The 135,771-nt window shown below is 39.8% G+C and overlaps 5 protein-coding genes across 14 annotated transcripts; 4 read left to right on the top strand and 1 right to left on the bottom strand.

The window, feature by feature from the left end:
* Positions 1-14,191: 14,191 nt before the first annotated feature.
* LOC131256765 (uncharacterized) lies at positions 14,192-15,166 on the bottom strand. Its single transcript, XM_058257804.1, has one exon. It carries the CDS (start codon positions 14,994-14,996, stop codon positions 14,490-14,492), a length of 507 nt encoding a protein of 168 aa, XP_058113787.1. The 5' UTR covers positions 14,997-15,166; the 3' UTR covers positions 14,192-14,489.
* Positions 15,167-22,092: 6,926 nt separating this feature from the next.
* On the top strand, positions 22,093-33,115 carry LOC131256764 (ribosomal RNA-processing protein 17). The gene is made up of 4 exons (XM_058257803.1): positions 22,093-22,323; positions 29,411-29,516; positions 31,405-31,540; positions 32,534-33,115. Exons 1-4 carry the CDS (start codon positions 22,127-22,129, stop codon positions 32,776-32,778), a joined length of 684 nt encoding a protein of 227 aa, XP_058113786.1. The 5' UTR covers positions 22,093-22,126; the 3' UTR covers positions 32,779-33,115.
* An 11,382-nt stretch (positions 33,116-44,497) lies between these two features.
* LOC131256763 (uncharacterized) lies at positions 44,498-48,524 on the top strand. Of its 7 annotated transcripts, none has more exons than XR_009176932.1 (6): positions 44,498-44,761; positions 46,161-47,238; positions 47,326-47,480; positions 47,613-47,801; positions 47,905-48,000; positions 48,228-48,524. XR_009176932.1 is itself a non-coding variant. In XM_058257801.1 (6 exons), the coding sequence occupies exons 2-5, from the start codon at positions 46,174-46,176 to the stop codon at positions 47,953-47,955; spliced, it is 1,494 nt and encodes a 497-aa protein (XP_058113784.1). In that variant the 5' UTR covers positions 44,505-44,761; positions 46,161-46,173; the 3' UTR covers positions 47,956-48,000; positions 48,228-48,524. The 7 variants fall into 7 exon arrangements, 2 of the variants coding, with proteins under 2 accessions (XP_058113784.1, XP_058113785.1); XR_009176933.1 differs by having other exon boundaries at positions 44,499-44,761; positions 47,326-47,452; XR_009176931.1 differs by having other exon boundaries at positions 44,503-44,761; positions 47,326-47,514; positions 47,647-47,801.
* Positions 48,525-56,256: 7,732 nt separating this feature from the next.
* Positions 56,257-79,721, top strand: LOC131256762 (bifunctional dethiobiotin synthetase/7,8-diamino-pelargonic acid aminotransferase, mitochondrial). Of its 3 annotated transcripts, XM_058257798.1 has the most exons (14): positions 56,260-57,084; positions 59,564-59,734; positions 60,085-60,346; positions 60,633-60,722; positions 64,534-64,654; positions 65,686-65,831; positions 71,578-71,672; positions 73,253-73,368; positions 73,453-73,599; positions 75,217-75,350; positions 75,436-75,567; positions 76,920-77,054; positions 78,593-78,705; positions 79,051-79,721. In XM_058257798.1, exons 1-14 carry the CDS (start codon positions 56,354-56,356, stop codon positions 79,268-79,270), a joined length of 2,613 nt encoding a protein of 870 aa, XP_058113781.1. In that variant the 5' UTR covers positions 56,260-56,353; the 3' UTR covers positions 79,271-79,721. The 3 variants fall into 3 exon arrangements, with proteins under 3 accessions (XP_058113783.1, XP_058113782.1, XP_058113781.1); XM_058257800.1 differs by lacking the exon at positions 79,051-79,721 and having other exon boundaries at positions 56,257-57,084; positions 76,978-77,054; positions 78,593-78,711; XM_058257799.1 differs by lacking the exon at positions 79,051-79,721 and having other exon boundaries at positions 56,257-57,084; positions 76,975-77,054; positions 78,593-78,711.
* Positions 79,722-104,371: 24,650 nt separating this feature from the next.
* On the top strand, positions 104,372-119,842 carry LOC131256761 (calmodulin-binding protein 60 D-like). Of its 2 annotated transcripts, none has more exons than XM_058257796.1 (9): positions 104,372-104,533; positions 104,692-104,848; positions 111,432-111,507; positions 112,211-112,269; positions 115,491-115,984; positions 116,442-116,602; positions 116,688-116,891; positions 117,473-117,710; positions 118,802-119,842. In XM_058257796.1, the coding sequence occupies exons 2-9, from the start codon at positions 104,718-104,720 to the stop codon at positions 119,392-119,394; spliced, it is 1,956 nt and encodes a 651-aa protein (XP_058113779.1). In that variant the 5' UTR covers positions 104,372-104,533; positions 104,692-104,717; the 3' UTR covers positions 119,395-119,842. The 2 variants fall into 2 exon arrangements, with proteins under 2 accessions (XP_058113779.1, XP_058113778.1); XM_058257795.1 differs by having other exon boundaries at positions 118,799-119,842.
* The last annotated feature ends 15,929 nt before the right edge of the window (positions 119,843-135,771 follow it).

The following is a 135,771-nucleotide window of genomic DNA, read 5'->3' as shown; positions in this document are numbered from 1 at the left end:
ACTTGATCGAAAAATTTTGTGGCCAACGAGAAGACGCACGTGTTATATAGAGGTAAATGTGCCGAGAGTGCTAACTTTCACATGTTTTCACACTCTAATATTAAGAGTCACGTGGCAGAAATACCTAAGAACCACGTCCCATGCCAATGTCCAATCATCACCACACGCTCGATGGAAAAGCACATGAAACCCTATTTCGAAAAGCAGAGCATGTCTTGCATGTAGGGGTGTACACAAACCGAGCTAGCCTGGTTAACTCGCTCGACTCGGCCCGACCTGGAATTGAGTTCGGGTCTAGACGGGCCATTTTCTGCAGCCCGAAACTGAGTTTGGGCCGAGTTCGAATAGGTCCAAGTTCAGCTCGACTCAGTCCGAAACCCGACTCGACCAGGCCCAACTCAGTCGAACTCTTCCCGACTCACCCTTTAGGGTATATATACCCTTTAAAAAAAAAAAAAACCCCTAGGCTCCACTCCCAGTCGCTTTCCCCTTTTTAGAAAACGCCCGACCCCATCCGACCACAGTTATCGCTGCCCCCTCAACCCCAATGCCTAGAAGCCATCCACCACCACCATCTATGACCAGTAGGCACTCTAAGATTCTCCACCTCTCTCTCTCTCTCTCTCTCTCTCTCTCTCTCTCTCTCTCTCTCTCTCTCGTCACTCCATTGAAAAATGTTGGGATCTTTATGGGAAGTCGGCATGAGCTAATCAAGGATCAGACATTGGAGAGAACAATGGACCTTCTCCGGCTAATTCTATCTACAACTCAACAATCACAAGAACCGACTCTCTCTCTCTCTCTCTCTCTCTCTCTCTCTCTCTCTCGTTCAGTGTATGATTTCTCTCTTTCAGTGTATTTCATTTAGATAGTTTTATTTGAATGTGGAATGTGTATGATGTATCATGCTTTGAATGTCCACGGTTGAAATTTCTAAACTCCTTTTGAAGTCACCTTTGGGCGGCCGGGATCATCCAGTCATTATGGATTTGGACTTTGGCACGTGGCCCACTGTGGACTCTGGAGCAACCATTTTGTGGCCCATGGGTTTCATGTAATCATGAACCATTGGTCCCCACGTGATGTAAGGCCCAAATCCATCCGTACATAAAGTGTGTCCCTTAAATTTAAATCTCATTGTGTATCCCAAAGATCAGATCCACCCAAACACACAGGTGGGCCACGGGGAACAGTTTGGATGGGGACACCACCCTTAAAATCTTCCAAATCGTGTGTTGGGCCCACCGTGTTTTGTATATGCCATCCAATCCATTCATGAGATTCATCCCCCCAGGATGGATGAAACCCAAAAATCAGTTGATTACAAAACTCAGGCAGCCCATACCACATGATTTTAAGCATGATTTTATATGCTATGACCCACTTGAGTTTTGGATGTATCATATTTTTAGCTCCACAGCTAAATGGGGACGCATATGATGGATGGAGTGGATGTCATGCACACATAATGGTGGGCCACACAGATGTAGTTGTGGACTAAGCTTATTCTACAAACGTTGGAGGAACCAGCCAGCCTCCGCTGTTGGACCTGGATTGCATACCGACCTTGCAACATTAAATATCTACTATTAATTTAATATTAATATGAAGTATATTAATTTAATACCATGTTTGGATTGGAGGTAAACTAGTTGAAGCCAGGACATTTCACCCCTGTGCCATGCTGGCTTGATGGACACTTGTTTTTTTAAAAATTGGACCATTGGATGTGTTTCATTTCCAACCGTCGAATAAATGTCTACCATCAATTATTCTAATCCCCCAAAACAGACCAATCAGTTATTTATATTTTTGTAAATGTTGTTAATAGTTAGTTTGATGATGATTGATACTTGTGATTGAGAATGACAATAAACAACTATATATATATATATATATATATATATATATATATATATATATATATATATATATATATATGTTATCCTTGAAGGATGTATTTTTTCGTGGGACATGATATTCTTACAGCCTATGGTATGGTGCCCCAATATTGCTTGTATGTTACTAGTATATAGTAGATATTATTAGGTTAATTTATCAAAATAAAATCTGTTTATTCAGTTTAAACACATTTTGTTATCATTTAACTACATGTTGAATGTGAATTACGATTGATTATGGAATTGTTTAAGTATACGACAATCAGTTGCCAATTATAGAATTGATTTCTTTAGAACAAGAACAACAACCCATTTGGTAGTAGAGGTAACACCTCTAGTCGTGCACTTTGAGCAGTAGCTCCTTTGGAGTCTGCTTTCACATCGGCTCAAGGGTCCTAGCATGAAAATACCATATCTGCCCGTTGATTCTAAAAGAGACATAATGTTTTCTGTTTTTGTTAGTTAGTCTTAATCTATGCTTATACCAATTGCCTATTAAATATATTTTTATTTTTTTGTTCTTATTGTTGTAGTATAAGATAATCAGTTATCCATTTGAGGATTTCTATATTGCCAGATATAAATTGAGTGCGTTCATGAATGCATAGAAATTCTTAAATTATCCCTTTTTGGACAGTTCAATGTTGGATGGATATTAATGTTTTCATTTATTCTAATTTAAATGCACATGCTTGTTTCAGTTCGTCTCTCCTAATTCTCTCTGGATATATTTCTTACATTTACTTCCTCATCAAATATCCACAATTTATGTGGATAGTTGACGTGTGAATCAAATCCAAGAGTAATATATTATGGAGAGATAAGGGGAGATGCTGTAAAATTTTGGCATGGCATTTAAATTGAATAATAAAAGCATTATTATCTATCCAACATTGAATAGGTAAATGATTTATCCGCTTAGAAAATTCTTTACTAAGGTCTAAGGATAAATGAAATTGTTTTATATTTTTTGAGATGACTAGTGAGGATGAAGTCCCAACTACCCCTAGTGTCGGTGCCTCAGCCACATCACCATTTGTTGTTGAGGAGGGGTCTTCAGTTGCAAATAAAGGAAAGAAACAATCAGCCGTTTGGGATGATTTTGAAGAAGTAGTAGTTAACAATGTCACCAAGATCAGATATTTACACTGCAAGAGTCTATACACCAAAAGTGTCGAGGGGTCGACGTCTAATTTAAACAGACATAGACAAAGTTGTGCAATGAGACCTAGACTTCCACCTTCAGGCCAACAATTGCTATCGTTTACAAAGTCCGAAAGATCTACTTCTAAAGGTACACTTACCACTCATAAGTTTGAAAAAGGAAAGCTGAAGGAGTGGTTTGCAAAGCTTATTATCATTAATGAGCAGACATTTAAGATGGTAGATATTGAAATATTTATAGGATACAGTAAATTCCTTAATCCTCAGTTTGAGAAGGTCTCCCGTGTTACTATGAAGAGGGAGTGCATGAAAATGTATGCCAGTGAGAAAATGAAGTTGAAAGCAGTTTTAGATTCGGTTTTAAGGGTAAGCTTGACGTCTGATATGTGGACAGCATAAAATTAAAGAAAGGGTTACATTTCATTGACTGCACACTATATTGATGAAAATTGGAAACTCTGCAAGAGAATATTGAACTTTCGCCACCTTCCACCTCCACATTCTGGTTTGGTTATTTCAGATTGCATTTACAACTATCTACGAGATTAGGGCATTGAAAAAAAAAAGTCAGTTTATTAACTTTAGATAATACTTCGACAAATGACAGTATAATATCATTCTTACGTAACCAGTTCAAGACAACTGACAATTTATTTTTTGAGAAAAAAATATTTCATGTTCGGTGTTGTGCACACATTCTCAACTTAATTATACAAGAATGGTTGAAATCAATTGACCAAACTATAGAGAATGTGAGGGAGAGTGCGAAGTACATAAGAGGCTCGTTGTCAAGATTGAGTATATGAAATGACATCATTCAATATTTAAATTTGAAGTCTCCAAAAATGTTGAAGCTAGATGTATGCACACGTTGGAATTCCACTTTTGAGATGTTGGATTCGACCCTAAAATTGGAACATGCATTTTCAAAATATGCAGCGCGTGATAGAACATATGCTTAGTTGCTTACTGAAGATAATTGGAGCAAAGCGAAAGAAGTTCACAAAATTTTGAAGGTTTTTTATAACTGTATGAAAATATTTTCTAGCAATAAGTTTCCTACAGTAAATATGTTTCTTCCATCTGTATGGAAGATCAAGGATGCCCTGAAGAAAGCTACTGATAACGGTCCATTTTTTCTCCAAATCATGACAGGTGGTATGCAAATGAAGTTCGATAAGTACTGGGATAATTGTCATTTGATAATGTCCTTAGCTGTTATTCTTGATCCTCGGTGCAAGATGAGTTATGTTAAGTAAATCTTTATAAGGATTTATCCTAATGAAAAGGCAATATCTGAAACCTCGAAGGTTCGTGATGTAATTGAAGCATTGTATAAGGCGTACACAACCACAGTATCCACATCAAGTGCTTTTGAAGTTAGATCGCATGTTGATTCAAGCTTCAATGATGATTACATGTTTTTCTTAGCAAAAGAAAATACAGACACAGGCACGAAAGAATCAGAGTTAGACATGTATCTCAAAGAGTCGGTCGTACTACGGCAGGATTCAGAGTTTGATATTTTGGAGTGGTGGAAATTGAGAGTTAGTGAAGGAAAATACCTTACACTACACTATCGATGATGACACAAGATATTTTGTAAGTTGTCATTTTAACTGTGGCATCGGAATCTGCGTTTAGCATAAGGAGTAGGGTCGTGAGCAAGACTAGAAGTTCCCTTGCACCAGATACAATGAAAGCATTAATTTGTAAACAAGATTGGTTGCGTTCGAGTGTAGGAGGTTATGATCTTGATGAGGAAGAGGAGGAGAATGTGAATGAAGCCGCAACACATGAAACAACACCAATATGATGGATGTTTGGAATGGATGTTATGATCTTGTTAGTTTATTTGAATTTGCAAATACTGTAATAGGTACTCTTTTGACTTTTATTTTTATTTATCTGTTATGTTGATGGATGTTATGCAAGCTGCGCAATGCATTAATGACTCTTTTTTTAAATACATAAATTACTTTTATTTTATATCGGTATTTTATTATTATTAAAAAGCCTAAAATACTTTTCCAACACAATATGTAGATATGTTTTCAAGCGAACTATCGATTGACGTTTGGGACTATAGTTCCTTAGTCCATTCTCCAAAGTCTACAAAGTTAAAGCTTTTATGTAATTTGTGTGGAACCAAGTTTGTTAACAAAACTAATCAACTCAGATTACACTTATCCTGTCGAGGTGAAGATGCAAAATCGTGTCCTAAAGCCTTAAAAGAAATCTAAGTTCTTTTCCAAGCAGTTCTTGATTCAAACAAAAAAGCTTTCACTCCCCAATTCAAACTTTCTAAGGCAAAGAAGAAAGCTAAATTATTAGCATTGGAAGAAGAACAATTCCAACTCGCCTTAAATCGTAGTATGGAAGAGGCTTCTACACATCAGCGATGTCCTCCGAGACCACATGATGTCGAAGCAGGTTCAAGCTGCACGGGTAAAAAGAAGAATAGTAAGAATTCAGCTAAGTTTCTCTCCAGTCTAGGTGCGTTTTACAGGACGTTGGGAACTACGTATAAATCTTCTCACAAAAATAGTTTGAAAAATCTAATTCAAACTATACAAGAAGATGACGATAAAAAGCTATCTCCACCTTCTGAAGAGGGAGAGGTGAATGAGTATGTATATGAAGATTTAGATGGCAACTCAGGCTCAGCAGATGAATCTCCTCGACAGTAGTCAGTAGTGTATAACTGTATTCAGTTTGTATAAAATGTTTTATTTTATGATTTGTCAAATATATGTAAATGTAGTAAAATTATAATATATCCTCTCTCTCTCTCAATCTCTCTCTCTCTCTCTCTCAATCTCTTTATTTCTTAATCTCTCTCTTGACTATAAGGTTCGAACTCGGCCCGAACTCGCCCGATTGCTGCCGGGCCGAGTTCGGGCTGGACATGTTGGCCCGATGACCAGGCCGGGCCGGGCCAAGTTGAGCCCAGTTCGACTCGGATCGACCCATGTACACGCCTACTTGCATGGAACATTGATTCTGCCCTTGGGCCCACGAGAGCAGATTAGGTGAGACCCTGGCCTCACAAAAGACGATGCATCCCTTACCGTGGGGCCCACCTTGATGTATGTATTACGTATCCACGCCCTCCATCCGTTTTTCCAAATCATTTTAGGGCGTTATCTGGAAAATGAATCAGATCCAATTATCAGGTGGACCATACCATGGTGATTGACCATTAATGAGCCACAAATTTTTTGGATCAAGCTGATATTTGATTTTCTTTTTCCCCTTCATCCATGCTTATGTGACCTTATCAATAGATTGGATGGTCACTACGGAAACATTAAGTCGCGCCGTAGGAAAATTTTAATGGTACGACGGTCAATCACCACTGTTTCTAATGCTATGGTCCACCTGATAATTTGATTTGCTTCATTTTTTGGGTAATGCCCTAAAATGATATGAAAAAAATGGATGGATGGTGTGGATTCATAATACATACATTAAGGTGGGGCTCAGGGTAAGGGCTACACCATCTTGGGTGCGGCCGGGGTCTCACCTAATCGGCTCCCTCCGCCCACATCTGAAATGCCTTTTCAGGCCCAATCAATGATAGGCAAAATTGCATTAGGCACGCTTCGGTTGATCCCTGACCATGTGCCCACCGTAACGTATTTACCTTACATCCACGTCGATCCATCCATTTTGACAACTCATTTTACTGCTTGATCCAAAAACTGAAGCAGATCCAAATCTTAGGTGGATCACACAACAGGAAACAGTAGTGATTGAATACCCACCATTAAAAACTTCTTGGGTGCAACCGGAGTGTTTATTTTCCATCCAACCTGTTGATAAGGTCACAAAGACCAGCATGAAGGGACCACACAAATATCAGGTTGATCCAAATTTTCGTGGCCCATAAGAAGTTTCTAATGCTCACTCACCATTGTTTCTTGTGGTGTGGTCCACCTGAGATTTCGATATGCTTAATTTTTTCTACCATGCCTTAAAATGAGCTATCAATAAGGATGGACAACGTGGAAATAAGTTACATAAATCAAGGTCAGCCCTACAATCAGAGATCTACCGGCCTAAGTCGATCGGGGAATCCACTTAAGGGGATATTTGGCTCATGGTATTGGGAAGGATTAGGTGGGATAGGATTTAAAAAATATAATTATTACATGTGACAGGAATTATCACTTGTTACCATGGGATAAGCCTAATTTCATGTTATGTTTGTAATATTGTGGGATTCACTCTTTGATTTAGTGTACATTGAATAGATATACCCATCATCATTTAAAACTATTGAGAATAACACATATGTGCTATATCCAAACTGTTTCATTTATTTTGTAACCTCATTTTATGGCATGGGCCTAAAAATGAAGCAGATCCAAAACTTAATTGGTCTTAAAGAAGTTTTCAACGGTAGGTGTTCAATCCCCACTGCTTTCTGTGATGGGGTCCACTTGAGCTTTAGATCTACCTGATTTTTTAGCCCATGCTCTAAAATGATCTCAAAAAATGGGTCGACGGTGTGGATATAGCCCACACATCATGGTGAGACCTACACAACATGCTAACATTGAGTGAAACTGGCCCAGGACCAAATGCAATTCCATCCCACCCAATCCCATCTAATACCATGCGCCAAACCCCCCAAGGAGGGTTGATTTTACCCGCGGGGCCACATCTTAAACGCTTTTAAATTGGGCACCATCAGGCCATGATACTTTAATTCCACACATAACCCGTATACGTCCACAAGCAGTCACACATCCAAAATAACACGTGTAAGAATTCAAAGCTTTTTATAAAATTGGAAGTGGGCCACAACGTATAAAGTAAATCGACGGTTCCAAAATTTTGTTGACTCATTTATACGGTTCCCTGCCCGAGTATGAAATGGCCTGATTTTTTTGGCCAGAAGATCCAGAGGGTGTATAGCTCATCTCATGTAAAGCTCAGATCTCAAACACGTGTTACATTGAGACAACATGCACTCACGTGTACAGAGCTCCCACACGCTTGTGAAATTCCCACGTAGTGATTAGAAGCATCCGATCAGTCTTTTTGAGCCATTGGCTTTAAGGGTTATGGCCCACTGGATGAGTGGTATAGATCTTATAAAACATTTCCACGTGTTTCATGGAATTCGTGTGGAGAAGCGAGTGCAATGCAATTAGCATTCATCGAGCAAGGAAGGCTGGGTTTTAATAGAATGTGGGTCTGGTCCCCACTGACTGATGGAACACGTGTGACAGATCTACACCATTCATGCATAGGACAATCTGAACATGACCGCAAATAATGTTGTTGGGCTGATCAGGCCGACGCCACCATTTTTATTTATTATTTTATTATTTTATTTTTTTACACACCCAACACACTCACGCCAGTGGAATTTCACCACCTATAGATACTCGAACCCTTGACCGGGTGTTGAAACTCCCGAGAGTCTACCACCCGAGCAAGAGTAAGGATCCAGGCAGACGCCACTTGTATGTGAAAGATGGGCAGCTAAAAAAGAAATCCAACCGTCCAAATTAATCTGTCAGTGAACCGGAGTGGGCCATCGTGATCTTTCATCTGGTCCACTTTAAGACTTGGCTTGGAAATAAACATAGGCCCGTGGTTTGAGCTCGGGCCATAAATTTAAGACCATTTACTAATCGGGCTAGATTGGGCTTAGCCTAGATGCCCATTTAGGGTTTCAAGGTAATTTTCTCATATATCATGCATGGTGGGCCACAGTTGATGAACATCCCAGATCTAGCACAAAAATGGGTGACCGGGCTTGGGCTCAGGCCTTTATTCATGCCTCAAAGGCTGATATTAATGGATGGTATTAGTGAAAGGAACGCGGATTGCTACTGACATTATCAATAGCGACTTAATTATTTGACAGTGCTCTGTAGGTCTACCATCAATTTTTCTTGATCATTTTAAGACATAAGCCCAAAAATAAGAAAGATCTAAATTTCAAGTGGACCGCATTCTAAGAAAATAATGGTAATTGAACAATCACCATTAAAATCTTCTTAGGCCAATGTAATGTTTTTTGGCTATCCAACCCACTTAGATGAAGGGAAAACACAAATATCAGCTTCCTCACACAAACTTTTGTGCCCTCCACAAGCTTTTAGTAGTGTGGTCATCATAAAAGACACGGTTTTAGCATTGGTGGAGGATTCTTACGGGAAATAACAGTTGTCATTTCTTCAAGATGCAAACCTGCGTCGTTTTCGTTTTAATGGCACGTAGGAGGAGCTTGGTTAAGCTAATTATTCTTAATAGCTCTAAGCAAATGATAAAACGCATCGGCAAACCTTAGGGAGCATTTGGATTCTAATTTACTTTAGTCATAAGTAGCTTATCTTATCTTGGCTTTCTTGGATCCTTGCTTGTGCCTAAGTGGTAGTAGACTCGCAAGAATTTCAAGACGAGGTCATGGATGCATGCATCGGTGTGGGGGTGTGAGTGCCTTTCTTAAAAAAAGAAAAGTTGCTTATCTAAGTTTCTACTCAATCAACGGCTAAGCACATTTGGTAAACATACTTATCATTCAAAAAAATAAAAGAGCATATTTGGCTTTCAATATCATAAGTGATTAAGTCTGTTTGGTCCCCCTCATACCCACCATCCATCATGCGGGGCCAACCTTTGATGTGAATCATCTATTTATGTGGGCCTCACCTTTGATGTGGGCAGTCCATCATATAAGGCTCACCTTGGTTGTAGGCCATTCATCATTAAGGGATACCTCTAACGTGCACAATTCATTAGGTAGAACTCACCTTCAATTTCAGTCATCCATCTTGTGGGGCCCACCATAAATGTTATTGTCCATCATGTGCAGGCCATCTTCAATATCCACAGCCCATCACATGGAGCTCACCTTTGATGTGGGTTGCCCATCATGTGGGCCCCACCTTCAATGTAGGTTGCCTATCATGTGGAGCTCGCCTTTAATGTGGGTCATTTATCATTAGGCGTGAACATGTGATATGAATTGTCATTATGTGGGGCTTGTTAGATAATCTACTAATTCAATATTGGATGATTTTCCAATCTCATAAACTTAGAAGGGGTTCGTGGACACAAAGAGCTTATATATTCTCTTAAATAATTTACTAAATTGATGTGACACTAGCAAACATAGAGGAAAAGCTGAAAACTAATAAAAATAAGTCTCTCTCTCTCTCTCTCTCTCTCTCTCTCTCTCTCTCTCTCTATATATATATATATATATATATATATATATATATATAAGTTTAATAACCAAACTAACTTATTTAAGAAAGCTAACTTATCAGCTTTAAAAACACCTACTTAGTTGATAGTATCCAAATGGGCCCTTAGGAGGATTTGGATCCCGTTTGAACAGTAAGTTACTTAGGATAAGTTAGTTATGCCATGAATAGTCTTGGTTTTTACTTATTTAGCTAACAAGTATACTTAGTGAACGATATACTTGTCAACTAAAAAATAAAAAAGCAAGTTTGGTTTCCAACATTATAAGTGATAATCTTTCAAGTTTGTTTGGTCCCCTCACATCCACCATGCATCATATGGGACCAACCATTGATGTGGACCACTCATTGTATGGGCCCCACCTTGGATGTGGGTCATCCATCATGCGGGGCCCAATTTGATGTGGATCATTCATTATTAAGGCCCCACAGTTAATGTGCATCATTCATTATGTAAGGCTTACCTTTGATGTTGGTCATCTATCAAGTTGGGCCCACCATCAATGTTATTGTCCATCATGTGAGGCCCACTTTAATATCCATCGCACATCATGTGGAGCCCACCTCTAATGTGGGCCCCCTTGGATATTGCCCACTCATCGTTAGGGCCGACCTTTGATGTAGGTCATCTATCACATGGGACCTACCTTGATGTGGACCATCCATCATGTGGGGCCTACCTTAATGTGCACCATCCATCACGTGGGTTGCCCATCATGCAAGGCTTTCCTTGGATGTGGGTCATACAACATTAGGAGCAGACATTTGATGTGGACCGTCCATCATGGGGAGCCACCTCAACATGGGTCATCCATCATATGGGGCCCAGCTTCAATGTCTACTACCCATCGTGTGGAGCCCAACTTTGATGTGGATGGTCGATCATGTAGGCCCCACCTTTGAAGTGGGTCATCCTCATTCCAGCCCACTTTGGACATGGACTTTTTAACATTATAGGCTGACCTATAATGCGGACCATCCATAAGTGGGCCTACATTAATATTGGGTCATCCATCATGTGGAGCCCACCTTTTATGTGAAACCTCCCTTGTGTGAGTTCCACCTTCAATGTAGACTCACTGTGGAGCCTCACATGAAGTGGACCGTGGGGGAGAGCTTCCTTTGACATGGATGGTGAGGGAGAGAGAAGTAGAAAAGTCACAAGTTTAAAAGTTAAAATAAATAACTTATTAAAGTAAATAGCTTTTAGCATGGAGGTTACTTTTATAATAATACTTATCAAAGTAACTTAGGAAGCACCTTAATGTTTCTTAGTGTTTATTAGCCATCAAATTTGTTGATAAGTTCATATTAGCTTGGATGAAGGGTTAAAATAAATATCAACTTCATTCAAAACTTTGTGGCCCATTAATGGACAATCACCAATGTTTCCTATGGCATGGTCCACTTGATAATTGAATCTGCTTCATTTTTTGGACAATAACCTAAAATGATCTTAAAAGATATAGACGGCGTGGATACAAAATACATACATTAAGGTGGGCTCCATGGTAAGGGCGCACCATCTCGGGTGAGCTTAGGGTCTTAGTTAATCCTCCTCGGCTCGTTTGGGGGTTAGTGGCCCGTGGCACTCCTCCAACACTTCCTTTCGCTGTAGTTTCATAAGTTGTAGGCCTATTATGATATATGTAGTCCATCTATACCATCTATTCATTTTGCAAGGTCATTTTAAGACATGGGCCTAAATATGAGGCCGATTCAAATCTCAAGTGGACTACACCATAGAAAGGAAAAAGGATTATAATGGCCCTTAATTTAGGTCTACATTACCTAATCAACAAGTTGGGTGGCAAAAAAATTCAATTATAATGGGCCCTAGCATTTTTTTTATTGTAAGATATAATTAACACTGTTAATTCTTGTGGGGTCCACATCAGATTTGGATATTTTTCATTTTTGGGCTCATGACATGAAATTATGATTAACAAAGAATTGAGGGCATGGATCAAACAAATTCATCATTGTGAGGCCCACAGCATAGTCCACCTCCATAGTGGATTTCGAAAGGGAGTGCAGGGAACAAAAGGAGAGGGCAAACAGCAAACCAAATTTTAAAGCCACCATTAGTTAAAGTGATTTTTTAACCGAATTTCAAAATTTTATGTGGATTTTAAAAGCTAGTTTAAGAGCAAGACTTGTTTTATAATTCCACAGCATAGTCCACCTCCATAGTGGATTTGAAAGGGAGTGCAGGGAACAAAAAGAGAGGGCAAACAGCAAACCAAATTTTAAAGCCACCATTAGTTAAAGTGATTTTTTAACCGAATTTCAAATTTTTATGTGGATTTTAAAAACTAGTTTAAAAGCAAGATTTGTTTTATAATTCCACCAAAATATAAGTAAGTAAATTATAAAATAAATAAAATTTTGTTCATCCCTGTACTCCCCTTCCTCACGCGAACCAATCAAAGTAAGTTATGTCTAATATGGATGAATCTGCATGGTGTTTTTAAGACCTGCACAAATATTTGAAGATGGTTTCTTGGTAATACAATTGGAGTGCATTAAGTAGTTAATAAAAAAGCGATAGTGAAGAAGCGGTTATAAGACAAATGGTAGAAGAAGAAATATATATGATCAAGTAGTGTTGAACAGTTATAGCAACCATCAAAACATGAAAATAATTTAAATGGTCTAAATAATAAAAGAATTTAGCATGAAGAAAAAAAAAAGCTTCATATCAACCTAATCAAATCCGAACATTATCTTTCAATTATCAGTCAATTATATTTCCTAATGTAATTATTCTACTTTCTTTGCCAAGTAAATTTTATTTCTTAGTATGAGATTTTACTTTCAACTTGTTGTTCACATTCTGTGGTATAATTTGTAGCGCTACTTAAGTAATTGATAATCTTAATTATAATTTGAGTCTACGCTCACACACTAGATTCATCTCCACATTAGAAAATGTGTTTTGCAATTGTTTTTCACAACCGGCTATAAAAATCCCTTTCTCATTTTTATTTTATTTGTACTATAAAATACTTTGGAAAGGCAAAGTTGTAACCAATCGCCAGAGGACGAACCCTACATGCCTAATCTTATTTATACATTGAGTGAGTGGCTAAACAGGTGGCCGATCTCATCATATCTCGGTCATATACTACGTGTATGCCTATCTGAGCGCTTGTTGTCATAGTTGTTCAATTTGAACTGAGCCACAAATTCAATTATGACATGCTCACATCCAAGTGTCGAAAACCAAGTAGCAACAGTTTTAACATGGTTACCTTAAGTGAACCATCTGTTACGGCCCACCTAGGCATCCAACAGACCTGAAATGATGTCAACGTTGAAGGGAAAACTGTTATGGCTTACCTAGGCATCCAACAGGCCTGAAATTTCACCAAGAGCCCTTTCTTGTGACGGTTGAGTATGGTGAACCGTTGGGATTTTGAGCTAGTGGCACACATTTTAGGAAAAGGCTTAAGGGGTGTTTGGATGCCACTAATTTTACATTTTTGGTATAATCTACGCAGACGTTCATTTGTCGAGAAAGCTTACCCCACCCCATTAAAAAACATGCTTATACGTGCTATCATTTGAAAATCAAAACCATTCATGAAACTCGTTGAAAAAAATTAAAACCACCCCAAAAAAATTCAGGCCAGTTGGATACCTAGGTGGGCCACAATCTTAGCACAACCATCTGGCAGGAAAATGAATTAAAAAGTGGCACCCAAACACTCCCTTATTTTTCATGGAACTTTGTTGGTTGTTCTTCCATGATGGCATATGCCGGAGTTCAGCTCACGGGCATTGTTCTCATGATGACCAACAATCGGACTACGTATCTTCTTATAGACAGTGGGGCCCACCTTTGCACGTTTGCCACGTGTACCGTAGATGTTAGCAACACCACCAACACATCAATTAAATGAATGGAAGCAAACCATCTACATATACTAACAATCCAAATTCTCATTAATTCAACTTCAACTAAGCAAACCATCTACAATGTAGGCTGTGTTTGGATGCACTATTGAATCAAATCACAATAACTAGTTCAATCGAGCAGAGAAATAACCAAATTGTAATTACCTTTGCGAAAGGGACCAAACTCCAGACTCCAAATTGCAATCAAGTTGGACTTGTAATTCAAATTGCAATTGTAATCAATTGAATGTGATTGTAATTCAATTCAATTGCGTATCCAAACATGCCCACATTATTAGTTCATATTCCGAAACCGAAAACATGGACACAAACACCGAATCAGGAAAGTACCGATACTAACGACACATCCGAAAAGTCCCGCGGACTTTTCGGTTGAAGCGACCGGCATGACCGGCACGCCGTACACAGGCCGCGGGGCCAAGTACTGCTGATAAGAAGGGGTAACCGGTTGAACAGGTGGAGCATAGATTTCCGATGCGATCGCATCCGACGGTTGAAATAGAGCTTGCTGGTCAGATGGAAATGACCCAACCATCGCATCTGATGGTTGAAACAGAGCTTGCTGTTGAGATGGAAATGACCCATATATCGGAACGAACGGTGAATCGGCTTCTTGGGGCTGATCGATCTCGATCCATGGCGGTAGGGGTGGGGCGGTGGGCTGCAGCTTGGCCGAGCAAGAACAGCAATGGGGAGTTGGTGGTGGTTGGGGAAGACTGTAGTACTTCTTCTTCTTCTTCTTCCTATGCCAGATCTTCAGTTTCTTGAAAGCTTTGATCATTTGGTGGAATTGGGTTTTGGTGGTTTGATTGGGTTGGAGTGATGAACGGTATGGATGCAATGAGAGTAGGTGTATTTGAAAACAAGGATTGGCAAAGGTAGGGAGAGAAGAATGGGAAATGAAATGGCTTCTCTGTTTGAGGATTCAAGTAGACATTTTGAAAATTTAGGAATCTGATGGGTACTCGCGAGAGTAGGATTAGAATCATTCCCTGGAGCACGTGTGCGAGATCTGACCATTAATCGGCTCCCACTGTGTATTTCCCTCATCCCTTCCTCTGAGACGTGAGTGGTTCAATGATAGTGGACTGTGATGACCAAGAAAAATAATGAATGGATCAGATATCTCACGCGTGCCATGCTGGCACTTGTGCGTTGTAAAACTCTACTCGCGAGTAGCATCTGTTGAGCTCTTTAAAATGTGGACTTTAAACACATGACCGTTGCCTTAACACGCTCTCCTTCCGAGTATTTTGTCTTGTGGTAGGCTTTTTCTTCTGGCGGCTAGTACGGAGATTCGCGCGTGGAGAGATTGACGACTTCATATCATCATCTTTGCCATTTTGGCATACGTGTCAGTGATCCGGTCCAATGGTTAGGTGGGGATGGAATTTAAATGTAGCTTCTCGTAAATCGTTTTGTTTCATAGATTGTCTATGCTTTTAAAGAAATGCACGCTTAGAAATAAAATCAGTACCGTCCTTGATTCAATGCATACCAGTGGCCCACTTGATGAATGATCCAGACCATTTTTTTGAAAAGTATATAACACGTTGGGCCACACCTGGGATATGGAAACGGATCTTGCATGTATTTTCTGTGTTGGCAATCTTTCTAAGGTTAATATTTCCTCGCGCGAATCCCTTTAGCATTTCTTTTTATTTTTGAATTCCTACCGTTGCTTTACGCCCTGATTTCACGGACGCGGATTTTATCCAGAGACTGAAAGACGTGGCTACTGGACGGTGCTATGTTGGCCACGAAATTATCTGTCTTCTATCTATGCCGTTCATCCAGGATCATTATTTTAGGGTAGGATCCCAAAAAAACGAGGCAGATCCAAGTCTATGGTGAACCACACCACAGGAAAACAGTGGTGATTGAACGGTCACCTTTATGGGTCCACTGTAATGTTTATTTTCTATCCAACCTGTTGATTAGTTCACACAGACATGTTTGAAGGGACAACACAAATATTAGCTTGATCCAAAACTTGTGTGGCCTCAAGAAGCTTTTAATGACGGGAGTTCAATCACCACTGTTTCCTGTGGTGTGGTCCACCTAATATTTGGATCTGCCTAATTCTTTGGATAATTGCCTAAATTATCTGTTAAAATGGATGGACGGCATGGATAAAACAAGTATATCATGGTGGGGCTCACAGAGCACCGTGGCTACTGGAAGTGTCAGTCTCCAATCCGCACGCGGACGCGGATTGCCTCATGCGGTCCAGTCAGGGTCTATGTAAGGCCCACTTATTTTATTTTATTTTTGTTTTATCCACGCCGTTCATCCATTTTTTCATATCATTTTAGCGCATGATCCCAAAAAGGATGGAGATCCAATATTCATGTGGACCACACCACAGGAAGCAGTGGTGATAATGACGCCCACCCATTAAAATCTTCCTAGGGCCCACCATGATGTTTATTTACCATCCGACTTGTTCGTAAGGTCACATAGATCTGGATGAAAGGAAAACACAATTATCATCTTGATCAGACCTTCTCGCCAACCGCAGAAGTTTTTAACGGTGGGCGTTCAATCCCCATTGTGTTGTCCACTTGAGCCTTGGATATTTTGGGCTCATACCCTGAAATGATGTGGAAAATTTCTGCCCTTGTGCATAAACATCCATGGCCCACACTACTTGATCCCAACCATTAAAATGGAAATTGTGGACTGCACATAAGAATAAGATCAATGGCTGTCAACGGCTAGGGCTGGGGGTGGGCTGGGCGGCCATCTGTGATGAGATGAAACAAACAGGCCCAAGGTGGGCCGTGATAATTAGACTGAGTTAGGGCAGACCCGGCTCGATCCATTTTTGAAATAGGCTAGACCCAAATTCGAACCGACTCGGTACTGTGTCCAACACGCTTAATCTGATCCGAGTTCGGGTCTATCCTGGACTAATCCGGACCAAGTCCAACCCGATCAAAAGTATCGAGTCAGGTCGAGTTGGCACCAACTCAAATAGAGAGAGAGAGAGAGGAGGAGGAGGAGGAGGAGGAGGAGGGTGGTGGTGGTGGTGGTTGGCTGCCGGGCTTAGAAGAGGAGGAAGGGAGGGAGGGAGTGGAGAGGAGAGAGAGGGGAGGAGGTGGTGATGGTGGTAGGTGGTTGCCAGGCTTGGAAGAGGAGGATGAGAGAGGGAGAGAAAGTTTGAGATCAGGTTGGAGACGGGTGCGGTGGATTAGGTTAGAAATATTTAGAAATTATGATTTTTTATTATTATAAATATTCAAATCCAAGTCGAGTTGGATTTCGAGTTAAGTCGAGTCTAACTAGATCGAGTTTCGGGTCAAGCCGGGTCAAGTTATTGCGTAACTTGAATTCAACTCGGTTTGAGTTTAGATTGGGCGAAGCCTACTTAGTTCCGACCGTCTCATCCATTCGGTTCTGATCGAGCCGGGTCTGAACGAGTCAGAAAAGTCTGAGACATCACATACCCAGCTCTGCTTAGAGCACCTAGATCCTTGATCATTTTTTTCCATCATCAGCCACAGAAGGCCCACCAGATGAGCAGCCACGATTAAGCATGTAACAGATGGATAGAGTGCTTAAGCGGGGCCCATCTTTCAAGGATCCGAGCTATTGATCTAGTGGGCACATCATGAGATAGAAGAAAGCCCCCTTAATCTCCATTATCTGGTAATATGAACGGTGCCTTCAAATGGACAACAAAACCAATGGTCTGCATTGAACAGATGATCTATCCGAAGGTTAGAAACATCTGATAGGACAACTCAGGCCACATGACTGAAAAATGGCATATGTAGGCCCATCTATTGGTGATCTGAGAATTCGTACGGTGGGCCCATGATGGATGAGGAACTAATTGTAATCGTCCATTTCAGGCCACCAATCGGATGGCTGAAATCATATAATATAGCAAATATTTGGTACGGCCCATCTCATTTTAGGGCCTGCTGGTGTTTAGATCACGAAAAGTGGGCCCGCTGTATGTACCATGGCTAGGTGAATAACAACACCACATTCTCTTGATTATGTTTAACGGTTCAAATTAATACCACCATGAGGTATGGTCTATTGAATTATCATTAGCTAAAATCTTAGGCATGCTAGAAATTGTAATCTAATTTCTACTTAAGATATCTTGATTAAATCCTGTTATACGACTAATTGCTTATTAATTGTGGGGACATCTAACAACCTTTCGAAGAGAAAATATGGGAGCTGGATCGTGGATTTTCACACTTTTTTTATAAATAAATAAAAAAATTTAAGACACGCACACAAACCCCACACACTCACGCTAGTGGAATTTCACCACCTATGGATACTTGAACCCTTAATCGGGTGTTGAAACTCCTTGAGAGTCTACCATCGAGCAAGAGTTGTTGCGCAGCACGCCAACAATGTAGTAAACCGAGATCCAATCTCCGGTCTCACCCACAAACGATAAACAAGAAGAAATATAGATTAGAAACAGAATCAAAGCATTCCAAACAAACCACAAGATAAGATATACGTGGAAAAACCCCAACAAGGGTAAAAAAAAACCGCAAATGCAAACTTCCATTATGAAGAAAAATGAAGATTATAAGGCAATATACTAACCTCTCCCTTAAAAGTACAGAGAAAACCCTTTACCCACACGTTAGAATTATTTCTCATACCCTAGAAAAGCCGTAGGGACACCTATTTATAGTTTAGGTAACTTCTCTTTCGCACATCTGCGAAAACCGACTCAAAAATTCATAGTCTGCATCAAATCCAGAAACGAATCTGTGTAACCTCGATTGGTCGAGTAGGCTGCTCAACCGGTCGAGCGGACCCCTCAACCAATTGAGCACGTCGAAACCCAAAAACTTATGTTTGCTGGACTTGAGTTGAGCCAGTCCACGACTGGTCGAGCAGGGCACTCGACTGGTCGAGCAGCCCCCAGATGTGGCTCCACATCTCAACAAGAGTAAGGATCATTTTCACTCTTGTCAAGTGGCTCATTTGGCCTTGTTTAAGATTTTAATGGCTTGGATTAAGCACTGGGTCAAGTTGAATTAAATTAGTGTTTGATTTGGATAGATTTATATTGATTTATATGCTGGGTCAAGTTGAATTAAATTAGTGTTTGATTTGGATAGATTTATATTGACTTATATGGACTTAGGTAGGGGTGTATTGTTCAAGGTTTTCATGTGAATGTGATTCTTTTGATTGGGTTGGGGAGTCTACAACATTCTATCATTTTCTTGATGTGCTCAAATCGAATCCTTGACTAGCCTAATTTTTTTTAATCAACATCTTAATATTAGCGATTCAACAAATGTATAGAGTTCGTGTTAGACAATTGGTAGGTGATCTTCCATAAAGAATTTGCCGCACAATCTCTTTAATTAGAATTTACGATCTCTTAAATTAGAACTTCGTGTAGCTTAAAAAGTAAAGAATAAAAGAGTCAATGCATGCCATATTCATTAAAAATGAGTACAGAATGAAGGCATGATGAATTCCTGTAACATTGTTTCTCACTGGTTGACGTGGTTGCCAATGACACCAACTCATAAGACATGCTGATTTTCTTGCTGGCAAATAGGTTGCATACTATACAACACAATTTTTTATGTGTGTAACTTTTCTAGCCCCACCATGATTCATGTGTTAGATCCACACCACCCATCATTTTTTAGATCATTCTGGAACATGAGCCTAAAAATGGGGCACATTCAAAACTCAAGTGAACTATGCCACAGAAAGTTGTGGGGATTGAATGAACTACTGTTGAAAACTTTCTAGGGCCAACCATGCGGTTTATTTGCCATCTAACTTTCATAGGGTTAATTTTTCCATGTGGTTGATTAATTTTTCCAGATCATTTTAGGGCTTAATTGGGAACTTGTAAATGGGAAATGTAATTAGAAGGAAATGAATTAGGAGTAAATGACTTAGTTATGATTGAATGAGAGCAAATGAAATGCATTTGAAATCCAAAGATCATGTTTGGATGGGAGTAAATGAGTGGAATTGAAATGCATTGGAATTGTTAATATACTTACAAGAAAATATGTGATATTCTCGGATAGTTTTAATATCTCAAATTAGTGAACATATGTGATACTTAACAAAATTATTATAATAAGCCTATTAAAATATATACTTTAATAATAAAAAACGAAAAAACTTTGAGCCTTGGATGAGCTACAAATGTAAGGATCACAAATAAGTAATTTGCCCACGGTTTTTAACCATTCATTTAAATGGCTAACCTTTAGACGGTCAATCTTTAATTGGTTTGAATAATTTTATTGGTGTGATTTTAGTTATGTAGCCAATAATTGGTTTGTTTTATAGTATCATTAATATGTCATGTATATGGCGGACATGTGTGTAGTGCCACCTTCGTTTACTTGTGTGACTCTCCAATAGAGCTCAAAAAGGCATTTCACCCTATTCACTTCAAAATTCTCCTTAGCATATAGGATTTTATATACATACCCATTTACTCTCATTTCCATACATTTACTTGTATTCTAACATACTTCAAATGTTATTTACCTCCATTTACTCCCAATTTTCCAAATAATGTTTTAAAAATTGAGGCAATCAAAATCTCAAGTAGGCAACATCACAAGACACGATAGTTGTTGAACATGCACACCATTAAAAACTTCTTAGAAATATGCACACTGTTCAAAATTTGATAGGGTCTATTATAATGTTTATTTTCCATCCAACATGTTGATAAGGTCACCTAAACCTCGAATAAAGGGAAAACACAAATACTAGCTTGATTCAAAACCTTTGTTACCACCCAGAAGCTTTTAATGGTGGGCATTAAATTCATAAATTCCTACATAGAGTTGTGCATGAGCTAAACTAGCTCGAAAAGCTCACTCGGCTTGGCTCGATCTAACTCGGCTTGACTTAGCTTGAACGGAGACTCAAGGCAAGCCAAGCTTCATATAACCCAACTCATTTCGAAAACGAGTCGAGTTCAATCATAGTGAATCTTGATTTGACTCGACTCAAGTTCGGCTTAGCTTGACTTCAATATATATTATATTTAAAAATGAAAAAAAAAGGGTTAAAACTTAAACCTTACCCTATTTTATCATTTCGTCAATTTTTTACCATTTTTCCCTATTTACCCAAACCGCGGCGGCCAAACTTCTCTCTCTCCATTCGGCCACCTGTTCGAGCTTGACTCAATGTCCGCCTATCTCGTCTTAGTCATACGAACTACACTCAGCGACTCGCCAAGCGCGCGCTCTCTCTCTCTCTCTCTCTCTCTCTCTCTCTCTGCACCAACAACAAGGTACTTCCATGACTCTATCTAATATATTATTATTATTATTATTATTATTTGAATATTTGCTTTGGGAGTTGGGTCAAGTGCGTGTTGGGTCAGTTGGGTCAGGTGGCTGGGTTGAGTTGGGTTGAGTTGTTAGGTTAAATCAGGTGCAGGTTGGGTTGGGCTGAGTTGGGCTGGGAGTAGGCTCGACTCGATCTACTAGCTCGCCTCGAGCTCAACTTGAAAGATTTAGTAAAGAAGCTTTAACGTTAAGCTTGAGGCCTAGCTTGGGCTCAAGGAGAGCAAGGATGAGTGAAACCAAGCTTAGCCTACCTCGACTCGACTCGACTCGACTCAGCTCAACTCAACTGGATGTACAGCCCTGTACCTAAATCCCTGCTGTGTGGTCCGCTCGAGATTTGGATCTACTTCATTTTCTGGACAATGACATGAAATGAGCTGGAAAACTTATGGAAAGCACGGATATACAACACATACATCAAGGTGGGACCAACGGTAAGGGAAACACCCCCTACGGTGTTACCCGGGCAACACCTAATCCGCTCTGATTTCCAAACGCCTGCGTATCAAGCATCAGACGCAGCCAGAGTATCAAGTATCAGACGCAACCTCGGCCACCTCAAACGGGCTCGGCGGAGATGGGCTCAAACAAGGCCCAGCTCGCTGACAGTACATATGAGGCGTTTTGCGCTTCCGAAGTCTCAGACAGAGGAGTGAGAATGGAAGCAGGAGAAGAAGAGGGGGCTCCAAACCCTAGGGTTGGCGCTCGGCATATAAAGAAAAGGGCTCTCAGAAACAAAGCTCTATCCATCTCTTTCAATGACAAAGATCTCAGGTATGTGTGTATGTATGCATGCTTTCATGTATGTCTGTATGCATACATGATCTCATCTCTCTCTCTCTCTCTCTCTCTCTCTCTCTCTCTACTGTTATCGTTTTTCTCATTTGAAGCCCTAGTTTTTAAGGATAGGCTCCTGTGTTTGTTTTGCACCTTTAGAAAAATGGTGGTGATCCTCTAACCGTACACGTGGCGTAGTTTTACGGCAATCCACACAAACCAAATCTCTGATTCAACCATGGATGGAGCATAACCGAAAAAATGAACCGAGAAGATATTGTTAACGATCTGATTTTTCACTTCGAATTTGGACCGCTCACTAGCTCACCTTTAACCATCCAGATAGCCATTAATTGGACGGTTACGATTGCTTGATTGGTGTGTGATTTTAGAGATACGTGCGACCCACAATTTCGATGGTCTGGATGTCTTTACATCAGTGCCACATATGAGGAGAATGAGTTGCCAGCATTTTCAATGGTGCTAAACTGACATAGAAGCCTATCCCTAGTTTCGATGATCCATGAAACCCGAACAGTACAAAAACTTGCCCAGTTCAAAGATCGGATGAGTCGTAGACTGAGTAATGAGGGAGGGAGGGAGGTTGAGTTGTAGTAATTGATAGAAGTTGCATTGTTCATGAATATCGATTCGGTCTGTATCAGATGACTCGGTTGAAAAATTCACCTTATAGAAAACTTCAGCCAAGCTAACCAACTTGCCTAGCTTTCTTTTAAGTTATCTAGCCAATGGTATGAGTTTGCTACATGCAATGGTGTCAGTTATCCACTGTACAAGTGACATACATGTGCACTGTCCAAATCGGGAGCGGCATTGTTATATAAGGTAGCACATAAATCACACTGATCGGATGATCCTCACCATCCTATTGGTGTCAGTTACATGTACGGTTACAAAAGGAAAATGATTAGCAGCTTAATTTCAATGGGTTTTGCTAGTTTTATCTTTCATGGTATGTTACATGCAGCATAGTATAGCCCTTTGACTAACTTGGGATTTTCGACAGGTGGAACTATGTCGGTTCGGTTAATTTCCAAGTCGATTGGCATGTTTCTTAATGTTGCTGAATGTATGCTTTGTGTCATGAATTGTTTGTAAATGTAGCTGTTTTGCAATGTAATGTAGGAATGCGAGAGTTAATGTTCGTTGTTTGGTTCTTTCATCTTTGTTATGGTGTTTAGCCTGAAACCTTTGTTTCTCATATTCTTTTAGTTTTATTATTAGAAGACTTGAGGCAGGTGAATATTTCTTTTAGGATGCATTTGGATGTACCCTAAACCATTGGCAGAAGGATATTGTCATGAAACAGATAAAACACGTTCTCCTGATCTGTTTATGATGATGGGAATATTATAGCCAGATCTTCCATGATATAGCTTTTCTGCCTTTTCTTCCCTGAATCTCCTGCCATACTAAATGTTTGGCTAGTCATCAGGGCAGAAGGCCATCCTATCCTCCCCAGACCCACCTTTTTTGTGGACATCCAAATGTGCCCTTTAAGCCTTTCCAATAGCCCAACATTGATTAAAATATTACTTGATGATTTTCATCATTTTATATGTTAGTACTTTCAGTGTAGTTAATGGCACTAGGCACACTTGCCCTTGGAGTGCCCAAAATGGCTAGGCATAGCCTCTTCTTCATCATAAACATTAACAAATATTTAGAAATATGTTTTGATTTTTAAATCAATCAAAATCAACACTATTCAAGAATCAGATTGCAAAGGAAAACAGATAGTGAAATGGAAGTAAGGGAATTAAAGAAAATCCATTTGCACACTAAACCATCCATTTATCAAACTAGTATTAGTAATCAACTACACATTAATCAAACCATCCATGACACGTCTAAACTAATGTCCATTAATCAAAAGCTAAAACTGCTGAAAATGTTGTTTAGGGTTTAGACAAGCTATAGAGTTCAAAAATTATTTCCTAAGTCTCAATTTCGTTAACAAATTAAGGTTTACTTCAACAAAACATCTCCCTTTTGATGAAATTCTATGTGCTCTTGTGCATTTCTAATGCAGGGGCATTTTCACACCGGGCTTGAGTGGGGTTGTCTGTGGGATGCAGGGGCACACTTGGGATGGGCGGCCCGTGAGGTGGGCTTCACCCATGTGAGGCGGGTGGCTCGTGTGAGGCGGTAACCATGTGATTTGGGGCCCACGAGGGGGGTTCGGCCGAGGTCCTAACCCATGAGATGTGGGGCATGGGCTATGAGAAAAATGGATTAATTCGCCATGCTCTATCAGTTCGAGCTTTTAGAGCAAGTGGTTAATTGTCCTGCATCAATTTCCATCATCATCAAATTCATCTCCCTCCTTGACACAACCTCCTTCGTGATCTATTTCCTCGGAATCAATCGCCTTCTCCTCTAACTCCATGTTTCAACTCCTTTGCAGTTCCTATCTAGTGCTTGGAGCTCGATCATGGAGCTAAGACAATTAAAAAGCAACTTACACAATAAACCATCTATTTATCAAACTAGTATTAGTAATGAACTAATCATTGATCAAACATCCATGAAACTGCAAAACTGATTACAAGTTGGGTTTCTTGTTTAAAGGCTCCACCTAATTGGTCTTTGTCTAGTGTATTTGTGTAGTAGCTGTTTTGGCTTCTTGGGTTGTATTTGCTCTTTTCAGCTCAGTTTTGCTGTGGCATTTTAATGAATTCATTAACTTTAAGGAAAAAGAAAAAAGAAAAAAACTGCAAAATTTTTAACGGTTAATCAAAAGGTAAAGCTGCTCAAAATCTCGGAGCTCCTCGACATATTCTTTTTCTTCCTCTGTTCCCTGGAATATCTCTGGCTCCATATTGCCTTTGTAGTTGTGATCTAGAGCTTGGAGCTAGATTAGGGAGTTGAACAGCATCCTACATGTCATCCCAAGTTGAATCATCGTTCATCCAATCATCACCTTCTTTCCCAACTATCCATTCATTGCAATCATCAATCTCATGCGTCAAGATTGGAACGACCTTGTGGTGATTTAGGAATTAGGATTCACTCTTGAAGATGTTGATTATGTTGTACAAATACTAGATCGTTTACATTTAGCCACTGTTGATCTAGCCTGATCCTATTGTTGTAGATTTGCAATTTTTAAAGCAGCCGATGAGTAACTTTTAAACAACACAAAGCAATGATGATAGAAAATTAAACCGTTAAACAACTTAGCACTAATTAACATGCTCAAATGTGTTTCAATTTGCGGTCACAACCAGAAGCACTACCAGTAAAGCTGAGAATTCAAAAGGCAAGCCATGGTAAATTTGGAGTTCGATTACCATATGATTACCACCATTCAGCTACAGTATTATAAGCTGTGATTGTGATTGTGCTTCATAGAATCACATTAAGAATTAACGTTAGAATATTCCAAATTCATGCATGTGAATGAATTTAAAGAGAAAAGGAAAGAATACAAGGTTGTAATTTTGTTCTTTGTCAAACTGCTACATCTACATCTCTTCCAAATAGGCCTTTAGCAGGTCTGTACATGGTTAGTTCTAAAGAGATTATATTTTGCATATCGGGACATGGAAGACGCCTCTCAGCGCACTCATAGATTCCTTCACCTCTTTGTCTAATATGATTTGCATGATAAAAGGCTGGATAAAGAAAGTAACATTCTTCATATAACAGTTGATGGAGCTGTACATCCCGTCTGTCATTAATAATTCCCAAATCAGAAGGCACCTCTGTCATGCCTACTTGTAGCCTTCTTAATTGTTCCTATCACTCCATCCGTGGCCTTACAGAATTAGCCCTTGCAAGCTTCTCATCACCATCAAACAAATGGAGTCGGAGTACAAGGACTAGCGGTGTAATGATTCTTAAACTATATGAAATGTTCTTCCGAAAAGGATTGTTGTTGGGCTGTATCACATGCTCTTTTGCCTTTAACATTCTTTTGTTATTTACTGTTTGTCCATTCTTTTGAAGTAAACATTGCCCTTTTTTCTTTTTGTGTCATGTGTGCTTTTCAATGTGTGATAAAAGGTGGTGGATCTTGTGATGGTTGGTCTCAGGAGTTTCCTTTTCTTTGTGAAATGTCTCATTATGTTTGAAACACTTGGATATTGTAAATCAACACATTCAATGCAATCTCATTGTTGATGGTCCATTTCACTACAAGCATCATCTTTTAACACGAATTTGATTGCAGTGAGCGATGCAAGGTTTGAAATAAATCAGGACGCTTTGTTATCAACAACTTTCCAACTAAATACATAATTCAATGCATTATCGGTCACAACTTGCAACACATTAGATTCTCAAATCCTTCAACCACTCCATCTAGTAACTCAAAAAAAAATAAAAATAAAATAAAAAATCACCGGCCTTCACATATGATGATGCGTCAACAGATTCTAAAAACATTGTTCAAATTGAGAACTTACAAAAAAATAGTCGACTTCTCCCCTGTCAATCTGTCCACTCATCTGACATATAATTGTAAACCCATATTTTACCCATGCATCCATATGTGTGGTTAACCTCTTTGCTCATGAAACATACACTAAGCTTCTGATAACGTGGAGCATTCATCGCCGGGTCCAAATTGCCTTGTAGCTTCCGATCATTTCCCTGAAACTTATCAAAGACAGATGCGCTCTCGGCTTGATAAAACCTTCCTGCTACGTATTGGCAAAATCTTTCTTGATCTTCTTTTTTATTCTATCCATTTTCAATTTTTGTTTGTACTTTCCCTGTCTCCTTGTCTTTTGCCTTTCTTACTGCATCTTCTAGATCAGGGGTAACAAAGACATCCGTGGGAGCCTTTTGGTGAGGTCATTTACATCTAGACAATGTCTCAGCATGATTACCATTAATACTTGTAATGAATTGAACTTCTTCGCCTTCATCATCATATAAAACAAATGCACTTTCATTTAACATTATTTCCTTATCATCCTTCCTCTTCTTTTGATCCATCATGTATAAGTTGATCTCTTCTTTTCCTCATCGGGAACCTTTGGGCATACGAGATCGCATTTTGTCCAGCACCAACAAGATGTTTTTTGTTGCTAAATCCGTCCCTTGACTTACCACATAAATTGCTAGTTCTTATCATTATGATCTTTTAGACGAGATTATTTCCACCTAGAATTCTTCCATCAGATGGCTGTTGATGTTGAATTAATCTTGAAAAGAAGAAGAAACTGCTACTAGAATCAAAGAGAAAGACCAACGATGATGTAAAATTTACCCAAAATGTTGTACACTAAAACTCATATTGGATCCACCATGAAATCTCCAATCCAGCAACTTTGTCTTCACTCTTCAGTCTCTTGTGTGGCACCAATGGAAGTTCAATTTGGTTTCAAGATGTCCTAGGTGCTGACTTTAGCTCACTATTAGAAGGAGAAAGCAACAAAAAAAAAGAAATTTAAGGGAAAAAAGTTGTTGAAATTTTGCGTAAGAATATCTTAAACTTTTAATCTTGAAAGAAACAGTTAAAGTTGCTGAAGTAAGGCATAAAACCCCCTTCTTATCTATTTGCCCCCTTAAAGGGTGCTAAAATAACTCCAAAAAAAGCACACATATGAGGTACCCTTAAGTGTGTGTAAGTGTGTGTGTGTGTGTGTGTGTGTGTGTGTGTGTGTGTGTGTGTGTGTGTGTGTTCTTTTAAACGGTTCCCATAGGGTTATCTGATGTAAAATGGCAAAGGTCCCTCAGGCATGCCTAAGCACACCTAGGCACTAGGCGCATGCCTGGAGTCATCGTGTTGCCCAGGGTCCTCACCTGGACTCTGAGAAAAACAGGCCCAGAATGTCTAGGCTTGTGCTTGGAATGCCTTGTGAGGACTGTGAGGAAAACAGGTCCAAAATGTCTAGGCACGTGCCTGGAATGCCTTTGATAACACTGGGTACTACAATATATTGCTTCGTGAGTTCTTATGGATAGCCAAAACGTTATTGATATTTGTGGAAAAGAAGATAATCCATGAAGGTAGACAAGAATGGGAAACCCCTTCCTCTATAGGGCCATAAATCAATTGATTATTAGCCTTGTAGGGGATGCTTTTTTCCAATTATGATGCTTGGATCCTCCAAGAAAAAGTGGAATACCTGACTTGCATACATGGACTGAACACTAGAACCACCAAAATTTGAATTGCAGTCCTGGTAGTTTATTATTATTTAGAGTGAGCTGCACCAATGGGGCCACTAGCCCAACTTGCAAATGTTGTTTCTGAAATAGTCTTCAAACCATTATTCTCAAGAATCAAACAATCATTGCCATAACTGTATCATGAGATCTTGGGATTTAGAGGATGCACCTTGGTTTCCTTGCCATGATTTGTTACAGTGTTAGCCATATCCCCCTTTGAAGTATCTCGTTTTTTTTTACTTCCAGTTTTAAAGTTATCATAGCAACAATCTACTGTTACATGGAGGTGTTAGTAACTTAGCATTGAAGCAATTAAGTGGCAGATGTCGTAGCTAAGATGATAAACATGTGTAGTTGGCTTATGATTTGGTGTGTTGATTGTTTGCATGAGGTTTCATGTATTTCATGGTTGTAATAGGCATGTGTTTCATGGTTGTAATAGGCATGTATTTCATGGTTGTAATAGGGTGTTTTTGGACGAGAATTTGCATGAGGTCTTGGCTTTGTTCTAATTAGCTTATTTGCTCATCATCTAAGTAGCCTGGTCTAGCCAATTGGGTCTCTTGTGTTATGTTTTCTTTTCTTTAATAATATTATTGGCCTTAAAAAACCCGCACGGGGTTTGGGCAAATGGCCAGCATTATGGGTTTGCTCCCCACAGGTGTGAGTTCAATTCCCCTCCCCAGGATTACCCGATGCATGTGGTTCGCGGGTGATTGCGTGCATCTGCAAGGATTAGTCGCCCCATAAAATGGGGCAGGGACACCCCGTCGTCATAAAAAAATAAAAATAAAAATTATTGCCTTAAAAATCCTAAAAAACTTCCACCACATCATAACATGTGGTGAGAGCTTTCCTTTACACCTCTAGATGGCTTATTTCGTATTTCTGATTCTGAATGACATTTATTTCCATGCCTAACTGGAATTGAATTTGATAGGGATTATGTTACCGGGTTTCATAAGAGAAAGAAGAAAAGGAGAAAGGAAGCCAAACAACAGTTACAAGAAAAGGAAAGGCTTAAGCGTATTGAGAAGCGTAAAAAGGTTTGATCTTCCTTGCCTATATAAAGATGCAAATCCTTCATTTATAGTGCTAAATGTTAAACTTCATTTATAGTACTAAATGTTACTCTTCATGCCTTTATTGCAATAAGATATGTTTAGTTCCTCGCAGAAAAGTGTCGTGGTATCATTTATGCATAACACATGCTATGAGTAAACTGTATCCTGGACAACGTATCCTTTAATTCTTTGTTCCGCAAAATGCTAATTGAGCAACAAGGATTATTGGATCCTTGACCTGAGGCTCTGCACAATATACTCGAGTTTTCATTTCTGCCAATAGGATTCCATGGTTGAGTAATCCAGACCATTGGTCTGTTGCATCCGACCCTGAATGGACCATGCCCCAAAAATCTCCTCGGTGGGATAATCCCAACCTTTCCATTTGTGGCCTAAAAGTAGATGGTTAAGAAGAGATAGTGCAATGGTCTACATTCAACTAACCCAAGCCTGAAGATAAGTGGTCAGGGACTTTCAATTTAGGTGATTTTTGGTTTTTTGGTCAATCCATTGTGGGACACAAGTGATCATTAATCTTATTGTTGAACCATGCACTCTCTTCATAGAACTGAAAAATATTGTTCAAAGCCTCAGGACAAGGATCCTATAATAATTCCTCAATAACAAGTTGTGCAGGGATAGTTCGCAGAGAAACCCTAGCGATCTATTTAGGTCGTCTGATCTTTTGAATTTCTTAACAAGTTACACTAAATATAGTGTTCTTTTGCTAGTGTTTTTGGGGGCATAGAAACTGAACCCAATGTTATCTTTCCTTCGGCCCTGTTTGGGATCAGGGAGATGAGAATATGAATTTGGTGAATCCATGAACTTGTCAAATTCATGGATTTGCATTGTATTTGGACTTGACAAATCTCTAGTCCATGGTTTGGGAATCTAGCTACAAATCCATTGATTTGGGAGCATTAAATGCAAAATGGCAGAGCATTTATTGAAAGGGAATATACCCTTTATTGCTTTTGAAAGTCTCATTTTGTCGATTTATGATGTCTTTACTATTTTAGGGGATCTCGATTTGCCCCAAATTCATGAATTTATGGGTGTGTGGATTTGGTAAATCCATGGATTTGGCAAATCCCCAATGAAAAACAAAGAGATTTGAAATCCGTGGATTTCCCAAATCCCTCAGCCTTGGGCTGAAAGTTTGGCTCATGGTTCCAATGATGCATGAGAGATTTTAGGATGGAAAACTCCTCTAAAGGGGCTCGAGTACTCCCAAAATGTATGGAAACATCGAACGGTTTTCTTCCCTTTCTGTTCATTTACAAGAACAAGCAAGTCACATTTACACTAAAATAATGGCATAAATGATGAATGCAAAAATCCCTAAGCTTAGTTCAGCACTAAGAGATCTCCAATAGCTACAAAAATATTGCTTATCATTGTGTGTGGAATTGATATGGCTGAGCTGGACGAATGGGCATATGGTAGAGCCAACTCTCCACCATGCACCTGATGGAGTGAGATACCAATCAGGTCCATCCTTCTATTGGCTAATCGTGGACAGCATACAGTTCAAAAACTATGAATACTGCACAATCGTATCCATTACTATTTTGGTACTTATCACTGATGAATTATACCATCATCGACCATTTCTGTTTTCTGCTGTTGGGTTGAAGGCCACTGATTCCATGGGTTGGATAATCAATTCATTGGGTTTCGAATCATTCGACATCCATTGTTGGAGCCACCACATGGATGGTCTGGATCTATACACATTGCTGCCATGTGTAGAGCAGGGAGATAGCTCTACCACATTCCCATTCTATATGTTGTGTAAACCTCTTTGATATGGTATTTACTCTCTTCTATGTTGCCTGGCTTACTGTGCTCATGCATTTCGCTGCAGAGGAAGATGGAGAGAGAATTTGCTTTGTATGGTGGAGCTGTACCAGTAGAAAATCCTTCAGGTGCTGGTTCAGGACCTGATGAATGTGGCAGCGAGCCTGAAGAGGATGGTGCAGGACCAACTGCATCGGTTTCTGGTATGTTTTACTCGACTGCAATTGAAGTGATCGCTACGATGGCCTATACTTGCAAGAGCAGCATCTGAATCCCACTCTCCTCACATCGATCCAGATTGTTTGTTGGGTGGGCCTCACCTTGTATGTACTATGGCCCTAAGATTGCCAGCCCTGTCATCAAGGGGGCTACACATGTACATGGGATGCAGCCATCTCTTTTCATACTATCAGGTGTAGCCCGCCAAATGAATGCCATGGATCTCAACACATTTCAAACAGGATTCGGGTGTCTGCTCTTGACAAGTACCACCACATTTCTCAATTGAAGCTGCTGGATAGGGCTGTCAATGAGTTAGGTCCTATAGTACACACACCCATGCGGTTTAGGTCTTGCCTGGTCCGGGTCTAGTTCTGGAAGACCCATACTGGGATCCGGTCGGGTTCAGTTACCCATTGGGTACCCCTTAGGTCTTTGGATCTTAAGTTTCGAGATGGGTTTGGGACACATAAGAGCATTTACATGGCTGGGCCCACCTGATAAATGGATTAGATCGTGCACATGTGCCACTTCGACATGTGCATGGTGTGTAAATGAGCTCTCTTACATCAGTGTGGCTTAGGAAATCCCCATTTTGACACGTGCATGGTGTGTAAACTGGCTCTCTTACATGTTTTTGGCTTAGGAAACCTCATGTCTTTAAATATGCATGAATTTACTATTAAGACTAACTAGACCCGACCCAACCCAACTTTAACCAGGTCCATCACATGAACCCGACCCCAAACCTGACTTGACCCGAATTTTAACCAGGTCCAGAAAGTGAGACATACGCATGATCCGTTTTCTTAACTAGTCCAATAAATGGGACCCGGACCAATTAAAAATCAGTCAGTTCCATTAGGTACCTGTGGGTCCGGATACCTATTGACAGCCCTTAGTCATCGTTGTGATTATTGTTTGAATGGTCAATTAATTAAAATGTCCTCTTTTATGTGGGCTTATAACTATCAAAGGAACAAAGATGTATGACAATGGTGATATGACAATCACGGTGACAACAAGCGAGCTGGGCTGCGAAGACGAAGATGTTAAGGTAACACATTCTCTACCCAAATCGATTGAAGGAGCAGAAAAGAAGCATAGCTTGCCAGTGAAGAAGAAACCATTTAAGAAAGCAATGAAACATCGGCCTCATAAGAAGCCTAAGAAATCTGAACTCAAGATGAAGGGGAAAAAGAAGGGCCGAAACAAGCGGTGATAGCTCAGAAACTGATTCTGTTCCAGCTGGGGATTATAGAATATCATCTTCCCCATCAGATAATGAAACATGTAGCTTGTTTGCTTCTTTAAAAGCTACAGGATTGTGAGGTGTGAATAGAATTTTGCTTGCGTCTAGGATTCCGAAAACGCAGGGACTATGTTGGTGGCCCAGATTGTGAAATGATTAACAGGCCCAGATAACAAACAGCCAGATTGGGCCCGTTCGACACCTTTTCATCACAACCCATTACTTGGAGCTTGATGCTTTTGCAGTTTGAAATGATTAACAACATGACATGGGGCTCATTTGGACCCCTTTGGGTTCCGGTTGGTCACATTGGGCTTTTGTCTGGCTTGGGTGGTAATACTAGGCTCGATGCCCAGGCACAGACCTAAATTTCAAGCCCGTTTAATAACCTGGCAGGGGCTTTGTGGGGCCCACCGTGATGTATGGGTTTTATCCATGCCGTCCATTCATTTTTTTAAGGATCATTTTAGCGGGTCTAAAAATTAGGCAGTTCCAATGCTCGGGTGGACCACACCACAGTAAGCAGCGGCGATAATGAAACTCACCATTGAAACCTTCCTAGGGGCCACCGCGATTTTTATTTGCAATCCTACCTATTCATCATAAGGTCATTAAAAACTTATCTTGCTCACAAGAAGTTTTTAATGGTGGGAATCAATCCCCCGTTGTGTGGTCCACTTGACCCTTGGATATGCCTCATTTTTGGGTTCGTATCCTAAAATTATCTGGAAAATGGGATGGACTGCGTAGATAAAACCCATACATCATGGTGGGCCCCACAGAGCCCTGCCTGGACGGATTATCGTCTAGGTGGGGGCAGGACGCAATCTTCTTCCTTTAATAACTGGGCCGGGTTTGGACTTTATTTAAGAACCGTTCAAGCCATTTCTGTCATTTTTCAAGCATGACGGCCACACTTAAGAACGGTCCAAATATTTTAACCGAAGTGGGCAGGCCGGGATGGGCTCTGGCAGTGAAAAATCATAACGGGCCGGGCTCAGGCCTAGGTTTAACTGTGTGGTCTGGATCTGAACAGACCTCGGCCCGGGTAAGCCTGGCCTGTTGACAGCCCTAAATCAATGGACAGCCTATGTATGACTCAAATCGTCTGTGTGGCCCACCCAATGAACAGATCGGATTGATTTTTTATTTTTATTTTTTAATCTTAGGTTAACATCATACTGTGGGCAACCTTTCAGACGGATTGGATATTCTACATTCCTGAGATTATGGCGGGAAAAGTGGATTATCTTTTCTCGTTAATCATACACCTGCCTCCCACCCAAGTCCCGGAAAAGCTTGACTTTCAAGTAAGAGGATTAGGTAGCTCGTGGTTGCCGTCATGCATGAGCACACCCGGGAGCGGATCAGGTGTTACCGGGGTAACGCGTTTGTGGGTGTTGCCTTGAGCGTGGGGCCCACCTTAACCCATGTATTGTATATCCACTCCGTCAATCAGTTTTTCCAGCTCATTTTAGGGTATGGTCCCAGAAATGAAACAGGTCCAAATCTCAAGTAGACCACACGGTAGGCTTTGAATGCCTACCATTAATAACTTCCTAGAATCTCAAGTAGACCACACGGTAGGGATTGAATGCCCACCGTTAAAAACTTCTTAGGGTGCACGGTAATGTACGGTAATGTTTATCTGAAACACTTGATCTACCTCAATTTTGGGATTATACCTTAAAACGATACGAAAAATGAATGGGTGGTGTGGATAAGACCCATACATCACGGTGGCCACTCAAAGCTACTGCCCGTTCCCAGCTGGAGACGGGCGGAGTAGGACGCAATCCGCGATTCAAGACTTTTGTGCACCCGAGAAGTTTTTAACGGGGGACGTTCAATTACAACTATTTCTTGTGGTGCGGTTCACTTGAGATTTGAATCTGCTTCATTTTTTGGATCATGCCCTAAAATGAGCTGAAAATATTGATGGACGGTGTGGATATACAACACATATACCCGCGAATCTGATGTTCGGATTTCAACATAAATATTCATAGGGCCACACAAGATTCGAATAAGGCTAATGTTTTTATGTTTCCAATTCTTCCCAATAGGAAAGACCTTATGAATGAAATATAAACATGATGGTGGACCCTAGGGAGATTTCAACGGTAGGCATTTTCCTACCACTTTTTCCTGTTGTGCGACCCACATGAGTTTTTGATCCACCTCAATTTTCCTAGCATGATCTGGTAAAACAAATGGACATCATAGGAGCATCAGAGCCATGCAAAAGTCGGGCAGGATCACTTATCAGGTGGGCCACATGTGGATATTGAATGTGGACCGTAGGTTACTCTGTTTAAACCTTCCATCCTTTTAATAAATGGGTGACCCACCTGACCAGGGGACCAACCCGATTTTTCCTCAAATCCTCTAAGTTCATGTGATGTGGCCCATCTGAGTTTTGGATCAGGCTGAATTTTGTACTTGCTATTCATTATGGTGAGCTACACTTGATTAACGGACTTGATTAAAGACAGCATGATGGCCCACAGAAAAACCTCTGGTTGCCACCCATTCTGACTGTTCTCTGTGGTGTGGCCCACCTGAGTTGTAGATGTATCTGTTTTTGGATAATTCCCTACAATCGAGGATAGAACCCAATGGCCGGAGTGGATTTTACATATACAACATGCTGGGCCCCACTTAGCTTGGGTGTTTTACCCACAGATAGAGAGTATTCCGGACGCTACGCTGTCAGTCTGTCACCGGCCATCCCTTGACGTAGGGACCAGGATTGCTTGGCGTGTCACACAGCACCGACTTGGTACTGGTCGGTGCTGAAAAAGCACTGTGGGCCCCACCATGATGTATGTTGATGTAAGTATTTTAACTACGCCGTCCATCTATTTTGGCGGCTCATTTAAGGGTATAATTATGAAATGAGGCATATCCAAATCTTAAAGTAGACCCACCGTAGAAAATAGTGGTGATTAAATGCCCACCATTAAATTCTTCGCTGATATCTGTGTTTTCCCTTTATCCAGATATGTTGTGTGACCTAATCAACAGATTGGAACACCTAGTTCCACATCGCAACTGGCAAACTGAGTGGATATACCACGTTTCAACACTTGAGGTCTTGGTATCGATCCCTACCGGGGGTGGGTAACATGGATTGTCTGTACTAACAAGCTAACCCAAAAAAAGAAACAAACAAAAATCAACAGATTGGCTGGCAAACGGTGGGCGTTCAATCAACCACTGTTTCCTGTAGTGTGGTCCACCACGTAAGATTTGAATCCACCTCATTTCGGACTCATGGTCTAGAATAGCTTTCAAAATGGATGGACAGCGTCGATAAAATAGGTACATCATGAGGCGTTAGTGCTGTGTGCTCCTCCACACAATCCCAGTCTTAACAGAGGCAATGCGGTTGTGGACTCAGTGGAAGTAAGTTGGTTTTCGTGGCAAGATTTGATTGAGCCCGGTGCCGCTGTCAATATAAAAGATGGGTAATGATATGAATTAGACAATAAGGTTGTTACCAACTTTCGACATTGCGAGATTTGATTAATGAGCCGTACATGAGATGAGCCACTACATATTCAAAAGTCATGCAATGCTGAGGGTGTGAGCTCCAAGGCACTTAATCCGTGTACCTTTGAAAGTGGTTTGGTTTTATTGAACCAGATTAGACCAATCAAATCTCACCATGTAAGGGGCCTCACCAAATCCAGTTCGGCTTGCATGCAACATCAAGAATGATAAAAAATTGTGGTGCTCACGGGCTGTCGATTGTTTGGTGAACCCAACACCACTGAACCCTGTGGTGTATGGACTCTATAAGGCCCTTGATAGTGTATGTGTTTTATCTATGCTTTTCACCCCCTTGTGTCAGCTCATTTTAGGGCATGAGACTAAAATTGAAGCATATCCAATGTTTAAGTTTACCACACTATAGGAAATAATAGGATAATATCATCCATCATTGAAACTTCCTAAGGCCTGTAGTGATGTTTATCTATCATCCAACCTCCTCGTAAGGTTACATAAGCATGAATGAAGGGAAAACACAAATATCAACTTCATCTAAAACTTTTGGAAAACACAAATATCAACTTGATCTAAAGCTTTTGTGGCTCCAAAGAAGTTTTCAATGACATGCGTTTAGTCCCCCCATTTCCTCTAGTGTAGTTCGGTTGAGCTGGATGTGCTTCAATTTTGAGCTCATGCCTTAAAATGAGCTCGCAAAACAGATGAACAATTTAAATAAAATACATACATCATGGTGGGATCCGTAGAGTCCTTACACCATGTGGCTATGTGGTGTTCGGTTCACCATGCCATCGGCATCCATGTTCACTTGTCAAAGGTGTGACCTGCACTGAAAGGGCAAAATCATCCCATCGGCATCCATGTTCACTTGTCAACGGTGTGACCTGCACTGAAAGGGCAAAATCATCTTTTGATATAGGGAATCTTTAATTTTCATTGTGGAACCCAATGTCGACACACATACATGGCTTTGTGCATACAGCCCCATGCTCAAGTTAGGTGGGCATCAAGTGATGGGCCTGCTAGCCACTCAAATAAGGATGTGCATTAGCAGGTCGTTGCATGCAACCTGCCCATCAATGGCATGCAATCAATAAAAAGGAACAATGTATGTAAAATGTGAGATCCATAATGGAAATGACAAAATCATCATTTTACGCGAAGACATTTTATTATGTTTCATGCCTGATGTGCACACATGATACTTTTTAATTGATGAAACATTGATAAACCAAGTGCATGTAGTGTACAATCTTCACCAAGAGGGATACAAAATTCATTTAAAAATCTTGAATCCGGATCCTTTGCTTACCACAAGCAGAGAAATCCTACTTTCTTGCATCGTGATTGGTCCACATTGTTACTGACGTTGTCAACACTCTTGCATTAAATGTAGTATACAATGATGTGATCAAATTAGATTGCAACAAGATGGATTTTCTTGCTTATAGCAAGTAGAGGAACCAGATTCAAAAATCTTTACTTTTCTATTGAGTCTCATATTTAACAAATGCACATGATATAATTTTCATTGGACAATAATTATTACACAGGGATTCATTTAACCCCTAGTAACACATAATCCACATCCACGAAAAAAGCCATATGTTGTAATCCCTAGTTAGACATAATCCACATCGACGAAGAAGGCCAGTAGTGTATGTCACCTTACACTTGAGCACATGCTCGGATTGAGAGAAGCCCTTATTCAAGCGGGAGTTTTTGATATTCCGACTACATATGTTGCTAGATATACGCGCACTTAAAAATGGTGCACCTTAGCATATCTTAATCCAAATTAAACCGCCTAAATTGTGGAACATTGTCATTAAGTTATAGTACAAAAATTAGGTTAGTTGAATAATCATAACCTTTAATCCATAAACATTTTTCGAAATATGGCTTTTGGATTTTTATTTTTATTTTTCCTTTTCATTTCCAACTGTCCAAAACATGTCCAGCAATTTAATAATTGAATAACTAAATCTTTTTTTTTTTTTTTGCCAATAGGTATAAACTATAAACCAGTCGGCAGTGGCTATAATTTGGACAGTTTACTTTGAATTACAGGATTTTTACCATAAAATTCCTCACAATTGCTACTCTCTCTCTCTCTCTCTCTCTCTCTCTCTCACACACACACACACTTTTAACTTTCATATTACCAAAGCATGTTAGAAAAGGCATGCAGCTCAAAAAATATAAGGGTGGAAAAAATAAAGGCAATTAAATAAGAATAGATTCCAAAATACAAAAGCATAAGAGACAATGACCATCAATAATAATATTATAATTAATTAACATATCTTTAGTTTTAAGTCAACTTGAAAAGATCATCAAAGTGGTAATGGAGTGCCTAAAAATATTATCCTTGAATAGAGATCAACCTAGTGAATAACAATATTCCAATCATGACAAGCATAGACCATTGAACCAAAATAAATTTAACCTTTTTAGAAAAAGGGTCCAAATAACCTTATTCTCGCCGAAACAAAGGCAATCAACCTCATTTGGTCTAAAAATTCAAAGCTACTAATGAAGGTAAAATGACTTATTTATCTTTAATTTGAGAATTGGGAGGAAAACCTTAATGACCCATGATAAAAAGGAATTAATCGTCACACACCCATGTGCTATAAAGCTCTTATCCACACCACACATGTCAACGCGGGATCTAATCCATCCATCAGGTTAGTCTAACCTTTAGATATTTTCTCAAAAGTTAAAATCTAGTTCATTCAGCGCATGGGCCCCGTATTAAAAATAAATGAATAGGTTCAAAAACAATTTATTCAAAAAATTTGGAGCCATTGTTTTGTAAATTGTAGCTCACTTGATGGGCGGATCAACTTGATTCTTAGGCTAAGCCACCAATACAGCAGTGTCATTCTCATGTATTACCCGAATAACACCTTAGTGGGTGTTACTCTTACCATGGGGCCCATCTTGATGATGTATAGTATATCCATACCTGGTCCCAAAAATGAAATACATCAAAATCTTAGGTGGACCACACCACTAGAAATAGTGGTAATGTTTATTTTCCATCAAACCCATTGATATGAAGAGAAAATATAAAGATCAGATTGATCCAAAACTTCTGTGGCCAACAAGAAGTTTTTAATGGTCATTAACCACTTTTTCCAGTGGTGTGGTCCACCAGAGATTTGGATCTACTTAAATTTTGAGATAACGTCTTAAAATGAGATGAGAAAATAGATGTACCGTGTGGATATACAGCGCATTCATCAAGGTGGGCCCCACATGGTAAGGGTAACACCTTAGGATTTTGACTTTGCTTAGCCCACATGCATATGGGCTACGTGAGCCAGTATGGCATGTTAAGCTCAAGATCCAATCCATCTATCAGAACGGCACCATTATATTAATGCCATAATCCAAGAATTAGGTTGATCCAACGGTCAAGTGGACAACATCTTGCAAAACAAGTGTACGGTTGCAAAAAACTTGGATGAATTTTTTCCAACTCATCCACCTGTTTTTAATAGTGGGGCCCAACGTGCTGATAGAACTAGATTTTCGTTTTGGGAGATTAAATTGATGAAAGGATCAGATCTCTACAAGCATCTGGCTAGCTTGTAATCCTGAGTTTCAACACTGAAGTCATAGGTTCGAGTACTGATGGTACTGTGAGTGGGTGTGTTGAAAAATGTTTGACTTACACACGTGTGCAAGCTTACCGAAGCTATTCTCGTAATGGGTTTTAAAGATTTTTCTCACATTCTCCAAGGGTAAAAAGGTCTTTTTAACTTCTTTAGTAGGTGGTAAGCATGTTTTATTTTCTGAAAATGGGTAATTAAGACTTTTTAACTTCTTAAGTAGGTTCAAGCATGCTTTGTTTTCTGAAAAAAAAAATAAAATTGGTTGGGATTGTTTCCTGCCCTGCCTGGGGGGAAATCAGGAGGGGCTCTATGGGACCCAACCATGATGTATGGATTTTATCCACGCCGTTCATCCATTTTTCCATATCATTTTAGGATTTGAGTCCAAAAATGAGGCAGACCCAATTCTCAAGTGGACCACACCACAGGAAAGAGTGGCGATAATGGCACCACCCTTGAAAACCTTACTAGGCCCCACCATGATGCTTATTTGCCATCTGACCTGTTCATAAGGTTCAATAAACCTGGACGAAGAGAAAACACAGATGTCAGCTTCATCCAAAACTTTTGTGGCTGTCAAGGAATTTTAATTGTGGGGATTCAATCCCCACTGTGTGGTCCCCTTGACCCTTGGATCTCCATCATGTTTGGGCTCATAACTTAAAGTGACCTGGAAAAAGGAACGAACGGTGTGGATAAAATCCCTAGTTCTTGCAACTAGGGATAATTAAAAAGCTTGCTTGACTTCAGTAGAGATAGGCAAGGCATTACTTTTGCGTATGTGAAGAGAACGACTTCGTGTGGATGAGATTCAGTCCGTCCATCAGATCTACTATACATTGTATAATCGCTTGAAAATTAGCCCAATTCAACTAACAGGTGGGCCGCACAATGGAGAACGGTTGAAATGAAAAGTTCCACCATTGCAACTGTCAGAATTCATTGTGGGTCTGCCATGGTGTATGCCATTCGGTCCACTCATATCGCATACCAGGCAGGTTTTTATGGGAAATTAGGACATATCAATATTCATATTAGCCACACCAATTTAAAAGTTTTGAGAATGATTTTACACCGTTCCCTGTAGCACGGCCGACCTAACCTAAATTTTGGATTTTAGTGAATTTTGGTGCGTTTGGTGAAAATATGAAGGTGCACCTAATGGACAGGGTAGATTTGATGCATTTTTGTCTAGAGTGGTGCTCAGTTAGTGCAAGTTAGGTTTCAACATACCCATATAAGTAGACGTGTGTATATTGCTTGATATGTTTGTATTGACCTGGCGTGGTTGGATTTAATTAGGTTATGCCGTTACGTGCCATTATTAACAACAGGGACCATGAAAGGATATCTTCGATGACTCTAGTGGTGGGATTTGATTAGGTCACGTCCTTTGCATGGGCCTCATATCTTACAGCCGAATATGGCCTAATCAAATCACACCATGTTAGGTCACTAGGCACTGGCAATGCACGTTTTAATGGCAACATATGGCCCAATTAAAGCCCCCCACATTGGGTAACCATAGACGTCAGAGTCGTAGATTGCATGGTGACTTGGTCACCACTGATGCATGTGGTGACCCAACATGCAAGAATTTGATTAGGCCACGCGTCATCATCAAAGACAAGGCTTAGTCAAGTACATACTCTACTTAACAACTTTGAAACATGCTTTGTGTGGACTCCATCTCTAATAAAGACATGTTAGCTATCCAATTAATTCCTGCCATGTTGGGTCACCAAGGATGTTGGGTTCACCCTACAATGCACATTCATGGTGGTAACATAAATTGTGTGGTGACCCCAACACAACTTAACTTGGTGGTTTTAAGATGGTGCAAGATTTAAATAAACTTGTTAAAGATGGGCTTCATTAAAAATTTACCTAATTGAATGACTTTCAAATATGCTTTGCATAAGCTTATTTTCAAGCAAATCAATCACCTTTCGCCACATCCCAACACCATTAAGCAATGTGGTGATGGGGTCATTGTGCATTGGGACATGGAGAGAATTGATTGGTTTGTCAAATATTTAAGTCCATACAAAGCATGCTTGAAAGAGACACGGAAATATGTGGTGACCCTACCACCACATAGGTCCATGGTGACAGCTTGACAAGATTAGAGGGAGCCAATTGTGATATTTATATTTTACCCATGTCATTTGTATATTTTACCGGCTCATTTTAAGACACGAGTTCAAAAATTGAAGCATATCTAAAGCTTAAGTGGGCCACGCTACATGAAATAATAGGGATTAAATGTCTACCATTTGAAACTAGAGGTGTGCTCGAGTTGAATGAGTTGAGCTTGGCACAGCTCAACTTGGCTCGGCTACTAGCTGACCTCAACTCGAACTTGGCTTGGCTCGGTCCTCGAGCTTGACTGGTCAACTCAGCTCGGTTTGATTAGTAGCTTGGGCTAATTCGAGCCGAGTTCGAGTCAAGATCAAGCCTATGTGGTATTTCCACAAACTCATGGAGTGCACTTTCAATTTCTTAGTAGATGTAAAACACTAGCGGATGCTTACAGGTATTTCATTAAACAGCTTGTAAGTAACACCAAAATTAAGAAAAAATAGTATTTGTTTTATATATATACCTTCCTTACCACTAGTTGAAACTTCATTGAGTCATTTCATCAAATACTTGGCGAGCAACATCAATATCAAAGTGACTGAGTCACCGAATTGGCTCGATCCAAGTTCGATTCAAGTTGGGTTCAATCTGAGTTGAGTCGAGCTCAAACAAGCTCAAACTTGGTTCGAAATCTTTTCGAGCGCAAAATATCAGCTTGAACTCAATTTCAAACTAAGTCAAATCAAGTTTTTTCAAGCCAAGTTGAGCCAATTTGTGTACAACCCTATTGAAAACTTTTTGTAAGCTACGTTAAGTTTCGTATTAAGTTGATATTTGTATTTTTACTCTGTCCAGCTCACAAAACATTATAAACAAGTTGGATGGCCAATAAACATTAATGTAAGCCCTCAGAAATTTTGAATGGCAATTGTGATCATCCCCACCATTGCCTATGGTGCCGGTCACTCAGCTTTGAAGGTTCTTTAATTTTGTACTCATCTATTAAAACATTGGTAAAACACATGTATTATGGTTAGTTTCATGGAATTCGGCCACTATAGAGGTTTGTGGTGGCGGGAAAACCACGCAATCCGCATCCGTTTGAAAGCGACGTGGATCTACCCACCTTAGCTGTGAAATGAGGTGGCTAGATTTGATTGGTGGGCTCCTACATGGTCCGAAATGAACGACCTTTCTTGAGGTTTTCGAAGAGTACTCTCTGGGAGCATACAACCCTATCAATCAAAACTCGCCACGTCATTTCACCATCGGAGTAGTTGGTGAACAACTCACCACCCAATCCGCGTCCCTTTAATCCATTTCAAGCGAGGATTGCGTGGAGACCAGGTCACCATGGATGTCCTTTTTGACCTGACTCTGTTGGGCCCAAAGGAATCTATGTGTGTAATCCATGCCGTCCATCCATTTTTTCAGATCATTTAAGATCACAGGATAAAAAATGAGTAAGATATTATGCACAAGTGGACCACACCACAGGGAAACAGTAGTGATAATACACCTACCTCTAAAACCTTACCAGGGCCGACCGTAATGTTTATTGGCCATCGAACCTGATAAATGAGGTCTCAAAGGCATGTTTGAAAGCAAAACAAAAAAATAATCTTGATCTACGACTTCTGCTCCCCATGAAGTTTTCAACCGTAAATGTTCACTCCCCTTTATTTCCTATGGTGTGATTCACTTGAGCTTTGGATCCATCTCATTTTTTGGGCCATGACATGAAATGATCTTAAAAAAAGAATGGACGGCGTGGATAAAATTCACATTACAGTGGCCCCACAGCGTTGGGTCACCAGGATATCCCACCTGTCCGCGTCTGATGAAGGTTGTTAGGTCTGGGTGCGGATTAGGTGCGGCCCGGCTTTATCCGAGACGATGCGGACCTTACCGTGGGTCCCACCTTGATGAAAATACGCTATATCTACACCGTTCAATTGTTTTTAACAGATCATTTTAGGTCATTAACCTAAAAATAAAATAGATCCAAATTTCAGGTGGATCACACGTTAGGAAAGAGGGCTTATTTACCATTAAAACCTTATTGTGGTAGATAGGTTTTGGATCAAGCTGATATTTATTTAATTTAGTTAATCCAGGTTTTTTTATTTTTTTACGTTATCAACAGGTTGGATGGAAAATAAACATTATGGAAACAGTATGGTGGGACCCAGGAAATTTTTAATGGAGAAGCGTTTAATCACCACCTTTTTCCTATAGTATGGTCTAACTTAGAATTGAATCTACTTCATTTTTGAGTCATTCCATAAAATGATCTGAAAAACGGATGGACGGAATGGATATAGAATACATACATCAAGGTGGGCCCCACGGTAATAGATGCACCGTCTTGACTAAGGCCAGGGCCGCACCTAATCCACTCCCGGTGGGTATTGTACGTACGCGACCGAGCCAGCGGTACGTGGCCCAATCCAATCCCTCCACGTCCAACACTACGAGCTACTGGCGGTTGGGTCACCACGCAATCCCCGTCCCCAGTGGTGGCAGGGTCACCACGCAATCCACCTCTCTCTCTCTCTCTCGTCTCTTCTCTTCTGAGAACCCACAAGCTAAGCTCTCTCTCTCTCAAACCCCAGAATCCCCTCTCTCTCTCTCTCTCTCTCTCTCTCTCTCTCTTCCCCCAAACCACAACGTAGCGAGCTGGATTAGCGCCTCTAACCAGCTGCGACAGCGGCAAGTCTCTCGACAAGCTTCAGGTCTCTCTCTCTCTCTCTCTCTCTCTCTCTCTCTCTCTCGTGGATGAATATTGAGAATATGGATTTTGAAATAATTTCGTCTTACTCAGAAAGATAGGGTTCTCATCATATCTATGGATATGTATTATTGAAAACCCTTAGGTTTTACATGGCATGATCACCATTTCCTATATCTCCTGCAAGTAGTATCTTTCTCTTATTACAGTTAGGGTTTTTTAAAAATACCCATATCGATAGTCGGGTATTTGCAAATACCCACATCCCCGCAATCTCTCTCTCTCTCTCTCTCTCTCTCTCTCTCTCTCTCTCAATACCCACATTTAAAAACGAAAAAAGAAAAAGGAGTTGGGTTTGCAAATAACTACCATGTTAATATCCAGGTATTGCAAATATGTTATTGTTGCTGTAGCTTTTATGGCTTTTCTCAGAAAATAAGAGAGGAAAATACTCATCTGTCCTACTCTCTGCTCTTTCAATAAGAAAGCCCAAAAAGAAAAGCTCGAGCGGGTCACATTTATGCGCAGATTCACCGCACAGATGGGCGGAAACATACGCTGCTACCATCCATCAAAATTGTGGGCCCGTTGTATATGGGGGATGCAGAGAAAATCACAGTCCAAGATGCAGCCTTTAATTTTCTCTGTGAGGGCTGGGATAGGAGTCTGGACGTCCCTGAAGATTCAATTATATTTTTCATTTTTTCTAGATTTTCCAGCAAATGGCGTTCGGGACCAGCTTTCAGGCCTTGTATGTGTCCCCTGTTCTTGCCAGCCTTTCCAGGAGCTTAATTCCCCTTCCAGAGAGGCACCTCTAGCCTGGCTTTAGCATTTCATATTCTTTCACTTCAAACTAGTTATAAGATCACATCTTTTCACCACACATTTCTAGATTGCAGAACCGTTCCCGGAAGTCGGACCTTGTTTACCAAACAATAAAGAAACTATTGCAGGATTAATATTATAGAACTGATCACTTGATTTTGTTCTTGGGTTTGCACTTTTGCTTTTCTCTGTGTATATGTTTTGATTTTAGTTCTAGTAGGTATTTCATAATGGCTGTTGCGGCTGCTTTTTTTATTGGGAAAAAAAAGGGAAAAATCTGTATCTTCCTCGTAACGGACTGTTACGGCCTCTACAGAGGGGCGTAACAGGTCGTTATGTGTCATTTTTTTCCATAACAGCTGTTATGACCTTGTAATGTGTAACGGTTGCCACCGTTACCTTTACGTAACGGCGTTAGGGGACACCATCAGTTCTATTCCTTTTTTTCATTGTGACAAGTGCTTTATTAGTTATGAATGGCTGGTAGGCATGGTGGTTAATGAATATTAAGTATTTTGGTAGATTTTAAAGTTGGATTGCGTTATTTATAGTCGGACAATTTTTTGATGGACTTATAGGTCAGTTGATAACATGGATGATAATTCCTTGGAGAGTCAAGTTTCTTCTCAATCATGTCAAAGGGCGGACCTTGATCTTCTAGATGAGAGTCGCATCGAAGAAGCAGAACAAGAAGAATTGGTTAAGGAGGATGAGAAATTAGATGAAGAATTAAAACTTGAAAATCTTCAAGATGAAAGTCATGTCCAAGAAACAGGACAGGAATTATCGGTTAAGACAGATGATGACTTAGATAAAGAACCAAAACTTGGAATGGAGTTTACTTCTGAAGAGGATGCATATGAGTTTTACAACAAATATGCTGGGAAGGTAGGGTTTAGTGTTCGAAGAGCATGGATAAGAAGATCAGATGATGGTATCATCACTACGAGAATATTTTGTTGTTGTAAAGAAGGTAAGAAACGTGAAGATAAAAGAACAGATCAGGTGAAGTATCACCGTCCAGCTACAAGAACTGATTGTCTAGCAAGAATGATCATAAGGCTTCAAAAGAATGGTAAATACAGTGTTACAAAATTTGTTGCGGAGCATAACCATGAGGTTCTTACACCATCAGAGGCACACCTATTGAGGTCACAAAAAGCATTAACTAATACTTTGGAGAAGCGTTATGACCATTTGTGTCGCAAGTTTATTAAAATTGCAGCAATGGCTGCAGACTGTGACGAGGCCTTTAAATTTGTTGATAGCTATTTAGAAAAACTTAATGTTGAAGTGATGGAATGTATAAAAAGAGTCAAGGGACCTGCACTAATGACATCTCATGCTATTGATGGAAGTGTTGATACTGGAATTGTATGTCATGAGCCGACTGACAATGAAGTTACTATTGTTAATAGTGTAGGTTCCCAAAATGTAAGTGGAATTAGAGTACCACCTACAGTTGGAAGCAGTTGTTTTACACTTAAATATCCACTATATAAAGAAGTGAAGAAAAGATCCCGAACTGAATCCACCCAGTCACGAACAAATAAGGAGAAAAATGAATCAGCCCAAGCACCAAATATCATTCATCCTCCTTTATTTCCGCATCCACATTATCCAGTTGCATTCCCTCCGCTTGCTCAGTTCAATCAGGTATCATTGAGATTTTATTTACTCAATTTTGTCATATCATATGTTATTCTTGTTAAAAGTTTTTGATACTTTGTTTTTCTCTTACAGGGTCCACATGTTATTATTCTGAGTCCTTTTGGATTGCCAAGTGGATCCCATGCAGGACCTGATCATCCTATGATAAAGAGCTACACTCCTGGCCCCAGTGGATCCATCAATGCACCATTGGCTCATTGTGGGTACCAACAACCTAATGTCAACATGTACCAACAAAACTCTTTGAGCATCAAAGCTCAAGTAATGCATATTAATTTACTAGACTTATCATATCATGTCTTTTGTTCATTACGCTCGGACTCATTGAAGATTCTGTTACCTTGTTTTTTCTCTACTAGGGTTCTGCAAAACTTAATCATCATATGGTGACAGGTTGCATAGCCGGTCCCAGTGGATTCACATATGCACCATTCCCCGCTTGTGGGCAGCAACCAAGTATCAACTTGTCCCAACAAAATCCTTCAAACAATCCTCAGTTACCCAAGTTACATCAAGATTCATCCAAAGGGAACACCGTACCTAGTCAGGTACGTGACATTTCTTGAGAAATTACTCGAAGCTTTACCGAATAAGCTTTTTAAATTTAGATATTGTGAGAAATTGATGCATTATTTGAAATTCCACATGCAGTCATATTCACCACCATCTGATGACAATGAGTCAGTGAGATCTGAGGACTGAGGACCACCATCCGCATTCCAGTAATTAGATTTTTCGTTATCAAAGGTCAGTGTATGTTGTTCCTCTAGTGGCATGATTCTAAATTTATATTTTGTGTCTTTTTTTTTCTTGGTTAATGTGTTTTTTTTAGGAAATGATTTCATGAATACGTCTAGTGGCATGATTCTGTGTGTGTGTATGTGTGTGTGTGTTTCCTTAACTTCTCTCATGTTTAGAGGTGAACTTCTCGGTGGCATTTTCTCATAGATTTCTCTCTCTTGGACTGGTTACAGGCTCTGATGAAAAGATGGTGTCATTGAAAAATGGAAGTTATGGCAAGTGTGGAAAGATGGTGGATCAATCAGCCTATTCAGATTCAAACTATGAAGTTTCAACCGTAGTTACCCAAATAGTGGTTCGACTAATTCGAGTTTGAATATATAGTTCGTAGTTTAATAACTTTTAAATTCATCGATTTGATGGGGTAGGTTTTTCAATTTGCTAGATTCACTCTTCGGATTCGTTTAGTTCAATAGACTAGTAACAGGCTATAGTTCTACGTAATTCAATCCAGTTCAGAGCATTCACTATTTTCTAGTAATCAACTAACCATGCAATCGATGTCCATCAATTGATGGTTAGTATTGCTTGATAAATATGATTTTAGAAAGATGCCCATCCACAAGGTGGCCCACAATTTGGATGGTAAGGGTAGCTTTGCATGAGTGCCACATAAGAGGAGGATGAGCCTTTACTATTTTCAAAATCAAAATGGTGGTGAACTATCACAGGAGTGGAGCCTTAATTCAAGTATTTGGTTGCCAGGTTTGCATTAGTTAACACGCGCGTTCAAGACTGGGAGATCCAAGCAGTGCATCAGTTCATGCCACCTTGTAGATGCCATTGCTCTAAAGTCAAGCCAAGTCCACATGTGAATGTAAGAAACAAAAGATGTTTTAGAAAGACTTGGCCAAGCATGTTTACGCATTCATTTGTTTGTAGCCTCTAACTCAACTAATCAGTTCACTGGCCCTACTTTTGTTCCATGGAATTTTCATAGTGGGACCCATCTAATGGATGGACCACATGTGACACTTTGTCACATGAGATGGAATGTAGATGGGCTCCATCGTACACTCATGTGTGCTTACTAGAGCTCTGAGTTTTCATCCTGTGACTCTAGTATGTGAATCCTCTAGTAAAAAGAAATTTGCTACCCTTGTAGAGTATGACAGATGATATATAGGCACTTCAAGATTCTGCATGTTGAATACAAATAGCTCAAATTGAACCACCCAAATTGTTAGATGCATCATTAACCATAAATATGACTGATTAAACAAAGTAATTACAGATTTGTAAAATATTTAGTCGACGATTGAACTGAAGAATAGACAACAGTCCTAATTCATCGAACAGATGGCCATAAAGAGGTTTGAATTGTTCAACCAATCTAGTTTCTGGGTCATGACCTCCCTATGGTGGTCAAATAATTTGAATGGTTCATTTGGAGTTTGGTTTTTATCATGCCTATAGTTTTTGAGTGTGTATCAATGATCACGCCCTGCCAAACTATCAAATAGCTCTTCTTCCTCTTTTTCTTCCCTTCCAACCAAAGGAAGAGGATAAAGCCATCTGCCTTCCACCATGGAGTTGCAGACCTGCCATTTTGAACTCCATCATCTGCTATCATCCCTTGGAGTTGCTGTAGATCCATCCTCCATGGCCAATTTGTGATTTGGACCATGAAGATTTGATTCGATTAATATCATCCAATCCAAGCAACTTGAACTGCAAATTAGGTTACTCAAACTAATTCAGTCTGGGCTCAAATGCAACAAATTGGGTAACTGTGGTTTCAGCAACAAAATCAGTGGCTAATGAATGTGGATTTTGGGCATGTTTCATTCTTTCAGCTTCATGGCATTCACCTATAAGCTCTAGTTGTGGAATGAATGTGGATTGATTGGGTACAAGGTGTAGTCATGTGATTAGATTGCTAACAACTTTTTTCATTTTCTTTTCATCTTTATCGCTATTCGTGATCTTTATTAGACCTTCCCCACCCAAAAAAAAAACTGTGGTCTTTATAAGCTATATATATATATATATATAGAGAGAGAGAGAGAGAGAGAGAGAGAGAGAGAGAGAGAGAGATGCGGACGACAAGGAAAATAAGCGCATGTTGCAGAATGTGGATTTTTAGCACAGGTTGAATGTGAAAGAATGTGGGTTTTCGGCGAACGTGGGTTGTATGTAGAAAGAATGCAGATTTTCAGTGTGTGGGTTGAGTCTGGAAAGAATGTGGATTCGTGTATGTGGGCGGCTTGTTGTGGAATGATTGTAAGAATGACTTGGATTGATTGTGTGTATGGGTTGAATGTGTAATGAATGTGGATTGTTTGTGTATGGATTGTTGGTTTATATAAATTGGATTCATATGTTAGTACCTTTATCAGATTTAACCTAGTCTTAGTCATCGTCATGTGTAAGAGTGAAGTGATATCATGGACAGATCATGAGCAGAAATATATCGAATTTTCTTGCTGTTTGCGTATATTATTTTACATGCTATCTGCTGAGAAATTTTTGACTGATGCTCCATCAGTTCTTTTAGTTGAACAAGTAGAGAATGTGTGGAGAATATCTGATTGGAGAAGCAGGATCTCCATTGCCTGTGAAGACATGTAAGATGGAACCCATCTCGCCCATTGTCTGCAAACTTGCAGAGCTTTGGATTGGTAGGTTGGGCTGGTTGGGGCAGTTCTCTTGGCATCTATTGATTTCTTTTTTCTTTTTCCCTTCTTAATGGAAATAGAATCCTGTAAAACATATCTATTTTGCTGATTGTTCTTGTATTTTACAGAGTTGTTCGATCCTTTTCTAATAGTGGTATTGCTGTCTCGGGTACTATTTTGCTATTAGCATAGTTGCTTCTGTGTTAGGGAAATCTCCTTTTCTATTAGTGGTATTGTTCTTTGTTTCTCAGGTACTATTTTGCTATTAGTATAGTTGCTTCTGTATTAGGGAAATCGCGGTTTGGCAGAATGAATTTGGAAATCTGAATTAAGAAACCAAATCCTGGATTTTTAAACTTGGACTTTGTATTCTTTCAATTGTTGTTGGTAGTTTGGATTTTCAATCGTGTGGAAGTCAGAAATTATGTTTGGTGGCTTAGATATTAACTTAATTAGGCATGAAAAGGCACGAGGATAGAGTAATTCTGAGAGAGGATTGAAAATTCATAATTTTCCATCCACCCAACTCTCTCTTTTTTTTGTTTTTTTGGTTTTTTGTTTTTTGCCCCTGCTGAACATATAATACCTGGTGGATGTGGGGCCCATGTGATGCGTGCATGAAATCCAACCTATCCATCGAAGCTGAATGCATGGTGTGCCACCCACCACCCACCTAGGTAGTGTGTTGAGGTCACCAAGGTCTGTGTTCCCCAGGATGATGTAGGTGTTATATCCAAACCGTCCGGCCATTTTGCAAGATTAATTTAGACATGAGCCCAGAAATGAGGTAGATCTACAGCTCTAGTGGACCACACCACAGAAAGCTGTGGGGATTGCCTACCCTTGAAAACTTCCCGGGGCTACGGAAGTTTTGGATCAAGTTGATATTTGTGTTTTCCCTTCATCTGGGTATGTGTGACCTTTGAACAGGTGGGATGGCAAATAAACATCATGATAAGCCATAGGAAGTTTTCAACTATTTCCTGTGTTGTTGGTCCACTTGAGCTTTGGATGTGTCTTATTTTTGGGCTCTTGCCCTAAAATGATCTGGAAAAATGGATGGACGGCATGGATAAAACACACATCACCGTAGGCCCCACAGTCGGCTCACCAGACCGGGTCTCCAGGTCCGCGTCCTGGACCAATTCACGTCTGAGGTGAACCTCAGAACACGTGCCAACTCGGCATACATGTGCGATATCTAGGCCGCATGGCAGGCGGGGCTTGGTTTGGATACCGTCCAAACATCCAAGCAAGTCGACTAAATCCGCCACACGTGTCCGCGGAATTCTGTCTGCCTATTGATTCTCTAGCAGAAGGTAATGGTAGATACGCAATCACTAAAAAATTGTGTGCGTGGCATACAACTGATTCAAACTGAACCGTCCAAATCATGGGTCCATATTTAGATAGATCATAAACCCTAAATTTAACAGATCTCTTCTTTCACCTGCCGATTCGTGGTCATTTAATCTATGGTCGAAATGAAAATAATCAATGGTCCAAAATTAACAAAGAAGTGCTACTACGTAAAAGGTAAAGATCAATCAATCAATCTGATGTTTGGATCATGACCTATATGTGGAGATCCATACAGTTTTATCGGTTTGATATGAGTTTATATATGCTACCTATACTATATCGGAGTGCCTGCGTATCAGCACTCACACTTAGGCAGAGTACCAAATAACTAATTTCTAACCGTCTATTTTATGAATAAGTGTGGCCCATCGGATTAATAAATTTCTATATGAGACCCCTCCTAATGATTTGTTCCATTTTTTGTATTCATGCCGCGATTCATTTCTTCACCCTTGTGAATTGCCCTATACCTAAATTAGTTAAACAAGAGTGATTGTGTGTTGAGTAAACTCATTAAGGCCCATCCGTGATGTATGTGTCTATCCACATTGTCCATCATTTTACCAGCTCATTTTAGAGTATAATCCCATAATTGAAGCATTATCCAAATCACAAGTGAACCACACCATTTAAACCTTCTTAGAGCACACAATGATATTTATTTTTCACCAAACACGTTCATGAGGACGCACACAGATAGACGAAGGGAAACACAAATATTAGATTGATATAAAACTTTTGTAGCCTTTGAAAAGTTTTAAATGATAAGTGCTCAATTTCCATTATTTTTGTGGTGCGACCCACTCTGATATTTTCATATTTTTAAAATTTAGGCTCATGCCAAAAATGAACTGACAAAACAAAACAGATGGACTGAATAGGACACATATACGATGGTAGGCCTATAAAGTTTACCCAGCACGTTATACCAAACTGAGTTATACTATAGCATATTGAATTACTAGGTATGCAATCCACTCTCTAATTAAACTCTTAGGCTGGTTGATTTTTCAATTATTATTATAAATAATGGTAAATGAATGATGATAACTTTTGATGGGTGTTTGAATGAGAATAAAATACCTATACAGTTACACTTCCAAAATCACGCCAAAATGCATGAAATCAATATGTATTGGGATCCTATTAAATTTATAAGTCCCATCATAATGGATGTGCCATCCATCTCACCATTTTACCCAGATATGAGTTTAAAAATGGGGCGCACACATTACAGGAAACAAGGGAGATAATGACTCTCAACGCTCAGACTTGAAAAGTTTCTGAGGCTCATTGGGATGTGTATCTCTCATCCAACTTGTTCATAGCTCCTATGAAGTTTTTAACGTTAGACGTTGAATTCCCACCGTTCCTTATAGTGTGGTCCAATTATGCTTTGGATCTACCTCATTTTTGGGCTTAAGCCCTAAAATAAGTTTATGGAACAGGTGGATGGCGTGGATAAAATGCTTCACAGATTTTACACACTGAAGTTGTATGGTAGACTAAGCTTAGACAAACAAGCCCCCTTTCAATGTCAATATTGGGACCTGTCAGTGTCAAGACCGCTATTATATTTATTATAATTGGAAGTAGAATAGGCAATGAGTAAACTTCGTGGGATGTGATATTTGTATTTTATCAGCTCTGTCCATCTATTTTATTAGATAATTTTAGGGCTTGATACAAAACATAATCATATCAAATGGTTAAGTTAGCCCCACAACAGGAAACAATGTGAATTGAGTAGCTATCATTGAAAAAATCATGGGAGCCAAGAAAGTTTTGGATCAAGCTGATATTTGTGTATTCCCTTTATCCATGTCTGTCTAATGTTATGAAACGGTTGCATTGCAAATCAATGTCACTGTAGGCCCTGTCAAGGTTTCAACTATGGAAATCATTATTCCACTGTTCCCATGTTGTGGTCTACTTGAGCTTTGGATATACTTCAATTTTGAGTTCAACTCCTTGAATGAATTTGAAAAATGATTAGACAAATACATTGACGGTGGGCTCAACAGAATTTACTCAAGTATGATAAAAGCTAAATAATAACGACTTATTTACATTGAATTACAATTGTAAATAAAAAAATCAAACAAATCCAAAGAGGACTTGCATGACACTCAGGCAGCCTATGGTACTTAGAGGTGCCTTATTTACATTGAATTGCAATTGTAAATAAAAAATCAAACAAATCCAAAGAGGAATTGCATGATACTCATGCAGCCCATGGTACTTATAGGTGCTCAGAAATTGTACACTTAGGAAATCAGTAACTCATCGTAAACTCTGACCAAATGGCAGAAGAAAATGAAACGTAACTCACACTCCCAAAACTAAATTGGTTTAAAAATCCTAACTCCTGATTAAGTGGACACTTGTTTGTTGAAATAGGACCACTGAATACTCTTTCACTACCAACTTAGGGTGTCAGCGGCCAGGCCCAGCCCTGAAAATTTAATATTTCGAATAGGGCTGGGGTGACGGCCCAACTTGAAACAGTTCAAAATTGGCCGAGACCAACCCCACGCCCAGCCAGTGGACAACCCCAGCCATCCAATAAATGTCCACCAATCCAATAGCCAAATGATCAAATGGTCATGAATTTTGGCTCAAGATGCATCGAAAGGGAGACATATATTTACTGAATTTTATGTAAAAAATGCAATTTTTATTTTTATTTTTAAGTGCCTGAGCATCATCCATCACACACTTTCAGACTAATAAATTTTTTGTCGGGAGCAGGTTAGGTGCCGCCCCGACCTAACCCCCGGTACGCGGTTTAACTACCGACAGGTTGGGTGGGAAACTTCAATTGACGCCACCTAATTTCGTGAGCCCCACCATGATGTATTTGTTGTATCCACACCACTCATGTATTTGGAGAGATCATTTTATGGCATTAGATAAAGAATTAGGCAGATCCAAATTTGTACTAGACCCACCATAGAAAACGGTGGGGAGAGTTACACCTACCGTTGATACCTTCCTAAGGTCTTCCATGATGTTTATTTGAGATCCAACCTGTTCATAACTTTTGTGGCCTTAGAAGTTTTTAAGGGTGAGCATCACTCTCCCCACTGTTTTCTGTAATATGGTCTGCTAGAGCTTTGGATATGACTCATTAATTGGACAATGCCCTAACATGATCTGCTCCTAATGGATGGACGGTATGGATACAAAACATACATCACGGTGAGGCCCATATAACTCGGTGACGTCACATGTCGGTAGCTGATCCGCATCCCAAGATGCTGCGGCGCTTACTGCAGGGCCTACCTTAATGTATTTATTATATATCCAAGCCGTCCATCCGTTTTTCCTGATCATTTTAGTGCATTATCCCTAAAACAAAGCAGATTCAATTCTAAGGTGGTCCATACCCTAGGAATAGTAATGATTGACCATTAATGGCCTATGAAAGTTTTTGATAAGCTATATGGGAAATAAACATTACCAAAACATTAAGGTGGGCCTTAAAATGTTTTTAACGGTTGTACGTTCAATCACCACTGTTTACTGAAGTATGTCCACCTGAGATTTGGATATACTTAATTTTTGGGATAAAAACGGATGTACAGTACGGATTTGTAATAAGTACATCAGGGTGTGTACGGGGCTCACCTAAACCGCTCTCGTTTTTATCGAAATCGGAATGCGTACTGAGTTACTGCGTGCACTCTTATCCTACTGAGTAAACTTAGTTGGGCCTACCGTGAATGTATTTGTTTAATCCACGCCGTCCATTCGATTTTTCAGCTCATTTAAGTGGTTGAACCTAAAATTTAAGAATATCCAAAGCTCAAGTGTATCATACCACAGAAAAGAGTGGTAATAATGATTTTTCACCGTTGAAATGTTTCTGGGATCCACAGTGATGTTTACTTGAAATCCAACCTGTTCATAATATATTACATACACGGATGAAAGGAAAACACAAATATAAGCTTGATAAAAAACTTCTGTGGCCCACAATAATTTTCAACGGTAGACGCTAAATTTTCACTTTTTCCTGTAGTGTGGTCAATTAAAGATTTTAATATGAATAATAATTTTTATTAATAAAAAAATTATCAGATAAAATGGATGGACGGAGGGGATTAAATATATAAATCATGGTGAACCTCACAGAGTTAGCGTACTGAGTTACTCAGTACGCAATCCGCGTTTGAAAATACGTCTACGGATGGATGAGCCGTTTATGTTCCTTTCGCGCCTTCGTCCTCTCCCTCTTTTCTAAAATCTCAACCAACTGAAGTAGGGCTTTTACTCTCTCTCTCTCTCTCTCTCTAGGGTTTCAGACGCCATAGCCAATGTCTCCGATATCTCTCATCTTCCATCGCTCCTCTCGCCGCCTCTCTCTCTCATCTCCTCTCTTCTCTTTCCACTTCTGTAAATACCTCTGCTCGTCCTCTTCACCATCTCATCTCCCCATTCAAACGAACCTCTCTCACCCCATCTACATGCTCTGGGGCTCCAACACCAGCGTCGGCAAAACCCTAGTTTCCACTGGCCTCGCTGCCTCCGTCCTCTGCTCTCCAAATCCCGCCAAATTCACGTACATTAAGCCCGTCCAGACCGGATTCCCTCAGGACTCCGACTCCCGCTTTGTCTTCCGCAAGGTCTCTGAGATTTTCCACGGCCGGAAGCCCTTGGCCTGCCTCCATGCGTCGAATCATGCACTGTGGGCGTCTGCGCCAGCTGCCAAGGAGGTGGTGGGTGGCAGAACTGGAGGGGAGGGTTTGAGGGATTTGTGCTGCTATGAGGAGAGGCGGATTGGGGCTGGGGAGGAGGTTGGGGTGTTTGAGCTGGTCTGTAAGACGATTTACGGATGGAAGGAGGCGATTTCGCCACATCTTGCTGCAGAGAGGGAAGGAGCGGTTGTGGACGATTCGGTGCTGCGGGAGTTGTTGCAGAGGTATGTAGGATGTCATGAGGGTGGTGGGGATTGTGGTTCGGGGGATCAGATTTGGACCGTGGTTGAGACAGCTGGGGGAATTGCGAGTCCGGGGCCTTCAGGGACTCTTCAATGCGATTTATACAGGTAAAATTCCCATAATTTGACATGATATTGATACTCATTAAAGGAAAATGTTTGAAAGAATGAGTGGTGAAGTGTGAATCTCATTGGATGGGACTTGATTGATTATGAAGAATTGTAATTTTTTATCCTGATAGTTATGCTTCATTTTAGACTCATTCTAAAAATAATCTGTAAATAAGAGTGAGTAATGATCCAGTGGGCTGAGTGCATTGTAACCTTACTGTGCACATAGTTGAATTTGGAGTAGGTGGCATCTACAATACTTATCCCAGATCCTCCATTAGGTCCATTCTGCTCATCATAGGCAACCTTGAAAAAATCATGCTGATTGGATGATCCAAAGTATCTAGCCAGTCGCATGGAGAAATTGATGGACAAGATTGTTCATTAAAAATAGGTCGAGTCAAGGATGTTTAGGAACTTTTGATTGCTGTAGTGTTTGCATAGTAATGTGAGAAGATTAGACTAGATCTAATGGATGGACCAGATTGATGATGTGGATGATGACAAGTTGAAATGCAACTATGCGCATGGGAAGTTTTCCATACACATAGCCCACTAAAGCATTTCTCAATAGGACTTATACGATACATGCTTTTCATATTTGCAGAGTATGCATGGGGATTCACTTCTGACAAGTGGGGGCCCTGTTTCGCTAACCAAAGCATTGGTCCATTGAGTCTAACTGTGGAATGCCCTAAAATTCTCCTAGAGGGAAGAAGATTGAACAGTTGATATTAGGACTTTGTTTAAAGAACCGTTTTCCAAGCAAGCAGTAAAACATTACAAGACAGGCACAAAGTGCTGATAGTGAGTGATCCTTGTGCATATCAATATGGTCATATCGGGACTGTATCAGCCTACTTGAAAACGCTGTATCGCTGATTCGATTCACGATCTCGGATGCATGGGCCGTTGTACAGGTTCAGGGTTCGTGTTGGTCAATATTGACTGCACTGTGTTTTGTCTGTTTTCTCTTTTTCTATCTTAATATAGTTATCTTTCAAAAATAAATAAATATATTGACTGCACTGGGACCAGGATGGCCCTTTCCTATCTTGGTGTGGCTGAGACAGGTAGAAAGCCCACTTATTTGTTTTTCCCACTTTTTCCCCCACCATATTTGCGAATTTTCCTCATTTCAAGCTTAGAGGAAGGCAAGGTTGGGCAAGAGAATTGCCTCTACCTAAATATCTTCCTAGAATCACATCTTATCAGTGTTATCACCTACACCATGTAAAAGAGAACATCACTCTTCCCAATGTTGCCCATTTTATTGGAGATGTCCTCGCTATTTCCATTTCTTGGGATTCCCAGTTTACTTTATGGCTTTTGACACATCCAAACTGTCTGTTCCAGCCATTACTACCAGGAACAATCCCTTCTCAGTTTCATCATATTTTCCAGCAACAGCATCCCTGTAGAGAGTGCTTGGCTCCTCCACAATCTCCACCAAGACTTCCAAGAAACACACAATTTCTCTTCCTTCCAATAACTCCTTCAGCTTTTGGAAAGATATGGACCCCCTCCCAAGATGCATGTGAATCATATCTTTCTTTGTTTGTAAAATGTTTTAAGAAACTTAGTGTAAGCATTGGCATTATAGAGAAATAGTTTGCAACAATTGAGAAAAGTTTTCATCTTTTCGACGACCAACTGCCTGCATATGTAATTTGTTAGAGTTATGAGATTGGAAATAGTATTGTATACTGTAACTTACCATATCTAGACTGTCACAGAGTAAAATAATGCATAAGATCGGCCTTTGGCATTAAAGGAACAAGGGACCAAATAACTAATATGGAAGTGAGTTGCAAGATTTGAGAAGGAAATGTGGTTTTTGATGATAGATATGCATTTCCTTGAGAAAGATAGGGCATTGGGAACCAAATCATGTGAGTTTTCTATGGACATTGGAGCAGCGAGTAAAACTGTTAAAGGTTGAGGCTTAACCTATCTATGTGCCCACACTCTCTGGGTGCATTGGCATCAGAGATTTGATCATTGCTGAAGCAGTTTCCCTTCTTCACGCATGCAGATTTGCTGTTAACCTCAATCTTAGTCAGGTTACTTTCGAAGGAGGCTCCTCTAACACCATCTTATGGGCCAGAGGGAACTCATATCCTTGGAGATTAGCTGATCCTGTTGAGTAAGCGTGGTATCTTTGCTTTGGGCGGATGTTCTCCTTTTCTCAGATTCCAAGAGAAGCTAACTCCGATGCCGACTGTCTTGAGGATGGTTTGATTTCTTCTTCTTCAGTAGGCTTTAAGGGTTGCAAGAGCGACCCCTTAATGTCAATATTTTATTCATGGCTTTATTCTTTTCTTTTATTGTCATTCATAATTCATGATTTCTTCATTCCTGCAGACCTTTTTGTTTGCCTTTATTAGCTATAGCTCATATTTTTCTATATAATGTTAGTTTTGTTCCCTTTTGGTTTTGTCTTTTTCTAATATATACATATATTTTTGCAAGCCAGGCCTTTTAGGTTACCAGCTATTCTTATTGGAGACGGACGGTTGGGTGGTATTTCTGGAACTATTTCAGCATATGAGAGCTTAAAACTTAGAGGTTATGATGTCATTGCTGTCGTTTTGGAGGATCACGGCCTTTTAAATGAGGCAGCCTTGTTGTCCTATTTGCAAAATAGGTAATGTACCGCCTTTTATCTTTCCCTTTTCCAAGCTGATGAACATGCACATACATAGGTTACTTGTGCCGGGACCATCTTAATCTTGTATAGGAGGTTCGGACCAATTTGACTCCTTATTTTGCATAACATCCTTAGGTGTTAATTTTCTTTTGAAATATTTCTCTCATTTCCTGCCTGTTATCAATTACCTTCAGTTCCATTATTTGTAGCCTATTCTACTAATTTGACATATGAACCATTTTAATGTTGTTTGGATTATTGAAGAGTACTAGAGGTTATGCTCTATCATGTTGTTACTTTCAATTAAACTTAAGTCCAATAACCTAAGATCCTCTCTTCTTTTGTAGGGTGCCTGTGCTTGTATTGCCATGTATACCACAAGATCCATTCGACAACCTTATGCAATGGTTTAGTGATTCTCACGAAGTATTTTGTTCTCTTCAAGATATAATGCTAGATGCTTATTCAGAAAGGATAAAAAGATTACATGACATGCCAAAGAAGGCAGTTGATGTTTTCTGGTGGCCTTTTACTCAGCACAATCTTGTGCCTGAAGAAATTGTCACAGTAATAGATTCACGATGTGGAGAGAATTTTGCAGTCCACAAGGTTTGTGCTTAAACAACTTATGATTCTTGTTATTGCTAATTCTTCCTCATTCTGTTCTATGACCAATGATTCAAAGTAATATGGATGATTGCATCTGATATGATCAGTTTCCACAAATGTCAGTATTTAGAGTCATGATGCAGTTTGCTTTTCAGTTTATTATAGGAATCTTGGAGCACAGTCAAAGCAAAATTTACATTGCTTTTAGTGTTGCATTTTTGTTATTATAATACTGTATATCTACTTTGTATTAGCTCTTAGACATTTATTTTCCTTCTCATTGTAGGTTGGGACTCAACAGACTTCTGAGCTTATTTCTCAACAGTTTGATGCGTGTGCTAGTTGGTGGACTCAAGGACCTGATACTACCTTACAGGTCACCCATGCAAAGTCTTGTCTTTTTTCATGCATTCCTTTGTTGTTAGTTCTAAATCATCGTCGTCATCATCTAAGCCTTATCCCAACTAATTGGGTTGGCTGAATGAATCCTTCAATGCAATTCAACTCTATCAATGGCCTTAACTTCAATTAAACCATGAGTCATCAAGTCTTTTCTTACTAACTCCATGATGAGGACATCTGAGCATCATACTAGATGAGGAGGGCTGAGCCGGTCTCCTTATGGTTAGACGACCATTACATGGGGCCCACTTGGCCCAATTCACATTCCTAGCCATGTTGAAGACTCCATGTGCATGTTCGTGCATCTTTGAGAACCCCACACTAGGAAGATGCATATAGGAGCTTGATGGACACATCGGACCATTGGATCGAGTGGATATGATGATCGGACTGTTGGATTTTGATTGTGGACGATCTTGACGATTGGATCATCATCATCGGACATCTTAATCATGAACTCTCATGGGTCACGAAATAATTTAGTTGTTTAGTTTGTTTACACGTTTCGTTATTTTTAGTATGACTCGTATTTGTGTTGAGATTAGGGAGTTAAGAACAACTTTTAATTCTTTAAGCGTCTTTATGTTGAGAATCTTATCTGAGTGCGCTTTTTTGTAAAATGTATTTTCTGAGATTATAAAGGGTTGGACGTCCCCACCCTAGCCATTATGCATGTTATGACTGAAGAAGATTTTTCTCATTTTACTTTGAGATTGAGGAAAAAAAAAAATCATTTTGTGATTGGATTGGTGGTGTGAAACCACCGGGAGTTATTCCTTAGTTATCTTTTCTACTTTTCTCTCTTCTCAATAAGGTATTATCTTCATTCTTCTCTTTTCTTTTCTCTTTCTCTACTTTCCCAATCTCTCTTTTCTTTGGTCTTTCTTTTGTTTCCCTAGAGCCCACATCCAATCAAACCTTAACCTATCCAAATCCCTAACCCATCCACCGCAACCCAAACTACCCCGGACCCAAACCCGTTTCCATACGGCCGTACGCACACACGTGTGGGGCTGTCCGTGCGGACGATTCCCTTCCACCTTGTTCCTCTTCCTTTGTCACCTCCATTCCCCTCTATTCATTGTCCTTTATTTTTATCCTAACTCTAAAACTCTAACTTACATTCTAGATACACAAACCCTAATTTCCAAAATCCCCAAATTTTCCAAACCCAAATCCCCAAAATCTGAAAATCCCTTGTCCAAATTATAAATCCCTAATTCCCACAACCTGAAACGCATATTCCCAATTGTAGAAACCCTAAGTCTTAAAACCCTTAACCCAAAATTTAAAATCCCAATCCGAAACCTCCCAAAATCTCAATCCCAATGTTCCAACCTTAATTCCTCTAAGCCTGGATACCCCAAACCCATTTCTGACACTCTCTAACCTTTAAACTGCCCTAACATATCAAAACTCGTACATGACAACATGATTTCCATTGAATTCAGATTTAACCCTATGTTAGAATGGGGGTTCTATCTCTCATAGATCCTGGTTAATCAATAATTTATGATATTCACATTGCGGGGCTGTAATAGGCTTGAATTTGAACATGTCATGAACATGAAATTTCTAAATTTATGGTAAATTAACTTTATTTTGTCGTTCCATTGCTCTAGTTAATCTGTCTTTTAATTTCAAGGCACTATATTAGGTTAGATCATTCCATCCTGCATCACTCCACCCATGTCCTTTTACGCCTTTCGCTTGCCCTTTCAAAGTCTTCAACTTGTACCAACTCACTCCTAACAGGCTTAGTTCTTGGTCTCTATTGCACATGACCAACCATTTAAGTCTCATTTCCCTCATCTTATTACTTATTGGTGTTGCTCCTAAATTCCCTTAAATGGATTCATTTCTAATTCTATCCTTGTTTCGCCACTTACCCTTCTGAACATCCTCATTTCAGCTACACTCATCCTATGAACATGTTGTTCCTTAACTACCCAACATTCTGCTTCATAAAGCATGATTGGTCTTATACTCATTTATTTACCTTTTTGCTTGATTGGTACCCGACAATCAGATAAAACTCTAGAGGCACATTTCCATTAGTTCCACCCTACTTGAATTCTATGAGCAACATCCTTCTTAATCTCTCCGCTCTCATGAATTGCTGACCCAACACATCGAAAGTGATCATTTGGGAAACTTCTTAGTCAGCAATCTTAACTAATTTCATGTGCCCACTCCTATGGTTACTAAAATTGCACTCCATATTTTCTGTTAGAGTCTTAACTAATTTTAAATCCTTTAGATTTTAAAGCATCCCTCCATAAATCTAGCTTCATGTTTATGCCCTCCCTCGTCTTGCTAATCAAAACTATGTCATCTACAAAAAAAACATGCACCATGAGATCTCTTCCAACAAATGCCTCGTTAATTTGTCCATAACCAACAAAAACAGTATGGGCTCAATGCCAACCCTTGGAGTAAGCCTACAATAATTGGTAACTCAATTGTCTCTCCATTTGTGGTCCTCACATTTGTTATTGCTCCCTCATGCATATCCTTAATCATGTCAATATATCCTCTTGAAACTCCTTTCTTTTCCCAAAACCCACCAGATTCACTCTCTTCGGACTTAATCGTAAGCTTTCTCGAGTCAATAAAGACCATGTGGAGATCCTCCTCTTCCTATATTTCTCCATCAATTGTATAAGTAGGAAAATAGCTTCAGTGGTAGACTTCCTTGGCATGAAACCAAACTGATTTTCTGATTCTCATGCCTTATTTCTAATTATTTTTATTATTATCAGTTTTTGCAATCTTCCCCCCAAAAAAAAAGGTTCTTATCTTATGAATTGATGCCAGCTCTGACATGTCTTTGGTAAATGTAGCCTTCTTTCGTGGTTTACTTAACAGTGAAGGAGGTCAAGTTAATCAGGCAATACATTCAACATAGATGGTGGCAATGACACTAGTAAACAAAACTCTTAACCATGCCTCTCCTCTTTGAGATCTATAGGAGTTTAACATCATAGCTATTTTTTTATAGTAAAAATACCATACTCCTGTTTACTCTAGTTATCACCCAACAAGCTGCCTGTACTGACTATGATTGGCACTTTTTAACTTGATTGTGTTTCCTTATGAAGTCATGATATCTTCTTCTATCTCCAAATACAAGGAAATCCCCTAGGAAACTTGGAGTCGCCACTCTGATATTGGAACATTCTCCTCATGCTTCATTATCCATTGTGGCCAAAACAGTTTTGATGGAACATTAAAAGTGGCCACAATATCAGGGCTATGGTTGTATTCATAACTCACAGATGATTTGCAAATCTCCTTGGGTTAACATCCTGGGTTGTTAACTTAAACCCCAAAAATTATTAATTGTAGATAAATGGCATTTTATAGCCATTTATTTGAAGGTTATATCTTTTTTGGGGACAAATGACAATCAGCATTGATATAGAAATTAGGGCGTGAATGGAAAACATATCCTTTCAAGATGAGTGTTGTAAAATTATAAGAGATTTATTTTCACATGGTATGGACCCATCAACACAAGTTTCAGTTTCAATGGATATTGACCGTGGATTCAGTCATCTCCATTGAGATGTGATGGATAAATTAACATTAGTTTTCACTTATTTTCAAGTTGATATTCTTCTTTTAAATCGCTAGTTGTGCCCCTTCTCTAGTTTCCATCATCTTGGAAAATTTGTAAAATGTTTACTACAGTAACAAGTTTGAACCCTTATATGTTGTGTTTCTCATCAGTTCTATTGTTCTAAAATTTTCTTCACTATGGCTTTGTGATTAGGTGGTTTCAGATTGAGCTGGCAAGAGATATGGGTTATGCAACTGCAAGGTTTGGGCATGTGATGTTTCCTGAGAATGTCTATGAGCCTGCTTTACACTGTGCGGAGCTCTTGCTTGAAGGCGTTGGAAGAGGTTAGCTATATATATATATATATGGGAAATGGTATTATAAGGTCGATCTCATGGGAACTTCTCATGAGGTCAAGCTGTGTGGGCCCCACCGTGATGTGTGTTAAACATCAATACCGTGAATTTGATGGGTCCCTTTTACTTTATGGGATATCCCAAAAATAAGCCGTATATAGAAATCAGGTGGTCCATACCATCTAAAACCATCTGAAGATATGACTAAAACATATGAAAGCACTTGGTGGGGCTCACCTGAGCTTTGAATGCAGCTGAAACTTAGTATAACCCCTCATCGTAGTGGAACGCACACAATGGATGGGCTGGATTTGTGAAAAACATCTTGGTGGACCCAATAAATGATTATCAATATTTTAATGGGAGGATAACCCCTCTCAACTGTTGTATGTGGTGTGGCCCACTCAAGTCATAGATTGACTTTATTTATAAGAAAGTGGGCCACCATAGAATGGGCACATCTGACTGATGGTGTTGATTTTCGACACACGTCACGGTGGGGCCCACACAGCTTGACCTCATGAGAAGTTCCCATGAGGTCGACCTCATAGTACCATTTCCCTATATATATATATATATATTGGATATGTTTGCCTTACCCAAACTACATCTTTTCAAGTGCATATTTTTCATCTCTTAAAATAAATGCAACTCAGTGATTTGCACCCTGATTTCTTCTCTTAAATCCAGATGGTAAATCCATCACTTTAACGTCAAATGTTCTCTTTCAATGGAAGTATATTTTTTTTTCCTTTGACATGTTGATCTGCTGTCCTGATCAGCCTTTAGATAGAAATATTTGCATATAGACCTAGCAATTTTCTCGTCTCATTACTGTACCCTTTTTCTGGCGGTTAAGTTGTAGTCAAAGATACTGGAACCATGCTGCCAGCAGATCAAGGGCACTTGTATCAGCATGGGTTTTTTACTATATGTTATGGGTTTCCATAACGATACACGTTTTTCAGTTTCTTTATGATAAATATGCCTTAACAAGAGCAACATTACTTCCTATGCAGGTTGGGCTTCACGAACTTTCTTTTCTGACAATGGATCCACTGCCATTGAAATTGCTCTCAAGATGGCATTTCGTAAATTCTCATTTGATCATGGAATCCTGGATCGTTTTAATGACAACTTAATAGAAAGATGCTTTAACTTCAAGGTCAGCCTCATTACTCCAAAGTTGGGTTCAGGTGTTTTTTCATTGCATGCAAATGCTCTATGATGCATGATGCTTAATACTAGTTTGAAGAAATTTTCTGCTCATTCATGGCATTCATGCAGGGCATACCAATTATGAAGTAGAGATATTTCCCGAGCCTTTTCCTAGGACATTGTAGATTGGTTTAGAGGGCAGGTGAAGTCAAGTTAGTGCAGATGTAGCCTGATTTCATGTGACTACCTCTTAACAGTAGAACCTCAGGGCCTAGAGCATGGCTAGTGCAGCAAAAAAACTGTGCATTTTTTAAGACCCATGAACGGATGCAAGAGCAGGTTAAATGTTAGTTACCTAATGAGAAATTACTGATAGATGTGATGCAGGACATGAAAATTAAATATGATATGTAAGATTTCAGGCTTTAGATCATACTAATTTTGAAACAAGCACAAAAATTCCACATCCCATATAAAGTCAAGCATTCAACAAGGGGAATATACGAGGGTCCAAGTCTACACATGTTAGGACTGAATCAGTTAAAATTATAGACCAAACGATGCTCAAAGGAGAGTAGATTCATCCACACATGCAAAAGATTATTTCCCAATCCAAGGGATTAGTGTTCGAAATATCGGTATCGCGCAATGTATTGCACCCTTGGGATACAGATACATATCGGTTATTGTATGGGATATATCGTTTGTATCGCGTAATTTATTGCACTTTTTGGGAAACATGGGGAAACATCGGGAAAATGGTTGAATTTTTCAATGAAACTTCAGGGATTATTAAAAAAGACCTTAATACACACTTTTAAATCATAGAATCTCAAGAAAGAAGTGCACATAATAGGTTTCCTTTGTATAGGGTCATAAACTATGCGTCGTCCGATTGAACTAAGACCACTATATTCAAATATGATGTAAAACATTTATAAATGTATTAAGACATGTATGAAAATACAACCAATTGATAAGGTCATATAAATTTGGATGAAAGACAAGCAAATATCACCTTGATGTAAAACTTTTGTGGCCTACAAAAGGTTTTCAATGGTCATTAACTACTCTTTCATGTAGTGCGTTCCACCTGATACTTTTATCTTATTCATTTCTGGACCATAGTAGCATATGAATGGCATGAATATACAATTCATACATCAAGGTGGCCCACTCAGTCAGGGGTCCCACCCACATTGCTGGTTCAAAGGTCTCACCCAAGTTGGACTTTACTACGCAAGAGATAGAAAGACCTAACCTATCAGAGACTGTATGGGGCCCACTATATTGTATATGTTTTATCCACGTCGTCCATACATTTTGACAGGTCATTTTAAGGCATGATCCTAAAATAGAGGTAGATTTAAGGCTCAAGTGGACCACACCACATTAAATAGTGGTGATTGAGTTATTTGCCGTCCAATCTGTTCGAAACGTTGTAGAGCAGATGTTTATTTGGCTATCCAACCTGTTCATAAGGTCATATAGACCTAAATGAAGGTAAAAAATAAATATCGGCTTGATCCAAAACTTGTCCCTACCGAAAAGTTATCAATTGTAAGGGTTCAATCTCCACTGCTTCCTGTGGTGTGGTCCACTTGAGCCTTAAAAAGGTCCCATTTTTTATGATTGATGCCTTAAAATGATCTTCTAGATTGAATGGATAGATTGGATAAAAACATATACATTAAGTGGACCCCACAGCCCGCAGGAGAGTTCGTCTCTAGCTAACGCTGTTGTAAAGGGGAGAAGCAAATTGGCGGGTGTAGCAGACACCATTGACCTGCTTGGTGTGTTAACGTCACCAAGTTCTGTGGGTCCCATCATGAGGTATGTGTTATATCTGAACCATCTGTCCATTAGGTGAGCTTGATTTAAGGCTCGATCCTAAAAATAAGACAAATCGAATGATCAAGCGGACCATACTGTAAAAAGCAGTGGGGGATTGAACGTCTACCATTGATACCCTTTTAGGGGATCACAAAAAGGTTTGGATCAATACGATATTTGTTTTTCCTCTTCATTCAAGTCTGTGTGACCTTATTAACAGATTGGATGGAAAATGAATGTTATGACTACAAATGTTTTAACGGTGAGAATAATTGTCCCCACTTCTATTTGTGGTGTGGTCCACTTGAGCTTTGGGTATGACTCATTTTTGGGTTGATGCTCTAAAATGATCTTGGAAAATGGATGAACGGTGTGGATATAATAAATACATCATTTTGGGGGCCATGTTATGTTGATCTCCTTTGGAACATACAACCTGGGGATGAGGAGCGTCGCACAGGACACGTACCATGCCAGTTGAGTAGCCATTGGCTACTAAAGTGATGTCACCAAGTTCTGTGGGCCCACCATAATGTATGTGTTATATCCACACCGTCCATCATTTTGGAGAGATCATTTTAGGGCATTAGTCAAAGAATGAGGCATATCCAAAGCTTGAGTGGACCCACCACAGAAAACAATAGGGATTGAACGCCCATATTAAAAAAATTCTCGAGGGCCACAGAAGTTTTCAATCAAGCTGATATTTATGTTTTCCCTTCGTTCATGTCCGTGTTAACTTGTTAACAAGTTGGATCACAAAAAAATCTCATAATGGCCCTAGGAAGGTTTCAATGGTGGACATCACTGTCCCTACTGTTTTATGTGGTGGGGTCCACTCAAGATTTGTGATTGCCTCATTCTTTGTCTCATTCCCTAAAATGATCTCTCCAAAATGATGGACGGTGTGGATACAACACACACATCATGGTGGGGCCCGCAAAACTTGATGTCACTTTATTTGCGCCACTCTACCTGTCAGTAGCTAATCCGCACCCATTTTAGAAACAGAAAGGGTTCCGGAAGGACCGGAACCCTAAAATCTCTCAAAAATCCCGAAATTCCCTCGTTCAAACCCAAATCTACAGGTTTTTTTGACAGATTTCTCGCCGAAACCTCATGCGCAATTTGAATCTTTCTTCTATTTGAAGCAAAAAGGTAAGAAATCGAGATTGTTGAATTCAAAGCTCTTTCCTGTTTCGTCTTCCTTTTTTTTTTTGGTAATTATGCAAGCCAGAAGGAATAAATCAACAGATAATATCTTCGATATTGCAAAAAATGGTGCGATATGTGCAATATATCGCACGAACGATACATAGAATTTTTTATTTTTATTTTTTAAATAATTTATGAGGGATTTCCGACTGATATCATGTCGCTGGCCAGCGATAACGATAATATCGGCCGATGGTATCGATATTGCGAACACTGCACGGGATTCACATGTTTCAAATCGGGAAAGCCTAGGATTTGCAAAAGTGGAATAAAACTTGAGATTTAGGATTATCTAGGGTTAGGGTTAGGAAAATAAGGTGAGAGGGGTGAAATAGAGGAGAGAGATGAACCCGAGGTGATCCACACGTGTGGACAACAGCCCGGGCCTGACGCACGTGTGTGGGATTCTACCTGCACGTGTGTGGGGCCCACGAATCTGAAATCAGCCATCTAGGTGCTGGTCGGTCAGAGGAGGTCCATCTTCATGCCGATCGGGTGTTTGGTTTGTGCATGGTGCTCCGCCTAAGTTTCAGCCCTCCTGCAGGGCCTGATTCTGCAAATCTGCTGTAGAAGGAAGATTGGTTGCAAAAAGGAATGGATTTGGAGATGGGATGGCTGTGGGAGATGAGATGATGCCTATAGAGGGTAGGAGGTGGGGGCGAATTGGGATGGGTGTGGTTTCGCACCACGGTAGTTAACCCTTTGAAGAAGGGAGGGATTCACACCCAATTAGATTTCCACAACTCAGAGAATTAGAGAAGCAGGAAAATGCAGAATTTTATTAATTATTTTCAATGCGAAAAAAACCTACAAGGGGTTGCCTATTTATAAGAAAACCCCATACCCCAAAAGCCGCGCCATGTGCGGACACTATTACTTAGAGATGAAGTAAGAAAAATAACAACTAATCAAAGCAATCTAAATCGTTCATGACGTTCCTAATCGTGATAATAAGTAAAACTCAAAGTCCCTAGATCATCTCGTGTAGTGGGCCACGATCATAAGATCCAATGGTGGGATCTACATAACGATTAGGTCAACTTCAAAGAACCAAAACACAGTCCTCTAACTAGGAAGCCCTCCCTGGACGTCATCATCGATCCAGATCGATGGTGGGGCCTTCCTCCTTGCGTATGTGCGTAGGGGGGGCGTGCGCGTGCGCGAGATGTCCCCATCAAGATGTAATGAAGATTAATGATACGAGATTACATCTCTTATATTTGTCAACTGTTTGCAAATTCTAGCATGGCAATTTGACGCATATATCATTGCAATCTTGACTCAAATAGCACTATGTTGTTGAACATAATCCTGTTTCTATTATGTTCGGTTAAGATCTATTATATCTAGACACTTCGGGCCAATGTTTAACACTTCAGATCACATGTCCCTGCTATGCTATTCAGGTAGTTAGGTTTGGCACAAAATACATGATGGGCAGTACTAAAGCTTCTACACTATCGAAGTGCCTTTCTGACACCCTTTTGGATATGTGAACATAGAATAATGTCTGGATGACACCAGCTGTTCGAGTTAGTAGCATGCATCTATTACACGCTGACAATGAAATGATGAACTTTCGAGTGAGGTTCTGTAATCTCTTGAAAAATCCCCTGAATCAGTTTGTGATTGGCTTAATATGGATGCAATCCCCTGCGTGAAATTATGTTGACTGTAATGCAAAACAAGCCCACGGGACAATGCAGACAAAACCGACCTGTTGATTTCATGAATACCTTATATACAATTTTAGTTTTGAGTTCACCACAGTTGGATCTCTGTCATTTTGCTTTCTTTTTTTCTTTTTCTTTCCTCCCCTCCTTGATACCATACTGTGGGGTCTCAATGGGCTCTTTCTCTGCCCTTTCCCTGGTGACCAGATAGAAAGGAAAAAACAAGAGAAGAAAAGGATATAAGATAAGGAGCCACCACTTTTTGTTTAATTGTCTTTCTTCCTGTTCACTTCTCTTTGATCATGTTTAAAATTTAAAAGAAGCCCCCAGAACTTCCATAAATCAAAATCTCCCTTACAGCACTCTTTAGTAGCAGTTTTGATATCAAGGGCTCCAGAAAGACGTCTTTGCTAGTTCAAGGAAGGCATCTTAATATCTTATTATGTCCTCCATTTGTTGTAATTGAATTGAAGCATAGTAATTTTATTGGTTATTAATAGGCATACTCTAGTCGGGGGTCATCTCTGTGAAGAGTAAGGATTCCAAGTACCATTGTGATTCACTTCTGGGATAACTGATGGAAGAAAAAAACATTATATATTTAATATATCTATTATTGTTGGCTGTCTGACCACAGTTGACATTAGTAAACTTTAACAGAATGATAACTATTATTAATTTTGAACGGGAATTTTAATAGAACATTTTTGAGTTTCTGTATATCAGAAATTGGCATTCTGTTGGTACAATGTACTTGTACCTATTGCAGTGGGTTGAATAAGTGGATACTTAGATTGTTGCTTCTTTTATTCAGGTCCTGGCTCTTAATGGATCTGATCATGGTGATGACCACAGTTGACATTCGCAAACTTTAACAGAATGATGACTATTATTAATTTTGAATGGCAATTTTAATAGAAAAATTTTGAGTTTCTGTATAACAGAAATTGGCATTCTATTGGTACAATGTACTTGTACCTATTGCAGTGGTTTGAATAAGTCGATACTTAGATTGTCGCTTCTTTTATTCAGGTCCTGGCTCTTAATGGATCTTATCATGGTGATACCTTGGGTGCTATGGAAGCTCAGGCACCATCATCTTATACAGGCTTCCTCCAACAACCATGGTATGAATTCCTAGCCATCTAAGAATATGGAAATTCTTTTGTTATAAGAATTATTGCTCCTTATGAGGGCCTTTTTGATTTTTCAAATACACTGTAAATACTTTGTAAATAGGTAATAATTACTTACCTAGGTAATTTCCGCAACATTCTCAAGGCTGACGTTGACACCTACTTTTTGAATGCTAAAATCGAGGACAAGTGCAAAATAAATGTGGGGCCCACTATGATGTATGTGGCTTATCCACACTGTCCATCTGTTATGCCATCTAATTTTAGGATATGAGCCCAAAAATGATGCAGATCCAAAGCTCAAGTGGACCACACCTTGGGAAACAGTGGGAATTGAACGCCTATTATTAAAAGCTTTTTGAGGCCCTGAGAAGTTTTGGATCAACCTGACATTTGTGTTTTCCCCCTTATCCATGTCCGCGTGACCTTATGAACCGGCTAGATGACCAATAAACATCAATGCAGGCCCGGTAAAGGAAACAACTTTCAACAGTGGATGTTTTAAGGCCACTATTTCCTTTGGTGTGGGCCACTTGAGCTTTGGATCTGCCTAATTTTTTTGCTCATGCCTAAAAGGTTTCAGTAAAACGAATGGACGGCGTGGATATGTCAAATATATCACGGTGGGCCCCACAAATTTTAGTCTATCTTTTAAAACCGGTTTTCGAGGTGGAAATACCCTTCAATTTTCAAACAAGCTGAAAGAGTAATAATTACTAATTTACAATGTATTTACGGAGGATTTGAAAAATCAAACAGGCCCTAAATGAAAAATTAACACTAATGTTACTGATAAACAAGGATGGAGGAATTACTAGAACTCTTCATTACACAGTTGATAATAATGATTCATAAAGCTGCCACCAACTACCTAGGACAAGGCTTTGATGATGACAGCTAGTCAAATATTAATGATGGTCCTTCTTAGATCTTCAATTGCAAAAATTTTGAGGCTAAATTTTTCATGGAAAATTTATGCATAGTTTCGGATATTTATATGGGGCTTCTTCAGATAGTTGGAGTTGGCATGACCCTTCAAGGTTGGATGACCCATTTATATATCTGCTTTTCTATCCAATCAGCTTAGGAACTTGGTTTGGATGATAGATATCTTGTTTTCCTCTCCATCTTTTGCTATTAATAGGAGGACAATCTCCCTAGCTATTAGCAGGGTGAATTGTCCTTCGCTTATGCTTGGGAACTCCTACACACATTTGTAATTTTGTGATTTGTTGGTGGGAGTTGTCCTTCCCTCATTGTGATTGTCTTATTTTCTCCTCCCTTAGTATCATTATCCATTAAAAAAAAAAATTTGTTGCCTGAGGAAAGGTTGAGTTAATGAGTATTCTTAAGGCAACAATATGCTTAAAAGATTTAATCATACTTGATGGGAAAAAAAATCTCATATTGAACAGAATTTATCATTCCCAACCCTCAGAGTTCCATTATGGAAAGTTATGCCTGTGAATCATGTTGAGGAACAGAGAAAATGGAACACATCATGTACCAGATATACTGCAATGTAACCACATTCAAATATTGAGCTTAACTGAAGGTTTGACATTTGGCAGGTACTCGGGAAGGGGTCTCTTTCTGGATCCTCCAACAGTTTTTATGTGCAATGGAGATTGGATTCTTTCCTTACCTAAAGTGTTACAGTTTGATAAACTGAATCATGAAGAAAGAAGTATGAGAAGCATGCTTGCCACAGCTTGATTAGTTTCATTTCATTAGTGGCCTAATTTATGTTGATTTTTTTATTTCCTTGCAGCATTTAGCTCCCGTGATGATATATTTCATGGGAGCAGGGACTCTTCATGTCTTGCTGGAAGTTATTCTGCCTATATATCCCAACAATTATTACCATTTTCAAGATCAGATGGGTCCGATCATGTTGCTGCATTGATTATAGAACCAGGCAAGTGGATTTCTTAATTTCACAACCTATGATTTGTTTCCCTGCAACCAATGTCTTAAATATCGGCGATATCGGCCGATATATCCCACGATATATCTTGTATCCCACCTATGCGATACAAAACGCACAGGTAGTGCTGATATATCCCGTATGTTCGATCCGGTGAGCATTTTCAATTTCCGATCCCTTTTTTTTTTGTTGAAATTATGTTAAATCAATGTCAAATGGTTACAAATTCATTTGTTCTTCATGTATTGCATGAAAAATCAGGGAGATGGAGCTTTGATTTTGATATCCATTGGTTCTTCATGATCTCCATGTTTTTTTTTTTTTTTTTTGAAAATTTCTTTCAACCATATGTCAATTGATACTAATTTTGAAGTATTTACAAGTGTTTGATGAAATGATCATCACATACACTCTAATTTCAAAATCTGAGTGTAGGTGGTCCGATTTGGGAAAATTTTGGGAAATTTCAAAATTTCTCCTAAATTGCTTGCAATGTTGCACTCCAAACATGAAATCAAGCATGTATGAGAGTTGATCTACTGATTTGTTAAGTCCTCGTCAATTTTCGGAAAATAAAAATCATTTTCAATTAAAGTTTTTATTAAAATATTATTATTTTTTGAAATTTCCCTTCAACCACTTACCAATTGAGACTAATTTCAAAGTGTTTATGAGTGTTTGATGAAATGATCATCACATACATTCTAAATGTTATGCATTCAATTTGAATATAGTTGCATTAGTTCAGTCAGACAGTGCATAGCTTAGGACTCCATAAAAAGGAAACCTATTATGTGCACTTCTTTTTTGAGATGTTATGATTTAAAAGTATGTATTAAGGCCTTTTTTAACAATCCTTGAAGTTTCATTGAAAAATTCAACCATTTCACCAATGTTTCCCATGTTTCCCAAAAAGCGCAATAAATTATCCAATACAAACGATATATCCCGTGTGATAACTAATACATATCTATATCCCAAGGATATGATACGTAATAAGATACCGATATTTCAAACACTGCTTGCAAGTGTGGTAGAGATGGGAATGCTTTTTTTTTGAAAGGTGAGAACACACACTCTTACACCCACACACACACCACGTGGGTTCTTGAACCCATGACCTCATAGTAGAAGCACAAGTGTCTACGGCTGAGCCATGAGAAGAGACCCAGAAATGGGAATGCTTTTCTGATTAATTTATTGATTGCTGTTCTGATTAATGACAATGCTCAAAATATGCATAGCAAGTTACTTATTCTCGAGCATATGTTCTATAGAGTGACAAAACTTAATCCTTGATATGTATTATTCACCAAGTCGCACCTGGATACATCGAGAATTATTATTTGACAATCTAATACCATATTCTTCATAAGTGTATTGAACAAATGTAATGGCCAATCATATGTGATTTTGTATTTCCGTGTTGGAGTTCAAGGACCGATAACTGTAAAAGTGGGTACTATTTCTTCTTATATCTATATGATCAACCTTATGCTTAGTCAATGTGATGATTCGTACTGCTGTGTGATTGGAGTTCACATCACGTCTAGCGAATTACATTAGTTTTTTTTTTCCTGGCAACACATGACTTTTTTTTTTTGGCAGTTATCCAAGGTTCTGGTGGCATGCTTTTTATTGATCCACTTTTTCAGCGAGTGCTTGTTAAAGAGTGCCGAAGTCGCAAAATTCCTGTCATCTTTGATGAAGTATTTACTGGTTTCTGGCGTCTTGGAGCTGAGGTTGGTTGCTGGTACAGTGTCCACCGAATCCTTTCTACCTCCATTGTCTTGATTGTTTGACCAGTTGTTTGTTCATTTCATACAGTCGGCTGCCGAGTTACTAGATTGTTTGCCGGATATAGCCTGTTTTGCAAAACTGATGACCGGGGGGATAATACCCTTGTCAGCTACACTGGCAACTGATGCTGTTTTTAATGCATTCAAAGGAGACACAAAGGTACTTAATTTACCAAAATGATAATAAGAAATTCTGCTTATTGATCAATTTATGGAAGAAGCAACTTCCTATACACATTTTTTTCTTCCTGCTTTAGCAATGGTTGGACCAGCGATTAAGCTAACCATTGTGAGTTCTGTAGGAAAATATACACTTGCTCACTGAATACGACGACTACCCAAATGTCTGCCTTTTCACTACATCATTCTTGATGAGTGTAATTCTCCAAGAGGACACATTCTTAAAACCACTATTTTGTCAATGGAGATGTGCTCATAAACCTCATTTGGTTTGATGTTGCTGAACCCATGGCTTAAACTATAGCAGGTCTGGTAAGACCTATGTGACTACGTCCCCATGCTTGAGCATATAAGGTGATTACCCAAGATGAACCTCCCAATTATGATCGGAATTGCTAAAAAAGGTGGAAGAGTTAAGAAGAAGAAGAAGATGCATTCAACAATCCTATCATATCTACAAGCAACTTCTATGTAAATAAAAACTCAGAGAAAAATTTAGATTGTATCCCGACTGAAGGTGGATGGATGAAGGTAGGAATCCACAGAAACAACCCAAGAGTCGGTTGCACCTGAATCTCTCATACCTGTCTCTTTCATCTTCTTTATCTATCTATGGGCCTAGGAGATGATAAACTTTTGTTGGAACTAGGGCTTTTCCCAAAGTAAAAGAAAGAATAGGTTAAGATTGGCCACAGGAGGAAAATTCATTTCCATTCACCCTAATAAGTGCCTAAGAAAGGCATCACTAGTCAATCGTAACTTGTATTTCCACATGGGGCCCGTGGTTAGATGATCTTAACCATTTGGAGTGCATCAGTAGTCAATCCTAACTTGCATTTCCATGTGGGGTGCATCATTAAATGGTCTTAACCATGTGGGGTGCATCGTTAGTCATTTTCGAAACACTATATTGATGAAGCTAGTATAGTTAGTGTCATAATGTATTCATGTGCTTATTTAATATGTCATATGCATGCATATATTACATCAAATTCCATAACACTTTTGCGTGGTCAATATATTGTTTGAAAATAATGTATTACTGCTCACACAATTTCTAATAATTTCTTTAACAATGAACATCTTGCTACAGCATCGTATTCATGTTAAGGTCATGCTGCAAGTGTATGCAGTGGCAACCATCAAGTCCAAAGTAGAGTCCAGGCTTTTGAAATTCAAACCTCGAGCTTGTCCATATTATCTGTTTGTCATGCATGTTTCCATGCAGGTGTCCCTACAGTCAGAGCATTATTGAGCATTGGCTTATGACATTGTATTGCATCTGGATGAATCGCTCAGTTTATTTAGTTATTTATTTTTCTCTAATTTCAGCTCATGGCTCTTTTGCATGGCCACTCCTACTCTGCACATGCTTTGGGATGCACAGCAGCTGCCAAAGCTATACAATGGTTCAAGGATCCACAGTCAAACCTCAATATCATTCCTGAAGGAAGGCGACTGAGAGAGGTGACCCAGAATAGGTGTTTCTGTTACTTCATTCAGTGTAGGATTGTCAATGGGCTGGGACTGGGCCAAAGTATGATCCAAATTTTTGAATAAGGCTGTGGCTCGACCAGTTAGAATTCAGGGCCCAAATCAAACCCAGGCCTGCTCTGTTGACAGCCATAAATGAGTGTCACGTGCATATGCATCAGTTACATTTTGAATATAATTTAGTTCATCTTCTGTTTTGATTTGGATTGGGATCTGTACTATAGGCTTCATGATGCATCCTGTATAGAGAGTAGGGCTATCAATGGGTACCCAATGGACCTGAACTGATTTTAACGGGTCAGGTTCGGGTCTGCCATTTTGGACCCGACTGAGGTACATGTCTAGTCAGGTCTGGGTCTGGGTCCATCTTGGACTCAGTTAAAATCTGGTTGGGTTGGGTGTGTGAGGTTTTCTAAGCCACACAAATGTAAGGGCATTAGGGCACTCATTTACACCACGTGTCAGACTTCCTGTGTGTGTGTGATCTAATCCATCCATTTAGGTGGGCCTGGCTATGTGAATAGCCTTACTCGATCTGGGCCTGACCTGATGGGTATTTGACGGGTACCCAAATCTGATCAGGTCTGGGTACGCTTTCTAAGGAATGGGACCTGCTCCGAAAGGAGCCAGATGCAGGAAGATCCTGACCAAATTAGACCGATCTCTGGGAACTCAAGGACATGACTCATTGGCTGCCCTAGTAGAGAGGCTCAAGAGGACTTCTCTCATGAGGTTTTTCACTTTGAATAACATAGGTGAAACTCATTTCCTAGGAATTACCTCTCATTTTGATTGATGATATTACACATTAAAAAAATAACTCATTTTGAACTTCTTCCGAGTTGTACAAGATAATAGGTCAATTAAAGCCATCAGATTGATCTACATCTTGTAGGTCTATTGTCTAGACTGCTTTGTTGACATGGCATTTTTTTTTTGTCTGTTGGTCACTACCAGGCATCATGGCTTTGGTTTCTTTACCCACTGCATGGTGTTGCTAAGAGAGATGTTCTATAACAACTCGAGATAAGATATCAGTCCTACTCTACACACATGCACATGTGGCACACATATACAAGATTCATGCTGTTTGTCAGGTGACCACACTGTATGCTGTGGCCAAAATAGCAGGCCGACCCACACAAGCCAGTCTGCATGTCAAATGTGGACCACCGGGCATCCGATGACTTGACTGGTCTGATCTTTGGCTATGACATGTAATAGACCTCTGCCTAAGGTTCGGATCTCACACATGCCATATTGGCACAAGGGTTGAGTAAGATTCAAGTTCTTACTATTGCAGATAGCCATCACATTTCTTTCCAATGAAATGAAATCTAGGTCTCAGTTTGCATTTTTGCAAGTGTCAGGGAGTTGGATTACAGTAATTGACCAAAGAAAAAGTTGTATCACTTCTGTTTTATTCCTTAGGTATCAAGGCCTCATTTCCGTGAATAGACAGATTTCTTTCTTGTCACCTTCTTTAATACATTCTGTAAAAATGTTTGCAGTTATGGGATGATAAACTTGTCCTTCAACTATCATCCCATCCAGCAGTGCAAAGAGTGGTAGCATTGGGAACTCTCTTTGCCTTAGAACTGAGAGCAGAAGGCTTTAATTCTGGGTATGCTACATTACCTGCATCTCCCATCTATATTCTGTAAAGATTCGTTATTGACTATTGAGGGCTTGTTTGGGTGCCACTTGAAACAAGAGTTTGTCTCGTTTTAGGTAATCCTAATTTTGTATTATAGAGATTGTGATTGTTGGGTGTCGAGATTATTTTTAATCCTTACCCAAAAGAAATATGATCTCTAAAATGTAATTACAATCAACTAAAAATGAGATGAACTCATTTTTAAGTGGCACCCAAACTGGACTGAAGATGATAATACAATAACAGAGTTTTTGCAGATCCTATTACCCAACACTTTTACATCTGTTCTTTTTTTCTTTTTTTTTTCTCCAGGTATGCATCGCTCTATGCAAGCTCTCTTGTGCAGAAGCTCCGTGGAGATGGCATTTTTATGAGGCCTCTTGGAAATGTCATTTATATCATGTGTGGCCCTTGCACATCTCCTCAGGTCTGCACACAGCTACTCTGCAACCTATACCAAAGAGTCGATGAATTCAGCCAAGCCAATGGGTTATCAAAAGATATGCAGCCTCCACAACAAATCAGTATTTAATCTAGTTTCTATCTGTCACTCTGAATTACATTTGTTCAGAGTTCTGAAATCCTAAGGGCCTGTTTGGATGCACCACTCAATGAGAAATGAGTGGAATTTGACAATTTGCACATCCCACAAAATGCAGATGGCAGGGTGCACTAAATGCTGCCCTCCACATAATGCACCCTAGCGTGGGAAACTGATGATTAATGGGCCATACTCCATTGTCATGAAACTCTAAACACAACCCCCCCCCCCCCCCCCCCCAAAAAAAAATAATAATAATAATAATAATAGGGATCCGTTGATAGGACAGATGAATTGATTTGTAGCTGATTCTGATATTCAGCTCTAGATCTGTTTGAGTTGTAATTCATTTATTTTTATGTCGTCATATTTCTCAAATGAACTTGAATTTGAAAATAATGATCTGTTTGAAGTCTTAGATTGCTAAGATAGTATGATCATATATCTTGGGCATTCAATTTATTTAATTACCCAATTTATTTAATTATAAACAAACACCAGATGTTGAGTTGCCCGTTTGTGACAAATAGGGAGCTTTCCTGTTCTGTGCTGAGTTTGACCATGTTATCCAAGCCATTGATCTGATGGCCCCATCATGGAATCATTCAAATATTTTCTTAACCATGTGTTTGCATGCCAACAACAAAAATTTTATTGTTTGACAAATTGCCGAGATTTCATGGGCATGCTCCATGAATGATGGTGGCCATCAGATCAATGGCTTGGCTTGGATAAACCAAACTGGTGGACTTGGATCAACAGGGAAGATCCCTATTCCTCACAAATAGGGAAGTCTGCATCTGGAAATTGTGACTTAACACAAGTCATTCCATTCTTGTGCACTGAGTTTGTCCATGTGGGACTGTCGTTGATGGTACCAGATCACTCCCCCAAAATCACCCAAATCGGAAGATCCTGGACGTTGAAATTGAATGGGGTTTATCGGTGCATTTGTATGCCAGCAATGGAAATGTTAGAGTTGAATTTTTGCTGGCTTGAATAAACCACTCACGGGCTCGCAAGTCCAACGTGGAGGCTCCATTCATTACAAACAAATATTAACCCTTCCTATGCATTTTTTTGTTTTTTTGTTTTTTTTCCATTTGGGCTTGCTGTCGTGCACACCACCTATCTGGTTCTTTCTATTTGTCCATTCGACTCTTCTACTACCGTCCTAATGGTCCAGCCATCTTTTCCATTCATTTCTACATGTTGCTGACTGGATGGTTTCAATCATATGATCGGTATGATTTTTTTTTCGAAGGCTACCTGTGATGGGGCGCGGATCTACTAAAGTGACGTCACCAAGCTTTGTGACCCCACCATGATGCATGTGTTGTATCCATACCGTCCAACCATTTTTAGAGATCGTTTTATGGCATGAGAAAAAGAATGAGATAGATCTAAAGTTCAAGTGGACCCACCACAGAAAACCGTGGGATCAGTCACACCCACCGTTGAAACATTTATAAGGCCGCCATGATGTATTTTTTAGATCCAACCTATTCATAAGTTAACATAGAGATAGATGAAGTGAAAACAAAAATATAAGCTTGATCGGAAACTTCTGTGGCCCCTAAGAAGTTTTGAACGGTGGATGTCACTGTCCCCACTGTTTTCTATGGTGGGGTCTACTTGAACTTTAGATCTATCTCATTCTTATTCTCATGCCATAAAACAATCTCTACAAATGGTTGGACGGTATGGATACAGCACATGCATCATTGTGGGGTCCACCCCCTGTGAAGAGCCGGTCAGATCAACGGACGGACGCTGATTTCCTGCGAAAGAGTTCCTGCACAAGGATGCGGGGTGGGGCACACTGATGTTTCTGAAAAATCTGCCCGGTCCATCCATTTTTTGAGCTTATTTTAGGACGTTTTAAAAAATGGGGTGGATCCAAAAGTCAAGTGAGTCACACGAGAGGGAAAACTGGGGAAAGAAATTCCTTCTGTTGAAACTTTTCTGGGCTCCACCTTCATGTTTATATGCCATCCAAACCTTTTATGGCCATAAACTGGGGAAAGAAAACACACACACAGAGAAAAAAAAAAACAGACGACTGATACAAAACTTTTATGGCCATAAATTTGTTTCAACGGTGCACACTGATTCCCAACTGTTTCCTTTCGTGTGGCCCACTTTGGATCCATCTCATTTTCGGTCGCATGCCCTAAAATGAGTTTGAAAAACAGATTGACGGGTGGATTTCTCACAAATATCGCAGTAGGCCCCACCCCGCATCTTTGAACTTCGTGCCAAAGGCTTTCGCAAGAAATCCGCGTCCCCAACAGACAGTCCAGGTGGGTCCTTCCTCTTGCTCGGGTGGTAGACTCTCAGGAGTTTCAACTCCCCGTCAAGGGTTCGAGTGCCCATAGGTGGTGAAATTCCACTAGCGTGAGTGTGTGGGGTGTGTGTGCGTGTGAAAAAAAAAAACAGACAGGATCTATTTTGGTTACTGCAAAAGTTCTATTCTGGCCGCCTTGTTTGGACAGACTGGCAGTTATTGTGGATTGAGATGGGGCAGTTCAGAGGCAAGCTTGGTTTTTAGCCCATTTTTCATACAATGCGAGTAGAGATCTTTGTTACACATGCATTCACATGTACTATATTTGCCCATATTAGCTTTATGTGTAGCGTCCGTACTCTTGCTCGGGTGGTAGACTCTTTAAGAGTTTCAACACCTAGGCAAGGGCTACGAGTACCCCACTACAGCGTGAGTGTGTGGGGGGAGTGTGTGCGTGTGTTCAAAAAAGAAAAAGAAAAAAAAGAAGCTATATGTGTAAATGTGTCATATGATTGCGTTCAACCATCTCATATGTGCTACATTCATTCTTCAAGTCCGAATTATTCAAGTGCACATATAATGCATAAAATACATGTGCCATTATTCATCTTTAAGAAATTCGGGTGTTATGCATTTTTCAAGTAAATCATGTGTGCCACTCGTAATTATTAATAAGTGTACAAGAGTCACATATGCTTATTTAGACATGTATTCTATAAATAATTCAACATTAGGTTATTTATACAATCATGTTCGAACACCTTTGTGTGTATGGATGTATTAAAAAAGTACTGTCCCAACATGGCTAAAGTGAAGGATGTGGATTGCCTAATTAGGGTGGTGTGTTGATGTGGGGCCCACCATGATGTATGTGTTATATCCACATTGTCCAACCATTTTTGAGATCATTTTAGGGCATGATCCTAAAAATGAGGCAGATCCAAAGCTCAAGTGGACCACACCATAGAAAGCAGTGGGGATTGACTACCCACCTCTGAAAACTTCCTAAGGCCATTGGATCGAGCTGATATTTCTGTTTCCCCTTCATCCTGTTCCGTGCGACCTTATCAATAGGTTCGATAGCAAATAACCATCACGTTAGGCCTTATGAAAATTTCAATGGTGGACGGCATACTCGGCACTGCTTTCGGCAGTGGTGTGGCTTTGGATTAATCATGCCCTAAAATGATGTCACAAAATAAATGATTAATTGGGTATAACAAATATTTCATGTTAGGCTACACATGACTCTGCTACGTCAACACGACAATCCGCTCCCTGGTTAAAATAAGTTACCTTATTTTATGGAAAAAAAAAGGCCTGATGCATGCATGTTGATACCTTGCATCTTGTCCTTATCTATTTATCACAGTAATAATCGTCATCGCCAGCCCATTTGAATTTCATTAAATAAAGGTAGAACTATTTTATTAAATTGCAGGTTTTGTACTTGCTACGTTTATTTATTCCCATTTAGCATATTTCTAGTAAATTCTTGGCCTGAGAGTTCCCACTCTATGTTTGGGTTTTCAGTTTGCACAAGTGGACCCCATTGTTTTTCAATCCAAGCCGTTGATATGATGGGGCTTCATTGCAAATCGTCCATGCCCTAGAAATCCCCTATCCCGTAAGATCCTAGCTACCTTCTATTTTCTTCTTTTCCTATTTGAATGTGGGATGCTGTTATATCATCTTTCCTAATGGACCGTTGATGCATCACATCAATGGCTTGGATCATTGCAACGTGGGCCCCACTTTGTACAAGCTGTGATGTGTAAATTCTCGCGACAAGAATTATATAATACCTTTTGCGTAACGTGATGTAAGATGATGACGTGGGGTTACGTGGAAAGCCTTTGAGGTTGGGAAAATATCAGCTCCTCTGATTGTCTTGGAAGGGCCCACCTGAAAGCCGCCCGCGGCATATCGGAAGAGGATTGCGTGGTATGCCGCACACCACCAACCTCCATGGTGTGTTGACGTCACCAAGTTCTGTGGGCCCACCATGATGTTTGTGTTTTATCCACACCGTCCATCCATTTCGCGAGATCATTTTAGGGCATGGGCCCAATAGTTATGCAGATCCAAAGCTCATGTGGGCTACACCACAGAAAGCAGTGGGGACAATGATGACCGTTGAAACCTTTCTTAGGCCCACCATGATGTTATTTATTGTTCATAAGGTCACACGGACCTAGATGAAGGGAAAACACAAATATCAGCTTGGTCCAAAACTTCCGTGGCCCCCCAATAAGTTTTCAATAGTGGTCCCCACTGCTTTCTATGGTGTGGTCCACTTGAGCTTTGGATCTGCCTCATTTTTAGTATCAAACCCTAAAATGATCTAGCAAAATGGATGGACGGTGTGGATATGATGTATACATTATGGTGGGCCCACAAAACTTAGTGACGTCAACACACCAAGGTCGGTGGTTTGTCGCGCATCACGCAATCCGATAACATTTGATTTCGGGAACGGATTGGCTACTACCCCTGCCACCAGCCCGGTGGCTAGTGGTCGGTGCTCTGTGGGTCCCATCATGATGTCTGGGTTTCATCCATTCCGTTCATCTATTTTTATAGATCATTTTAGATGCTGATCCCAAAAATGAGATGGATATAAATCTCAGGTGGACCACACCACAGGAAAACAATAGTAATTGGATATCTACCATTAAAATCTTCCTAAGGTCCACTGTACTGTTTATTTGACATCCAATCTGTTGATTAGGTCATACAGACCCAGATGAAGGATAAAAACAAAGATCGGCTTGATCCAAAACTTGGATGTCCTCCAAAAAGCTTTTAGTCATCGACGTTCATTCAACACTGTTTCTTGTGATGTGGTCCACGAAGATTGGGATATAAATCATTTTTGGTCACATACCATAAAATGATCTAGAAAAATATATGAACGGCATGGATGAAACACATACATTATGGTGGGACCCACAGAGCACCGACCATCAGGGGGAGTAGCCAATCCGTTTCCATTGTTTTCGTTGGTGGTGGTCATATCATCTAAGCTTGAACGGTCACACAAGAGCAGCTGCTGATGTGTCGAGTCAAGCGCGGCTATTGTTCAGCACGTGATGCTGTCGACAAGAGACTGAAGAGTCCCTATTCACGTTGCAAATAGACGTGTTGGTTCTGGGCCAGTCATCAGGTCAGACCAACCATGGACTAACCTGGCCCAATCCTGGGGTGGGCTGCACTGAATGGACGACCCTTATTTTGGCCCAGTCCGATTCATGGACCCCACCAAATGACTGCACCGGATCTCGCGCTGAATTGGGGCGCGGCTTGAGTGGATCCCCCAATCCAGCATCCACAAAAGTCGGAGGCCCACCTTAATTTATATGACTTACATCCATGCCGTCCATCCGTTTTGAAAAAATTATTTTAGGTCGTGAACCAAAAAATGAAGTTTATCTAAATCTTAGTTATACCACACCACAGGAAACACGTGTGATTAAATACTCACCGTAAAAATTTCTCACCCACACTGGAATGTTTATTTTCCATCCAACCTGTTGATAAGTCACTGAGACCTGGATGAAGGGACCACACAAATATCATCTTGCTTCAAAACTTTTTTTAATGGTCAATCACTACTCTTCCATTTGGTGTGGTCCACCTAAGATTTAAACCTACTTGATTTTTAGTCTCGTAGCCTAAAACGAGCCGTTAAAACGAATGGACGAAATGGATTTAAGACACATAGATCAAGATGGGCCCGCAGTGAGGGATCCACCCGCCTCGGTGGACCCGGGGATACATGGAAGCCGCACCCCGCTTAATCGCCTAACGCGACTTAGCTGCGACCCGGACCCGCCATGTAAGTGGGGCCCTGACCTTGGGACCCACCTAGATGCATGAATTGTATATCCACGCCATCCATCCATCCGTTTTCCAGCTTATTTTTTTGTACGTTCCAAAAAAAATGTGGCAGATACAAATCTCAGGTGGACCACAAGAGAGGAAGCCGTGTTCATTAAACGCCAACCATTAAAATTTTCATAAGGTCACCGTTATGTTTGTTTACGATCCAACCTGTTGATAAGGTCACACTGACGTGTATGAAGTAAAAACACAAATATCAGATTGATCTAAAACTTTTGTGGCCCACAAAAACATTTTAATGGTCAATAACTAATTTTTCCTGTGATGTGGTCCACCTGAGGTTTTGATCTTTCTCGATTTTTTTACCATGCTGTAAAATAATCTGAAAAAACGGATGAACGGCGTGGATATACAATTCATGCATCAAGGTAAGCACCACGGACATGGTCCCACCCATATTGCTGGTTCCGCGGTCGCAGCTAAGGCGTGTCCGCCTCAATGTCGACGACAGAGCTACGAATGGACGGTCAATAGTAAGCGGCTGCCAAAGTTGAAAGTCAATCATCGGCCTCTGAAGTAACACTTGAACCAGCTACCAAACTCCATTTCGTCACGGAATTCCGAATGATAAGGAACGATGCGTTCCATATTCATGAAAGAGTTCCACCACTCACTGGGGCCCACATGCTGTGATGCTCCTTTGATTTTGAACCGTTGATATTCTTGTTGCTACCCATAATCACACTTTTCTGATGATCCTATTCTTTGAAGTTTAGAATTGAATTATAGCCGTCAAAAATTATCTTTTGGTTGTTGTAAATTTGTCTTCGGATAGAGACGGTTAACATCATCCAATAACCATTTCTTATGATGGTAGACAATGAAATCCACAGCATGGACGGTCCTGATTTTCTGAAAACTCAGCATGTGGGCCACACTGAGTGGGGAAAAACACAGGACCCGGTGTCACCAAGGCAAAACTGTTGATGAAAGATGAAAATACCAACCGTGTTTGGGTAGGTCGACCATCAGCTCTCGTTGCTTTTGTTGGGAATCGACGTCCGCCGAGCGTGACTCGACTGCGACCACCAGCTATGTGGGTGCGACCCAACTACCTTGATGTAGCCGGTCATATCTTTTGCTAGATTATTTTAGGGCATGGTCTCGTAAATGAATCCGATACAAATTTGAACGGGATTAGCTATTGACAGGTTGAGTAGCTATGCCCGCTAATGAAGTGACGTCACCTAGTTCTGTGGCCCCACCATGATGTATGTGTGGTATCCACACATACATCATGGTGGACCACACCACACGAAGCAATGGTGACAATGATGCCCATTATTGAAACCTTACTACAGGCCACCGTAATATTTATTTGCTGCCTATTAGTGATACTAGTAGTTATGACTACGTGCAATTTTTTATCACCAGTGGAGGCTCTTTCTAGATGAAAAGCTGGTCCGGTTCCTTAGTTTACGGTCTAACTGAGATCATATAAGCTTAGATGAAAAGAAAACATATATATTAAATTTGACTTAAAAACTTTTGTGGCCTTTAGAAGTTTTTGACAGGGCATTAAATTTTTACTTTCGGTAGTGTGACTCACTTGAGCCTCCAATCTACCTTCATTTTGAGCTCATAATTTAAAATAATATATAAATTGGACGAACTGCATGGATAAAATACATACGTCACAAGAAGTTTTCAACAATGGGCAATCAATACTTACGGCTTCTTATAATGCAGTCCAGTTGAACCTTCAATTTATCTCCATTCTGAGCCCATGACTTAAATCGGTCTATCAAAATGGATGAACAGCATTGATAAAGTACATACATTACGGTGGCTCGAAAGAACTCCTATCAGGACTGTCCATCACTTGCTAGATTCTAGCGGGTACTACCCAATCTGCATCCAATTACAACATGGGTTTTTGTATCTTCACTTTATCACAATAAACCACACCATTCAACAGATTCAATAGAAGATGCACAAAATTGTGGCCCCACATAAACTTATGGTTAGCATGCCATCTCTATTGTTCATTGAAGTGTGGCCCACCTGAGTTGTTAATCTTAACTGATTTTTTGCCCTAGGTCTTATAACCAAGGATAGAACTTGATTCGCGGACTGAATTTTACACACACAATATGGTGGGCCCAATGAGCTTAGATGTTTAAGGATGTGAATTGTCCGTGGCCCCCACCATTAGGGCCCCCTTTGATTTTTGTGCATGAGAAACCCACCATGCCCTCTATTTAGCCAGCTTATGTCTGGAAGTAAGACACAAAATGAGCAAACACAGAATTCTTTTTTTTTTTTAACACATGCTTACCCAACACACACCCCCCACATGAGCACTCAAACTCAGGAGCTCAGCGTTGAAACGTGGATGCATAAAAGCCCAGGTAATTGAAAAATTCAATCAAGCCATATGATCTAACACTAGGTAGTGTTTATGTTTTTAGTTAATCCTCATAGGAATGACCCTGTGAACAATTTGGATGGCACATAAACATAAAGTGGAAATTGGGAAGATTTCAATGATAGTCATTTCCATCTCCACCTTTTGGGGTCATGTGCTTTGTTTGAGTTTTTGATCCACCTAATTTTGGATGGGTAAATTTCTTCCTAACATCACTATAGTGGGCCCACTTAGCTTTCAACCTTAGAAAGGATGTGGATTAGCAACGGACCACTTTAGTAGCTACCACATTGCTTAAGTAATGTCACCAAGTTTCGTGGCCCACCATGATGTATGTGTTGTATCTAGGGGTGTACACAAACGGAGCTAGCTCAATTAGCTTGCTTGACTCGACTCGGTTCGAAGCTGAGTTCGAGTTGAGTCGAGCTGATTTTTTGAACTCAAAAATGATATCTAGCCGAGTTCAAGCTGCCCCAACTCGACTCAACTCGAATCGAACTAGTTTGATGACTGGGTTAATTTGATATTGATGTTGCTCACCAAATGTTTGATAAAATGACTCAACGATTTGTGGCTGGTGGCAAGGAAGGTATGTATATGAAACAAATATCTTTTTTTTCTTGATTTTTATATTGCTTAGAAGGTGTTTGATAAAATACGTGTAAAACTACTGTTATTGTTTTACATACATTGAGATTTTGAAGGTGTCGCCCATGTGTTTATGAAAATGCTGTATAAGCAAACTCAGCTTGAACTTAGCTCAAACTGGCCTGACCAAAACGAGCTGAGTTGGCCAATCAGGCTCGAGGACCAAGTTGAGCCGAGTTCAAGCTGGGGTTAGCTAGTGGCCGAGCTGAGTCGAGCTGAGGCCATCTCGACTCGGATCGACTCGATATACACCCCTAGTTGTATCCACACTGCCTATTCATTCTCCAAGATCATTTTAGGGTATGATTCAAAAAATGAAGCAAATCAAAAGCTAAAGCAGAGCCATTATAGAAATTAGTGATAGTGGGATTATGAGGCCTATTGTTGAAACCTTCCTAAGGTCCACCATAATATTTGTTTGAAATCTAATAGGTTCATGAGTGCACACAAACATGGATGGAAGAAAAACACAAATATAAAGTTTGATTTAAAACTTTTACAGTGCCAAGTAGTTTTTTACGGTAGACGTTCAATCCCCACTATTTTCTATTGTGGTTCCACTTAATGTTTATTTGAGATCCAGCTTATTCGTAAGTTCACACCAACCTGGAAGAAGGGAATACAAAGTTATGGAAAACTTAAGTGGCCCTGTGAAATTTTTAATGGTATGGGTTCAATCCCCGTTATTTTCTGTGATTGGTCCTCGAGCTTTGGATCTCTCTCATTCTCTGATCGATCTAATGGTCGGTGGCGTGCATACAGCACATACAGCATGATGGCCCCTACAAATGACGAAACTTGGTGACGTCACTTCAGCGAGATAGCTACCGAGGCCCCTCAGAAACTTCTAGTAGGTAATCGTCTTTGACGCGCCGCATAAAACAGGCGTTATCTTGTATGGGATTACTGTGTTTTACTTTTTCGAAATGATGCTGTGGAGCCGGAAGACTGTAATACTCTACAGCCGTCTATCTATACTACATATGTTAGGGTGAAAATTTAATCTGGACCGTCTATCTAGTGAATCTCATTATAGATGGACCATGTGTATAAAATCACATACACAAGAAGATTCTAACCATGCCAATCTTAAATTTTAAACACTTGATGTCGACCGTAAACTGATTTATTAACTACCGTTGCTTTGAAGGCCATTGTTTAGAAGTCTAGTATCTTCTTACTGGTATGTATCTTGAATTATTTTCCATCCATAGTGGGACGGACTAGATGAACGAATGGGATTGACAAATAAATCTCCACGTGTACGGTGAAGAGATAGCTCTACCTTATTACAGTTCTTACCACTCTCTACCTTATTACATGATGCGTCGGCTAAGCTTTTCCAGGGCACGCGCAGGTTTTCTTCTGGTAAGTGGGCCATTTGATTGGTAATCTAGAACACTTTTCTGTGGTGGGCCACCGTGGATGCAGCATGCTTTAAAAGTATTGTCCACCAGGTTATCGTAACCGTTCAATTTTCGATCTGTTAATGGATGGTTAAGAAGAACCAAGAGTGGGGCATGGGCCATCAACAATGCCCCAAAATGATGTATGTATTTCATCCAATCCGTCCATCTATTTTTATAGATAATTTTATGATACGAGACTAAAAATGAAGTATATCCCAATCTCAAGTGTACCACATTACAGGAAACACTGTTGAATGAGGACAGACCATGAAAAACCTTTCGGGGGCCATATAAGTTTTGAGCAAGCTGATTTTTGTTTTTTCCCTTCATCTGGGAATATATGACCTAATTAAAAGATTGGAAGTCGAGTAAACATTACAGTGCCTTAGGAGTATTTTAATGGTGGATATCAAATCATTACTGTGGTGTGGTCCAGGTGAGATTTATATCCCTCTCATTTTTGGTATAAAGCACTAAAATGATATGTAAAAATATATGAACGGAATGGATGAAACATATACATCATTGTGGGGCCCACAGAGCACCGACCATCATCCACTGGACTGGTGGCAGGGGGAGCAGCCAATCCGTTTCCGTGCATCACATAGTTTCATGTGATGGAAGCATAACGGAGCAGCTCATGATGGGATCTTAACTACGTAATACCATGTCCCCCTAAAAATTCAGGCTGATGTAGTCATCAGGTGGGCCACACATCTACAGCTAATTTAAGCCGTTGGTGAGTTCCTGTCAACCGTTCATATGTTTTGTATTTGTATGCTCACACCTGATGATGGTACTTGAGACTAGAAATTCAGACAGGTCGGGTGGATTGACCCACGTGTTAGAGCTCCTTTTTGCTATGTCACTACTCGCAGGGATTGCCAGCATCTGTCGCTCCATGGGGCCCACTTCCAGTGATGGTCTGATTATTGAACTGTCCATTTTCTCTGTCATACGATAATTGAATTATGATCCTGTAATCATGCTTCAAGGATGATCCTGACCTTTTGATTTTTGGGTTCAATGTCAGCCATTGAAAATTTCTCTGCAATGTTCTATATTCATGTGCGCACACTGATGTTTAGGATTATACATTCTGCATACCTTGCTATGGTGTGGCATAAGATCCTAAACATGGACGGCTGGGATTATTGGATCATCTCAACGATGTGTTCCCCCGTGGGGTCAGCTGTGGATGGAAAATGACCCAAAATGGACACAGATTAGATGATACTAGCCATCTGATCCTCGAAATAATGGTGTGTGTGTGTGTGTGTGTGTATGTTTAATGGACAATTATTGAAAAGTGACGAAATATGATGGATTAGATTGTCCAGTAGGTGTAAGATTGTCAATGTGAGCTATCCATGATAGATTCCACTAGATGGACGGCCCTGATTGACCCGTTACCCACACAATGGGGTGATGGAGAACCATGTCTCGTACGTGTGGCATATGTATTGGAACGCAGGAGATCCTATGGTGGTCCAGGCAGCCCAAACATTAAATCAGTTGGCTGAAACGGACGGTTAAAAATAAAATTGTCAATGGCCCGAATTCAATAAGTCAGACTACTTGTTGGCCATTGGATTGGTGGGCCGCAACTTGAGGAATGCTGATTGCATTTGCTTGATCACACCTGTGATCCCAACGAGGTTGACGCTGAACCGTCAACAAGGTAGATGCTGAACCGTCGAGAAAAATTATGGATGGTTGAAATATGTGTAGATGTGTGGTCCACCTGCTGAATGTATTTGTTTAATTTTATGTGGATGAATCTAAACAGTCTTAAGTTACATATTTATAATTATTGTAAAATTGAAGGAAATTGAAAAATCGAAACATCACCCAGATCCATAGCTCAACTAGCAGATTGAGTGGAGATACCTCGTTTCAACGCTTGAGGTATTGGTATCGATCCATCTAATGGGGGTGGCTAACATGGAGTGTGTGTACTGACATGGGTGTGTACTAACGAACTAACCCAAAAAAAAAAAATGAAAAAAAAAAAGGAAAAAGAAAATCGAAACATATAATATTAATGACAGGTTGAATTAGGTGTAATCACCTTGTCTTTAAAGTGCAGACAAAAATCTTATAGGATACGAGGAGCCTATTTGTAATTTTGTATTCCACAAGTACGAAGGAACCACTAGTGAAATTTTATAAACATGATTTTTTCTTTAAATGAAAATAAAAAGAAAATTCTTGAATGAAAAGAGAGATAGAAAATAGAAGATTTGGTTTGCTAAATTAGATCACTCCACTAGTTTGGTTCTTGTAGATTTCTTAACTTAGGTTTGTATTGAACATACTTGCTTGATTAAAGAACACTTGGAGTTTTCTGGTTCATTTGAGAGAATGAGTAGAATGGTTTGTGATGTTGAAATGAACTAACCAAGCTCGGTTTATATATACAAGAGTGGTTGAACATTTTAATCTAAGGTCATTATTGCATTTGGTAGTTTCTAACTGTTGATGATAAACTAGATGTTATTTAACAGTTTCTAACCGTTTCGCATGTGAGAGACTAACTGCATGCTCGCCGTTTAGACATAATGGCTAATTGTTTATGAATGTTGTTCTAATCACATGCAACAATTTCTACATGGTCTAATTAATTACTACATGAGCAGTTAAACTAGGCCTCTTAAATGACTAATTTAGCTTCTATATAGGGCAGAGAGGCGTCTCGCAAACCTCTTACCGACAACGCTCTAAATCCAACCACCTAACACATCTCTCTTAGCCATTGTCGTACTGCGACTCACACCTGCCTTGCGCCAGTTTGCGTAAGGTTGTGAAGGAGTGACTCACCTGCGACACGATACACACATGCAAAGTGTGCCACTAGTGCCTTTACAACCACACTACCTTATATGCCCACGCCCATGCATCGAGTCCAAGACTGTGACCATGCACGTCTCAATGCTCCTCTATCTCACCAAGTAAATATTAAGGTACTAACACCTTTCTTATTAAGATGATTTTTTCTTCTCTCATATTCGATATGGGACTATTCACAAAGGTGAAAACTAAGTTTTTATTCACAAACAATAATATATAAATACACACACACACAGAGTATAACAAAAATCATTTTCTATAACAAGGAATGCATACAATGCTTCTAATATTGCCACGGATGCAATTTGGCTAATGACACTGCACCCAATGGATGCGGGTTTCTTGCGAAAGCCTTTCACAGGAAGTTCCTGTGTTATGATGCTAGGTGGGGCTACCATGATCTTTGTGAGAAATCCACCTCAGTCATCCGCTTTTTGAGCTCGTTTTAAGACATTAGACCAAAAATGACCCAAATCTAAAACTAAAGTGCGCCGCACAATAGTAAAATGTAGATAGGTGAATGTCTATCGTTGAAACCTCATTGGGTTCACCATGATAAGATCATTCCCACTAGATGAACCGGAAACATGTAAAATCAACCTAATCCAAAACTTCTGAGCCCCATGAATGTTTCAATGGTGAACGTTTAATACTTTGTTGTGTAGCCCACTTGAGTTTTGGATTTGTGTCATTTTTTGGTCGCATGCCATAAAATAAGCTCAAAAAAAAAAAAATTGGACTAGGTGGATTTCCCACAAAGATCACGGTGGGCCCCACCTAGCGTCCCGGAATAAGAACTTCCCAGGAAAGGCTTTGGTAGGAAACCCGTGTCCGCGCCTAGCGAGGTGGCCAGTCGCTAGTGCTTTGAGCCCATCATCATCATCATGATGTATGTGTTTTATTCACTTTTACATATCATTTTAGCGCTTAATCTATATATATATATATATATATATATATATATATATATATATATATATATATATATATATATATATATATATATAGATATAAATCACAGGTGGGCCACACCACTAAAAAAATAGTGATTGAACGTCCACCATTAAATATCTCCTAGGGCCGACTATAATGTTTATTTAACATCCAACATGTTGATTAGGTCATACAGATTCGGATGAGGAGTAAAAAACCAATATAACTTGATCCAAAACTTTTATGGCCTACAAGAAGTTTTTCATGGTGGGTGTTAAATCAGCATTGTGTTGTCCACTTTATGATTTGGATCTACCTCAATTTTGGACTCATACAACAGCATGAATGAAATAAATACATCATGGTGGGCCCACTGAGAGCTGATCACTGGCCAATGGCTATTGCAGGATCACTAGCCAACCCGTTTCCTACCGCCCTTGCCTTTACGGAGGTACCAAATCTATATCCAACTTCCAAACATGTTTTTTGCATGCTTGGAAGCTGGATATAGATTGGGTACCCCTAAATGGATGAAGACTCTTAAGGGTACACTATGATGTATAGATTTTATCTACACCCATTATTTGCTTTAATATCTCAATTTGGGATACAAGACTAAGTACACCATATAATTGAAAACATTCGGGGGTTGATGGAAGTTTTGAATCAAGTTCATATTTGTGTTTTTCCTCCATTAAGGTTTATGTGACTTTATGAACAATTTGGATGGCAATTTCATATCACGGAGGGCCTCAGGAAGGTTGCAAAAGTGGATGTCATTATCACCGCTAATTCCTATAGTGTGGTCTAGTTAAGTTTTAGATTTCCTTCTTTTTCTTGGCTTGTACCCTACAATGATATGGAGAAATGGATGGACAATGTGGATGAAACCCATACATCATGGTGGACCCTCAGAGCCCTTATCGTTTCCTAGCTAAGGAGGGGCAGAGCATTACCCAATTTGGGTCCTTGAAAGCAGTACAATATTATTAGATAGCAAGGCAGCTGCTAGAAATAGAGCTCCCATGATGATAATGTTTAATTGAATATACATCAATCCAATCAAGTCTTGCCACATCATGCTCTACGACAACAACGACACCTAATCTGCATCCTTAACCAAATAGGTACTCACTTATTATAATGACCAAAGTTTTCTTTTAGAAATCTAAAATGAAATTTGATTTTTAATTTTGAATGCGAGAGAGAGAACCGTCAAATCTCTCATCTCTCTCTAATCTCTCTCTTATTCATCATATTTATCTCTTATCTAACGACTCCTCTTTTTTAAGGGAGGATACATGAAGAGCCCTCTTTAAGAAACACACTTAGAGTTACAATGAAGAGGGAGAGAAGATACGCTTCGAGGAAATCATAAGCTCAATCTATTAGGTTGGTAATATGATATCTTTACTTTGATTTTCTTGTAACCTATGCCTATTTTGATAAATCTATGCAATGACCGGTTTGGATTAGCCGCACGTTCATCATATTGATCTATTCAATATGTATAGTATAGAGACATCATCATTTGTGCAATCACTTTTGGTGAATTTTTGGCGTAAAGAATGATGTTAGCCTATAGTGACCTATGAAGCTATGAAGTCAAATCCATACGATTCATCGACTTTCTGATGTTGAAATACGCAAAAACCTCAAGGATCGAGTCAATCTAACCATTTGGTGGACCGTATTGATCGATGGTAATCTCATTATTCTTTCTTTAATTTTTTATACTTTATACTAATTTTATTAAATCTATACAATGAACGATTCAGATTAACCGTACGTTCATTATATTGATGTGTCTAGAGTATCCAGTAAAAGAGCACAATTCTCTGCGTAAGTACTCTTTCGACTTAGTGCAGAGAATCGTGTTGGGCTATATTGATGTGTTGGATTAGATCCACATGGATCATATGATTGCTAACATAAAAAATTGTTAGAACACTGAATATCATATTGATCCGATCATTGGATGGCCCACACTAATCAAATTGACATTATAGGTAACTCATGTACTGTATATCGTGTCGGGTCACTGGACATGTGAAATTCTATCTAAATAGTCTATCTAATTTATGTGATCAAACTACACTAATATCTAGCATATCATAACAATCTGACTGTCTGGTGGGTCGCACTGATTGGACATCAATTATTTTCAAATCATGTAGTTTTGAATGATGTGGGCCATGAGTGGTTCAGATTAGCCGATCAATTGACCTCTCTCTCTCTCTCTCTCACTGTTGATCAAGAGATGACCAATGGTTAGTTTAGATCTATCTGATAGGCATAATTGGACTCTAAAAATAAAATTAAGGAAAATTTACAAATTTTGATTCGGTTCGTAAAAAATAGATCAAATCTAGAGATTTTCAATTTAACTTTCGATTCGAGTCAATCCGATCGACAAAGTCGAATATTGTCTAGAGACTATCAAATTTGATTTTCTATTTGTGTCAATTCGATTGATAAACTATTAATTCAAGTTGATTCGAATGACGGTGATGTCGATCCGATCGATAGACAATTAAGCAAACACGTTTGATTCCAAACTCAGATATTTGGACGAATGAACTAAGTATATATACAAATTCATATACATTAGGTGTGTCCACATAATTTAAATATCATTAGATGGTGGTCAACCACTATGATGTGATCAAGTGGGTCTCACATTGACTTGTGATAATTAAAAACCTTGTGTTAAGGGTTGGGTCCGAATGAGTTAGAATGGACAACATGTGATCCTTCAAGTAGACTCCATTGTGGGAAATTGATCAATCAAAGGTGGACTCATCATATGAGTCAATATGATTTCAATCATATGGTTGTGTCGGGAATTTCTAGTTCACTCTAACTTAGTTAGTATAATGAAATCATCATCATCAAGTTACAAGTGAATAATCCTAACATGTTTCCTCTCTATTAAAGTTAAAATGATAAATATGATGTTTGTTATTCACTTGTTTCAGTTAAGTAAAAATTACTTGGTTTAATGACTTAATTTATTTTGGTTGAGAAATATCTAATGCTAATTTTATTAGTTCACATGTAACTTGTGTTGATTTTAAGTTAAATATCAGTTTGATATATGCGATTCATTTTTCGTAACATTATTACTACATTTGAACATTCATCTCTTGCATGCACACTATGTACATGAATTATTGGGAGATCTCCCGGGAAGGTGTACCGGGTAGGATTGTTACTAAACGCAGGCTTGTAACATTCTAGATTTTCGTTATTTTGGATTTCGAAAAATTCTTAATTTTTTTTATTATAATTAACTTATATTGTCAATTATTGACCATTAACACTTGATGTTAACCTATACGTGAGTGGTACCAATAAAGAACCACACCAATCTGATTAATTAACCGTAGGAAGCCAACGAATCCAGCTGATCACTTAAATACCGAGTTTAGCCACATGATTTGTTCACATGGGGTCCACATCTAGCTAACCTATTATCGACTAATCATGACAACCATAACTAAATAAAGATCTACCCAAAGCCGAGACAAGTAGGGGTCAGATCTTAATTAACAAACCAAATCAATCCAATTACTCCTTTAGCCTAAAACCAACAGTTTAAGGTTATTAAGACCAAATTGTCGTTTCCGCTAATTATAAATAGGTCACGCTATGAACGTAGTTAATATAAACACTAATAATTGCGCACAAGAAATCTTGATACCTAATTCATTTTAGAAATGTTCCAATTTTCTGAACAAGCTTTAGACCGCTCGTTAGTGAGCCATTAGTTTCGAAACTATAGAATAACTTTCGTTTCGCTAGGCTTAACGTCCATCGCGGGTGGAGAATCAAGATAGTACCTACAACTGCGCAACTTGGGCCACAGGCCAAGTGCTTGAAATGTACAAATACCCTAAGTTGAAGCTTGAAACTTAAGTGAAACAAACTTTTTACTTTTTCACTAAGTTGTGGCTTTCTGACCGTCAGATCGCAACCAAACTCAAGGTATGAGTTAAGAATATTTCCCTACTCATATCCATATAGCTGCGGTCCTGATCGATCACTGACGATCGTCCATCATAAGTTGGGGCCCCATGATTGATCGAAGAGTCTGATTATTGTCCAATTCTGACAAACTATAGATCCTATAGTGGGGTATATTTTTCCTGATGTGGATGAGCCGGTGGGCCCCCGAAAAGACCCTATAAGTGGGAAACAACCTCCCTTAGGATTAATATATTAGATAAAGAGCCATTAGGATCATTTGCACCACTTCTGGCACTATATAAGGGCCTTGTTTGGGCACTCTTTCCTCCCATACGAATTTCAACAAGAGAATAAGGGAGAAATGGAGAAGAGAAAGAGGAGAAAGAAAGAGAGAGAGAGAGGGAGCTTGGAAGTGTGAGGGTTTGTGTATATTTACTCTCTTATCCCTCTTCATAGCCAAATTGCCACTCTCAGATCCTTTATGAAGTTCTCTCGGCGGTGATTGGAGGTAAGAAATAGAATGTACCCTCTAATATAGTCTTTTATGTTATGTTTTTTAGTCTTTACAATGGTTTGTGTGATTGTTTAGGCTTTAATGTATTTTCTTTATAACCCTAATCCTAGTAACACTTTGAGTCGGATGAATTATTACAAAGGTGCGGACCAGTATGCCTAGCTTTCCATTTATTGACCCTTGAGGGTCTCAGTTAATGATTTCTTATGGTGAACGATTTGTAAATAGCTAGCATGTTTATATATTTGTGTTTGATTGTAATATGTGTCATTATTTGTCTATGCATACTCACATGTTTGATAAAATATCTAAGTGATTAAACGTGTTATTCTAACGATGCTCACATATTTGATTGAATGTGTTGATTTGTTGATGCTCACGTGTTTGATAAAATGCTTCAGTGAATGAATTACTATATTGAGGCTCACATGTTTGATAAAATGCCTAAGTGTTTGCGTTATTGATCTATAATTCTTACGAAACCTCGTAATGATCGCATGATGAGTTGTTAGGTCCGTAATGATATTAGAATTGCTTATGATGTTGGGTCAGTCAGCTAATTGCCCAATTTAAGGGGAGGCCTGAGTTAGGTCGGCTACCCTAGACTTGTTCGATCGACTCGGGTCAAACACGGACAATCGACAGTAGCTGGACTACACGGGACGCTCGCATCCAATGCCGGTTGCGCCAGAGTTCTCCAAGTCAATCGAATTAGCCCAATAGTCAACTGATCATATGTATTCATAATGTATGATAGCGACAAATAGAATCTATGATACCCACATTCTCATTGAATGAGTCTACTTATAACCATTAGTGGTACAATCCACAAGAATCATGGGCCGGGCATGGTGGTATGGGACACCGTGTCCGAGCTGTTGGCCTACGTTGGGATGACGAGCCTCCCCGTAGTGACCAACAAGCAACCAAAAAGGATATTAGCCTAGTACATCAAACTGTAATGATGCCACAACTGCTCCACATTTGTGTTTGAGTGACGACTCTTATATTATTTATGGGTGCCTTCCACCCACCGATGGGCCGTCTAACCCTTTGCATCCGGGCTGTGTCATCTGGGTCCTTAGTGATCAGTCGGGACAGTTGGTTGGGCTAGTGTTAGCCTCACATTGATTGAGGAGTTGTCGTCTGGGTAGTATACCCACCCGTCGATGGGCCGCCTAATCCTGTGCGTTTAGACTATGCCATCCGAGTCCTTGATGTGGGATCGGTCGGGCCAGTGTTAGCCTCACATTGATTAGGGAGTTGTCATCTAGGTGGCAAATCCTAATACGGATCAAGGGACATATGAGGAGTCGCTTCGGCCGGCCTGAGCCTAGTGATTCAGTTGAGACCACGATAAAATGAGGGTACCCTAGCTTCCCCAATATGCTGGATAAATGGAACTTAATAATTACTCGGCTAACATGAACATTCATTGCATTAGTTTAAGTTGGCGACTCGGCAGTCAAGGTCGCATTGAGGGAGTGTTGACCATATGCGAACGTATAGATAGAGTCGCTTGAGGGAGTGTTGTTTAGAAAGAGCATGCATCATGTCATATCTTCATATGCGCATTTAGCAAGAGTATTTAGAAAATGCTTGTTTGGTTGTTTATCATTAATTGCGTTGATTGGGTTGATAACATGTGTAATTTAAAACTAATGGAACCACTGAGTTAGCTACTCACTCCCACTTGGGACGGTGTTTTAAGACACCAACCAGACATATCTTTGATGTAGGTACTAGTGAGATCTCAGATAGGTAGGCTTATATTGCGTCGTGCCAACACCATTATGTTCTGAAGAGTTGGCCGTAAATTGAAAACTTTACACTTTAACCGTCTTGGATATGTATATTGCGGCTTGTATAATCCTAATTTTGGGTGATCACCACTATGAAAATTGTATTTTTAACTGTTAAGCATAATATTTTGAATCTTTCGTTATCTCTGTCGCGCTTTAGATCCGCTAAGTGAATTGGATTACTCCGATTATCCGTGTGCGGAATGAACGTGAATCTGAATGAGGTCACATGTGCATTCTCATTAGGTTAACACCCAGGAACTCGGGATCGGGGTCTCTGTACTCGAGTGTCAATTTTCGGGGTGTTACAAGGCCTTGCCCATGCTTACTAAACTGGTAGAAGCCTGCCAAGTGTCAGATGCAGGTAGACGGTCATGCAACTTAAGCAAGTGGACGATTTTTCCAATTGATGCATTCATCTATTTACGCATTTGCATAACATTGACGCATATATTCATTCCATGCATTTCTATTGTTTAGATGGCTATTGCATATTTTTGTTTGTTATTTTATTTTAATTTTAATGCGATGAACCATGATGAGAATTGTCATTAAGCTTGACCCGCTTATACTCTATTGATGAAAAATCATACAGATGCAACTGAGGCTGAACCATTGGCTCAAGAAGATGGGGATGCTACCGAGCCGAAGAGTGACCGATGGGACACGTTGCCTTATTTCATGGAAGAAGAACTAGCCATTTTGAACTGATTTTAATTATTCATTTTAGTTCCCACTTGCTATTCTTGGAATTAGTTATTAATTGTTATGACAATGATTTTATGATTTGGGGTATTGGACATGATATTACAATTATTTGATTTACTTATTAATTTTAAACATGTGAATGAGATCCAAAATGAGTAAGTCCTTAGATGAATTCCCGATAGTTGATTTGAATGGATATTTAGCTTTTGGATGTGTGATATGTAATTGTGATTGGATAGAGCTTAGAATATGCATTATTAATATTAGATGGAAGTTTCTGTATAAATGCATTGAATTGATTCAGTATTGTGAAAAGTAATTGGATTTGAGATGCGTGCTCGGTACTAAAAAAATTAGGTGGTGACATTATCTCTAGCCGACCTTTTCCTGACCAATCAAATTCTATTGCATTTACAAGAAAAAAGGCTTTTAGTCTTGGTTCAAAACTAAATTTAAAAAGAAAAGAAAAAAAAAACAAAACTCTGGCTAAAGCTTTTTAACCTTAGTTTTGCTTCAATTATTCAAATTAAATCCGAAAGTTTTGCGGTTGAAAGCATTAGTTTTGATTTTGACAACTGAGGCTTAAAAACTCTTTAGTCGTAATTTTTCAACCGAAGTTAAAAGAAACTTTTAGGTTAAAAAAAAATCTTTTAGCCTCCGTTTTTCAACCAAGGCTAAAAGAACATTTAGCCTCCATTGATTTAAAACAACCACAACAAATTCAAATTTTAGCTTCACCGTAATCGAGGCCAAATCTAAAATTTAACCTCGTTCTCAACAACCGATGCTAGAAGCCTGGGTTACTTCAATCCATCCAATGATATTTATTTAATCCAATCATTCATCTATACATAAAGCAAGTATCAAATCATAATTTATTAAATATAATAATATAAATAAATCATTTTGGGCTCATGCCCCTAAAATTATATGAAAAAAAAGAAGGCTAATATGGATATAGAATACATACATCGATGTTGGCCCCACCGCAAGGGACGCACCATCGTGGCTGAGGCCAGGACCGCACGGAATCGATTCACTGGATAAGGGTCATCGCTTTCCAAATGTTAGGGCTGTCATTGTCAACGTGCTGTGGACCGTAACAAAGAAAACAGTGGTGATTATATCAGTCAAAACAGCCGAAAGTTCTGGATCAAGATGATATATATATATATATATATATATATATATATATATATATATATATATATATTCATTTACTTTATTTAGATTTATATGACCTCATCAATAGGTGGGATGGATGATAAAAATTGCCAAAACATTACAGTGGGCCTTAGGAAGTATTTAATGGTAGGGCATTCAACCATCACTGTTTCCTACAGTATGGTGCACTTGAGATTTAAATCTTCTTCATTTTTAGGTTCATGATCTAAAATGATATGAAGAAATAGATGGACGGCGTGGATATAGAATAAACACATCAAAGTGGGCCCCTCGTTAAGGGTCGCACCCAATCTTATGCTCTCTTATGATGAATAGATATGTGCATGAGTAGAATCTCTTACTCCCCTCTGATTCTTCAAAGAGAAAGGAGTGATTGTCGGAGCACTTACGTTGCACAGTGCTATTGGATGCAGACTATCGTGATAACCTTTGATGGATAAGTGTGCACTGTAGCCGTTAGATTACGTTCATTCCGGTGAATCGGTGATCCTGGACGTTTATCTAACGAGAACATAGATGGAGCTTGCTTCATTGAAAATCCTTTTAGATAGTAGGAAAGAAAACGGACGGTGAATGGCCTACAAAACAACCGTTAGAGGAAAAATGTATAAGGACCAAAGTGTAACATAGTCAAACCTGAAAGATTAGATATTGGTATCCTCATCCAAGGTGTGACCCACCATTTAAACGGTTTGGATCACCTGATAAGATCACAGATCCAACGGACTATATATAATCCCAACGTATCCTACTCGGCCATGTATCAAGTTATCCTACGCGATATTGGCCAGCTACTGCCCCATCACTTTGTGATCTAGACCATTCATCTAGGCCGTTAACTGTAAGAAAAATTTCTTGGATGGCGTGGATCTTTCTTCCCTAAAACTCCCCCCCAACTATAGTGGGACCTCGTATATGTACGGCGTGGATGACCAGGTGGTGGACCCCCTTCTTACCAGTTTTAACGGAAACGGATTGGCTACTCCCCCTGCCACGAGCCCCGTGGCCGGTTGTCGGTGGTCTGTGGGCCCCACAATGATGTATGTGTTTCATCCATTCCGTTCATCCATTTTTACAGATCATTTTATGTCTTAATGCCAAAAATGAATATCAGGTGGACCACATCACAGGAAAACAATAGTGATTGGATATCCACCATTAAAATCATCCTAAGGCCCACTGTACTGTTTATTTGACATCCAATCTGTTGATTAGGTCATACAGGACCAGATGAAGGGAAAAAACAAAGATAAGCTGGATCCAAAACTTTTATGGCCCCCAAAAGGTTTTTAATGGTTGAAGCGCATTCAACACTGTTTCCTGTAATGTGGTCCACTTGAGATTGGGATATATCTATTTTTTTTTCTATATAATAAAATGATCTGGAAAAATAGATGGACGGCATGGATGAAATACTTACGTCATTATGGGGCCCACGGAGCACTCACCACCAGCCATTGGCTGGTAGCAGGGGAGTAGCCAATCCGTTTCCAGTTTTAACCTACAATCAATCAGAATGCCGGATTCTCTACAGCGTTTGTAAAGTATGGTTATTCTACAAGCCGGTGTATTCCGCCCAAAATGATGTGTGAATGAAATCCAATCCGTCCATCACTTGAGGCCCATCATGTCATGTTAAGATCCAAAAAATCAGGATGATTGGAACTCAGGTACCTCATATATTTTTAAAATCATGCATAAACCTATAAATCACATGGTGTGGCCCACCGAGTTTTGGAATGTGACGATATTTCTGAGTACTTATTAATCATGGTGGGCCATAGATTAGATGGAGTATGAGAAAAGAAGGTGGGCCCACACACGATATAAACAATTTAAAGGTAGGCATCCCATCCAAAATGTAACCTCTGGTGTGACCCACCTAAGTTTTGGATCAGCCTGATTTTTGTCTTATGTATATAAAATACTGGTGTGAACGTTTTGAACGGATTGGATTTAGTCTCTAAATCCCAGTGGCACGATCTAACGGTTTGTAGAAGAAGCTTACTCTACAAACGGTGTAGCGGATTCCGGCCTCCATAAAAAGATCCTAACTGCAGTTATTTAATACGGTAGAAGAGTAGATTGATCTGTACAAATGCATAGAAACATTGTAGATATCTCATGCAACTGACTCAATCCAAACCGTCCAAATCATGTTTGCTTTCGTTGGTAATCGGTAACTTAAAATAAACAGATCAACACCATCAATCCATGGCTAGCACAACAACTTTCCATCAATAATAGATGGTAGGGGGGTTTATTTGTAATGGGCCACAAATTGTACGGTTGCAAATAATGCCACGTGTACACTATCTTTTTTCATGTCCATGGACATTGATACTTCCACACTATCAGTCGTTTACTCAAAACCCCATAGGACTCATTAGTCAATATATGAAACTGCAGGGTTATTTCAGTGAAGTTCTAGGAGTAAATTCGGCGAAACCAACGGCTAAGATTATCCAATCATCCATTCCCGACCTCCAATCAACGATTCGAGGCAAAAGGCACTCGCTCTATAAGTCGTCAGTAGCCAGGATAAAATCCAACCACCGATTTCAGCCTCAGCTGCAGCAGCAGCAGCAGCAGCAGCCGTTTTGGGATTTCCGTCTTTCACTTACGGTTTTTTTTCAAATCGAAGCTTCTTACGTGAGGAAACACATCGAAACGATCGTGTATGCTTTTTCTTCTCTGGATTTTGTTGTTGAATTTCTTGAAAATTGAGTAGAAAGCTAATTCTTTTGAGAATCTGTTCTCTTCGGGTTAGGGTTTGTAGTTTTGATTGGATTTTTGAGTCGAAAACGGCTCTGATTTTGGACGGTTTTTGTTTTAGAACTTGGAATTAGGTTTTCTGGAGGAATGCAGCAACGGTCGAGCCGGTTTCTTGAGCGATCTAGCACGATGTCGAGGGAGAAACGGAGTTTGGATCCCAATGATGCTGAAGATCGGCAGCAGGAACCGAAGAAGCAAAAGGTTCCAGCGCTCGCAAGGTGATTTTTCTTTTTATTTTTTTAAGTACGAAAGAGGAGGTTGAAGAGGAGATCTGAATTGCATGAGCTGTTGCGTGGCGTGAGCGTGCGATCCGGGCCGTTCGTCGGGTTGGCGATGGCGTGGATGTGCAGTAGCGTGGAAATCGGGATGGTCCGGTCTGGTATGGAGTGGACTTGCACGAGGAAAATGGACGGTTGGGAAAGGATGATCTACTGTCCAATGCTCCAGTTTACATATGTGGCCTTACATGATGAGCTGAACGGGCTGTTTTTCTGGTCGAAGATGTGTTTGGTGGGACCAACCTGATTAGTGTTCCAGATGCAGTACTCATGTGTGGCGAATTGCCTCTTCAGTATCTCCTTTTTTTCTATCATCTTGGCATGTTTCTTTCTACTTTCTACTTATAATTATTATAATTTTCAAAGTGCCAAATGATCACCACTTCAGTACTTTGCTATTGCTCGTCACCTTGCACCTCCAACTTTTATTGGATTCATCTTCTTTGTCCATTTTGTAAAGATTCGTAAAACCTCATCAACTGATGACTTCCAGTTCAAATTTGTATTGTGTCCGCTACTAGAAAGTGGGGATGTATGCTATTGAAGTTCGCATATTTAGGGGCTTTGGGGTAGTTTACTCGAAATCCATATTATTTTTTTATATGGTAAGAGTCCGTTTCTTGGCGTGTCTGGGTTTAGAGTGCTAAAGTTTGCTTACTAGCGTTTGTGGTATCCTGTGGAATATGGAATTTTGCTCTCACTTCCCAATATGATTGCAATTTTTCATTGATGGTTTTTGATGGGGGAATGAGGGAAGAAGGGGCTGGAACTTATGCCTTTGAATTCTGGCCCTTCAGACATGTCGATTACATGGAGCTTCTGTTCGAGACAATGCCCAAATTGTTATACTTGCACATTTCTTGAGTGCCAGGACTTATGAGGGAGGCTCTGACAGCCTTGCAATTCTGCCATTGGAGCTTGTGTAGATGCCGACCTTGTTACCAACTCACCAACTTCCTTTACCTATGAAATAACAATTACATAGGTCATTTTTAGAGTAGATTGCGACCTTTACCTCCATGTCTTTAGGGTCTATAAACTGTGCACTAGCTTTGTAATTACATGGACTTTTTTAGGTAATTTTGAATATGGACTCTTGCTCTCACTTCCAAATGTGATCGTTCCCACTTCCCACCTACACAAGGTTCTTGTTGAAGATCATTTTATAAAATGTGCAATTACATCGACTTGTGACTGGACTCATGGCTTCACAGTTGAGGTCAACATCTTGTTTGATGGTCACTTACAAAACTTTTATAATCAATAGATGAACATAGGGCCAGTTGCAAAACTGGTCATAGTAAACTGTGACCCCACATAGGGCTGTGCCTTAATACTTGTGAAAGAGTGGAGCAATGGCTTGAGTTGGTGTTCGTGGCATTGTATGGGACAAACGAATCATCCCGATGGTCCTTTGGACAACAGTATGGGAACAACCTGACGGCGTAAGGAGATAATGGCTAATGTCGTGGATTTGTTTTTTTTTTTTTGGTGAGTTCAGAGTAGGTGGACAAGCATCAGTTGGCTGACCTTCCAATGGGAGGAGTCAGTCAACTTGGTCTAATCTCCAGGAGATCCTAGTTTTGTCACACACTAATAGATTCTTAATCTCTATTGAGTCGGAAGAACGGTAGCTAGGAGTGTAAAAGGAATCCATCAAGGTAAAGAAAAAGTAAATTCTTGGGAAAATATGAGAAAGTAGTGTAAAAGGAAGTTTCTACTTGCGACTTATGCTTGCGACCTCTATTATAAAAGTTCCAATTTACGTCAAGGGAATAAATTGGTAATTGAATAGACCTGGCAATTCCATATATTAAATCATGGGCAGGATTTTGTGAGTATGAATACCAGAAGATTTCAAGGTATCTTAATGGTGTTAATGTGGACGTCGGGAGGGAATTGGCTTTCAAAGATGTATTTAAGATGTTCGATGCATATGCACTTGTATTAAAAGTGAAGGGGATGCTTAATTGGGGATTAGGGAGACAATTTGGTTCCCTAAGAACCATCATGAACGACGTGGTTACATGCTAATTTCCCACGTTAGGCAACCATAGGGCCTCCCAAAGGTTGAGGGATAGTGGAAAAACATCCAATAATGAAGCTGAACTCTAACCCAGGGAATGTGGTCATGGACGAGGGGCTAGTGTGCCCAAGATAGAGCAAAATATAACTCCTTTCACATGCTTTAAGTGTGGGTAACTAGGACATCATTCTTTTCACTGTCTTGAACATCAGTCCATAATTAAATTAAGTTTGGCTGAGGATGGAGAATATGTTGAAGACACTTCCAAAAGCATGCAAATGAAAGCTAAAGATGACACAAAATATGAAGAACATGCATATGAGGATGGGGCACATATTGGAGAAGATCTAGTAGATTTGTATGGTGATAGGGGTGAGTCATTGCTTATTCAATGGACTATGCTATTGATCTCACAGGTGATTGATGAAGGTTGATGGTTGTCAGACAATATCTTCTGCATCACTTGCACTCATGGTGGAAGGATATGCATGATTTTGGTAGATGGAGGGAATAGTAAGAACATTATTTCACAAGAAACTATTGATAAATTTAAGCTAGAGAGCATAATCATCTATACCCATGCCAGATTCATTGGTTCAAGAAAAGGGGAGAAGTTTCTGTTAATTCCAGGTGCGTGCCATAGCGACCATTATATAACGGTAATGGTGGCAACTATTATGCGTAATAGGTTGTAATAGTTGTAACGACTGTTATGGAAAATAATACCTGTAATGGCAGTAATAGTCTCGTAATGGCATGTTATGGGACTAATACTTAAAAAAAGTGGCCGTTATGCCTAATATCATAACGGTAACAGTGGCGGTTGTTAGCCCGTTATGTAGGGTTTTCAATGGGCTGGGCTGGCTTGTCAGGCTTTCGGGCCTAGCTTGCCTCAGGCTTAAAATTCATGTCTGTTTTTCAATCGAGCCGGGCTTGGAATGTGTTAATGGGTTGGGCTCCTCATGTTAATGGATGGGATGATAAGTATAGTTAAAGGTCTTGTAATGGGTTGGGCTCATGTTAATGCAGGTAAGGCTACTTCCTTTTCTTCTCTTTAGTGTTGCGTTGTATTCTTTTTCTGCCTTTCGGTGGGCATTCTAATAAATTTCAGTTATTTCTCTCTTACAAAAGAAGAAGAAGAAGAAGAAGAAGAAGAAGAAGGTTGATGACTTAAGTGTTAAGGTGTTTCGAAGCAGTGTTTACTCTACAAAAGAGTGAATTATTAGGAGTTCATCCAAGGGGAGAGGACGTTGATAGCCTATCAATCCTTTTGGTTGCAAGGCCGGCTAGCTCTCCATCTTATCTTGGCCTTCCTTTGTATATTAGGAGAATGCTGAAACATTTGAGCAATTTAGTTGTTTCACATGTTGAAAGGAAATTCTCCGGTAAGAAAGAGAAGGATAACCTTGATTAAGTTGGCAGTAACTAATATGCTATTCTTCTTTATCTTTATTTCATTGCTGGCTAGTGTGATGTTTAGGGTGGAATGAATTTAAAAGTGATTTCCTCTAGAAAGGCATGAAAGAAAAAATAAGTTCCACTTGTTGGGATAGGGGAGGTTTGCAAGTTGAGGGAGTAGGAGGTGCGGGGATAAAGTCTGAGAACAACGAATACTGTATTATTAGGGCTTTGGAGATATGGGGTGGAGGGGGGCAGTTTTTGGAAGCAAGTTACTGAGAGTAAATACAAAGTCGTTGCAGGGGTTTGGCTTACAAAGGCTGTCCCAATTAGTGTTTGAAGTATCGGTATCGCTACAAGTTTTGTTGGCTGGGGATGTGGAAAGAATATTAATATTGCCGATAATATCGCTGATAACTGGAAATGCGGGAAAACATGGGAAAAACGGTAGAATTTTCAGTCAAACTTCAGGAGATGCTAAAATACACATATTTGCATATTTAGGAATAAAATTTTGCAAAAAGAATGTATGCATAATAAGTTTCCATTTAATGGAGGCTTATAAGCATGTGTCTTCGTAAGAAACAATCTAACCAACCCATCCATCCCATCTAACCATCCAATCATCCATCCAAAAATCCATTGGTCTTATAGAATATCAACAACTTATTATATTTTGTGAAGAAATCATCAACAACTGAAAAGGAAGCGAGAGATTGTAGTCTTGATATCGTGTATGTTGCGATAACGATAATATTGAGTTATTATCAATATTAGCAACGACAAATTGAAAACTGCATGCAACAATGCGCTGATAAAAAAATTGAAATAGATTTTTTTTTTTTTTTTATAGTAAACAAACTTTCTTTGATATCTCTATGTTGATGATATTATTGGAATATTGTTGATACACTTGTGATACAAGCATCGCAGCGTCACCTAGAATTTACATAGTAAAAAATATTGGCAATACATTGGCGATATCGATACATTGGCAATACAAGCGATGCCTGAAATTTACACAATTGAAAATATTGGCGATATCGATATGTTGGCAATACTTAGTACATTGCTGATGCCTGGACTTTCTAATACTACTGGTGTTATCGGTATCGCTGCTAGTGTTATCGGTTTTGCCAAGCTAGAGATAAAGAAAATATCGGAGATTATTTAAACAATGGTCCCAAAATACAACGTCAGGTCTATGGCGGAACCATTTTTCAATTGGAGATTGGTTCTCGGACAAGGTTTTGGGAGGATTTGTGGTGTGGCAAAAGAGCGTTGTACCTCATCTACTACAAGTTTATATATATATATATATATATATATATATATATATATATATATATATATATATATATATATATATATATATATATATATATATATATATATAAAGAAGTTTAATTAAATCAAAGGGCTCATCCAAATTCATCTTTACTAGGCATCCCCAATAAAAGTGATTATGGTTTCTTATTTGTTATAATTTATTTTGTGGATGCTGGTGTTTCATGAGTTAACAATTGACGAGGAAATTGGACCTTTGAAGCCTAGTGTTTGACTTGAATAGGTGAAACCTAGTGTGAGGGAAAAGGGATGTCTCGAGATGGAATATTGAGGAGACGGTGAAGGGATGTTTGGAGATAGAATATTGAGAAAATAGTGATATTCTATTTAGTCCTTCAATTTGCTTTAGTCAGAAGGGGAGTAGAAAGAAATCCACTCCTACGGCTCGGATGGTTCCCTTCGGTTGGTTGCTTTGAAAGATAAAGTCCTCATGATTATCAACTTGAGAAGTTGAAAATGATGATCACAAATACCTATATACTGTCTCCAAAGTGAGGAGTTTGTCTATCACCTCTTCATGCTTTAGGGTGTCTTGGTATGGCTTAACTCTCTTTGGGATGGACTTGCTGATGTTTAGGTTGGGTGATGCCTAGGTAGCATGTTTTATTTAGGCTTGCATGGGCAGGGGGATTGTCAGTGTAAGGGGATATATATATATATATATATATATTTTAAAATTTTAATTTTAATATACATATATAACTTGGAAGAAACTAACTAAATAGGATGCTTTGCAATAGTGCCAGAATGTGTATACTGTCTTTCTGAAGGTCAAAACAGGGGTTGTTTGTTGGGCCAGGGATTCTAATTTTCTTTTCTTGGGTTGTTTGAGTAATCAAATTATAGAAATCTGGGTGGACGTATCCCTTTTTGATCATTGAGTGATGATTTCTCATCATCACCCTTTTTCGCTTTGTATTTGATTGCATTGCAGTAAACTTCCGTTTAGTCTCTCTCTCTCTCTCTCTCTCTCTCAAAGAAGAAGAAGAAGAAGAAGAAGAAGGCATTCCTTTTTTTGAAAGATGATGAAGAAGAAGACGTTCTAATTATTCACTTAAATAAATTAAATCCTTTTTAGATGATTAGGATAGGTACTTTGAATTTTAGGGTTTATCTGTTGCTGATTTTATTTGAGATGGATTCATACTTGGAGTTGCATACTCCGACAACCTTCAATGGCTATTCGAATTTAGCATTTCTCGAATTTTTGGATAATTTAATCGTAATAGGCAAATGAGCTCCCTCATTGCACATTTTGTCTCCAACGTTGTTACTATTCTTCTTCTTCATTTTCACTACTTCTAAACTTGTTTCAAAAAATTTCTGGTGTTCCTAGGTTTGATATTTCTCCATTTTGTATCTTTGATTGAATTCGGGCTTCTAGACTTTGATGTTTGAAGTTTATCTGCAATATCTGTGTTCGGGCTTCTAGACTTTGATGTTTTACGTTTACTTATTTTTAGTTATGTAATGATATTCTATTGGTGGCTCTGTTGAAATAATTTTGTTCTTTCATATCACCATAATTTTGGATGGTTAATTTCTATACATGGTTTTATGGGTGTGCTCTTCTTGCTGAGTTGCTGCTGCTGTTCTTATTGTGAACATGGCTTGAACTCATAAGTAGTGATCTTGTAAGCATTGTTTGCATCTAGATTCTAATGGACTTGTTTTTATACCTTGAAGCTTTATTTGTTGAGGCGCATTGTTAATCTGCATCTAGATTTCTATTTATTGAATTGTTTGGTGCAGTGTAATTGTGGAAGCTCTCAAGGTGGATAGTCTGCAGAAGCTTTGCTCATCACTAGAGCCTATTCTCCGTAGAGTTGTAAGATAAACAACCTTGCTGGCATTCTTTTCTTGGTGAATTTAGGACAGGTCATCATTACACAAGCTCTTGTAATGATAAGTGGCAAAATTTGTTTATTTTGAATTTTGTGGTCCCACTGGATTACTAGAGTGCACGATTTTGTATTTTCTCTATCAAAGGTGCTTTTGATTTTCTTTGAAAACATTTCTTATTTTGGTTGTAATTACGTAGCATCGACAACTAGGGCTGTCAATGGGCCGGGCCTGGGTTGACTTGGGTCCTGATTTTTAACTGTTTGTGCCAGGCCTGATGGGCCGGCCCTATTCCAAATTTTGATTTTTCTTAGCCCGAGCCCGACCCATTGACAGCTCTATCGACACCCAATATGGAGCCGGGGTTGTAAAAGGATTGCCCTAAATTGTATCACTTCAATGCTCAAAATGTGCTTCTAAAAATCATTAGCTCAAAGTTATAATGTATCATCTTGTTGTCAGTACATTTGAACTTTATTTCTTAATGTATAGATGGGTTGTTGAGGACTTATTTAGAATTGGAGGAATTTGTTGCTGATAAGTCATTTAGAATTGGAGGAATTTCTTGGCGAATCATTACGTAGATAAGAACGGCTGCAAGCTGTTTACCTGCCCATTTGATGTTATCTTTTGGTTCTTACGTGGATGTATGTTTGATCTGCTTTTGCTGTCATTATATGCTTAAACAGGTTAGTGAAGAAGTAGAGCGTGCCTTAGCAAAATTAGGTCCTGCCAGGCTTAGTGGAAGGTATGTAATTCCATTGATACGAAATATTAAAGCAATAAGAATGATATCTCTAAGACTCTCAACTTTGCTTCATCACTTATGAATAATATATTTATTGGAATTTTGAAATGCTAGTGTTGTTTGCTGCTTTTATGTCGCTGGTCCAGTGATACCTAAATCCCTGACCACCTTATTCTTCCTTTTCAAACCACATATTCCTATTATTGGTCATTTATGATTTGGGTAGCTATTCTTCCTGACCTGAAATTGTGGTTTAAATTGTTTTTTGATGAATAATTATGGTTTACATTCTTATTGCTGATTAAAATTGTAGTTTTAGATTAAATTATAGTTTTAATTTATTTTTAGAATGTCTAATTTGTAATTTGATTTATGCAATGAGAATTGATCACCTACAACCAGAAGTATGATGCAGCCCAATTTTTATGCCTTTAATATCTTCAGTTTCCATATTTTCCCGTGAATATATCATATATTATATAGAACAAGAGACACTGAGTTTTGAATTCTAGGGGCAGCTGTCACAGCTCCGCATGACGACCTAATGTGTGGTCCCATTGTGGGTGCACTCTGACGTTGAGTTTCTTAATGTTGATGGTGCATCAAGGCCTCATCCACATGCACACCCCAATGCTTAGTTGCATGAACCTTCTAATCGGGTGCCACTCCTGCTCTCGCTTCCTTGCCATTTATACTTGTTAACATTTTGAAACTGATGATTACCTGTTCCTGCACCCGAATCTGTTACTACTTTGCCTCAGGCTTCATGCTTAATGCACTATACTCCAATGTTAAATACCTTAATGACGGAGGTGTACCAATGCCCCATGTAAGTGTATGTTGTTTGAATGTGTCCAAAAACGACCTATACATGGGTATGGGAGGCAGCCTGTGCACTGCACTGTAGGAATGACACAGAAAACTCCTCATGTGAATATGATCTACAACTAGGGAGATACTAGGGACATCTACCACTTTCAACAGATGAGAGGGAGGTGAGGACCCAATATGTGGTCCTAATGTGTGTGCACTCTGATGTTGAGTTTCGTAATATCGGATGTTCATCACAACTTCTTGCTCCAATGTTGAGTTGCACAATTCTTCTAATTGGGTGCTGCTCCCAATTCGAAGCTGTTTGTGCTTGCAAACATTTGAAGAAGACGGTTCCTGCTTATGCATCTGAATGTGATATCACTTCATGCTTCGTGCAACTATACTCCAATGTTAAATGGGTGCAAATTCAGTCAGGTTGGGAGCTGACCGAGTTCTGTCAGGTCTTTTCCATGGGGCCCACCACAATGTATATGTTGCATATCCACACCCTCCATTTATTTTTCCAACTCATTTCAGGGCATGGGCCCAGAAATGAAGCATATACAAATCTCAGGTGGACCACGACAGGAAACAGTGGTGATTGACCATTAAAAAATTTTGTGGGCCACAAGTTTTGGATCAACCTGATATTTGTGTTTGCTCTTCGTCCAGGTCTCTGGGATATTATCAACAGGTTGGATGGAAACTAAACATTATGGTGGACTCTAGGAAGTTTTTAATGGTGGATGTTCCATGATCATCTGCTTCATTTTTGGGCCCACACCCTAAAATGAGCTGAAAAAATGGATGGATAGTGTGGATATACAACATGTACATCGAGGTGTGCCCCATAGAAAAGACCTGACAGAACTCGGTCATGTCCCGAGCTGACTGAATCTGTGACCATGTTAAATACCTTCATGTTGGAGGAGCACCGTGGCTCTGTGTGCATCACCTGGTCTGACTGTGTCCAAAAGGTGCTCTATGCATGGGTACGGCAGTGGCATGTGCACATTGTAGGAAAGACACAATAACCCCTCACATGCATGGCACTCATAGTGTACATGCATGCATTAAAAGGCATGGGTCACACATGCATGCAATGTGCCATAACCCATGATCTGCATGCACTAGGAAACTGGTGTCATTCAGATGTTAAGATGGTTTTTGTTTTTGTTTTTGTTTTTGAGGATTGAGATGTTAAGATAGTTAATGCATGCTATGCACCATAACTTATAAAGGCTGATACACAATTGCATGCTGGTACACATGCATTACGTAACCTTCATGCACCATATGCCTGCATCCCATATGTTGAACCGGCATACATGATTCATGTGCAAACTATGCATACATCAGACCTCATGATATATGGCATGTGCACCTCATCACGGTCACGTGCATCACATCCATAATACTCATGGATGAAATTTATGTATTAACCACATGTTCTACATACCATTTTCAAGGGAAAATGCTTATAAAAAATGGGCCGTAGGTAAAGTTAATCTATGATCGGTTTTAGGTGGCTTGTGTAATATTAGGCATAAGCTATATAATATTGCACATGCAAGATCTACAATAACATCCATCATTTGGCATATGGAATGGTTTGGGTGGCTGACCCAATTAATTGGGATAAGTCTTAGATGACGACGATGATGGTTAACAGCAATTTTGAGCTTTACAACTATATTATGTATACTTAGTAGTACGTATTGGAGCAACCCTTGTGATTGTACCTCCAGTGTGCCACATACTGGAGGGTGTTGTGTACAACTTTCCTGTGCCCATACCATGCACTGGATTGAGCAACAATCCTGGTAACCTGCTTGGTTTATCCAAGAATAAATTGAATTGAGCTAAACTGCATTGGTGTATATTGTTTGTTGTGAATTATATAACAATTCCCAAGATTGGGTTTTGTGTAGGACTTGGGTCATAGCCGAACACCTCCAATGTCAATAAAAAAACTACTGTATTGATAATTGACATGGTTGTTGTCACTGATTGTATCTATTTTTTCTTTTGATGAACAATGCAAGCTTTCACTAAGAAACATAAGTATACACCAAACCCAATGCGTATGCTCTATCTATGCCACCCTCGTTTGAGGAGTTCAGTGATTTAAATTGCCCAATTGTATTGTATATGAGTGAATCTTAAATTAGTTAATGGTCTGGTTATTGCATGACTTCTAATGGTTCTACATTTGCTTGGATAAATCACCATCAGCATGACAGAAAGTATGGCATATTAAAGTTCTATTTTGCACGTAGTTTTCTTATGGACTCCAACTTGCTCTTTTATTTCTTGAGGTTCTGCTTTGTTCTCATCCTTTAACCATGTCGATTTCTAGCCATTGAAACTGTATGTGGAATGTCCTTCTAACTCTCAAGGAAATACAGGTCTTCCCCAAAACGAATAGAAGGTCCTGATGGAAGAAACTTACAATTGCATTTCCAGTCAAGACTGTCTCTTCCCCTCTTTACTGGAGGCAAAGTAGAAGGGGAACAGGGTGCTTCCATTCATGTGGTTTTGGTTGATACAAACACGGGCCATGCCGTGACATCAGGGCCAGAGTCATCTGCGAAACTAGATGTTGTTGTGCTTGAAGGTGACTTCAACAATGAAGATGATGATGATTGGACCCAGGAAGATTTTGAAAGTCACGTGGTGAAAGAGCGTGAAGGAAAGAGACCACTGCTGACTGGGGACTTGCAGGTATCTTTGAAGGAAGGTGTGGGGACCCTTGGAGATCTCGTGTTTACGGACAATTCAAGCTGGATTCGAAGCAGAAAATTTAGGCTCGGTCTAAAAGTTGCTTCAGGCTTCTGTGAGGGGATTCGTGTCCGTGAGGCGAAGACAGATGCTTTCACCGTTAAAGATCACAGAGGAGAATGTAGGTTTGGTGCATCATGTCCATGTCAATCAGCACTGCTCTGGCTACATGTGAGAGTAGCATTTTGGATCTTATTCTATCCATATGTGTGGATGAGTCGCATTTGTGTGAGATCCAGTCTGTACATCTCTGGTGGGCCCCACAGCTTATGTGCCATCGCCTGAATATCTGGCTGGTATTGTCATTGTGTGGGCCACATTGTAGGTGGAGCTTTGGCCAATTCTTTTTAACCATGTTTTATACATGTGTAGCACCCCTGATGACAAGACTGGTCTGATTTTTGGGCTATGGCACGAAACGTCGGGGTCCAGCTGATGAATGACCTGGATCTTGTACATATGCCATGTGTGGGGAGAGTAGGCGTTTGATGCTAATTTCTACCCTCACGAGTAGCCATTGCATTTCTCATGTTTAGTTTTTGAATTTCTTAAATTAATGCTATTTTGGTTCTTTACAGTATACAAGAAACACTATCCACCAGCACTGAATGATGATGTATGGAGATTGGAAAAGATTGGCAAGGATGGGTCTTTCCACAAAAGGTTGAATAAGGCCGGAATTTACACGGTTGAAGATTTTCTTCGGCTCATTGTCAGGGATCCTCAAAGATTGCGTGGTGTAAGATATGGGAATCTGTTATTGAGTGAGATATTCTGCAGGTCACACCTTGTATTACTCTGATGTTTATATCTGATTATTGCAGGTTCTTGGAAGTGGCATGTCAAATAAGATGTGGGAGGTCCTTGTAGAGCACGCGAAGACTTGTGTCCTTGGTGGGAAGCTTTATGTTTACTATGCCGATGACACGAGGAATGTTGGTGTCGTTTTTAACAATATATATGAGTTGAGTGGTCTTATCGCAAGTGACCAGTATTATTCAGCTGAGACTCTGTCCGACAGTCAGAAGGTAGGTGTCATGCATCCTGTTTGAACCATGTGAACCTGCAATTTTGTCTTATGATGTTCTGAGGTTCTAGCTATTGAGCTGCTGAAAGCTCCCAATGCACCTCTGCGTACTGCCACATGTACCAATCTGGCACCTGCATCTGAGCCATGCATCAGGTGGCAGCCTCAACCAACTAGATGATCTTATCAAAGGTCAGGATGTTCAACTCATCAGGTGGGCCACACATTTACAAAAGCAATAGTCTTTTTGGGACACTCATATGTCGTGTTAGGTTCTGGTTACGGTTGTAATTTTTGGCTGTTTTAGCCTTTTGCAATAAAATGTTTCTGTTAATTTTTCAAAAAAAGAAAAAAAGAAAAAAAAGTGGCTCACCTGAAAAGTGGACTGAACTGATCTTTGGGCCAGGTCATCTACATGGTGATGCCCACCTGATGCAAGTTTGAATCTCCCACGCATGGCATGGTGTAGATGTGCATGTGGGCTTCCCAGAACTCTCTGGTCATGCCTATAACAATTAATTCTTAGACTTCTGAAAAGAAGCAACTTGACGGATAAATGAAAAAGTATATATTTTTTGGCAGGTGTTTGTGGACACATTGGTGAAGAAGGCATATGATAATTGGATGCAAGTTGTAGAATATGATGGCAAGGCGCTTTTGAATTTTAAGGAGAACAAAAGTTCGAGTGCTTCTCGAACTGAAGTTCCTACTGGCCCAGCACATTATTCTGCCTCATTTGATCAGCAAGTGTCTCTTCCACGCCTACCTGTCTCGGTTTCTCCCGAACCAGCTTCATTTGAATCAGGGCTGGCTGTTGCAGGTGAGAGCTTCTGAGACCACATCAGTTCCCGAATGTCAATGTTTATGTATTAGTTCCTGGAAAAATAGATATTAACCAAATTTCAATTGGAATTAACACAAGGCTGATTTGAACCTCGCGTAAGAGAAGTATTACGCTGGTCCATCCCCATTGTACATGTGGAAACATGTGAGTTAATTCAGACTGTTGATCTAATGGGCCACCATGTTGACAGGCAATACCCTGACAGACTGTTCGGGTGAGGGCTCTGGGGCAGGGATCTGTAAAATTCATGGATTTCAAATCTCCTCTGTCTGTTTTTGTTCAGGGTTTGCCAAATCTGTTGATTTCCCAAATCCACACCTCCATAAATCCATGACTGGGGGAAAATCCAAAGCTCCTAAAAAACTAAAGACTAGGCAAATCCTCATGATGAGGGACGTTTTTAAAAGTAGAAAAAGTAATTCATTTGTAGTAAATGCTCTACCGCTACAATAAATGCTTCTAAAAATCCATGAATTTATATTTGATTCCCAAACAGTGGACTTTGGAATTAGGAATTTGCTAAATCCAAATCCAATGCAAATCCATGAATTTGACAAGTTCATGGATTTATCAATTCACATTCTCATTTCAGGGCCTAAAGGGATTGAACTGTGTTAACCATCAGATTGGTGGCCTGAAAAAGGAATGATTGGCTTAAAATAGAGCCACGGTCCAGCCCCAACTGACAAAAATATAACATTTGGATGGTCTGATTTGTGCAATCACTGCAAACTTTTTTGGGATATAGCCCATCCATGTGGTGGCCCACCAGATTAACAGTTCTGACCACCACATGTTTATGAATATGTACTGCGAGGAGCTGCATGGTACTTCGATTCACTTGGGCTGCCTCCTGGCATTCCTCTTGAAATTATGTTACTTCTGAAAAACTGGGTGAATTTTACATTTATGCAATTCTTGACACCTCACAATGTATGTATTTCAATGGGCTGTGAGGCTTATTTTCTTAATTGTAAATGGACACGATCACAGTTGTAAGCATGTATGTTTACTTGAAATGGCTTATATCAGATTCCGTTTTGATCATTATCTTCTTTCTTCAGGAGTTATGGGGTATAATGAGAACGCGGCAAGCAGATATGCAACTCATTCTCAGCATTCCAGTGCCGAAATCCAGTTTGCAGACAATTCATTCCCTCACCAGAACCAGCTAATCAGCTCCCAGCAAACCCAAATCACACAGAGCGACATGGTTGGGCTAGCGTTGGGCCCCCCGCAATCATCCAACTTGGGATTCCAGTCTGAGGGGCCCTCTGTCCAGCCATCGAATTTAAATTCGTTCGGCGACTGGCCCCGCCACCGTGACAGTAGGGGGGTTGATGAGTTCTTTTCTGAGGAAGATATCCGCATGAGGAGCCACGAGATGCTTGAGAATGAAGACATGCAGCACCTGCTCCGCATCTTTAGCATGGGCGGCAATTCTGTCAATGTATCCGATGACAGTTATCCATACTCATCATACATGCCACTGCCGTCACCATCACCATTACCAAGCTACAGCTTCGACGAGGATGGCAGCCGGCCGTCAGGGAAAGGTGTCGTAGGTTGGCTCAAGATCAAGGCACTCCTTAGATGGGGTATCTTCATCAGGAAGCAAGCAGCTGAGAAGCGAGCTCAGCTCGTTGAGTTGGATGATTAGCAGGTGACAGAAGCTGATGCTATGGTATCTGTCTCAAGCCTTCTTATGGACCTGGCATCACAGTCTCTCTGTATCATTGGTGGGTCCCATCTCTACGCAATTCAAACAAAGAAACAAAGTCTTGGAGCTTTCAACTCAAATCATGGGGGTCTGGTTTATATGGAAGCTTTTCAGTGGCTTCAGCTTCCTACTGTTGTTGGGTTTTCGTGATTGAGTTGGATTCTTCAGCTAAAAGCTATAAGTCGCTGCAAGGGATCTGCATGTACAATTCTCTCCTGTACAGTAAGGTTCTTATTAACCCTTGTGTTTTATCAATTCAGATGATACTTCTGTTTAGATGGTTGTTTGCATTTTATGGACAATAGGGGCTTGTTTTATTAAATGCCCAGCGCCCACAATTTAAGTGAGCCATCTTAAGGGATGGTGCTGGGAAGACAAGGTTTTGGTATTTTGTCTGATTATTTGTAGTCGGGCATGTTACATGCGTGTGCAAGAACTTGGCTGTTAATCCGGTGGGGTCCATTATTGGTATGCCATGGCCCAAAATTTAGGCTGGACTGATCATTCAATGAGTCAAGCCTATACATGAGAAATGGATGGGCGTGATCCACCCGATGAGAAGATTGGATTTTATTTTTGGACCGGGGAACAGCCTGGATCTTGCAAATGTTCTTTTCTTGTATTTGTGGGATTGAGTGCAAATTCGTCGGTCCATCTCATTTCTCTTGTTTGTGAAGGAGAGATTGCATACACTTGCAGAAGGGACATGTAAACTCCTACCTGTGTTATATATGTTATTACGTCTGTTGTAAATTTGAGGCTGAGATTCCTATTCCCTGTGTGAAACTCTGGTTGTGGATTTGGGTCCGTTGATCTGACAGCCCTCATCATATATGGACCATTCATAAAAGATCCTTTCAATCCTCGGCTCTTGACCTTCCCATTAATGTCATGCAAATACATGATTAAAAAGAAATGCATGAACAAGCCACATTCAGTGGAGAAAATACCTATGATTTGATGGCTAGGATATTCTGATTTAGGAGTTTTTTTTTTCCTTTTCTTTTCGGGGAATGGTCCGTCCATGATGGGGGCCATCAGATCAGTGGCTTGGAGAGGCTAACAGTGTCTTGAAATCTACAAACTGAGTTTTGCACAGGGAATTTACATGCGTGAAACAAATAGGAAACTCGGGCTCAGTGAATATAAGCTACGGAATGACCATTTTCCAAGGAAATGGCCAACCTCCAGGCAGCTTGCTTGAAGGCGCCCCATAATGGAGAACAAGGAGATCGCTTTGGCTGAGAATCAATCTTGAAACTGCTTTCTATAAGAATTAAGCTGTTCCGTTCGACTGTACAAAAGGTAAATGCATCTTAGCTTCTCTCCAGTTGCTAGAATTAAATCTTTGATGTTGGACAGATAAACTTCATGGGTCTGCTCATCAGCATCTGACGCCATAAGGTGGGGTTTATGGTTCAGTGATTCAAACCATTTATATACATGACGGGCCACAACATGGTCGAGAGGGTGTGGGAAATCTCGAAATCTCCTCAATTTGATGACCCCAAACCCTCTGCCGTAACTGTAGAGGTTTGAATGGCGCATCATCACGCGATCCCAGCCATTATTATATTGTTGTTGTCATCTGTGGGAGCCTATGATGCGGTGGGGCGTTGGACAAGTGAAACTCTATTTGTTTCCTATGGTGTAAAAGCCATCTTCTCTATCTCTGAAATTTCAGACCGCTTTCTGCATATATAGTTGGTAATGTTCGTTTCATGTGTCTTCTTTATCTCTGAAATTTCAGATTGATTTCTCTTTAATGATTCTGTTTCATGGGTCATGTCTATTAAACGGCCCAGGCAAGAGAAGGAAATATTGCAAGGGTTCGCATTCAAACAAGAAAAGGAGCGATATGTCATTCAACTATCATCTTCTAATGGGTAGGCCTGTCATATCAATGGTTTGGATCATTGAACCATGGGACCCACTTGCACCAGTACCAAACCCTGGTTGTACCATACAGCCTTCAGGATTGTATGACACATCCCTGCATTTTTCGTGGTACCGCTGTAGATCAAAATATCAAGAAAGTCACACCAAAATCATGAAATTTGGGGTGGCCAAACGCACCTTAAACAATTATCTTTACCATGTTTGGGATTGCAAAACAACCCAAGGTGTAGTTTGGGGTGACAAGGGATTGGGGCCTAGGCAGCATTCCCCAGCCAGGTTATTAGTCCGGCAAAAATGTTTGGACTTGGCCCATCTCTTCTGTTACCCAGTATTCAATTTCGGGCCCAATCACCACCCTTCAATATTAGGCTCCTTTCGTGACCGTTCCATGTTAGCCTCTCCGATCTGGGCGAAATCAAGATTTTGACTGTCAGGCCCAGCCATTGACGGCCCTATCCATGTGGACCACCACCTGAAGTGGGTCCCTCTATTTGGTCGGTTCAGATTGAATCTCACGTGCACCGCACGACCCATCAAACTCTGCAAGTGTATCCTATTTTTCCATTTGAGTTTAAGATTTGCCTCATTTTTGGCTCATGTCGTGAAATGAGCTGGCAAAAATGGATGGACGGCATGGATAAAACACATACATCATGGTGGGCCGAACAGAGTCATCTGGGGGCTCATATTTGGACAGGCTTCTTTCAAATTGTTGACCGTCGCGTAGCCAGGCCCTATGAGACTTGAGCCTGGGCTAAGCCATGTTAGCTCAATTGGGTCCAGACCGAGGGGGCAACCCTGAGACCAGGGGTGCAACTTGGGTTGGGTTACGTTGGGCTTTAGTTGAGGTCTCAGTCAAACCGTCCAAAACCGAAACCCATCCTTACCAGAGACTCTGCCAGCAACGTTGTAGTCGTTTACATAGCCAGCTGGTCCCATCTCCGCAGCTCACGGATTATTTTTTTTGCTGGGCATGGTTTAATAGCCTGGCTTTGAGTGCCTTTGGAATTCAAAAGTTATTGTTAAGAGTCGATTACAAGGTATTTGGAATAATGACAAATATGAGTAGTTTGACTCTTGTTAAAGGAAGGACAACTGCATGTGTAACAAAGGTGTCTTTATACTATTAATTCATTATATATATGGCATGCCGATAATACAATTATCAGATGCAATACTAAAATTTTATCAATAAAATCAGTCAATTAATCTAAAAATTGGCCATATAAATCGATGGTTAAAAAATATTGATAAATTGCTCTTTGTGATCCTATGCTTGTGGCTCACCCGAGGCTTGAAATTATATTAAATATAATTGACCAAAGCATAAATTTCAATAGGCTTATTATAATCATTCTGTCAAATATATATATATATATATATATAGACACACACACACACACACACTAGTTAAGAATATTAAAGTTTGAGGTTGGTTTGTTGTATTTCGCTTCTCTTGCTTGCTTGTTTGTCTCTGTTGTGCCTTGTTGCTTTTGGCTTAAATTAATTCATCTTTAAAGAGAAAATTGAATTCCTATAAATATACTACATTTGGATGGAGTGCATTCCAATTATACAAGCTGCCAATTGCAAGAGGATTCAAAGTCACCCAAACGGCCCATAGAGTTGGTATGGAACTATGTAACGTCCTGGATTTTCGCTATTTTGGATTTCGAAAAACCTTTAAAATTTTTCATTATAATTAACTTATGTTGTCGCTTATTGATCCTTAACGCTCGAGGTAATCTTATACACGGGCAGTACCAGTAAAGAATCGCACAAATCCGATCAATCAACCGTAGGAAGCCAACGAATCTGCCCGATCACTCAAACATCGAGCTTAGCCTCGGGATTTGTTCATGTAGGGTCTAAATCTAGTCGACCTATCACTGACTAATCGAGACAACCGTAACTAAATAAATATCTACCCAAAGTCTAGGCAAGTAAGAGCCGGATCTTAATTAACAAACCAAATCAATCAGTTACCCCTTTAGCCTAAAAACCAACAACTTAGACTGACTTTAACCGAATCGGCATTTTCGCTAATTGCGAATAGGCCACACTATAAACTTAGCTAATCCAAACCCTAATTATTATGCACAAGAAATCTCACTGCCCAATTCATTCCAGAAATGTCCCGATTATCCAAACAAGCTCTAGAACGCTCGTTAGTGGACCATTGAACTCGTGACTATAGAAATATATTTGTTTTACTGGGCTTGACGTCTATCGCGGGATATCGAACTGAGATCGCGTCTCGAATCATTCAACTTGGAGTCACAAGGCAATTGCTTGAGTTGTGCGAATACCTTATATGAAAATCTGAAACTTAAGTAAAATAAGTCCATTACTCATTCGCAAAGTTGTAACTTTCGGACAGTCGGTTCATGGCTAAATTCGGGGCACCAACTGAAGATATTTCTCCACATATATCCGTATAGCCGTGGCCCCGATCGACTATCGGTGACCGTTGAACAGACTTTTAATCTACCTGTCAATCGACGCATCCAAATGATAGGCCGATTATGTCTATGAGTAGATCATCGCTAGGGCCAACTATCTAACGGTGGGTGTCGACTCCTATGCCCTGTAGTGGCCCCCGAATGGTAGAAAAATACTCCCCTAGGGCTAGTATAGTAAAAACCCAGCCCTTAGGGCCATTTACACTAAATCACACTATATAAAGGCCTTATTTGGGCACCCCCTCCTCCCATACGAATTTCATGCCTTAGAGCAAGAGAAAAAAAGGGAGAAAGAGAGAAGAGAAAGAGGAGAAAGGAGAAGAGAGAGAGCTTGGGTTGTGGGTGTTGATGCACCTTCGCCCTCACATCTCATTTCTAGCCGTCTTGCCGTAACAAGAGTCATCGCCAGAGTTTTTTCGATAATAAATGGAGGTAAGTGTTGAATTCCACTTGCAATATAGGGTTTCAATACTTGTTTATCTCCATTCTCACAAGCTTGTATGCCGCTTATGTATTTGAATGATCTTTCTCAAAACTCTAACCCAAGGAGCGATATGAGTTACGCGAAACATCACAAGGTGCAGACCATTATTTATATGTTTACATTTATCGACCCTTAAGGGTTTCAGTTAATGCTGTCTTGTGTTTAATGAGTTGTAATAGCTAGTATGTTCATATTTCAAGTTTGATTGTATTATATGTTATTAGTTGGATATGAATGCTCACATGTTCGATGAAATGTCTAAGTGGCAGAATGTGTTGATTTGTCAATGTTCACATGCTTGATTTATTGCCTAAGTAATTGTATTACTTTTTGCATGCTCACATGTTTGATTTAATGCTTTAGTGAGTGTAATACTCTATGGATGCGCACGTGCTCGATGAAATGCCTAAGTGGTTGTGTAATAAAATTTATACTACAATTGTATGATATAGAGTTTAGTCAATAGAAATACTTAAGATTGCTAAGATGTTGGGTTAGTCGGCAAATCGCCCAAACCAAGGGGTGACCCTAGTTAGGCCGGCCACCCTAGGCTTGTTTGATTGACCTGGGTGAACGCGGACGACCGACAGTAACTGGACTACATGGGTTGCTTGCATCTAATGCCGGCCGTGTCGTGGTTCTCCAAGGTCAATCAAATTAGTTCACTAGCCGACTGATCATGTATGTTCATAATGTATGACATGACTAAATGAAATCTAGGATACCCGGTTCCCAATGGATGTGTCCATTCATAACTATTTGTGTGATACGATCCCCCTAAGACTCATGAGCCAGGCATGGTGAGCTGTCGACCTATGCTGGGGTGACGGGCCTTCACATAGTGACCAGTGAGCATTGATGGAGGTGATAGACCATTGTTCGAATGACCCCCATTAAATTATCCGGCTAATGGTTGCGTGCTAGAGTACTGTTCGAACGACACGGGTGTGAATGAAATTGGGTGACGAGCCATTTTCTTGTGATAATTTGGTTTTATGTGATAAACTCGCACCTCTGTAACGCCCTAGCCACTGTTCATCTAGGTCGTGGTCCGAGCGTGGGTTGAGGTGAGCCGTCTGATCCGGACCCCCTTCGAAAATAACGCTCCAGTCTGTCGGGGCAGCGTGTTGTGGGCTGTTACAACTTTAGAACTGAGTGATCATATTTGGTTTGGGTGACGACGCATACCGAGTTAATCCTCATACATTTAGATATCATACCGTATCCTTGGAATTGTTGATTTATGAGATAAACGGGCGACACTTAAACTTGGATCAAGGGACACTGGTAAGGAGTTGTTACATGCAGTAACGAGCTACGTGATCCGGATAAGAACTCGTGATATAACGTCGGTATCCTAGCTTCACCAATATGCTGGATAAATTGAACTTAATAATTACTCGGCTAATATGATCATTCATCGCATCGCATTAGATTAGAATGTGGCGAAACAGGCGTTGAAGTCGCACGTTTGAGGGAGTGTTGTCATTTGCGAACCAAGTAGTCGGAGTCGCGTGTGAGGGAGTGTTGTTTGGAAAAGGCATGCATCATGTCATATCTTCATATGCACATTTAACAAGAGTATTTATGAATTATTTGATTTCTTGTTTATCATTAATTGCGTTGATTGTGTCGATAACATGTGTAACTTAGAACTAATGGAACCATTGAGTTAAGTACTCACTCCCACCTGGGACGGTGTTTTAAAACACCAACCAGGTGTATCATTGATGCATGTACTAGTGAGACCTCAGACAGGTAGGCTTATATCGAGTTGTACCAACGCCGTTATGTTTTGGAGAATTGGGTGTAAATTAAAGGCTTTACACTTTAACCGTCTTGGGTATGAATATTGTGGATTGTGGTTTATATAATCCCATTTTGAGCGATCATTACTATTGGAATTGTATTTTTAACTCTTAACTTTATATTTTTTAATCTATTGTTATCTCTACCTTGCTTTGGATCCCTAATCGGAATTGCGCTACTCTAATTATTTGTGTGTGAAATGAATTTGAATTTGAATGAGGACACACGTGCAATTTTATTTGGTTAATACCTGGAAATTTGGGATCGGAGTCTATATACTCGGGTGTCGATTTTCGAGGTATTACAAGTTGGTATTAGAGCGGAGTATTGATATGAGTAGGACCTTAGGAATGCGAACTATACAAACCACAATAAGTAGGTGTTAAGAAACTTATGATTTGAGGTTTAAACCTGAATTATATTTTTCTAAATTTTTGGAGTATCCGACATTGTAAGAAATCCATTAAATCAGGAACAATGAACGTTAGGACCAAACTCTCTTGTTTGTTATGCTTTGGAATTCAAAACTCAGAAAGTAGACTCACCATAATACATTCGCTGACATAGATGGGGGTGTTAAGACTTAGCTACGTTAAACTCTAGGACCAAACCCTTAGTCATCTTGAATAATTGGACTTTAACTTAGGAAATTGACCTTGGTGAGGTTAAATTAAGAGAGTAGTCATGATGAGGGTAGAGTCAGGGCCTTGGAAGCACTAAGAAGTATTTCAGCCCGCACTTAGGCGAGAACTCACAAGTTACGCATTCACCAACCGATCAAACAATCCCCACCCGCACGATATAAGGAATGTGTTTTTTTTTTTTTAGTCCAGTAAGGGCACTTTGACAGTCTTAAGGATAGTTAACAAAAAAAAGAAAGAAAAAAAAGATGTGAATTTAGGTATGTTTAAGATTGTTTTAGATCAAATGACAGTCACATCATGATGTGTAAGGATAAAACCATGCTACCACTTATTTTGAAAGAGAATACATACATGTGAGTTGGAGAGTGCCACACTAGGTCTAGTGGGAAAGGTAAGTCTTCATCATTTTAGCTAGTGTCATGCTAGGGTGGAAAGGCTCACTGAGACCAATACAACTCAGGCAATACCAAATCGTATCAAGTGATATTAAATACATGATCCAGACCCTTGACCTCATGGAGCTCAACATGGATGGTGTTGGACCAAATGACCAAATATTCACTCCGTGAAACAATCCCATTCATCTTATCAGTGGACCTTTTCTTACTACAAGGGTCATTGTTTAACTTCTAAATCTAACTACACATCATCCCAAGGTCTACGGCCGGTTGAAACATCAAATAATTTGTCCAATGAGATCTTCATGGTGAGGCCTATTGCTTTAGTGGCATTGATGTCCTATACAAGTGGCACATATAGGTGATTAGTTTCCTTGTGGAAGGCTGTTGAAATTGAAAAGTGGAAATTGGTTTTCTGGAAATGAAATTTCATATGGAAAACCAATTGCCTCCTTTTCAAATTACCAGGGTAATGGCCCTTTTTGGATTCCATTTTAAATTGTAAGAAATTCAATTTCCTAACTTAAGACTGGTGAATTAGTCAGGAGATTTTCTTCCTCTTTTAATTTTTATTTTGTTTTATTTTTTTTAAAATATTTTTTATAAATAGCTACCAAATCATGATTCATCCATGGAGGGAGTTTTGTAGAGTTTATAGAGGGTGAGTAGCATACATGGTAGTAGATTCAACTTGCTGATCTTTGCTACAGGCTAGGACTACAAGAGTATTCTCCCATACTGCTAGTGGGGCGAGATCCAGGATGGACCTTAGGACTTCTTGCATGTGTGTTAGTGACAAAATCTGACCGATGAGATTTCATTCATGGGACCCACCATTGCTGGCTTTCTGGCAAAAAATAAATAAAAAATAAAATAAAATAAAATAAAATCAGGCCATTTCAAACTTCAGGTGGGCCAAAGTATACAAGATGAATAGATGGCTATAAAAGACTACTTTTTAACTGTCATTCTACTCTGTATGTTGGGGTCCCAGGTAGGAGTGAAACAGCCTGATTTTTGAAGCAGATGATCTAAGCATTATTTCCAATCAGATCTAGAGCTCAGATTTTACGCACGTGTTTCATATGGCAATGCCTTGTCGTGCGGATGGGCAGTGGCCTATCAGGTGGACGCGGATTTAGGTACACAGCCACCACCATTGCTGCCATTGCTGCCACTGCTCCAGCCAATCCATCATCAACCCATCTGCACCCATCAGCACCAGCCCATCTCAAATCCTCTTCTTCATCATCACCACCACCTCAAATCCTCTTCTTCACCATCACCATTATCATCATAACCACCACCATGCCACACCTCCAGCTGGGACGAATCGGGCCGGCACCACCGCGGAAAATGGGGAGCTGCCTCTAGAAAGAGGTAGTGGGCCGCGGTGTCACCGCCCATCGTGCGGCGCCGCCGCGCCAAACTGGCAGCAAACTGCGGTGTCACCGCCGGAAGCGCGGTACGCCGCCCAAACCGGACAGTAGACCGCGGCACCACCGCCCGATCGGCGTCCCACCGCTGAAATGGCCAGAGGGCCGCGGCGCCACCGCCGGACAACTTTGCTGTCCAGGGTGGTGAGCACGTGGGGCCTCCTTAGGGGTCGTCTTGCACCATGGATTGGAGGAGATTTGAAGGGATTTCAAATCCCCGTGGTTTGGCAGAGTAAAGCAAGGGGTTTCAAATCCCTTCTTCGGGTTTGAAATCCACCGTGAAAGCTTGGATTACGCCTAAAAATCATTTGAATAGTTGAAGGTGTGACATGTGTGTCGCTATACACTATCATTCCATTGGGCACATGGCCCACTAATGATGATCAGCACCCATTATCCCAGTAAATTAGTACTGTCCAAACATTGTCCAGATCTGTCCAAACATTGTTCATGTAAATCGGCACCGTCTAAACATTGTCAATGTAAATTAGCACTGTCCAAACATTGTCCAGCACTATCCAAACATTGTTCATGTAAATCAGCACTGTCCAAACATTGTCCATGTAAATTAGCACCATCCAAACATTGTCCAACACTGTCCAAACATTGTTCATGTAAATCAGCACTGTCCAAACATTGTGTAAATTAGCACTATCCAAACATTGTGTAAATTAGCACCGTCTAAACATTGTCCAGCATTGTCCAAACATTGTACATGTAAATCGACACTGTCCAAACATTGTCCAGCACTGTCCAAACATTGTTCATGTAAATCAGCACCGTCCGGACATTGTCCAGCACTGTCCATGTAAATTAACGATTAAAAATCGTTGGTTAGTCACTCTAACATGAATCTTGTGCTTGTGGCCCATCCGAGACTTGGAATTTCATCATTTTTGGGTAGAGCATATATTCCAGGGGCTTATCACAACCATTATGTCAAAAATTACATATCTCACTGATTAGAGATATTAGAGTTGATTTAGGGATTAAATTCAAACACCTATAAATATATCATGGACGGGTACTTTTGAATTAAAGTTAATTCACACTCCAGGGTGCCAAACACATTGTTGCATTAGGTGGGATTAAGATGGATGGAATTGTAAAGGTTACAATAAATGCATGTGTAAGGTATTGCCTGGATTGGGTGTAACCCATGTTTTCTAATACTATGTTTGGAATGTTTGGGAAAAAAAAATAAAAAATAAAAAAATAAATAAATCCCAAGATTTATTTTCAAATTACACTGGAATTGAACTTGGATGAAGCAAAAATCCATCATCCATGGGATTGGTAATCCCATCTCACACTTTCCAACACAAGACATCATTTTCCAAAGCCTGCAAGATTAATTTTAATCCCATCTCACACTTCTTCCAAACATGCCACTTCCAATTTTGGCCCAGGGAGGATTTCAAATCCTGGGGGTTCCCAATCCAAGGGTTCTAATTCCACTGACCAAACAGGCCCTTAAGGGGTGTTTGGCACATGGTATTGGATAGAATTAGGTGGGATGGAATTGCATTTGGTTTGTGCAGTTCTATCCAACATTTGCAGAGGATGGAAAGGGTGAGATTAGGTGGGATGGAATTGCATTTAGTTCCATGGAATTGCATTTGATCCCATGCATTAATTCCACGAATTTTGAAATCTACTACACATGTAAGCCCCACATTGATGCATGTGTTTATCCATGCCATCCATCCATATACACCATTGACACGTGATATTTCGATTATATATATGTACAAGTGAACAACATCAGTGTGAATTTAGTCCACTGATTACAATTCCATAGTCTACCAAACATGATTTAAGTTAATCCAGTGTTTTTTGTGGCAAATTTTTTATCCCAAACATGAGATTGGATGGCTGCAATACCATGGTATTTCTAGACATGCAATCATTGTAAAGTAATGATGTTAATTCCGTCTAATCATGCACCATATAAGCACTAAATTCTAGCATGTGGGTCTCAAAACTGTGTTAAAAAAAAAAAAATAATAATCTATGCAAGTGGCCTATTGGCCATCTTGCATGTGCAGTACCACCACATTTGCCAACGTGTACTTACATGAAATGCAGCCTTCATTTGTAACCACTCGTTTTCCAAGCAACAGATGAATGGCTACCATTGTTCTATTAAAGTGATTCTTGATAACTATGAGCAATCCATGTTGGATTCATGAAGCATTCAAGCTTTGTAATATAATACTTCAAAAAAGAGTTTAGTTGATCCAGACTTAGTGCAAGCGACCTTAAAAAAGATAGATATCATTAGGCATCGACTCTTAGCGGCCCAGTGTAGACAAAAGAATTACGTCGATTCCGGACAGTGTTCGGCGTGACCCGCCGAAATTTTTTGCGTCCTTCTTGGCGTTATTAGTACTTCAAACCTCTGAAATATCCTAGAACTTTCAGTTCTTCATTCTCTCTCGAAATAGCGAAACTCAAGCACGGTTTGCTCATAACCCACTAGTTATAGGATTGAAACGATAACATAGAGATACAATCTTAGGCCCTTGAAAATTTTTCTGGGATAATCGTTTGACCATAGGCATAGTGAAAGATTTATTAATCACTAATTTGGACATGAATTAAAATGAGAACTCCCTTTGACAAAGACCCGAATGACAACCTTAAAAATATGAGATTTTAACCTTTTAATAATATGAGATATTTCCTAAACATTTAGGTTGATTGGATTACGGAATTACGGGACCATACACTTGCGAAGCGTTCGCGGCTTGACCTAATTCTCAATCTTGGGTGACTATTAAAGGACTCACTGCTTTGACCGAGTAGAAGATCAGGATCCATCAGGATTAAGAAGTGATATAACGAGTTGTCTGCCTTGGTCAGGCGGACAATCGATGTATCGGATTTGAGCCTACCAAAATCATTTTTCCGTATTAGCTTGATCATGAAAAGTATAATATACCTTAGGTAAACTTTATTGTCAAACACATGGTATGATAATAACAATTTTGACATTCGTCTTCAAACCTCAAAGGTGGAAACTTTTAAGGGGGGTAGAATATAATAAGTAAGGCTAGTGTAGTTAGTATGCACCTTACCATGCATATAAACCTGAAATCAATAAAACTTAGGCAAACGAAATGATAATATCTTTATTTATTACCCTTAGGCAATTTCGGGAATGAAATTATTTTTAAGGGGGGTAGATTATAATGTTCTAAATTTTCACTATTTTGAATTTCGAAAAACTCTTGAAAATTTTCATTATAATTAACTTATGTTGTCGCTTATTGGTCTTTAACGCTTGAAGTGAGCCTATACACGGGTAGTACTAATAAAGAATCGCACAAATCCGATCAATCAACTATAGGAAGCCAATGAATCCGCCCGATCACTTAAACATCGAGCTTAGCCTCAGAATTTGTTCATGTAGGGTCCAAATTTAATTGACTTATCACTGACTAATCAAGACAACTGTAACTAAATAAAGATCTACCCAAAGTCGAGACAAGTGAGAGTCGGATGTTAATTAACAAACTAAATTAATCAGTTACCCCTTTAGCCTAAAAACCAACAACTTAGACTGACTATAATGGAATCGGCATTTTCACTAATTGTGAATAGGCCACACTACAAACTTAGTTAATCCAGACCCTAATTATTATGCATAAGAAATCTCACTACCCAATTCATTCTAAAAATGTCCCGATTATCCAAACAAGCTCTATACCGCTTGTTAGTGAGCCACTAAACCCGTGACTATAGAAATATATTTGTCTTAGTGGGCTTGACGTCCATTGTGGGACATCGAGCCGATATCGCGTTTCGAATCATTTAACTTGGAGTCGCAAGGCGAGTGCTTGAGTTGTGCGAATACCTTATATGAAAATCTAAAATTTAAGTGAAATAGGTCTATTACTCTTTCGCAAAGTTGTAACTTTCGGACCGTCGGTTCATGACCAAATTCGGGCTATCGACTGAAGATATTTCTCCAGATATATCTGTATAGTTACGGTCCCGATCGACTATCAGTGACCATTAAACAGACTTCTGATCATACCCGTCGATCGACGCATCCAAATGACGAGCCGATTTGTCTATGAGCAGATCATCGCTAGGGCCAACTATCCAACAGTGGGTGTCGACTCCTACACCCTGTAGTGGCCCACAAATGGTAGAAAAATACTCTTCTAGGGCTAGTATAGTAAAAATCTAACCCTTAGGGCCATTTACACCAAATCTGACACTATATAAAGGCCTTATTTGGGCACCCTTTCCTCTCATACGAATTTCATGCCCTAGAGCAGGAGAAAAAAAGGGAGAAAAGGAGAAGAAAAAGAGGAGAAAGGAGAAGAGAGAGAGAGAGCTTGGGTTGTAGGTGTTGATGCACCTCCGCCCTCAAATCCCATATTTAGCCGCCTCGCCGTAACAAGAGTCAGCATTAGAGTTTTTTCAATAATAAATGGAGGTAAGTTGTAACACCCTAGGTTTTCAGGGGCCGTATAGGAACTCAGCCTCCAAATTCCTGGGTGTCGCTTGTATCCTAATTATGGTGATTTGTACATAAATCAGTTTAAATGAGCAATAAAGGAATTGACTGGAACATAAACCACAACCACAACTAATCTACTGAAATAAATGTGATTAAGAAATACAAGTCTATAGGAATATCAAACGGGTCGCATAAGGCGTCGTCCGATAAAATTTATATAAGAAATGCCCAAAAGAAATGGTGTGCTAGATCCCTATTCAACAACCCATAAATAACCTGTAGAGTCCGCCTACGGTGATCCACCCATAAGCTGGACGTAGGAAAGCTTCTCTTCCCTATCCATGTTTACCTTGCTTGGCTCGTCGAGCTCCGCCTCACTTGTATCTAGTAAAGGGTCTGGTTGGTGTTTTAAAACAGTCCCAGAGTGAGAGTGAGTAGCTAACTCAGTGGGTGCCATCAGCCATAAGTTACATCAAATAACAATTCCACGGTAAATTTAATGAAAAACACACATTCATAAATCACTAACTAGTCTTTGTTAATGCGAATGCATGAGTTGTGTATGATGCATGACCTCACCCACAACACTCCCTCGAGCGACTTCGTCTCACGGTCGCGCATGACCAACACTCCCTCATTACGACCTCAACTGCCGAGTCGCCAAATCCTAACTAATGCGATGCATGAATAATGTTAGCCGAGTATTTAGTTAATTTCGTTCATCCAACAGGTTGGAAAAACTGGTACACCCCAATGATATCAATGCCTTCATCCATTCGCGAAGCCTAAACCCCTCAACGCGTGAGGCCAGGACCTCGCGATCCTTGATCCCATCGGGGTCCCCACCCCCGATTGCAAGCATGTGGGGAATGCTGAAAAGTGGGATCGCTCACGGTCACTACGGGGTGGCTCGTCACCCCAATGTAGGCCGACAACTTGGAAACAGTATCTCATTCCAACATGCCCGGCTCAAGAGACTGTGGATTAGTTTTCGGCTGTTGTCAGTGGGCGAGGGGTGTTACAGGTTTCAAACAAGCGTGAAAAAATATGGTTAACAAGCATAGTTGGTCAGTCGGTAGACTAGACTATTCAAGTTCAGGTGAGCACGTAACGCATGACATCGGGTGCAAGCAACTCATGTAGTCCCAAGACTCGCCCATTCGTGTCCGCCCAAATCAGTCAGTCTGGTCACAGGACGGTCCAACCAACGAGTCCACCCTCACAATTCTTAGTTCCTGACTAACCTAGAGAATGAGTTGTATTCAATATCACTTCAACAATTAAGAGTTCATCTTCTAGCACAAGTGAAATCATGCGCACAACACATCGAGCATGAAGTTTCAGGTTGTTAATATAAATGCAACTACTCTTAATAACATGAGTTATATGTGTTGAAAATCATGTAAGAATCAAATATGAGATGATCATGCAACACCAATTTTATGCTCAAACATGTTGAAAACCAAACAAATAACAATTTATAGTTGTATGGATGTTGGTGGACCTAATATGTAGGTTTCTAGTTAGGTTTTTTCCCAAATCATTCATGCACATCACTCTAGCATTTAAAATCATTAAATTTATCTTAAAATTGGTACTTGGCCACCTAGGGATAATGGTCCCCACCTTAACAGGAGATTTCTATTCTTTGAGAACTTAGGATTTAAGGATTTGGGTAAAACCACCAATTCCTAAATCAAGATCAAGAAGAATAACATTAATGACTAGAAATCTACACTAGGTTATTTAATTGAAGGAAAAATATACCATTCTTACCTCCGATTCTTGGCATGGGTGGATTTGGTGGAGGTTTGTAGTAGCCACCGGTTTGGTTGAGAAAATACCAACCGTACAAGTATCAAGATTCCCCCCACTCACACAAACACCCTCTCCCTTATCTTTCTCTTCATTTTCTCTCCATCTCTATTTCTCTTTCTCTTCTCCTTCACCCAAGATAGGGCATGAAATTCGTATGGGAGAAGGGGGTGCCCAAATGAGGCCCTTATATAGTGCCAGATTTGGTGTAAATGGCCTCAATGGTTGGGTTTTTACTATACTAGCCTATGAGAGGATTTTTCTAACCTCTAGGGCCTACTATGGGGTATACATATTGATATACACCGTAGGATAGTTAGCCCTAATGATGATTTATGTATGAACATGATCGGCCCGCCATTTGGATGCGCCGATCGACAGATATGATTAGAAGTCTATTCAACGGTCAACGATGGTCGATCGGGGCCACGGCTATACGGATATGAGTAGAAAAATATCTTTACTCCACGTGTACTCCACGTATGAAGTTTGGTAGTAAACCAATGGTCCGAAATTCTCAACTTTGCATAAGAGTGGACGACTCGATTCACTTAAGTTTCAGCTTTTTCCTTTAGGGTATTTGTACTTCTCATGCACTCGTCCTTCGGCTTAAGTTGAGTGGTTCTGGACACTACCCGGGTCCGACTCCTGCGAAGGACGTCGAGCCCAGTAAGACGGACATTATTCTATAGTTTTGGAACTAGTGGCCCACTAACGAGCGGTATAGAGCTTGTTCAGAAAATCGAGTTATTTCTGGAATGAATTAGGTATTGAGATTTCTCGTGGGTAATGATTAGGGTTTGGATTAACTATGTTCATAGTATGACCTATTTATAGCAGTGAAAGTGGAGATTTGGTCATGATTACTCTAAACCGTCAGTTTTAAGCTAAAAGAG

The sequence above is a fragment of the Magnolia sinica genome, chromosome 9 (assembly GCF_029962835.1).
Source record: "Magnolia sinica isolate HGM2019 chromosome 9, MsV1, whole genome shotgun sequence".
NCBI lineage: Eukaryota > Viridiplantae > Streptophyta > Magnoliopsida > Magnoliales > Magnoliaceae > Magnolia > Magnolia sinica.
The sequence above is the reverse complement of the archived record's forward strand: the minus strand, read 5'-3'. Positions and strand labels throughout refer to the sequence as shown.

Coding starts and splice junctions, on each gene's coding strand:
- LOC131256765 (XM_058257804.1), bottom strand. CDS start 14,996: ATGATCAAAGCTTTCAAGAAACTGAAGATCTGGCATAGGAAGAAGAAG.
- LOC131256764 (XM_058257803.1), top strand. CDS start 22,127: ATGGGCTCAAACAAGGCCCAGCTCGCTGACAGTACATATGAGGCGTTT. Junction 29,517..31,404: donor GTATTGAGAAGCGTAAAAAG/GTTTGATCTTCC, acceptor ATTTCGCTGCAG/AGGAAGATGGAGAGAGAATT. Junction 31,541..32,533: donor ACCAACTGCATCGGTTTCTG/GTATGTTTTACT, acceptor TAACTATCAAAG/GAACAAAGATGTATGACAAT.
- LOC131256763 (XM_058257801.1), top strand. CDS start 46,174: ATGGATGATAATTCCTTGGAGAGTCAAGTTTCTTCTCAATCATGTCAA. Junction 47,239..47,325: donor CGCTTGCTCAGTTCAATCAG/GTATCATTGAGA, acceptor TTTCTCTTACAG/GGTCCACATGTTATTATTCT. Junction 47,802..47,904: donor GGAACACCGTACCTAGTCAG/GTACGTGACATT, acceptor TTCCACATGCAG/TCATATTCACCACCATCTGA.
- LOC131256762 (XM_058257798.1), top strand. CDS start 56,354: ATGTCTCCGATATCTCTCATCTTCCATCGCTCCTCTCGCCGCCTCTCT. Junction 64,655..65,685: donor GCTTGAAGGCGTTGGAAGAG/GTTAGCTATATA, acceptor CTTCCTATGCAG/GTTGGGCTTCACGAACTTTC. Junction 75,351..75,435: donor TCTGGCGTCTTGGAGCTGAG/GTTGGTTGCTGG, acceptor CATTTCATACAG/TCGGCTGCCGAGTTACTAGA.
- LOC131256761 (XM_058257795.1), top strand. CDS start 104,718: ATGCAGCAACGGTCGAGCCGGTTTCTTGAGCGATCTAGCACGATGTCG. Junction 104,849..111,431: donor AAGGTTCCAGCGCTCGCAAG/GTGATTTTTCTT, acceptor TGTTTGGTGCAG/TGTAATTGTGGAAGCTCTCA. Junction 116,603..116,687: donor ATCCTCAAAGATTGCGTGGT/GTAAGATATGGG, acceptor TGATTATTGCAG/GTTCTTGGAAGTGGCATGTC.